General features: G+C 32.8%; 18 protein-coding genes, 3 non-coding genes and 1 pseudogene across 37 annotated transcripts in view; 16 read left to right on the forward strand and 6 right to left on the reverse strand.

Annotated features, from left to right (window-relative positions):
• Window positions 1-906: 906 nt before the first annotated feature.
• Window positions 907-1,939, forward strand: LOC140965073 (protein DOG1-like 4). The gene has a single exon (XM_073425124.1). The coding sequence runs from the start codon at window positions 1,178-1,180 to the stop codon at window positions 1,907-1,909; it is 732 nt and encodes a 243-aa protein (XP_073281225.1). The 5' UTR covers window positions 907-1,177; the 3' UTR covers window positions 1,910-1,939.
• Window positions 1,940-4,179: 2,240 nt separating this feature from the next.
• On the reverse strand, window positions 4,180-9,864 carry LOC140965285 (protein MALE DISCOVERER 2-like). Of its 4 annotated transcripts, none has more exons than XM_073425451.1 (14): window positions 9,237-9,864; window positions 8,531-8,991; window positions 8,302-8,434; window positions 8,090-8,161; window positions 7,683-7,826; window positions 7,449-7,589; window positions 7,150-7,245; window positions 7,016-7,074; window positions 6,466-6,933; window positions 5,877-6,070; window positions 5,647-5,779; window positions 5,417-5,571; window positions 5,103-5,294; window positions 4,180-4,660 (listed from the first exon to the last, which is right to left on the reverse strand). In XM_073425451.1, the coding sequence occupies exons 2-14, from the start codon at window positions 8,628-8,630 to the stop codon at window positions 4,400-4,402; spliced, it is 2,148 nt and encodes a 715-aa protein (XP_073281552.1). In that variant the 5' UTR covers window positions 8,631-8,991; window positions 9,237-9,864; the 3' UTR covers window positions 4,180-4,399. The 4 variants fall into 4 exon arrangements, with proteins under 4 accessions (XP_073281552.1, XP_073281550.1, XP_073281551.1 ...); XM_073425449.1 differs by having other exon boundaries at window positions 8,531-9,097; XM_073425450.1 differs by having other exon boundaries at window positions 9,165-9,864.
• Window positions 9,865-17,651: 7,787 nt separating this feature from the next.
• LOC140964121 (uncharacterized) lies at window positions 17,652-21,435 on the forward strand. Of its 3 annotated transcripts, none has more exons than XM_073423656.1 (7): window positions 17,652-17,682; window positions 17,975-19,392; window positions 19,810-19,886; window positions 20,007-20,043; window positions 20,193-20,409; window positions 20,503-20,899; window positions 21,241-21,435. In XM_073423656.1, the coding sequence occupies exons 2-7, from the start codon at window positions 19,083-19,085 to the stop codon at window positions 21,406-21,408; spliced, it is 1,206 nt and encodes a 401-aa protein (XP_073279757.1). In that variant the 5' UTR covers window positions 17,652-17,682; window positions 17,975-19,082; the 3' UTR covers window positions 21,409-21,435. The 3 variants fall into 3 exon arrangements, with proteins under 3 accessions (XP_073279757.1, XP_073279760.1, XP_073279758.1); XM_073423657.1 differs by lacking the exon at window positions 17,652-17,682 and adding an exon at window positions 17,695-17,974 and having other exon boundaries at window positions 18,095-19,392; XM_073423659.1 differs by lacking the exon at window positions 17,652-17,682 and having other exon boundaries at window positions 17,694-19,392; window positions 20,509-20,899.
• Window positions 21,436-24,687: 3,252 nt separating this feature from the next.
• LOC140965186 (uncharacterized) lies at window positions 24,688-28,413 on the reverse strand. Of its 5 annotated transcripts, none has more exons than XM_073425299.1 (4): window positions 28,096-28,413; window positions 26,106-27,114; window positions 25,538-26,026; window positions 24,688-25,028 (listed from the first exon to the last, which is right to left on the reverse strand). In XM_073425299.1, exons 1-4 carry the CDS (start codon window positions 28,248-28,250, stop codon window positions 24,987-24,989), a joined length of 1,695 nt encoding a protein of 564 aa, XP_073281400.1. In that variant the 5' UTR covers window positions 28,251-28,413; the 3' UTR covers window positions 24,688-24,986. The 5 variants fall into 5 exon arrangements, with proteins under 5 accessions (XP_073281400.1, XP_073281397.1, XP_073281396.1 ...); XM_073425296.1 differs by having other exon boundaries at window positions 25,134-26,026; window positions 28,096-28,412; XM_073425295.1 differs by having other exon boundaries at window positions 25,119-26,026; window positions 28,096-28,411.
• An 8,247-nt stretch (window positions 28,414-36,660) lies between these two features.
• Window positions 36,661-45,326, forward strand: LOC140964328 (protein SCAR3-like). 2 transcript variants are annotated; one of them, XM_073424000.1, is made up of 9 exons: window positions 36,661-37,121; window positions 39,379-39,542; window positions 39,771-39,894; window positions 39,967-40,093; window positions 41,721-41,788; window positions 41,931-44,265; window positions 44,369-44,467; window positions 44,862-44,969; window positions 45,073-45,326. In XM_073424000.1, exons 1-9 carry the CDS (start codon window positions 36,967-36,969, stop codon window positions 45,112-45,114), a joined length of 3,222 nt encoding a protein of 1,073 aa, XP_073280101.1. In that variant the 5' UTR covers window positions 36,661-36,966; the 3' UTR covers window positions 45,115-45,326. The 2 variants fall into 2 exon arrangements, with proteins under 2 accessions (XP_073280101.1, XP_073280100.1); XM_073423999.1 differs by having other exon boundaries at window positions 36,662-37,121; window positions 41,931-44,280.
• A 5,395-nt stretch (window positions 45,327-50,721) lies between these two features.
• Window positions 50,722-51,564, forward strand: LOC140964907 (cyclic dof factor 4-like). Its single transcript, XM_073424893.1, has one exon. It carries the CDS (start codon window positions 50,931-50,933, stop codon window positions 51,411-51,413), a length of 483 nt encoding a protein of 160 aa, XP_073280994.1. The 5' UTR covers window positions 50,722-50,930; the 3' UTR covers window positions 51,414-51,564.
• Window positions 51,565-57,079: 5,515 nt separating this feature from the next.
• Window positions 57,080-63,957, forward strand: LOC140964619 (uncharacterized; the record flags this gene model as incomplete). Its single annotated transcript, XM_073424477.1, has 11 exons — window positions 57,080-57,263; window positions 58,715-58,844; window positions 59,482-59,549; window positions 59,654-59,724; window positions 59,957-60,220; window positions 60,709-60,872; window positions 60,958-61,013; window positions 61,117-61,169; window positions 61,955-62,123; window positions 62,216-62,313; window positions 63,185-63,957. Coding segments are annotated over 11 exons (1,374 nt in total), but the record flags the coding sequence as incomplete, so codon positions are not given.
• A 146-nt stretch (window positions 63,958-64,103) lies between these two features.
• On the reverse strand, window positions 64,104-65,422 carry LOC140964439 (senescence-specific cysteine protease SAG39-like). Its single transcript, XM_073424240.1, has 2 exons — window positions 64,918-65,422; window positions 64,104-64,778 (listed from the first exon to the last, which is right to left on the reverse strand). The coding sequence occupies exons 1-2, from the start codon at window positions 65,351-65,353 to the stop codon at window positions 64,189-64,191; spliced, it is 1,026 nt and encodes a 341-aa protein (XP_073280341.1). The 5' UTR covers window positions 65,354-65,422; the 3' UTR covers window positions 64,104-64,188.
• A 1,552-nt stretch (window positions 65,423-66,974) lies between these two features.
• On the forward strand, window positions 66,975-67,045 carry TRNAG-GCC (transfer RNA glycine (anticodon GCC)). The gene has a single exon. It is a non-coding gene; the product is annotated as a tRNA-Gly (tRNA).
• A 1,405-nt stretch (window positions 67,046-68,450) lies between these two features.
• Window positions 68,451-69,742, forward strand: LOC140964441 (senescence-specific cysteine protease SAG39-like; annotated as a pseudogene).
• Window positions 69,743-70,341: 599 nt separating this feature from the next.
• On the forward strand, window positions 70,342-71,675 carry LOC140964440 (senescence-specific cysteine protease SAG39-like). The gene is made up of 2 exons (XM_073424241.1): window positions 70,342-70,803; window positions 70,899-71,675. The coding sequence occupies exons 1-2, from the start codon at window positions 70,371-70,373 to the stop codon at window positions 71,489-71,491; spliced, it is 1,026 nt and encodes a 341-aa protein (XP_073280342.1). The 5' UTR covers window positions 70,342-70,370; the 3' UTR covers window positions 71,492-71,675.
• A 3,463-nt stretch (window positions 71,676-75,138) lies between these two features.
• Window positions 75,139-80,360, forward strand: LOC140964189 (protein trichome birefringence-like 38). The gene is made up of 5 exons (XM_073423760.1): window positions 75,139-75,700; window positions 75,974-76,145; window positions 79,224-79,399; window positions 79,628-79,786; window positions 79,893-80,360. The coding sequence occupies exons 1-5, from the start codon at window positions 75,387-75,389 to the stop codon at window positions 80,152-80,154; spliced, it is 1,083 nt and encodes a 360-aa protein (XP_073279861.1). The 5' UTR covers window positions 75,139-75,386; the 3' UTR covers window positions 80,155-80,360.
• A 318-nt stretch (window positions 80,361-80,678) lies between these two features.
• LOC140964188 (protein INCREASED PETAL GROWTH ANISOTROPY 1-like) lies at window positions 80,679-86,186 on the reverse strand. 3 transcript variants are annotated; one of them, XM_073423758.1, is made up of 6 exons: window positions 84,719-86,186; window positions 83,971-84,102; window positions 83,707-83,888; window positions 83,480-83,591; window positions 81,502-81,642; window positions 80,679-81,422 (listed from the first exon to the last, which is right to left on the reverse strand). In XM_073423758.1, the coding sequence occupies exons 1-6, from the start codon at window positions 85,973-85,975 to the stop codon at window positions 81,288-81,290; spliced, it is 1,959 nt and encodes a 652-aa protein (XP_073279859.1). In that variant the 5' UTR covers window positions 85,976-86,186; the 3' UTR covers window positions 80,679-81,287. The 3 variants fall into 3 exon arrangements, 1 of the variants encoding a protein (XP_073279859.1); XR_012172837.1 differs by having other exon boundaries at window positions 81,325-81,422; window positions 81,502-83,379; XR_012172836.1 differs by having other exon boundaries at window positions 81,345-81,422; window positions 81,502-81,827.
• A 6,358-nt stretch (window positions 86,187-92,544) lies between these two features.
• Window positions 92,545-94,448, forward strand: LOC140964890 (adenylate-forming reductase 03009). Its single transcript, XM_073424863.1, has one exon. The coding sequence runs from the start codon at window positions 92,610-92,612 to the stop codon at window positions 94,287-94,289; it is 1,680 nt and encodes a 559-aa protein (XP_073280964.1). The 5' UTR covers window positions 92,545-92,609; the 3' UTR covers window positions 94,290-94,448.
• Window positions 94,449-108,881: 14,433 nt separating this feature from the next.
• TRNAI-UAU (transfer RNA isoleucine (anticodon UAU)) lies at window positions 108,882-108,955 on the forward strand. Its single transcript has one exon. It is a non-coding gene; the product is annotated as a tRNA-Ile (tRNA).
• Window positions 108,956-110,694: 1,739 nt separating this feature from the next.
• TRNAE-CUC (transfer RNA glutamic acid (anticodon CUC)) lies at window positions 110,695-110,767 on the reverse strand. The gene has a single exon. It is a non-coding gene; the product is annotated as a tRNA-Glu (tRNA).
• A 236-nt stretch (window positions 110,768-111,003) lies between these two features.
• LOC140964806 (GDSL esterase/lipase At5g45960-like) lies at window positions 111,004-112,760 on the reverse strand. 3 transcript variants are annotated; one of them, XM_073424749.1, is made up of 5 exons: window positions 112,425-112,760; window positions 112,160-112,290; window positions 111,734-111,967; window positions 111,346-111,598; window positions 111,004-111,267 (listed from the first exon to the last, which is right to left on the reverse strand). In XM_073424749.1, exons 1-5 carry the CDS (start codon window positions 112,702-112,704, stop codon window positions 111,077-111,079), a joined length of 1,089 nt encoding a protein of 362 aa, XP_073280850.1. In that variant the 5' UTR covers window positions 112,705-112,760; the 3' UTR covers window positions 111,004-111,076. The 3 variants fall into 3 exon arrangements, with proteins under 3 accessions (XP_073280850.1, XP_073280849.1, XP_073280852.1); XM_073424748.1 differs by having other exon boundaries at window positions 111,006-111,267; window positions 111,337-111,598; XM_073424751.1 differs by having other exon boundaries at window positions 111,125-111,267; window positions 111,342-111,598.
• A 1,029-nt stretch (window positions 112,761-113,789) lies between these two features.
• LOC140964621 (ethylene-responsive transcription factor ERF091-like) lies at window positions 113,790-114,601 on the forward strand. Its single transcript, XM_073424481.1, has one exon. The coding sequence runs from the start codon at window positions 113,912-113,914 to the stop codon at window positions 114,599-114,601; it is 690 nt and encodes a 229-aa protein (XP_073280582.1). The 5' UTR covers window positions 113,790-113,911.
• Window positions 114,602-115,877: 1,276 nt separating this feature from the next.
• On the forward strand, window positions 115,878-117,759 carry LOC140964817 (rac-like GTP-binding protein RAC13). The gene is made up of 7 exons (XM_073424764.1): window positions 115,878-116,103; window positions 116,233-116,320; window positions 116,487-116,596; window positions 116,702-116,765; window positions 116,998-117,062; window positions 117,182-117,247; window positions 117,468-117,759. Exons 1-7 carry the CDS (start codon window positions 116,005-116,007, stop codon window positions 117,564-117,566), a joined length of 591 nt encoding a protein of 196 aa, XP_073280865.1. The 5' UTR covers window positions 115,878-116,004; the 3' UTR covers window positions 117,567-117,759.
• Window positions 117,760-122,859: 5,100 nt separating this feature from the next.
• Window positions 122,860-125,873, forward strand: LOC140964815 (WUSCHEL-related homeobox 9). Its single transcript, XM_073424761.1, has 5 exons — window positions 122,860-123,197; window positions 123,446-123,729; window positions 123,893-124,663; window positions 125,271-125,503; window positions 125,591-125,873. The coding sequence occupies exons 2-5, from the start codon at window positions 123,609-123,611 to the stop codon at window positions 125,594-125,596; spliced, it is 1,131 nt and encodes a 376-aa protein (XP_073280862.1). The 5' UTR covers window positions 122,860-123,197; window positions 123,446-123,608; the 3' UTR covers window positions 125,597-125,873.
• Window positions 125,874-129,416: 3,543 nt separating this feature from the next.
• LOC140964816 (ras-related protein RABA1f-like) lies at window positions 129,417-131,192 on the forward strand. The gene is made up of 2 exons (XM_073424763.1): window positions 129,417-129,797; window positions 130,552-131,192. Exons 1-2 carry the CDS (start codon window positions 129,577-129,579, stop codon window positions 130,982-130,984), a joined length of 654 nt encoding a protein of 217 aa, XP_073280864.1. The 5' UTR covers window positions 129,417-129,576; the 3' UTR covers window positions 130,985-131,192.
• Window positions 131,193-139,042: 7,850 nt separating this feature from the next.
• The window catches only part of LOC140963868 (auxin response factor 3-like), a 3,923-nt gene continuing 1,251 nt past the window's right edge, over window positions 139,043-141,714 (forward strand). The window contains exons 1-8 of one of the 3 annotated variants that reach the window (XM_073423338.1): window positions 139,043-139,659; window positions 139,728-139,784; window positions 140,328-140,507; window positions 140,627-140,711; window positions 140,787-140,877; window positions 140,953-141,114; window positions 141,368-141,487; window positions 141,556-141,634. In XM_073423338.1, coding sequence (XP_073279439.1) covers window positions 139,360-139,659; window positions 139,728-139,784; window positions 140,328-140,507; window positions 140,627-140,711; window positions 140,787-140,877; window positions 140,953-141,114; window positions 141,368-141,487; window positions 141,556-141,634 — 1,074 coding nt within the window. In that variant the 5' untranslated portion in view covers window positions 139,043-139,359. The remainder of the gene's footprint in view (window positions 139,660-139,727; window positions 139,785-140,327; window positions 140,508-140,626; window positions 140,712-140,786; window positions 140,878-140,952; window positions 141,115-141,367; window positions 141,488-141,555; window positions 141,635-141,714) is intronic. The other 2 variants (XM_073423336.1, XM_073423337.1) reach the window with 2 other exon arrangements.

Genomic DNA, 141,714 nt, shown 5'->3' on the forward strand with positions numbered 1-141,714 from the left:
ATGATTATAAGATTATTTAATTAAATGGAATTGAACTGTTTTTTTAATGACGTGCATGAGATATTGTAATAGTATATTTTGATGTACAATAGGTAAACTCTCGGACTAACTAATATCCTACAAACTATGTTGTTAGGTATATTACATTGTGTAAGTCCTGTGTGTCAAGCTAGCACGAGAATTTGTTGATAGGGATAATCCAATTCCTGATAATTTGGCAAATGTTCGTCTAATCCACCAATTCGAACAACATTTACAGACGAATATAACCTTTTCAAAATATTAACTGACCATATAACAAATTATTATATTTATTACTATTATTAAGAATTTCTATGATAGAGAAAAAAATTGGATGTCATGTTAGATTTTTTTTTATTATATCATTTTAAATTGCAATGTATATCCTTATTATTGTTGATTTTTTTAATTATATCATTTTAAATTGCAATGTAACTTCTCATTATTTTTTATTTATAGTAAAACTCTTATTTAAATGAGTAAGTCTCTTGTGAGACGGATTCACGAATCTTTATTTGTGAGACGGGTCAACCTACCGATATTCACAATAAAAAGTAATACTTTTTCATGGATGACCCAAATAAGATATCAGTCTCACAAAATAAGACCCGTGAGACCGTCTCACACAAGTTTTTGCCTATTTAAATATACTAATTTTAATTTGCGTTATGAATATAATTCAAATTAATTTTTTTTAAAAAAATTATATAATCATACAACACATATTATTTATTATTTTAATTGAAATATAATATCTCATTAATTTTTTAAATTTTGTAACCCCTATTTAAATCTACTAATTTTAAATTGCATTATGATTCTTCAATAAGTTTTTTTTGTATAATCATTATATAAATTTTATTTGAATATTATNTGCAAATCATGTTAACCCTTCATATTTGTGAAAGTAAGTTTAAATAATTGCTAAGCTTAAGCCATGAGCAGGCCACGCGACATGAAAGCTACGCATTTGCGTCGTGGCTTCATCCTCCACGCTACATCTGGTCACTCTCGTCCCCGAACAACTCACCTAAATACTCTCGGTACCTTTGTGTACGTATAGATATACATTTATTCCAACGTTATACGTTCCATATCTTCCATTCTAGCTGCATCGTATTGCGTCTACGTCGTGCGTTGTGATCTTTATCAGAAGATGAATAGCCAAGTTGCAGAAAGGTTCACAAATTATTACGAGAAATGGATGAGCCAACTTGAAGATCTTCTTAAAATTCTTCTTCTGGTCTCGAGGGACTGTCATCAGGAAGCAGGATATGAAGCTATAGTGAATAAATTTACGTCACACCACAAGGAACTTTACATGATAAAGTGGGCGCTGGCTGACGAAGATGTATTGGCTTTTTTCCACTCAGTTTGGTTGAGCCCACTCGAGAATGGGTATCTATGGATCACCGGGTGGAAGCCCTCCATGGCTTTTCGTTTAGTTGACACACTAAGTAAGGCGGAGCAGCAGTCTGGAGGGAGTTTACGTGGGATGACGGAGGAGCAGGTGAAGAAAATCGAGGCTTTGAGGGTTAAGATCGGGTTGGAGGAAGAGAGGGTGGAGAGTGAGATGGAGAGGCAGCAGGTGTCCGTGGCGGACAGGAAGATGGTGGAGCTGGTGAAGCTGGAGATTCAGGCCAAGAAGAACGGTAGTCCGGAGGCAGTGACAAAGGTGAACGAGTTGGTGGAGGTGGCGCTGAAAGGGATGCTGGCGGGGCTGGAGAAGGTGATGAAAATGGCGGATTCCGCGAGGCTGAAGACATTGAAAGGGGTTTTGGAAGTATTGACTCCGAGGCAGTGTGTAGATTTCTTGTCTGCTATGTCCATGCTCCAGATCCAGACCAGAAAATGGGGATTGAAGAAGAAGAGTTTACTGAAGCAATGATAGGCTAAATCGACACGTCGTACTCTAAAAAAATAAAATAAATAAATGGACATGACTTCAAATATATATTATAAATTTTGTTTTCTTTATAATTAAGTGTCAGTAGATGCATTTTCACGTAATATATATATTAAGAATCGAGAAAATGTTGAGGAGAACGTATAATTGTTCCTCGACCGGTCGGTCTAGACCAACTTGTGAACTATCAAAATCTTCCTCAACTTACAGTAAGTAAAAAAAATATATTTTTTGAAACAATATAAAATAAAAATCTTAAGAACCTATTTCAATAAATTTATGATTACAATTATAATTGTATCTTATCCACCTCTTTAGAATTTTTAAATTTAATAAATTTCTCTTTATTTCTATTTACATTTTTTCAAATAAAAACTAATATCATATTTTTTTAAAAATTTCTTATAAAAGTTTTGTTGGATTGTATTGGTTAGAACAATCAAAACGTAGTGTTTAAATTATTGTAATATTTAATTTATTTGAGTTATATCATTATTTAAATTTATAATTTTTTATAAAACAACCCTACAAGTTCAAAAGTCTATATTAATTTTGAAATATGAATGAAATCTTATTTATATGTGATAAGTCATAACTTTACTAACATAAATTTTTATGAAATCATTACCCAAAAAAAATTTGTGAGGTTGTTTTAAAGATTATTTTTATGAGACGGATCTAATCAGAATCAATTCACGAAAAAATATTGTCTTTTATATCAAAAATATTATTTTTCATAGTAATAATGGATCAAATCGATTAGTCTCACGGATATAAATTCGTGAGACTTCTTATAAGATATCTACTCATAATTATTAAATAAAAAAAAGAAATTTTGTAATTTGAGATAAATATTTTTTTTTTACCACACGTGATACATATATTATTAATTTTTTTATTTTTGTTTTTGTTTTTGTTTTTGGAAAGGTGATTTTTGAAACTTATATTCAGTTTTTCAACTAGATTCGTGAGATAAGAAATTTTTTTTTTAAAATCATTGTTAGTCATCTTTTTGTTAATATTTGCGTTAGTTTAGTTGAAATAAGATGACCATATAAATTTAGTGGTGTGATCTTGACATACCAAAATTCCATTATTCTCCATGAGTCAAGTTTAATTAATACTTTAGGGTATAGTTTGGTATAATGGATAAGATAGGGATTGATAAATAATCTTTCTTATCCCACTTTTGGTATCTTTTTAGAAAATCCATGATAATACCATGGGCTTGTGATAAATAATTTTATACAAAGATAAAATATTCTTTTTATGAGATGTGATACTTTTAATTTAATGATAAAAAACCACAAATGACTTAATTGCTGTCAATATATAAAAATCCTAAACCTTATCGTTCTCTCATTTCACCGCCTCATCAAATAAATATTTTTATTTATTCGCCTCATCAAATAAATATTTTTATTTATTTATATTTATATATATATATATATTATATAATATGATATTTATATAAATGACTCGAGATAATTATATAAATGAATTTTATAAATCTCAATAAAAAATATCACTCGATTAACCTTAAAAATTGATATTTGACTTGACTCACAAAAGCAAGAGCTCAATTATCATATTATATAATATATAAAATTAGGTAAAAATAAATAAATCATGCAAGCACTGTCGGCGCATGAACAGATAAAAAATATGAACTCAAACAACAACTTTGAAATTATAAAATTTATTATGATAAGGTTAATTTTGTCATTACAATCTAATATATAAATTTAATTACTCTTATTAAAATTATACCAAACATTAAATATAATATCATATATCTTATTTATCCTTAATTTATCTTTATATTATATATCACATGTTTATCCTATCATATGTATCAAATTATATCTAGAAGAACAAATAATAATATAAATAATATATTCAAACCTGTTATTCGATCGGAAATTTGTACGTCAGTTCATTCGAATTAGACTTCGGATTTTCCAAAAATAAGCATTTACATTCTGACAAGTCTACTTTCATTATAATATTTTTCTCGAGCTTATTGCACAATTCTCCATCCTATATATTCATGACTACGATAAATGTACAAATTTAAGTAATTTAAATCACAATTTTAATTGATTCTTTAAATAACAAAAATATCCACAAAAAATTCTCGTCAAATAATCTCTCGTAAAATATTACAAAATATTTTTGAGTTGATAACACAATTTGAATGCACAATATTACAGTGCCTGGATAAAAACTATGAAGATGCCAAAGAAACAGTATAAACGAACAATTATAGCCATTTCTGTCGAAGAAAAAATAATACGAATCACAAAGAATGTTGTAAGGAATGAGACATTATAGTTACAGCTCTTTACCAAACCCCTTATCTGAAGCAACCGAGAGAGGAGAGGAGACGCTATAAATTGTACACACACACACACACACACACACACACACAAATGAATGTTGTAAATTAAAATAATCCATATATGCATAAAATCAAGCAGCTTCTGCAGATAAAATCTCAAGTTCAGCCCACCAAAGAGGAGAAAGCCTTGGAGTTGCTGCTTCAGGTGATACATCGATGGCTTGCCGCAGTTTCTGAATTAGTTCTTTCATACAAGGTCGTTTCCTCGAATCTTGTTGGATGCAGCTTTGTATCACTTCACATACGACATCGAGCTCCTCATCTTTGAATGCCTTCAGTGTTGGATCGATCAAGTAGCTGATTGTTTTCTTGTCGTTCAAGTATTGAGCGGCCTGAAAACATTTTTATGCAAAATCTTGAAGTTATAGAATTATAAAAACATAAGTGATCAGATTTAAAATCATAAGAATTATGATTTATATTTAATATCATTTAATCAAGATTTAATTTTAGGAAATATATTCCTACTATTTTAGTCTCTGGATATTTTCATCTATATAAAAGGGTTGAGATTGTTTGTAATCTGAACCTAGAAAGATTAACATAGTTTTAGCCCTGTAGGAAGACACTGCATTGTAGATGTGGACCTTCAATTCATTGCTGAACTACGTTAACAATATGTTTACAATGATATTCAAAATCAACAAAACAGTACATGGGAAGAGATATATGCAGGAACGCGGTTCGAAATTAGTGGAGGGGATGATTCTGGGGAGTCTCTAGATCTGCATGGAGTTGGAGAAGAGACACTAACAGAATTATATAGATACTAACCCAGTTTTCAAGATGTCTTTGCTCCTCAGAGTGAGGAAGCTTCCCAGAGATTATTTCCAGTAATAAGATTCCAAAACTGTGGATGTTTGTTCCCACATCGGCAGGTGGTGGCAGCTGGGAATGCTCCATTTCATTTTCTGCATGGTTCATCGACTTGGCTACAAGTTCTGCCCAGAAACTGGTATCGCCAATCTGCAACAATTAGATTTTCTTTTTTGGTTAAGAAAAGAATCGGTTTCACATATCCTTGATGTGCTGCTTGTTTGTGCTATCTCGAGAATAATTCATGATGATTTGAAGAGAATGAAACATACTTTAGCTGCATAATCATCTGTCAAAAGTATTTCACTCGAATTCAAGTTGCAATGCGCTATTGGTGGTTTGAGGTCGTGCATGTACTGAAGGCAATATGCAGTCCCCATGATTACTCGCATCCTCGTATTCCAGTCGAGGTGTTCTACTTCTTCAACTGATTAAGGAAGGTACAAATTCAGAACTTAGTAATAATGCAAATACATATGTAGAAAGACTATACTTGTATTACCATGCAGATGCTCGAAAAGCGTGCCATTTGGAGCGTATTCAAACACCATCATTCTAGTAAAGGGTTCATCCTCCTCACAATATCCGATTAGATTAACGAAATTCTTGTGGTTCACTCGTGACAAGCTATCGATCTTGTAGTCACGGCAAAAAAAAAAATCCTATTAATTTAGGACAATAATGAATTGAAGATGATAGTCACAATTAATAAGCAATAAAATGTCGATTAACCTTCTTTCTGAATGCCAATTCTGAAAGCTTCGACCAGTCTTTTAAAGATTGTATAACAGTTGAAACAACAGCAATTTCCACCCCGCTGGAGAGTGTTCCCTTATACACAATCGCGCTGCCTTCATAAGTACTTATAATGTTGCTGAAATCTTCACATGCAGTTTCAAGCTCAGCTCTGTTCAGCTTAGGGACCCCTAAAAACGAAGAAAAGTCACTTCAATACACATTAAAGTTAATACAAATAATGTATTTTTAACAATGGTTGTTACTTCCAACATCCAACTGGTTAATTTGCAATTCTTGTTCCATGGATTGTTAAGTCCAGCATCAAGCGCCATCGAGCTATTTTTTGAATAGTGCTGCTTTTCTACCACTCAGTTCCAACAGTATGACATGTTTTTCTTCCAATTAATGTCAAAATATTTTCTAGCATACAAGTGTATGAAAGCAGATTTATGACTTCTTGGAAAATTGAAATTATTTACGAAAATTGCTGCTCATAGAATCGAATAATTCAACAAGCAGTTACAAAGCATACATAGAATAGTAGAGAATCTTAAAGTCAACGGATCTAACAGGATAAGCATACCTGTAATGAATGCTTTCTGCAATTGCCCACTCAATCCAGTCTTCCAAGGACCAATATTTCTCGCTGCTCTGCTTTTGCAGATGAAAAATAAGGCCACAACCACTACGAGTAAAAAAACAGCGCACAAAATTCCAAGCAGAAGCTTAAATGAAGTCTCGGATTTTCCATCAGTCGAAGACTTTTTGTTGGTTGGTTGACTAACAGCACTAGAATTAGTCGGGTCAGTCGGTTCATGTTCTTGATGTGCTGTGGGTGAGGATATGGGAGGAGGAGAAAGTTTCTTCCTATTTGGAATAGCTGGAAACGAGCCACTACTTCTGCTCGGAAGAGTAATGTTTGGATTCGACAAGGCTGGCATTCCAACATTGGGTGGAATGGCAGCAAGATTACTTGGCTGTTCGGCCAGTTTTCGACGTACAGTATTTACCTGGTTCTTGATATTATGGACAATACCTGACTTATATGAACCTAGAAAACAAAAAAACAAATACAAACAAGTTTCACTGGGGAATTGCCAATGCCGAGTAAGAAAAATGACTATGTTGCTCACTTGTTAGATAATCACAATTGTCATCAGCATGATAGAGTCGCTCACTTCCGAACTTGAACCTTGATAAATGGCAATAGTTCTCCGTTAATAAGATGCAGAAAAAAGGAAAAATTAGCATAATGAACGCTGCTTACAATGGGAACTGATTGGGGTAACGTATAATGGTCCCTTTAATTTGTAGCTGGAAGGAATCTGATTCATGCAAGTGTTTTGAAACACTCTGCCACATGCTGATCAATATTAATGTTATCAAGAAAACATTCAAAAGAATGAGATCCATAAATAGAACTGCAATCAAATACGAGTTAAAAGTACAATGATAATTACCACTCTATTTATACAACAGAAATACAGTTCAAAAACAGGGGACAATATATCACATGATTAATGCTAAAGATATATTAGCATGACAATGTTGACGTAAATATCTCACCAAAGCCCGATTTTTCTGTTAAGACATCCAATTCCAGAAGCAGCGAATGTAAGATTTTCGTCAAATTGTACATCAGTGAGCAAACTAAGCTTCCCAATCTCCACAGGAATGCATCCTTCAAGTTTATTATCACATAGCAACCTAGAACAATGAATTAAAGTTTGTTGAAAACTTGAGAGAAGTTATTATATTGAGGAAGTCGAACATGAAATGAAATCAAAAGATTATACTTACAAGCTTCTTAGTGAATGCAACCCTCCTAATTCTGCAGGAATGGTTCCAGTCAAGTTATTATGCCTCAAGTCTAAAATTTCGAGATTCATAATCCTTCCAAACTGATGCGGGATCGTGCCAGAGAAACGGTTCTTGGATAGGCCACTTGTGACACAGTTGGAAGAGAATAAGCAAGGATACTCATTCACAGAGTTCGAAAGCAAAAAAATATAGAAATGTGATGAACATCATATTGATCTACTAAAATCATAGTAACATGGTAATTTCAAGATTAAAAACTGCCAAGTTAACACGTAACTTGGTGCGTAAGAAGCAATAGAGTTTAAATGAAGTCTCCATAGTACGCACATATGCAGATATGAACTCAAAGATTCAAATAACAGTATAGAAACGAAGTCAAAACTCACAGAAATCTTAAATGAGTAAGACTTCCAAGCTCTGGTGCTAATATGCCCTCCAAGTCATGCCCATTGAGATCTCTATGAAACAACTAATCTTAATGAATTAAAGAACACACAAGAACTTCAATCAAAATTAAAAAAATTCATCATAATGTGACTACATTCCCTTAGACATGCACTAAATTATCATGAAAGTTTAGAGTACATTAATGACTCACAGAGCAAACACTTTCCCATCGAGACAATGAACACCTGACCACATGCACGGGTCACAGTCATCAGGATTCCAATTTGTTAAAACACCAAAAGGGTCAAACTCTACCTTTGCTCGGAATTGCAACAATGCTAATCCTGAATTCACGTTTACCGAGTTAACAAAGTCAAATAAAGCAACGAACCCAAAACCAGCTATTACTTTTGACTTCAATATGAATAATCCCTTACTACCTTCAGAATTGAGGGACCAACATCCAGGAATTTCCAAAAGAAGAACAAGCAACGCTAACGATGTCAAATGACTCCCATAAACAGTCCAACTAACACCCATAGCCGGTTGACGGATTCGTCACAGTGGCGGAAGCGGTTTGGATTTACACCAGCTGCCAGGACTCTAGACAAGATGCGACACAAAATCGCCAGCTTTGTTGTGCAAATAACTCTCCGAGCAACATACGATTAATTGGACAAACTACCAACAACACAGCACAGAAAATCGTATGTACACAGATTCCCTAGCAGACATAAAAAATATAACAAATAAAAGAATCTATATCAGCCCTCTTGAACCAATCAACCGAATTGGGGTCTCTCATCTTCAACTATCTTGTAATTTACGCTAAAGCACTTCCGCTTTCATGAAGAATTGCAGAACCTGCCCGAACGAAGTATCCCCAAGATTCAAATTTCAGCTGAAGAATTCCAATGATTAAAAAATTAAAAAACTGTCACAAATTACGAAATGTTGGTTCTTGAACGGGGTGAAATGGCACAACAACAAGAGCATTCCACAACCCTCTGCAGAATAACAAAAGGCAACGAAGGCTTAAAGTGAAAAAGTAAATAAGAGCCAGAAAAGAATAACCTTTGGAATAAGCAATCTCTTGATAAAGCAAAAAGGCATGCAAACGTAAAGCAATGCAAGGTAAACACTCACCGATATTATAAGAAGGGACAAAAGGGCAGTAAATTATGATACAGTTAGACGGATTGTTTCCAAAAAAATGCAGAAGGCAGAAAAAAGGGAGACAAATGGCGGTGATAATATTGAAAAATATATGAAAAATTTGTTCTTTGGGATTCAAAATGGTAGCTTGGAAACGGTTAACAGATAAATGAACAATTAATAAATCGATTAAATGCAGAAGAATTCGTATGAGAATATTTTGAATGCCCTTTCAGGATGATCTCAGAGGTTGAAACTCTCATCGACCATCTTTCTCTGAAAGAAGGGAAAGAGGGGGGAAAAAACTCTCGGAGGCCTCTCTCTCTCTCTCCCCTCCCTCTCTTTCCTGTTTTTTATTTATTTATTTTTTCAATTATTTTTTTACGGCGCATAAACAAAGATCGCTAGTTTTGTTTTGACAAAAATAAGGAAAAATATTTCTAAGACATACTAAATTAATATCTTAATAACGACCCAAGTCGGGGAAACGAGGATTTGGCAACGGTACGCCGCCGGCGAGATGTGCTGCGGCAGTTCTTGAAATGGGGTGGCGCGAGGCCTCCGATCCGTAGTAAGCGGGCGCTCCTTAACATTCATTGACTGGGTCCCACTCTTTCTCTGCTTCGTGCATGCCTGTTATCCTCCATCATTAATTTGGCCTTTTCCTTAAATTAAATCATTATGACTTTAAGATATAATATTTATTTATTTATTTATAATATTAATAAACTTATTATTTTATATTGTTATTGTATTTAGAAATATATAAAATATTAACCAACAAATCGGTCATTTCATTTTCCGACCTTTTCATTTATATACATGTTTTTTTAACTTGAACTCGATCTCAATTCAATCTTTGTTCATGCGTTCAAATATCTTGATATTACTGCAAATCAAACTCAATCCTTGAGATTGTGCGAGGAATAAATAATTTAGATTTGAAGAAATATTTGAAAAAAGAATTGAAATTTCTTCGTGTCGGGATAAATTTGAAACTCATTACCATGATTAAAAAAAATAATGACTATTTAGGACTCGAAAACAATTGTCAATTCCATAAGCTCAAATAAACTAATTAGTTTAAATCTCTTCTATTTCAAAAATGCAACAATCCAAATGAAACAATTCCTATCGTCGATTCGAGAGTGTACTCAACAAAATCAACAAGTTGTTGATTTACATTTTGATGGTTTAATTAATTATACTGGATCGCTTTAACTTCAGATAAATGAAATATGTTGGGCTTGGGTAAAGCTATTTGGGCTAAACAGGTTTTTATTTGGGCCGTAATCTGTTACATATTTGTCATTTCATAGATGGACAGTTATTTTTTGTTACACACATCTCGTTTTTAAGTTTTATACTAAAAAATTGACAATGATATCTTTTTTTTTTTTTTTTGATAAATTCGTTAGTAGTTTCAAGTTAAAAATAAGTTATCTAAAACGTTAATTACTCAAAAATATTGATATATCTGTTAACACCATGAAATTTAAGTATCATAACTTGCAATTTTTTATTTTTATTTTGTTATGTTAACGACGAATTTGTATTTTTGTTCATAGCATTTTTTTCATTTTTTGTCCGATGGATTTAATAAACCTCACGAATTGGCTTAGGTTATAGGGTGGGTTTTGGCATTATTGACCGCATGCATATTTTGGCGTAACTAGTTATTCCTTACCTTGAGACCAAATTTGTTATATTTTATCAAAGTACGTCGTGTTTTTTTCCAAATGGTATTCTAAAAAATCACGAAACAAGCAAGTTTCATTCCAAAAATATATGTAAGCTTCTATGTCTTCGACATAAATTTTTTTTTGCAGACACGACGAACTTCGGTAAAAAAAAAAAAAAAAAAAAAAAAAAAAGACAAAATAACATGCAAGTTATATGACTAAAAATGCAAATTCACCGTTAATATGACCAAATTTTTTTAAAAAAATATGCAAATTACATGACTGTTAACAATACCAAAATGAAAAAAATGCAAGTTACATGACTAAAAATATAAATTTATTGTTAGTATGACCAAAAACGAAAAATGAGAGAATCACATACCCACAACTATAATTTTCTCTCAGGAATATATAGTAGTATTCAAAATTTTTATGATCAAACTGCAGCACTGACGTGTGTAGTAACATGAGCACTCTAGATGAAAAATGATTAAAATCGTCAAAAACCGAAAGATCCATGACTAAAACTGAAATATAATAACATGTATTACCAAAACTGCAAATTGACAAAATTACATGATCAAAATTCAAAAATACAATTTTCCCAAAAAAGAAATAACACGGTTGAGATCAAATGTGATTTTTTTAAAATATTTATAATAGATGAAAGGGGAAGAACAGTTAATTTGTAAAATAACATGAATTCGAATTATTCCTTATATCGGAAATAACAATTTTCAAGGTATACATACAATTGATTAAAGCTAAATGAACCCTTTTTTAAGAATTTCATTAATACCCGATAATTTCCGCCACTTTTACTCTCCTTAATTTTCTCTCTTCAAACCTTTTTTATTTCTAATTTTTTAATCAACTAACAAAAAATAAACATTATTTAATATTTAATATAGCTATAGTATTTTATATTTATATTATTTTCCTTTTATTCGAATTAAATTATATATTATATATATAAATATTATATTCACACAACGCGAACGTGTTAGCAGTCAGTGTTTATTATATCATAGAAGATGGTGTTATTATTATTTTTATTTATTTTTTTATCCAAGAGAGGATATGAAATTTAAAAAGCAAAGATATTTTTTTTGAGTTTTCTTTACTAATGTATTAGTTACGTATATTTTTCATATAACTTTAATTTACAGGTGTTTTATAATTTTTTGAAACATATTTTTTATAATTAAATATTTACATGTGTATAATATATGATATAATATAAAATAATTATTTAAAAAAAATAAAAATAAACTATTTTTCTATTGCTTCAACAAATGTGTACATAGAAGCATAGCTTGGTAATTACATATATAGACTTGTGACGAGTCAATTACAAGGCCTAGACTAACTATTTAATAGAGATTTCCTTATCTCTACCCTATAAAAATAGAGATAATTAAGTATATTTTATCAATTGTTTGACTGGGATGCCTGTTCCCACGGTCAACAAAAATAATTTACTAATAATTTCATTCAAAGACAATGATTGTCTGACTATTGAAATTTTAAATTCTAACAAGCAATCTGTAAATTCACGTACTACAGATGATTAAGATAAACATTTTATTTGAGTAGTTTATAAAAATTTTTTATATAAAAAATATTAATTTTTATTATAAATATAAATATGATTTTGGTATGACAAACCAACTTTTAAAGATTACATTAATATCTGGATTTTTGAGTTGATTTTCAGCAAAGAAAATATGATCCTTTGTAGATTTAATCCACGAATAAAGATATGTGAAATAAATATTTTATTTAGGTTGTCTATAAAAATATATTATTTTTCATTTAAAAAATGTTAATTTTTATTGTAAATATGAATATGATTGATTCATCTAACGAATAAAAATATGTTAAACTGTTTTACTATATACATACTCTTAGATATTTGTGAAAATGAGACGCTTTCTTCACATTTAATCCAAAATAATTGAATGTATAATTATAAAAAAGCAAATACACACTAATTAAAAGAAATGCTTGTATATACTATGTATCAACCTTTTATTTTAACATTCTCCCTTCTTGTATTCAAATAACTAATGGACTTTAAAAAACATTAAAGGGAGACTAATCGTAATCCCTTATCTTTTAAATTTGTTCCAAATCAAATTTAAGTGTCTCTCAAAAAAAAAAAAAATTGAAGTGATCTTTTGTTTTTATTTGGACATACTATTTAAGTATATATAGTATAAAATGTTGGGGATGATAATCGTCTCTACCAGAAAAATGATTGACACATGACACTTGGATTGTCATATGATTTAAAATATTAGAATTACATAATTATCACTAGTTATAAATTTTGGTAAAACTTCGGTAAACACTAGATCATCTAATTGGTATAAGAGATAAATGTCATGTACATGTTCGGTTCTCATGGATTACAAAAAAATGTATTTATTAGGATATATGAAGATTGTTGAAGTATAATAATTATTAATGTTAGGAGAGCTGTCAATACGTGATGCTAGAGTTGTACGAGTTAAAATATTGAAGTTTATATTGTTATCACTAATTATAACTTTTTGTAAATCAGATAATGTTTGATCTTATAATATCCTATAATAACATCAATTTGTACATAATCGAAAGATATACATAAGAATGAAATTTGAAAAAAAAAAAATACAAATACAATAATTTTAACGATAAAGGTACCTAAAATTCTACTATAATATAATTAGCACGTATCGTTTCTATATTCGCATAAAATATATTTTTATTTTAATTAAAATTATATATTGATGGTAAATATTCTTAATCTCGGGAAATAGTATACATCATCTAGGCCGGTTATAAGCCAGAGTTGGCTGGTTAGAAATTATAATTCATAAGTGAACTAGTCCGAATAGGAGGGGACCAAAATTAAAGCGGTACTTCATTCAAAATTAATTTTAATATTAATAATAATAAATAAATATATAGATACAGAGGTACGTATACGTCTCTTTGCAAAATAAATGGCCTCGAATATATAGATAAAAAAAAGGGTACATCTAGACCGGAATTTTTAAAAAATACAACAAGAACGTAATTGAAAAACAATTTCTAGAATTATAAGTTAAAAGATTTTATTTAGTATTTTCTGTATACAATAATGCAAACACATCTTATGTATTTTATTTACAAGGATAGATCGTGAACTTCTTTTCTCGGATAAGAAGCAAAGAAATAATTAAGCATTGGCTAACCTCTTAGGAATCCTCTCCGGTGGTGGACTCCCATACCCTGGATACCGAAGGTGCTTTTGGAGTGATCTCATAGTTCTTACGAGGTGGAGTTATTGTAATGTAGCAGGGGAATCCGTGATCATTTCGTCATGACGTCTTCAACTATGAATGTTTTTAGCCCTATCTTTTCTATTCGGTCTCAACTTTCACTAATATTTTCAACAGGACTAATATTTTTTGTTATTGGGTAAAAGATGCATATTCTTTACTTTATTACGATTATTTCTCAACGAACATTGTAATCGGAAGTCGAATCCAGCGTCACAAACTTGGATCACCTCCTTTTCAAGGAGAACTCATCGTAATCTCTAATAAAAATATAATTCCACGAGCAAAAGCTCCTGTCATGATGAATGTTGTGAGGGGCGGATAAATTATTTCGGTAAAGAAACGATACCGATTTAACTTCGAAAACTCAAAAAATACTAAAATAGATATAGAAAATTAGCAAAGTCGTCTTGTAAGTTGACATGTATGTTTTTTGTATTTTAATTAGTCAAAATTTTGTTTTAGTCTAATAAGTTGATTTATTTTTTTACTTTTATTCTTGTTCTTTTTTATCTAGTGCTAACATGACGTTGAACATTGTTAATAATTAATATGTTACTAGACATTGCTAATGTGAGAGTGTATATTGTTGATATGTTAAACGTCATGTAATCACTTCAGTGAAAAATGTTTGGAAATAAAAAAAAAAACTAAGTTATTGGCCTAAGAACATATTTTAACTTCTCAAAGCACCAAAACGAAAATAGGTCAATTCACATCATGTTTTTTTATAATTTTTAGTCAAAGTTTCAATAGCAGTGACTATATAATTTTAAATTCTTTTTATTAGAATAAATAATAATTATTTTAAAAACATTCAACTAAAGTAAATATTTTTTTGACAAACAAAAACAATTATTACACCCTAACAATCTCTTTCTCCAATTATTAGACTCATTGCAATCAACGAGAATCGAACTCGTAAAATTGTCTCTAATACCAATAATTTTAAGACAGAGCGTTTACCGCTTTACCAAAATTTATAGCTGGTGGTAATGATGAACTCAAATATTTTTAACTGTATAGGATCTCAAGCGTCACGTTTCGATTGCTTTAATTAACAAACAAATACAATTATTACCAGTCAACGTATATTAGTTTAAATTTATATATCTCTTGTTGAAGATGGTAACTGACTCATTCTAGTTACCTTAAATAAATAAATAAATTGCATGAGAACTTTGGTGTTATTTTATACGGTATATATGTGCTATCTAGGTGGCACTTAAACATCTGGGCAGAGAAAAAAATAATAATATGCTGTTAGAAAAAATAATTCCTTGAACGAATGCGATGACCTCAAAATCCAGGGACTGACAACTATCCATGCAAAACAGAAGACAAGAAATAATTTTGTTTATATATAATATATTCTTGTAGGGTTAACATTTTGTTGCCAAAAATTTAATTTTAATTTTAATTTTAATTTTAATATAATAAGTGGCTCCAGTCCAATAGTCAATAAAATTCTCTGCGGTGCCAATTACAGTATATTAAATCCATGGCTATGTGAATATGAACATATTTATAACAATTTATATATCAATGCAGAGCCAGTCGCGGGTGTCCTTTTACTCATGCCACCTACTTCTTTGGAAATATATACACGGCTCTTCTTGCCAAAGAACAAGAAAATATTAATAGAAATTAATTTCCTAATGGACAAATTTTTTTAACAGTACATAGAAAAATATTCCTTCTTTCATTCAATAAAAATTATTATAAGAAACCATCTTAATAAATTCTAAAAACAACATTTGTTAAACATAATTAATTAACACATTATAAGAGCAACCATTTAGTACTGAAAGAATGCTTATAAATTAATGGAAATTTTTAAACATATACTAAATCATTTAATTTTCCAACAACTAAATTCTGGAGTCTCCCGTTAATTTATTATGAACTAAGAAAGTCTTTGTTTAGGTGGTATAAGTTGTTCGAGAGGAGCCTTTTTCAATATTATTATTTCAGGGAATATAATGGCCAAAGGACAATTTTTTAACAACGCATAAATTAAGAATTGGAAGAGTCTGTCACAGAGGTCACACTATATAATTAATTAATTAAGATAATAAACAATATGAGAAAGGGTGAAACTAATATTATATATTAAGAGGCTACAGAAATTCTGAGAAACATGCAGGCCAACAACATTTGGCTAAAAAAGTTACCTACAGAAAAGAATTAAAGATCCAATTTTTGGTTTAAAAAGTTTAATCCTGCCTTACACTCTACCATGAGTAAGGAATAATTTGTGGCTTCAAAGATTGACTTTTTGGCCTTTAAACTCTCTTCCGCAACTTCGCCTTTTAAGTGACATGGGGGTGAGGTAAGGAGTAGTAGTTGAGTGGCTCCGTCATTTATAAACCTCTCCTTATTCGTTCAATATTCAGCAAAATGGCTGAAAGCTTTTTTTTTAAACAAAAAATTTGATATGAAAAGAAATACTTATTAATATTAATTTATTCACTTACAAAATTAAATATTGAAAACGAATAATAAATAAATGCGAAATCTTTTCAATTAATAATACTACTTTTTCAAACTTTTTAAAAGAATGTCTCTTGATTTTTGATATATTAATTGTCCGTAAATTGCTATTATTATTAATATTAATTAGAACTTCAATAAAAAAAAATATTTTTTTAAGTTGTTCTAACAAAATAATTAAAATTTTAATCAAAATTTATCCATATAATAAATGACAGAAATTTGATTTTTAAAACAATATTTATTTATTGTTTAAAATTTTGATAGACAAAATAATATACAATTTTTCATATATATTTTTTCTATTTTAGCGGCAGAAGATTGTTATTGTTATTTAAGCGTTATTTCAAATGATATAAACATTTTTTATATAAATTTATATAATAATATTTAAAATTTAAATATATTCATTATATTATATTAATAATTTTAATGATTATTCAAACGTTAATATTTACTAATTTTAATTATTAATTACGTACATGGATTAAATATATATACTTAATCAACAGTTTAGTAGCACAAAACTTTCCGGAACAACAGTCGAAGGAAAGGGTTTTTTTTAAGGGGGGAAAGGAGAGAGCAAAGTTTAAGAAGTCACATGATATTCAACAGCCAATAGGGCCACGCTCATCTGTATCTATAATTCAAAGAATTATTGCATTATTACGAAAAAGAATAAGTCGATTGCCCGACAGCCTTGAATTTCTATATTTTCTCATTAAGAAAGCGCAACCAACTGTATGAAAGTCTTGGTAAAAATCTGATCCTGGCGAATAATCGCCTTGGAATTTAATTCCTCTGTTGAATGAACGAAAAAATACCTCTTAAAATCAATCGAGGCGCGGAAATTAGGACAAAGCTTTCTTTTCTTACTCCTCTTGTTATTCCTCGTCATCTTAATTCCCTTAGCTCCTTTATATANGGTGTTTACTCGATCGGGAAGGATGCAAGGTGAGAAACGATGACCGGAGAAAGATATATTTATACGGTTTACATTAATCAGCGTCGTCTGGTACTCTGTATATGATCACTCCGAGGGCTTTGAAATGCTATTTTCTCCCAGTTTTTATATTTGATCAAAGCCAGATCAAAACTATTTATTTTCTTCATTTTTTCTAGTTTTAATTTCACACCCATGGCCCTTGACTTTTGTTTTTCCTATTTACCTAAATTTTTAAACGAACCCTAGCATCTCGAAAGTTGAAACATGTTTTCTTGCCGTTTTGTTTGAGATGGTCTTCAGGTTGTTTGATGTTCTAAACCAGCAAATATTGAATCGGACCGAACTTCAAAATAACGAGAGGGACTTGAGATCTTATCGAGGATTCGGAAAATTATCAAGGATCGGATCTTTTAGGTTCAGTATTTTATGATCTTTGCATGTCTACTTTCCAGGTACGCATTTTTTCAGTTTTTTAGGGTTTATGTGTGGCTATCTACACTCGGACATGCCACTTTATATATCTTATTTTCTTTTTGCAACAAAACTGCAAAAATGAGGATATATAAAGATTCAAGATTCTACATATGCAGTCTAAGTTGGATGTGTTTAATTTAATATAGTTTTGGTTAATTATATTTCTGCGGGCAAAATTTTCTTTTCTGTTTCCTTTCCCAAAAAATACATAGTATGAAACATTTAATTTTTTATCACTGAATTTTCATATGTTTTTTCTTTATTTATATTTAATTCAATTTTAAACATTAAAGTTATTTTAATTATTTCAATGATAACAATTAGTTGAACTTCATATACATGACCTTAATATTTTCCAATTTTCAGTTCCTTAAAATTGAAACTACGTACCTCGAATATACATTTAAAATATCAGTCGATAAAGTTAATATAAATATAAAGAATTACAAATATATGAGCACCAAATTTTGTGCTTTGAGCAGTTAATTTCTACAGTTAGGATGCGTCAACACTAAAATCCTACAGCCCAGCAGTTGAAATAAATAATGTGTATCTGTATTAGTTATTATATATTAACGATAGCATGTGTATGTTACATATACATACACCCACCCACATGTATCCCGCACGCATATACGTGTGTGTGTGTATATATATATAGTTACATTCTTGCTAATTGTGACGACCCCAGAAGGAAAGTGGAACATTAATAATGCCCCATAAAGCATTATTTTTCTTTAAAATCTTGAACAATTTTAATTGAGAAGTCGATTATTTTGCAATATGGTGTAGACCCTTTTCTTTTCTGATGATTTCAATTTTGATGTTTCATCTTCTATGATCAAATTCTTTTAGCAAAGAACGATAAACTTTCTACATTCACCTTTTAGGAGAAAGCAATATTAAGCAAAAGGCATTAACGGCTGATGAAAAGATGAACACCGGATCAAGAGATGATGATATGGAAATGGAACAAAACACATTATCATCCGATTCATCAGAAAATATTTCGTCCATCGATTTAAATGAAGAAGCTGGAAGCAACGCCGTTGATGATAAAGGTATGGAGTTTTCCAGCAACGGTGAAGAGATAAAACATGAAGATAGCTTGAAATCAGCAGAAGGGGGTGAGAAGAAGAGTTCGGTTAGGCAGTATATTCGATCCAAAATGCCTAGACTACGGTGGACTCCTGATCTTCATCTCTCATTCATTCATGCTATAGAGAGGCTTGGAGGGCAGGAAAGTAAGTTTATGTGCTTAGTTGCCCAAACACGAGTTTTTTGGTGATTACTTAAATTCTAGTAATAAGTTTAGAAGTTGATCACTTTTGCGAAACCAGTTGATTAAACTATTCGTGGATCACGTTGTCATCACCAAGTGGTACTCGAGCTAGGGTGAAACATACAGTGGGAAATGTTTAATATCTGGTCAAATAGTGGTCTTCATCTTGTTTCAATGTCCCAACATCTGTTAGATGTATAATGAAGGTTAGAATCCGTTTATTCAGACTAATTTGGATAAATATAATTTGATTAAAACGAAGACAAAAATGCCAACATTCTCTTAATCGAGATGTGATTAAAGATTCAAATTATTTTTTGTGTTATTTTTATACGATCGATTTTCTTGTGAGCATGAATTCTCAAGCCTTGTCTTTCAGGGGCCACTCCTAAATCAGTGCTTCAATTGATGAAAGTGAGAGGACTCAGCATCTCTCATGTCAAAAGTCACTTACAGGTATAAATTTATTACAACACTTGAACTAAATAAGTAAAAAAAATATTAGCAGTAGTTGTGTATCTTATAAAGAGGGTTTTATTTACGTTCTTCCCGATTGTTTTACTTGGATAATTTCAGATGTATCGGGGAAAGAGACTGGATGAATCCGGAAAAGGTAATAATCTTTCAAAAAATAACTTCATATATTCACTTAAGTTTCTACTTTTCCTGGCTAGCTAGGGCTTTGCTAGTAATTAATATATCAGTCCGATTATTATTATTATTATTATTCAATATATACTAATTTACATGTGACATGTGTAGTGATTGGTCAACCAAATAGATTTTACAGTATTCCAGGAAGAAGATACCACCTTTCTGGAATAACATCCCGAAAATTCAGCCCTCTTCATCACTTGAAATTAGAGAATGGTGGCATTGTTCTTTCCCAGGATACGCCCGATCAGGGAGTTGGCCTGAGGAATTTTTCCCACAGTTCACAATCCTACTATCCATTTGAAATCAAATCACTCACTTCCAGGTAATTGGAGTATAAATGCCATATCAACAAAATTAAAGAAAGACCGGTAATACTCAGCCTGATGAAATTCTTAATTCGTCTAATTGACTGTAGCTGCAGATTTCAGCGCTGGTCTTCTGATAATCAAGAACCCAAAGTCAGGACTGATTGTCGAGTGATTTTGGAGGTAAATAAGCAGGATGAGCCAATTCCAAGCTGTATTCAATCGACGGAACAAAGGTACGGAACTGGTCCACTGATCAGGCCAAACAAATTTATTGAAGATAGAAGGTGGCCTTCGGGAGAAGAGATCCTCAAAACCCATTTTAAAGAGCAAAAGATTCCTATATCTAGCATTTGGGCTAGCGCTGTTTCACAAAGTTTTAAACCGCAACCTCGCTGGAATGGCATTGACAGCAGCACTAGGATTTGTCAGCAGAAACCAAGCTTCATATCTGAAAACTCAAGGCTACCGCTTCGTAATCTTGATAATTCCTTCCCGATAAATGAGGTAATTCAGTCATGCTATGTCAAAAGATTCGTATCCCCGTGTCGTCTTGTAGTGTAAGGGAGATATATGAGAAGGCTCGTTATGCTAGATAATGGGTTCTTTTATCAACTTTTGTAATATAAAAAAGTTGGTAGTAAAACCATTGTTTTACCTCTCGTTTGCATGCGCAAATAAGCCTAGTTCGTTAGCCAAAAATGGAGTGTAAGTTGATTTTAAATAACATGAGATAATAACGAGTCGACATATATAATCTGTTGCAAAAAGATAACACAAGTGCACAATTTTGTGACGAACTATGGTATGGTTATGATAAATAAGCTCCTATAATTTTGTTTTTACAGACGAACGAGGAGAAGAGAATTATGGGGACAGAAAGGTTGCCTGCAGGATCAGATTTACAACTAAGTTTAAGCCTGAGTACAAATAATAGCAAGGATCACAAGGCTTGCATGAAGGGAGGAGATTCAGATATTAACACAATCCTTTCTCTTGCTTTGACTCCTCATTGATCTTCCATAGAAATATAGGGAAAAAGACCTTAATTCAATCATTTTTCACAGATTAATATGGTATTGTTGGATGGTGTTGTTGGATGTCGATATTAATACACACTCAACATATTAGAATATTGAGAGGAGAGGCCAAGTACTTAAAAGAGCTGACTATATATGCGTTAGAGCATAGGAGTGAGATCTTCCAAGTACTTTGTCATTATACACACACATTTAGGAGTTGATCGTGTTCTAATTCACATATATGTAGATGTACTTTTAGCTTAATGGAAGAGATTGTTGTTTGATTAAACTAAAACTTATTCGAATCATGCGATTGATTTTATGGTTTATACGACTCGTTTCCAGGACAAAGAAGAACGTACAGTCCTATATCTTTGCTATGCTACAATTGAAGGCTTATATCATGCATGTTTCTTGTTTATGTACCGTGAGGGAAGAAAAAATTAAGAAATAGATTGTCACACATTCAAATTCAGTATTCGTTAAGCAACCAATGCAAAATAGGAGATATTACATTTCAGTGAAGTAAGTTGTATTTTTTCATTTTTGATCATATTATCGATTTGTCAATTTACAGTTTTAATCAATTAACTAACATTTTTTTTTTAATTTTAGTTATTTTTTACCAAGTTCCTGACGTGACATTAGACACGTCAGTATCACATGAAAAAAATAGTAACATCGAAAAAATCGTGAATTAGTAAATTAAGACCGTAAATTGACTGAAAACAAAACTAAAATATAAACATGCATGCATGTTACATAACAAAAAATGTGATTTTCCTTTTAAGATATTAGTACTTTCACACATTCTTGAAACCCTCTTTTCCATTTTCAAAATATACATTCGGACAACTTGCGCACTCAAGAATTTTAATCAGGGTTGGCTCAAATGATCATGATATTCAAAAATTAAAGTTTCCAACATGCACAAAAAAAAAAATTAAACAACAAATTAAAGGAGACGAAACTTAATTAGTTTTGTAATAGTTGTGTATATCTTGATGATCTTTTTACTACGAGACTTGAGAGAGCTAGCTTCATTATTCCACCGCTTAACATAGCCTGTCCCCCACCACGTACATTAATCTATTAATGTAGGCCATGAAAACTAACAGTTAATACTAATGAAAATGATCATGTGAGATGCTTACTCTGCGTTCATTGATCCTATATTTTCATACATATAGTATACAACTAGTAAGTGATCATGAGTTCGATTCTCCCTGCCAACACATTTTCGAGAGAAGCTATCACACGTGGTTTGATATTGTATTAGCGTCGGAGTTTACCGAGTAAACATCAAAGGATATAATGACAACGGGTTTCTACTCATAAAAAAAATGTATATTAATAGTGTGACAGGATGTTATTGGTCAATTTTTACAAATTTAATGGTCATTAATAAGCTGACCTCTAAAATTAAATAAGATGAGTTGTTCTTTGATTGTGATTTGAAATTATTATAATTTACTACTAATAAATCACCTAAATTCCATCAAGAAATCTCCAAATATAATCGTTTTTTTTTTTTTTTTTTTGTGTTTTGGCGTACGAGAGAGACGGGCCCCCTTCGGCCTTTACGATCACCAAAATATAATAGTAAAGATTAATTATTACTCATAACTGTGCCATTAATGCCTAACAGTTAGCTCTTATGTGTTACAAAATATTGACAATTTCATGGGACTCAACTTCCCTCTACTCTACATTCTTGTACATTTAAGACAAATTTTGCCTTGCGGGGATCCTTAACGGGGCGGGTTACCCGGCCCGATAAACTTACTGCATAACAAACCAGAGATTAGTTCGGGGCTAAGTCCATTATATTTTGGAAATAAAAATACTTGATGTGCTTACGGTCATTAAGGTTACTGGATGTGTGAGAGAAACTAAGGAGATCAGACGACACAAAAATAAAATCCAATTTGATAATGTCAAATTATATACATATATATAATTGTTTTTTTTTTTTTCTGAATTAGGAGATATGTTTATTACAATTGGATTTCGAATCCGTCACCCCAATTTGGGGACTTTGATGTCTGTTTGATGTGCTATAATTAACCATCAACGACCCATTGAAAATATTTAATCTACAGCATTTATCATTTTAATATTTTATTTCTTATAATGGTGATTGGATTTATTCAGTAAATTAATGTTATGATTTGGAACTAAAATAGACGGTAAAAGGGTTTTTCATATACATGGATATTTGATATAATATTTCCTCTGATTTAGCAGATGAGAGTCTTAAAAAGAACTATCAGTATGGCCTATTCTAATAATATTTTCTTTCTGAAACAGAAAAATTATATGGTTAAATATTTCCCTCATTATTATTTTTTGAAAAAGCTAGATTTTATATTGCGAAACTTTAATTTAATTAGTATCGAATTCTTGATTAAAAATTTTTTACGAAAATATTTCATTAAGAAGATTATGACTATGTTTGGTTAAGTAATTTAAAATTGTGTTTAGTGTCTTATAATGAAAAACTTTAAAATGTGTGTTTGGACAAGATTTTTGTAAAATTTTAAAATAGTTTTCAAAAAATTGTTCTATAAGTATAGTTTTTAATGAATAGCTAAGAGTTATTTTTTTTTTTTGTTTCTAAAATTTTCAAAAAAACGTGGGTCAAACATGTAACAAATCCAAGAAAAAATGAGCAAAAAAATAAAATTAAAAGATTTTTATAGAATAGTTATCCAACACATTCTTAATTATTTTTAACTATAAAAATATTTTTACATAATATGTTGGGTTGATCAAAAATGTTTTATAAGCACTTGTCCAAAATTAGATATTTTTCTAACATAGGTTATCTATGAAAAGTCATTAGATCTTTTACTTAAAAGCGTTTTTCGTAATGAAATTTAGGTAGAGTGGTTTTCTAAAAATATTTTTTAATGAGCATTTTGGATATAAAACTCTTTAATTTGGTTTTAAAATAATAATCCGTGATACATTAACCAACTAAATCCCAGATACTCTACTCTAAAAATCTTTGTTAACAATTGGCTTCAATTTTTGTCTACGAATTTTAGCAAGTAAAATGTTTTCTTAATAATATTCCACGGCGGAAATTTTTTTGTGTTATAAATTAACAATGTAACATCTCTTGTTTCACGATTTAAATTTGTGACACGTGTATTATACAATTTTCAAAAAAGATTATTATCAAATCCTTGTATGGGACACGTGTAACAGATCTAAATTGTATGACAACGGGAAGATTTATGTTCATACAGAACATGATACAGGCTAAAATTCTAGCTAAAACACAAGTACATAAATAGAGTAATTTGTTAGTTACAACGTTGAAATGTTTCATATTTCTTATCTCTTTCTGTGTACATCTCATATATCAAAAGCTGGCTTCAGAAAGCTTACAAAAAAGGATTTTACAGCCATCAGATCGTTTGCCATTCCTAGAAATCGAGTTTCTCTATCTGTGAAAAGCTATATAATATGGCAAAAAAAATTATCTGTAAAATTCGCGGTGCTGGGAAAATCTTGAACTTGTATATGTGGCTGAGGATGAGGATCCCTGGCGGGCTTGCTTCTTTCTATGATTTGTTTCTACTGTTGGAAGCATTTTTCATAATTTCCTGTCATGATTCAAGAACAACATAGAAACCATTAGGCAAAATTCAATAAATGCTTCAGAGGAAAAAATTCAGAAGATAGCAACAGGTTACATCTGAATATCGAACATGATTTTGTCGTAGGTAAGAATTTTTCATGATAGTTTCCCATTTGGAATCGGGGTATTAGAACTTTTCAGATTCTGTTTCTTGGAGTGAAATTGGATTGTACGATGTGGACTGGAAAATGGATTGCCTAAAGAAACGGAAGGCAGTGTACGCCATAGCCACGATTCAGCAGGCGATTTTGGTAAAGGTGGAGGTAAAGGAGATTTCAGACATGCAGGATCAAACTCTATTTGACTATCTGATTCTCGATTATTTTCATCTTTCGCGTAAAAATTTGCTTCAGATAGCACTTCTGTGCGTTCCCGGGACATGACATCTTTATCAGAACCAGCTACATTTCCAAGCTTTGACATGTGAGGGTATAGAATTTCAGGAACTGAAGATTTAAACGCATCACTTTTTACCATATGTTTTCTGCCAGCCAAAAACTTCGACCACTCACGGGAGATGACCACTGGCACCTCTGCTTTTGCACAAAATAAATCTGAAACTGGGAGTTCCGCTTTATTTACAAAATCCATGCACATAGTCTTCTCAGATGCGTTGCCTGATGGATCTGGTCCTCGCTCGTTTATTTGTTTCTTTGACACATCTTGCAAAGCCTCGAACAATTTACGGGACGATGCTATTTTCTTGGCATTTGAATTCTCATAGTTATTGGGGATACCAATAAATCCAACTCCTTCACGAAATGGAGACTTCGGAGATTCATTCCGATAGGGAGATATGTTACCACTTCTGTTTGGTCTTAACGGAGACAATTCTGATTTATACAAGTCGAAGGAATTCAAGAACTGATTTGATCCACTAGATAACTTCTTCTCAGATTTTAGCAATTCCCCTGGCAGCAAACCAGAATGAGTTCTTTTCGTACGAGGAACATGACCCGAATTCTGCAAGGATTCAATAGTTCAATGACTAATTATTTTTTACTGCTCTAGTAAAATTTTACAACTGATAATTGAAGACTACCTTGTACAGGGGTCCACTGAATGCTTTCCCAGTCTGTTTCCTAATATCACTGGCAGAAGATGACGTGGTACAACTTTTCAAATTCATTCCAGCTAATGGATTAAACAAGCACAAAGAATTTTTTACACGAAACCGAGGAAGAATCCCCCACAATTTCCCCGATTTTTTAACCTTAATTGAACACTCATCTTCATCTTCACTTCGCACAGCATCAGCACACTCCCTGTAATATGGAATGGAACCATATTGCTCAAGTAAGAGATTTCTTTCCCCCAAAACCACCTTCTTTCCTGGTTCCCTCTGTTGCTTGTTAACCACCAATGCCTTCTTCACAACATACTGTGGCGTCTCTACTAGGACAACAGCCTTAGCTGCAGGCAAGAATCTATCCATCATTAAATCTCTTGTTTTTTCGTCGACAGAAAAAGTTTCAGAAGGTGCAAAGGATGATGATATCCTTGACAATGTGTCAAGTGCATCAGTGTACCCATCGTCCTCACTATCTGTGTCAGATTCATCTCTATGATTTAAACTCTCATTCAGATTCTCCAGAAAACTAGAATGGTCACTAAAGGAAAATGATTCAATCTGTGGCATGTAAATATCCTGATCAACAAATCTTTCACCAGAGTTATACTGGGAGTGAAGAACCGATACCCTACCTGGGGGCAGCCTTGGGATTTCACCTGAATTACTTCTGATGGTGTTTGAAGGTTCCTCTACAGTGTGAACCAGGCCTTCAACTTCACGTTTCGGTTTTCCAGGGACCTGTTCCCAGTGAAAAGGAACAGCACCTGGTTTTGTCACCTCCTCGGTTTCCCAATCCGATTTGTTCAAAGGAAGAGATAACTGTCGGGTGGGTATCACTTTTGCTGTCGCCTTACCTTTTACGAACTCTTCTGAAGAGTTCAAAGGTGATGAATATCTCCTTACAGACAGCAGCGGTGCATTAAAATTGATTTGCCTTTCCTCCATTAGCTCCCTGAAGTACGGAGCTCTGTTCTCGACACTATTAACAAGCACATTAAAGCCAGATCTTTTCGAATTACTAGAGGTATTAATACACAGAAACGCAACAAAGATTGAAGAACAAGGAAATGGAAAAAAAAATAGATTAATGAGCCATGACTACAAATGTTCTTGAAATGTCTCTTCAGGAAAATAAGCATCGCCAAACAGATAATGGTTTTATAATGTTCGAAGAAAGAATATCTCACAATTAACAGACGGATAAAAAAGATTGCAAGTACTTGATCAAATAGATTCAATAGTCAGCCAAGAATTTAGGCGATTCAATGGATTTGCAAGTAAAACTTGTATTTTTTAACAACGTTAAACACGAACTCTTAAAAATTCCGCCGCCCCTAATGGGTCTTGTCCTGATTATCAATAATAGCAGAATTTTCCCAATATAAGAATCATCCATCATAAGATAAATAAAAGACTGCAACTCAGAGACCAGATACAGGGAAAAATATTTCTTCTCTGACCTTTTTTCCTCAACCAAACGCAAAGTTGGGGAATTTCTCTAGATTTCTACACCAGAACTCGTCATTACTGAGCCATTGCTTGAGGGGGCACTCTTTCAATTTGTTACTTGTCTCTTTTAAATGGATGCGCTCGCCTACATTTATTCTCTAAGAACTGAGAAAATCTGTCTGAAAAGGGACAAAATCTCTTGCTAATATATTGAATCCCAACAAATCTTGACCAAAAAAGTAGTCAAGACACTAAATTTCCCACAAAAGAAAAAAATTCACACGCGAAACGACTAACAGTTAATGCCATGATCTGATTCCTCATTAAAGGATACTCACAAGCCTTTCACCCAAATAAATCGAGAGGAAATTCAAGAAAGAATGACAAGTATCAAATATTCCGAAGGTAGATTACAATAATACACTACAAAATATCCCAAAGGGATCATCAAAATTCGGAAAAAAAAAATCCAAGAAACCGAAAATAAAAAAAACAGATTATCTTTACTTACCCGCGGCCGAGAGTGAAATATAAGACGGCTGCCTTCCTTGATTGATGGCAACAAAAGAGGAGTAAAGGCGTGAAAAACACGAAAGAGAGGGACATGTGCATGCAGAAATTCAAAAGTTCACCAGAAGTCCTTGCTCGTGCTTTTAAAGTGAGCATTTAGTAGGGAGGTGGAGCAGTCGTGATTATTGAGTGATACATGCATGTGGATTTGAGACTGCGGTGGTGGATCTTCACTAAACTTGTATATGCATGAACAAAAATTCATATATGATTTCAAATATTTTTACTCTACAATATAAATATTCTTCGGTCATCCTTTTTCAAAATTCGATTGTTCATAAACATGATTTCTAATGTATTTTTTTTTAATTGGGAAAACTTTATCTCAAGACATAATCTAAAAAACGTAGAATCTTAAAGACACATGAACTATTGAGTCATGAGCAACGTTATCAGGTTTGTTTTTTCACATAGATTAAAAAATTGGGAGAATAAAATTTATAGACAGATTTCCTATTTAACTTTATTTAATTCACTCAATAAAATTTGAGACGACCATAGAATATTATACTGGATCATGTGGTAAAAAATTCAAGCGTAGACCCAATGATCTTGGGATGATTAAGTTGATAAAGTAGATGAAATTAAGTTGATGATTAAGATTTTGATTTTCTCTATCAACGTTTTTTCGAATGAATTTTTTCACACAAATTTTGTTTAATATAATTTAGCCGACTAATATTAGGGATGTAATCGAGTCGAGGCGAGCCGAACTCTTGAATGTTTGAGCTTGGTTCGTTTATAATCGAGCCGAGCTCGAGCTTTATTTAACGAATATATGCATGGCTCACGAGCTTATTCAAGCCTTTCTCGAGCCTAAACAAGCTTAATAAATATGAATTATACATTTAAATTTTCATTAAATTAATTAAAAAGTAAATTATATATTTAAAGAAAAATATATTGTTCTTATTAAAATTTGTAAATTTATTATAATAAATAAATTTAATAGATTTTTCTATATATTTCATAAATAATATGCAAAATCAATAAATCAAATATCAAAACTATTATTTTTTCATCTAAAAGATTACTCATGAACTTACCAACGAATATGTTCACGAGCTAACGAGCCGAGTACTGTAAAACTTGAGTTTGGTTTGTTTATCTTAACGAGCCTCATTAAACGAGCTCAAACGAGCTTTTATCGAATCGAGCTTCGAATAGCTTACAAACTGTTTGGTTCGTTTACATCCCTAACTAATATCATTTCTAAACTATTGTTCGAAAATTTACTCAACCTAACTAAAAGACAAACACAGTCGCGACAGGTATATTGTTGGACAGAAAGTTTTAAATCGACTGCCTTTATTTTATTTTATGGGAACAATTTAACACATGATGATTTTAATGGGCGAACAATGGAGGGGGGACGCTCAATTAATTTCATACAAGTAGACGAGAAGTGATCGATAAATCTCCAAACATTGCTTTTATTTGTTGTCTTTTTCTGTATAAAAAATATATATATACGTGTGTCCTGGATGAAAATCGATACAAAACATTAAAAATATAGTACTAATATATGATATTTGAGAACCCAAACATATGTTACAAATATTGATATTAATGATCTGTGTATTTTCTCATATAAAAAAACAGTACAAAACGCTGAAAATGTGATACTACATATCATATATGAGTATCAAATGTGTTTTTATCTATAATAATATATGATATTTGAGTACTCAAACAAATGTAGTAATTGTTGATATTTATATAATTGTTCCAATTTTATACTCAAAATATTATTTTTTGTATTATGTTTACATCAGTTGGTACTCAAATATCATATGTTATTATCATATTTTCAATGTTTTGTATCAATTTTCATTATACGGGTTCAGATAAAACAAAAAACTTTTTGTGTGAATCAGAAAGTGCGTAGAAAAATGGAAGGTATGACTTTTTTCTGTAAATAATACATTTAATCAAATAAGATCATATATACCATAACCACATTTCAAAATTTAACTAATTTCTTATATGTGCTAAGTAATATTTTAAAAAAAATGAAATAATATTTAATCTTAGTGGCATAAAGATGCACGTTGAAGTAATAATGGGTGAGGAAAAAAGTCAAAATCTTATAAAGATGTGTAAAGTAAATGCATCCATATTATTTGAGGACATATCTGGTTTTGTTATCAATATTTTTAAAATAATAATAATAAATTATTCTTATGAAACATACAATCATAAAGAAAAAATTTATAATTTTAATTATTCCTATATATTTCTTCGTTTTGCTCTTCGATATTATCAAATTTCAGTTTTAGTCTTGTACTTTTTATTTTTTTGCATTTTAATCAATTTTTTTTTTTGAAACTTAATCATTTTTAATTAAAAACCTGTTATAACATTGCATACATAGACGTAACTTTATTAATTTAATTAATCACTAATTAACCGAACAATAACTGAGACTCTCTACGGTCCAGCTAAATAAATCCCATAAGCAATGAAAAATTGTTCTTGACATGATTTATATATGAGAAAAGCATTATGTATTTCGGAACCCCGCCTCTATTGACAAAATTACGTCAAATACCTATTAACATTTTTTCATGCATTTCTTTCTTTTTCGTGTTCAATATAAGATTGATTGGTGCCACTAAATCAAAAAAATTGTTAGAAACTTGGATTTATAGTAGAAAAGATAATTTTTTAAAATCAATTGACTAAAATATTGAACAATTTAAAATTCTTGTTTAGCTAATATCATTATAAATGAGAGTATTAGTTCAACATCTTAGTAAATTAATTGCTAAAAAATGCTCATCTTCTACTACAAATCAAAGTTTCTCACAGTTATTTAGATTTAATTGAACCAATTAATCATATATTGAAAGCCAAAAAAAAAAAGAATTTGGATATTTGGATCTAGCTAGCATTAAGCTACTATATTTATGCTAATATAAATTACCATATCTACTGGTATTTGTCATGGCAGGCATTTAATTCCTGCAAATAATGTTGCCAATTTATCTTCCAATGGGTTATGTGACAATTAATGAAAATAGTACTGGTATTGACACGTTTCTTTCTGGAAAAAGTAGTTAAGTTTTAAAACGCATTGATCCCAATTTAATGTTTTGTGATCAACTGCAAAATTATTTTCGATACATTGTATATTTTTTATGGGAATTTTTTTGTTACATTAATTAATTCAATTTTGAGTTTTGGTTCATTAAGTTTTCAAAGTTTTATTTTGGTATACTAACTTTTTATTTTCGACTATTTGATCAAATTTTTGATTCGACATCTTACTAATCAGGGAAAAATCGTAATTTTAGTCATGTTACTTGGCATTTTTGAGTTTTAGTCATGTAATTTGTAAAAATTGATTTTCATAATTTTTTTTGGTTTTTTTCCGCGAAACCACAAAATCAATGGTTTATTTGACATTGTTGCTCTCCTCGAGACGTGTGACGAGAATAAACCATATATTAAACATATTAAAATTCATCTGAAAAATGGAAAATAAAGCAAAACAAGCTTCCATACTTTAAAATAAGAGGAAAAAAATATGTTGCTTCCTTTTATTTTGTGTAGGTAAATTTCAATGTGTGTAATATATAATTTATTCTTTTGACATGAGTCATGTAAGAGTGAATTACTGTTAAATAAACAATATTCGATGGATTTAGTAGTTTCAGGCAAATAAAAGACCAAAGCCAAAATAAAATCTAAGTTATTGTACTAAAATAAAACTTGAATGTACCAAAACCTAAAATTGATTAATTTAGTGGATTAAAACCCATTATGTTTTCAAATTTTGGTTTTGGTACACTGATTTTTAATTTTCGATTATTTTGATCCAATTGCTGACGTGACACTTAAAAACACTGATAAAACATCGAAAAATACTGACGTCGAAAATTGTTATTGTGATAATTTAATAGATTATTTACTTTCACTAGTTAGTAAAATTTTAAAATATAATTTTATGAATTAATAAATTACAATAGTATTTGATGGGTTGCGACCCAATTTTATTTAAGCCCACTAAATTGGTATCAATTAGGTTCACAAGGGCACCCGCCAACCTTTTTCCAACCGTCCCAGAGCAGCCCGAGTTACATATCATCCAATTCATATTGAAGGCCCTAATGACGGAGATTATCACTGTGCAAAAGCCGAGGCACTGGCCAGTTCTTGGCGTCCTAGTTAACAGCGTAATAGTGTTGGCAAAACAATCCCTAACGCTGTATAATCTGAAATAAGTTGGCAGCTAAAGCAAATGACACGCCATCTGTCAATCCTAAGAGGAGGGCAACACAACAGTAGGATGCTTCTAATAGTCGTGTGCTTGAGCCTACTGCCGAAGAGAAGAGCCTACGCACCCTACTTCCGGGCATGGATCTCATACATTAAATGAGGAGGAGATCAGTTCTCTGGCCATCTTGTTAGCCCGCTGCAACCCCTTCACTACCATCATCTTAGCCAAAGCATTTTCCGTAGAAATAGGGGTGAGTACAGGTCGAAACCGAACTTTCTTTAAACCAACATAACCCAAAAAAAACCTTAAAATCCCAACCAGCCGAAGTTTACTACTAAAACCAGATAAATCGAACCGATAAAAAATCCGTTATTTCGGTCTACATCCAAATTAGTCGAAATTTTAGAAATATTTTAAAAAAATCAAGTTTCAATTAAAAAACGTGATATGAAATTGAATTAAATAAACTATAATTTATTTATTAAAAAGAAATTTTTTTTAAGTGTGCTTCTATTGGCTAATCAAATTTATTAGAATATTGTAATATTAATGTCTTAATAAACTTTATTAGAAAATTTAATAATATTAATTTTATTTTATTTTTATAAAATTTCGTTTTGTCCAGTTTTGTTAATTTCATGTTTTTTATTGACTTGTTTTTAAAGTAGGTTAGTTCATACATAGTTGCCTAATTTTCTTTTGTGGATATTTTGATGATTATCTTCTAAGAATAAGATTAGATTTTATTGTGTTTAATCTTGTTAAGATATACATATATCTATTTGAAGTGAATATCCTACATATCTATTTTGTCATGTCTTGATATTTGATGATGATCATTCTAATTGCGGGAATAAAATTTACAATCTATTATTTTATTATAAATATACTCAATTTTTACTTTTTGTTGCATAAGTTGACAATATTAACAATTTTTTTGTTTCTAGGTAATTTATTAATGACTCTCAAATACTAAATTAGATAGTCAAAAACTACTAAAAAAGATAATTAAATTTGTTAATATCTATAAATACAAAATAAAACACAAACAAAAATTAAAGTTATTATAAATTAAATTGATTGCTACTTTTATTTCATCTTAATATATGCATTATTTCATTTTTTTTTTCAAATCAAATGATGTTTCATTCTTGTTTTAATATCTATTATATATTTTCTTAATTTTTTTATAAGATAAAAAAATTATTTTCTTATTAATCATACTGTCCAATAAAAAATATGGAGATAAAAAATCTTAATATCTTAACATAAAATGTTATTGAATAAATGTATCGTTTATACATTTTTTTTTAAAATGATTCATTTAAAAAGGAGCTTACATTAATTAATTTTTAATATTTTGTGTATATCCACAAAAAATAGAGTGAAAATAATAACCATAAGTTATAAAAAAAAATATTAATCAATTTTTATTTAATTTCATATTTTTCCCAACTTGTTCAATTAAAAGTTTTGATATCCCGGAATTATTAAATATTTTGAATTTTAAAAATTAACAAAATTTTTATACCCCTATATTTTTATGTGTAGTTTATTTATTTTTATAAAAAAAGTGATAATTAATTTTTTAAATATGAATTATTTATTTTAACATACAAATAAATTATATTTAAGTTTTTTTGGGTAAATCAAAATTTATAATAAAGGAAAGTAATAGATGTATTGATCGAGAAAAGGAAAAAAAATAATGAATGAGATAATCTTGTCAAAATTAAAATAAAAAAGTCAAGTGAAGTGAAGTGCATTAAAAAAATCATGGAGTGTAAAAATCATTTTCCTTTTTATTGACATATCTCATATTTTAGGAAAAAAATATATATGTTTGTTTAGATATGATTGATAAATAAGTATTGAAAATGTGTGTAGATTCCTGGTGCCAATATTATTCTTGTATAATGATGGAATATATAGTGATTTTTCTAATTATATTATATGATTCTGATTTAGCCTGTCCATCCTCGGACCGAACGTTTATTCTTACCTCATTTCCCTTGAAGCTTTAATAATAATAAGAAGAAATTACTAAAGATAAAGAAGAGCAACAAATCCTGGAAACAAAAGACAATGAAAATGAGGTTTCTACCATAGGTGTCAAAATGAGTTGGGTCCGTCACGTTAATCCACTCCGTCATATAAAATAGGTGAGTTGAGTTGGTAATTTCCCAACCTACCAAATGACAGGCCGCCCGTCTAATTGTAGCTTGTGGCAGATTGCGGACTAACCTGTCTCAACCCGTCATATTACACACAAACATCTCCGGTTGGGCCGCCCTGCTACCTAAAATACTCGCCTCGTGCCGCTGGTTCTTTTTGATACCTCTGGTTTCTTCAATTTTATTTTACCTTGCATGGATATTACTCAAACATTTAATCCAATATTTCTAAACAAGTCATATTTTGTTCGTGTCACCCCGTACACTGCATCACATGAAAAATGACCCGGCTTATCTTGTTGTCATATTATCACATGTTAGGACAGTGCCCATGTGTTAAGATCGATCTAACTGGTTTCTACATGTAATGAATGAGATAACAAAAAAGGCAGGGTGAGTATTTGGTCGGAGGCTCGAAGCCGAGTTGATCAAAATTTTATGAAAAAGTATGACAAATATTCTACAACAGTAAAAGATTTGAAATAATCAAAAGAAATAACCAAAATTATCAAAATAGCAGAACTAACATATACTTTAAACCTTGGGATCCCAACAACCATCCATGAGCCTTCCAGCTATATATGAACAGCCAAAAGGACAAGCAGTCCTTTGAGGCATTTGGTCGAATAGCTGAACTAGAGTTAGGAACGAATGAAAAGAAAACTGATCCCAATCCGAGAGAACTAGGAATTCGAATTGGCTCTGCATCCTCTGGAACTAAAAAGTTGCAAGGTCTCGATTTCATACCGTGTCTGCATATGAAATAAGAATCGGGGCTACCTTAGGATCGTGATTATATATGTTAAACATGAAATTTATATATATGATCGAATTTATCATTTATGAAAAATATAATCTAACTTGAACTAAACTAACAATAATAGTCGATAATTTTTAAAAAATTCTAAGCTACTTTTTATGAAACAATTTAACAAAATATCAAAATTAATCCAATTCGGGCTTGTTCAGCTTATCCCAAGACTTGCACACCATTAAGAAAGAGTTGTCTATTTAACTCAAGTTACTTGACAGAGTGTTTTAAAAAAATAAATATAATTTAAATATTTTAAATCGTACTTAAACGTACTACATAAAATAAACAATGTCCTGCTTCTATTAAGGCAGAAACTATATCATTTGACCCGTAATAAATTTATTATTATTATCATTTTTTTTAAAACAAATCAGTCCTTGAAAATAAATAAAATAATAAATGAATAGAAGATCTCAGTGAGATCTAATAAATGACAATGGTCACTATTTCCGATTCATAAATTTTTTGTTTTCTGTTTTTAATAAGAGTAGTGGGTGAGATTATTAAATGCAAAGATATATCTAAATTAAGTAAAAACCCTTAATCCTACCAAAAGGTCAAAGTCAACAACGTTGACTGACATTTGATGCTGCCTAAAACTTTTAATTAAGGGGAAAAAATACAACTAGATCTGGTGATCTTGGATTGTTTGTTTGGACAAGGGCAAGAAAACAAGATCTGATCTTTTTTTTATTTAAAATTGATACTTGAAATATTTAAAGAAAATTAAATATAAAGTTTAAGACACACTTGTCTTTGGGGATATAATATTTTTTTATTCCTCCATCTCCACGTATAGAATGGAGAAACTTCTTAAATTTATTGAATGATATTTTTTTTAAAAAAATAAAAATGTATTGTTTCAATTAGAATGACATGGGAACCTATGTAATCAAGTGTTTGTGATTAAATTATAATAAATAAGAGAGATTTAAAAAAATAGAACAGTGTAACTTCAACAACAAAAAAGTAGAACACTCACATGCTTTGTATAATAATTTATCCAATTGATATAAGATCCTAATTGAAATAATAATTAAAAAGAACATTGACATGCTTTGAACACAATGATAGGCGTACTCTTATGATTTGTCAGAAAAGACGATGACATGACAAAAACTATATCTGTCTGCGTTTAGAAACACATATATTATTTTGAAAAGATTACCCGCATATTAAAATATAAATAGAATTATTTTAGGAGGTAAGTCATACATATCTAGAAACATCGATTTTAAAAAGCAAAGAGTCCAATAATCTGAATTTACCCCGAACTTCTGCTTGGGTCCTGACGGTTCAAATTTGAGGCGGAATGGGGCTTGCGGAGTTGGCAACGTCTTCTGATTTAACGCACGCATAGTAGTTATATTTTATGCCGTGATTCACACACACAGCAATGGATCCGTTACGTCACTCTCTCTGCAGTTAAAGTGCTGCTATTCCCTACCTAATACACACTTCTCTCTCTCACGCACACGCATCATTCCTTCATTTATTTTGGTGCATTCATTTCGCATTTGTATCCGTTCTGTCGTGGCGTATACGAGAGTGAAGTATTGAGTCTCTCGGAATTCCTCGTTTGCTGTGATCGTTGGTGAAACGATGCCGTTGGTGAGATTGGAGGTGAGGAGTGAGTACGCACTCGGAGCGCCGGAGCTGTACAGACAGGCTAACAAGGAAGATCCCAAGGAGATTTTGGAAGGAATCGCCGTTTCTGGCCTCGTCGGCGTCTTACGTCAGCTCGGCGATCTAGCTGAGTGAGTTTTTCACTGATTTTCTTTAGCTGTTTCGTTGTTCATCTGTCTGTTGGTTGAGGTTCTTCTATTATTATTATTATTATTATTATTGGTGTTTTTAAGTTTTATTTGCTTAACATTGTTAGTTTGGTTCTTTAATTGGTTTTATTTGGAAATTGGTGTTCTTACGTTCTGGATGCTGGCTTGCGCATTTTTCCTATTGTAGTGAGAGTGTTCAATTTAGAGTTTGAATTTTGGTCGTTTTTAAGTTATGTTGTTTCTGGGAAGTCGATTTAATATGTGATCGAACCCAAAATTTTTGGTGTTGTGATGGGTTATGTTATGCGTAATATTTTGCTAGAAAGCTTTCATTTAAATGATCGAAAATTCCTAGTGAGAGAAATTTAAGTACGAATCTAATTAATTGAGCTATGAGGTCAAAGATTGTCAAGACATTTAGGCCCGTGCATAATCAACCTATCCAGGGAGGTTGGCAGCGAGTTAGAGGTGTGATTTTGCAGAACAGTCATTTTAAATTCATCTCGGACATGAACAAGGATTGCTTAATTTGTAGAAGGTAAATCGGACATTTATTTTCCGCAAAATAAATATTCCTTTAATTCCAATCGGAGGGGCATTTAAGGAGTGATTTGTATGTCGATGATTTTCGGGTGATTGGAGAAGTGAAGTTGACTAAAAAGACATAAGTATACGGCTCATGTTTTGTTTGAGCTTTTAGTATCAGGAGACAGGAGAAAATCCAAACTCACTGATGCATCATGTTTCTGGAATGTTTGGTTGTTTGTATACTTACCTCGTGATTTATAGATTTGCTTCGATTTCCTTCCCCCCTTTCCACACACACCACTTCTCTTGATGCCCCGAGCCCATGCGGCAGGGCCGTGCAAATTAGATATTACGAAATATGTCCTGAAAGCAACTGCTTTGTCTTCCCCTTGAGGGTGTGCCAAAAAAAAATCCTTAATTCCGAAATCCAAACAATCATATGTATCCAATTTGAAAAACTCCTTTGATCCGATATCTATCTAATAATTTATTAAATTTTTTTGGGTATTCCGTATTTACCAAAATAGGAGAAGATATCAGATTTTAATATATGTTATGATGTGATACTGTTCATTTTAGATTTTTATAACAAATATTTTATATTTGGATAAATATTTTCGGAAATTGATATTACACTTTCACTTACTGTTAATTTATTTTTAACTATTAGGAATTTTGAAACTAATTACATGAAACTCATGAAGACCTTTGTCCTATCTGACTAAATCAGATTAGATAACAAAATATCGTGAACGAATTTGATATCTGAGCAATGTTCACCCCTATGTGGGCTACAAAAATGACCTACAAAGTTGCTAGAAGTGTCTATTGTATACCTTTAATAATCCATTAGTATTGTACCAACTAGGTCAGCATGTGAACCGAATTGAGCCAAATATTAGACATTTTTTCATTATCGAGCTCGAGCTCAAATTTTTTTAGTTGGTTCGAGCTCGAAATACAAATTGTTCGGTGTTGAAGTTCAGCTTGACTTAGAATTCAAATCTGAGCTCGATTTACTTGGTCTGAACTTAGTCATTGAGCCGAGCCTATCAAGTAAATCTAAAATTCATGCTCCAGCTAGTGAGCTCATGTAACTTTTAGTTAGTCTATATAATATTAAAACACCTATTAAACCAAATAATTATGGCTCCAATTTTCTGAATAGTATGTTCCAGTATTTTCAAGATCGACTAAAATTTGGTGAATATATGATCTGTATAATATTTGAGTGGGTGGAAAAACTTGCAATTGGCTTGATTTGTTTGGACTTCTAGTCCCAATATTTCAATGTGGGACATGATATTACAATCACCAGGACATCATTATTGCACTTGACATTCTAGATCTCTCTTGTTATACGTTTAGTCAGACTCTGTGTGTAATAATATCCCAGAAGTCCTCTTTGAAGTCATTCCGTCATGTCCTAGACACAAGGGTAAGGTTCCTCAAAAGCTAGAGTGTGCAACTACTTTACATAGGTTCTCGTTGTGTAAAATGATAAATTGTAATTGTTAGAACAATCATCTTACACTCTGAAATTCCCATTCACATTTTGCTAATATTTTGATGTTGAACAGGGTGTTACATTCTCTACCCTTTTTCTGACTGAAAAATAATGTTTGGTATTATACTGATTGCTAAAATCATCATCCTCAAGAACTCAAAACTCCCACAATTTAAGCTGAAATAACATTTCTGCATGTGGTAGGTTTGCAGCAGAGCTTTTTCATGGATTGCAGGATGATGTGATGAGAACATCTTCTAGAAGCCACAAGTTGATGGCTCGTGTTCGACACATTGAATCTGCACTAGCTCCACTTGAGAAGGCTGTTCTGGCTCAAAGGAGCCACTTGCACTTTGCTTACACAGCTGGTATTGTTAATATCCTAAGTTTGTACTTGTCTGTGCTGATATACCACTGTCCTAGTTTTCAGGAAGTGATTGTTGCTGCTACACTCTTTTATCTCCCGCATTGCATCGTACTCTCAGAAAAACTTCCTTTTTACCCTATTTCATTATGTGAACATCATGAATCTTTACTCCTTCTGCAGCACTGCCACACCATCTCTTATGGTTCTTCTCATCAAATTCTTATTGCAGGTTGTAATTGGCATGCTCCTCTCCAATGTGAAGAAAATCATTTTTCATGCAGTGATGTGCCTCAGTTTATCATGGACTCTTATGAAGGCTGCCGTGGCTGTCCTCATTTGCACCTGCTTGATAGGTATGATCGACTCTTAAAATTTGGTTCCTGATCTCTTCTGCCATGCGAATAAGTCTGTTGCTGTTCTTCTAGGTTTGACCCATGTGGCCCTGGATCATGCTTGAAAAGGTATTCAGATCCAACTTTGTTTAAGAGAGCATCAGTGGCATCTGGTGAAGCAAGCACTGAGAACATTTCAAAAAACAAACGAAGCCGAAAGGTAAAGGTATTAGATCAGAAAACATTACATGAACCTGACCTTATTCCAAACTATTGCTATGTTGTCTAGCTTGAACTTCTCTAGATAATTGCTCAATCTATGGCTTTTTTTAATGTTGACATATCGACATACCAGCTATTGCCTATAACTGAATCCACTGTGATCAGTTCGAATGTCTTGGGCTAAAAAATGAATGACGGAAAGAGATTTATGGGCTCACTTATTAGTTCTTTAGCGTGTGGAAGGTGGTCAGGTTGGGGCGATTAGTCATGTCTCACCTAAATTAACCTAACTCAAATAAAACTAGTAAATATGTAATAGCTTGAGTAGTGATATGGGTTTTTTAAATTTTATTATTAATATGAAAAATAAAAATTGAATTCTAATAAGTAACTAATTATTATGCAAAATAAAAATATTCAAATGAATAATCAATGAAAACTAACATTGGTTTCGGTCGACTTCACCATTGGAATTTATTGTATCAATCTTCGATGCAATAATATCAATTTATATTCAAATATTCATAATTTTGTCTTACTATTAGTTTGGGTGAAATTATGGATTTCAAATGCATTTGGTTGCTTGGATGGATTTTTGTTGGATGAATTTCAAATCCACCTACCTTCGACTTATGGAAATGTAATGATGATTATGATGGATTTGAAATCCACTTAAGATGGATATCATTTCAGATCCGCCATTCAAATCCCTTCCCAAACCAAATCCCTCCCTTCAAATTGAATTCTTATATCCAAGCGCAACCGTAGTTGAATAAAAACATGCACACTAATTAACCCTTATCAATTGAATAATCTCATACAAGCGACAACAATTTATTTAATGATAACACTAAAATCTGACCAGTTTTTTTTTTCCTTTTGGGCTCTTCCCAAGTCACGTTAGAAAAATAGGCAGAATTCTAGTCGAATTATTTCTGAAAATATGGTGATTTTATGGAGATTTGCTTGCCTATGCTCCTTTATTTCCTTCTTGTCATAGTCATCCTTCACATTCTTTAAAAATTCGCAATATGCAATGGTCCTTCAGCACCACATATGAACTGTATTTCATGCTTGTTCTTTCTCTGAATTTTTATGCATTACACTGCACATATCCAAGCCAAAGGAAAGCAAGGAGCTGTGCTTTATTCTTCTTGAATTCTCCACTAAACACCATGTCGTGGTTCTCTCACTGTACTTATTCTTGTTCTTTTCCATATTTTCCATTCCAATCCGAGAATGACTTGGCTCATTGCTTCTCATTTATTTAATCCCTTTTTTCCTTGCAGCGTGACACATATATGCCCAACACATCTGAATTCATCTCCTTTTCCGCTGTTTTGACTCGATTTAATAGCTTTTACCTATATGTAATAAAAAATCATGATTATAAACTATATTATAAATTTAAACAACTGAAATCCTCCTTATCTCAGCAAATTAATTCCAATAAATATTTGAAAATATAAACGAGGGAGGTCGACAGAGGAATACGGAAGACAATAAAAGCCTGTATTATTCGTCCTAATGAAAGTGTGATGAATGCTATACATTGTTTTTTTGTCCCATTCTGGTAATGTTGTTCATTTGTCAAAATATGCTGAGACGTACATAAACTTAAGCAGAAAAGGAGGTCAAATCCCAGGATCAGAGAAGTATCAAGAGGTGCATCATTTTTCTACCACGGTGGAAGGTAATTGCTATTTATGCTCTTCTGTGGATATGGAAATGGAAAAAGAGAAGTAAACTGGGGGAAATGGTGACTTTGGATTTTTTTAAAATGAAAACTACTTTGTTGTGGATTAGGAATAAATTTGCAATTTTTACATTTGCAGAACCCAGTTCACCCAACTGAATGCTGGTGGGAATTCTACTTCTCAATTGACATGTCCAAGCGAGGATATACTAAGATCAGATATGGGTGAACAATCAAATTTAGACTTGAGAAATGGGTGTGGTGACATCGAAAGTGAATTCTGTTCGAGTTACTCAATCCAACATGAAGACCTAGAGTCTCGAGAATCCATGTCTTCTCCAGCAAAGCGGCATAATAGTGATATGCTACATCACAATTCTCTTGAGCAAAAAGTTACAGATATATATGATGGTATTCAAATCAGTCCATCACGAAATCAACCTAACTATAGTAATTCATCTAATGTTACTTGGGATGAAAAAACAGATACAGTCGAATCTACAGCAAGGGAGTATGATTCCAGTGGCACGACACAAGAGTTTGATCATGATAGAAATATGGTGTCTCGTTCCTCAAAATTGAACTTCGAAAATTGGGGTGTTGATGAAGTTAGCATGGAAATTATTGGCAAAAATGATGACATGCCTTGTGATGAAGCTCTGCCAACATTGGAGTCTGATGACATCCTTGTTGAAGACATTGACAGTGAAGCTGATCAATTTATGGATGCACTTAATACCATCGAGTCAGAGTGTGAAACTGATACAAATTGCACAAAAAAGATAGAAGGTTGTTACTCTGAAGATGACAAAGGAGCAGATGATAGAGTGGGTGATCTCATAAGTAGTAATTTGGAATACCAATCTTTGAAGTCCGAATCTAATGTTTTGGCCGACAGTCCTACGATCACTGTAAGTTGGGAACAAGATCCCATTTTGGGATCTCCAAAATCCCCTTCTACAGCTTTCAGTTCTATTGATGGAGGAATTGTGAAAACTGAATTGACGGATGACAAGGAAACAGGGGAGTCATTGAATCGAGGAGGTCTGCAGAAAGTCGATCCTCACGAGAAAGTTGACATTGATTATGGTGCAGTTGAGGGACGTGTTTCAAATACCGTATTGTCTGGCTGTAGAGATGATATATCTAGGTTGCCGATTATCGATAGAGCAAGGAGCAGTCCCGAGTCTCAGACGCCTGCACCAGAAACTTCTAATGTTACTTCTGTCATGTTCTGGACGAATGGTAGCTTACTAGGCCTCAAGCCATCAAAACCACTGGATTACAGTTTGGAGAATACTCTTCCACAAGATCCCTTGTCCAAGAACGATGAAAAAAATGGGAAGACATCTTGTGAAATTTCACCCGCTGATTCATCAACCAGACATGGAAATACCGGGAATTCAATTTATCAAACTCTCAACAGTTCCACTGAAACCAGTACAGCAGCCTCTAGAAGTCCTCTACCTGGAAATTTAGAATACCAAGCTTCCAAAAGTCAGCAAGATAATAGCACAAGTTCTTCCCGTATTTTTGAACGTAGCAATAGATTGTTTACATTGGGAGCTAACGGGAAACTATTGCACGATCGGAATGAAAGCCCTGCCAGCTATCAAACTACCAGAGCCTTTGAGCAGAAAAATAATCAGAAAGTTGCACATCAAACATTTTCAGGACCATCTAAAGATCTGATTGGAAGCAAACCTCCAGTACTTTCTCCTTCAGCGTCTCCTCCACTCGAGCACATGAAAATATCATTCCAGCCAATTGATGGATTTGAGACTTCCAAGCTGAAACTAAAATTCCCTGATAGAAACTGTAATAACGAAAGCAGCAGATGTATCTTTCCTTCATTTCAGTTGGTCCCTGAGGTGTCTGGCACTCTGCAAAATGATGTTTCAGACTCAGATGACGACACATTCTATAGATCATCACCATCTTTAGAAGCTGATTGTATTAGTCATCAGTCTGAATCAAATTCTGATAGGTGGGAGTCTGGCGGATCTCCCTGTAGCAAGGACCATGATTTTTATGATTCTTTTCATCAAATCACTTTGACAGAGTCTGTTTCAATAGTTACTGCATCCGGGAGGAAAAACCATGGAGATAACCTTGAAAATTGCAAACTACAGTCTCTTTTCGTTGAAAATGGTGTGCAAAATTCTAAATCTCAGCATTCATTTGATCTTCATAGCTCAGACACCCAAATTTGCTCATTCATGGAGGAACTTACAAAAAAAGCCAATTCAGAGCAACCTTTAGGGCCACCATTTATGGTAACTCCTGCTACTCCACCTCTACCTCCTGAGCAATGGCGGGGTATGAAGCCCAATCAGAAAGCTATGGATAACAATTCTGAGGCATTGCCAAAAGCCTCTGAATATGCATTTGACCTTAAGCTTTCAGGATCTACTGTTTCTCAGCAACCTAAGCCAGCCCCTTTGAATCAAAATCATAATTTTGAGAACTCAGACGTACAGAATAGCAAGGTCAACTATTTTGATTCTCCAATTTTCTTGCCATTTCATTTAATATTTTATGTTGAAAAGAATCTTATGATTGTGACATATGTAACAGCAATCAGGAATGCATGAGCCTGATGCAAAACAAAAAGACAATCGGCAGACAGGCGGTGTAGATAAAAAGGAGGACTTCCTGCACCAAATAAGAACAAGAGTGAGTTCCCAGCTTTTGACTTGCACCTGGGTTTTAGAACCTGGTATATACACATGAGTTTTCCTTATTGACTGGCCTCACTAGTTCACCAGAAAGTACTCAAAATTTCGATCAAATGGGAAGTAGTCGTCCCCAAACGTTACATATTCGTTATTTTTCTGCTTCTGGGAATATTCTTAAAAACAGGACGCCATCATCGTTCTCCAGTATTTATTTTTTCGTATAATGTTTGTTATTGTTGGTGAAATGAACTTCTATGCACCCACCAGTCATAGTCTAGTGCTTGTTGTAGAGGTCGATTCTATGTACAATTCAGACAGGAATTACTCGAAGTTCAAAATCATGGTATTTTGCTTGCTCCTTAGGACACTAACCCTTTCTTTAATGACTTCAGGCATTCAGTCTGAGACCAACTATGACAACAAAACCATTTGCGCAATCGGTTGGGCACGCAAACGTCGAAGTCACTGCTATTCTGAAAAAGGCCAATGCAGTTCGCCAGGTAACTCCCACACACTAATCAAAGAAAGACTATTCAGAAATGTGAAATAAACACAACTTAGATTTTATCTATATTTACTTTACAAATTTTTTTGCCCGCTCAGGCCGTTGGTAGTGATGACGATGGTACTTGGAGTGACCCTTGAGTATTCTCATCCCAAGATGATGGTATAGGTACCCTGGATACTGAATGACCTTAAAGTTTTGATTTCCAGATTAGGCCTCAGCACCCGTTAACATTATGTAATTAATTTAATGGTTTCTTTAATGTTTTTTTAGTTTCAAAAAATGTAGTTAGACAAGAAGGTGGAAACTGAAGTCCTACTGTGATTATTGAAACTTGGGGCTAATTAATTTACACGTGATGCTTGGCTGTGAATGTTTTTTACCATGGGGTCAACTAGCACCAGTTGTAAGTTGTAACTTCCCAGTTGCCTGCGTAGTAAATTTAAAATATTTTACCACGCTTAAACACTACATATTCCGCAATTAAATATAGTATAAGATTTGACTAAGTCATTACTATGCTAACTAACATTACTAATTTTCAACTTCAAAATATTTCATAATCAATTCGTTTAAATTTGTGCGAATTCTCCATTAATTCCACTTTCGGTCAAACCAATCGTCCCGGAAAAGGAGTGATTTTAATACGGGAAAAAGCTCCAAAGGGTTTGGAATCTGAAATCATGGGTTGATAGAGATAAGAGAGAGCACGACTATTAGAAGAAGGCGCAAACAAGCCAGGATCGATCAATCGACTATGATTTTGTCGACTTCTCAAAAAAGATCATTTACATGCAATAAGCCGAAAGTCAGAATGATTCTCCCTTTGTCATGTCTTTTTGTGCCTGAATTAATGGTTCAAAAAAAGAAGGAAAAAAAGGAGTAAATTTTATTTGTAAACAAGCTAAGGATCCCACTGTCTTTATTTTGGCCACCTTCATTTTCTAGCCTGAATTCTTCGAAGCACTCAGAAAAGTATAAACGGGTTTTGTCATGTGTGTAGCATCCAAAATCATCTTTGTCCATCGAGAAAAATCAACACGCATCTACAAAATGACTCTTGGCTTTATAACAATTTATTTTTAGCCTTTATTTTTACATTTCAGTTGCTTTGAAGTGCTGAGAATGTAGAGAAAAAAGCTCTTATACACGTAATTATGAATTGTGATTAGCATTATTAAATAACTATTATTATTGTTATTATATTATATACTAAAATAAGAAAGAAAGAAAGAAAGCTGACTCTGTTTAATTTAAGCAACCCGTCAATGTGCTTGTAAAAGATATCATATCATTATTTTATAAGTAAAGTTTTATGTTATCTTACATACACGAAACACGCTTTATATATTATTTATTATTAAAATACTAAATATATTCATCATGAGTTTATAAAAATTTAATATGATTTATGCATACTTTTTAGTATGAAATTTTAATTAATAAAATTGTCTGAGCATTTTGTAATGCAAGATATTTTTGGCACTTGTGTTGGTGATTGGGCAAAAAGATTCTTTTTCCAGGATTAATCCAAATTTTAAAACAAAGCCCCTTTTGATGAGGACATGACGTTCTTCAACAGCTGGTAATCTAAAATTTTCACTTAGGTGTCCAAATTAAACTAAAAGCACAACAACAACAACAAAGTTACGGAATTAAAATTATATTTTGCATATTTATAATGCATGGAAAATATATAAATATACAAAATAATTAACAAAAAGAGGAATGTATCGGTTAAACCAAATTAATTCAAAATTCAGTTTGGTTGGATTCGGTTTGAATTTTAGAAAATATCAGTTAAATTAGTTTGGTTTCGGATTTCATAAAAAAATCGATTAACTGAATTTTTTTTATTAGGCTTTACATATAATTTAAAATATTTGCTTAATGCTTTTATATTTAATATTGTCTGTAAGTTTGTTATTTTTAATTTTTTTTAAGCATTGTGTGTTTTATTATGATAAAATATCATATTTTAATTATTAATTTTGTATTTTTTATTTTCTATAAAAAAATCGATTAACTCGATTACCAACTAAAATAGTTGATTTTAATTCGTTTTGATTAATTTGGGTTTAACAAACAATTTGGTTTCTTAAGCTCAAAACAATTTGGTTAAATCGGGTTCGAACCGATTGTTCACCTCTAACTCCAGCTCTGCCCCAAGTCTTGAATAAAGTTCATGGAAAAATTATATTTTTGATCACTAACTTGCATGGTTCTTATTTCATATCATGTCGGTAAATTTACCGTCTTAGTCCATGAATTTGACATCTTGTTTCAATTCACTTTTTTCATCAACATATATGACAATGAAAATGACTGCCTGTCATCGAAAATTGCTGACGTGAGTTGGGAAATTGTTGATGTGTGAATTGTCACATAAAAACTCCAGTGAAAAATAAATTGAAATAAAATGCAAGTTTGTGGACAAATCATCAACGTCCCTAAATTGATAAATAATTAGACCAAAATGAAAAACGTATGCCAGAAAAATTAATTATTAAATTTATGGTAAGATTAGAGCCTCAACTTCAGAACATGAAAAAGATATATAAAGGTAATATTGTAATGTGAAAATAATCGCAGAGAACACAAATGCAATTAATGAAAACCATTGATGTTTTTTTCTTTTATAAATAAAACTTTTACATGTTTTAAAAATGAGTAGGTCTCTTGTGAGACGATCTCACGAATTTTTATTTGTGAGACAGGTCAACCCTACCGATATTCACAATAAAAAATAATACACTTAGCATAAAAAAAAATATTTTTTCATAAATGACTCAAATAAGATATTTGTCTCACAAAATACGACCCATAAGACCGTTTCACACAAGTTTTTGCTCTTAAAAAATCCCCAAAACCTAAAGAAAAGTATTCGTCTTTCCAACTAAAGAGCGAAGATGATTCCTTGTCGAGATTGTAAGATGGCACAAAAAAGTATATGAAATGAGACTACTTTTTTTTATTAAACAAAGATAAAGACAACTTTAAATCATTAAAGTGATCCCATAATCAAACCACTCTTCCAATTCATTAAATTATTTAATTAAGATTGAGAGCTACCCGATGTCACTTGCTAATCCTTGTAATAAAAAGGGATTAATAATAATAAAAAAATTAAAGTGATAATGGATCANCAATTTTGATATGTTTCAATATGTATCATCTCAGAGATGAGTAGACATCGTAGATGGACAACGTATCATTTTCATATATATATATATACCTGAAAAAAAATTAATTATAAAAGAAAAGAATGCAGCCAAAATGAAAAGCATTACCAAAACAAGCATCCGGCTCTAGCCTCTAAGGATCTGTTCATCTCTTTTTGGATTTCTCTTCTTTTTTCTTTTTTTTTTTTCTTTTTTGTTTCATACGATTGATTTTTATTTATTAATTTTTTTTATTTTTGCTACAGGATCTACTTTAAAAAATTTAAAAATCCCAAATACTTTAACGTAGTAACTTATTTATTTCCTATGTATATAATTTCAATTTTATTCCAAAGACAAGTCAAGCTTGTTCTATCCAGAAACCAAACCTAAATCCAAAAACTCAGTTCCAGGTTATTATTTTTTTAATAAATAAATAAATCATATAGTTTGCTAACAAGAATTTATTTTTATTACATGTAAATGTTTAATTAGGCCATACCATGCAATCCAAGACAAAAAAGGACATAATATTCCTGGACATAGTAAAAAAAAATTAAGAAAAATACTCTACGAGTTGTTTGCTTGATTAACCGCCTAATTAGAATATTTGGAATTAATCTGTAAATATGCAGAAATATGCAAATTAGCTATCGTTGCATTTTTAATGACATGTTATCTTTTAACAAATAAATGAATAATACTAAAGGTACATCATATATCGCTATATCAATATTTATATTCATTAGATCAAGTGATTTTTTTTTAGTGGGAATTTTCCAATTTTTTTCAAAAAAACTTAAAATACGAAATTGAAAATGGATAATTTGACGTACCGTGCCATATTACCAAGTCCCTTTCTTTCATATTCCCCAACTTCAGCGTTACAAAATACGAATTAAAACTACGTACTTCATCGATGCTTTATGATCGATATCGTTGTGTCAACATTATATATTCGAATCTCAAACCAATATTAATTAATAAGGGGGAAGATTATATGCTAAATTTTCATATCTTCGATAATATTACACCGTAGAATCGAACATTTATTGTTTTGTTAAACGTTATATCGGATGGTAATGATGCAACCAAAAATTTGTAAACCATACAAACAGCTGAAACATCACATTTCAATTATTTTACTCACCATTAAAAATTATTACACCTAACAACAACTTTACTTGAATTAGTTTGATTTCGATCTAAATTCCTAAAAAACTCAAAAATTAAGTAACTGTTCATCAAATTTAAATAAGATTTTAATTCATTGAATTTGTGAGTTTATATATAAATGATTATAAGCAATAAGCTCATCAAATTGGGCATGAATCATAAATTATATTGATTAGAATAGACAAAAGTAAATGGATTTTCATGTTAATCAAATCAAAAGTTCAACTTTTAGCTTTATCCTCCCTTTAATCTTTATTATCTTTATGCTTCCCACTTCAAATGCTTTGTACTCAAGATGGGACCCACTTCAAATGAATTTGAAACCCAACAAAACGATGACGTGGAATATGATGTGGACAAAAAGTTCAGCAATCAGCATCAACATTTATTTATATTTATTTTAGGCTCCACCGATTACCTTTCCAATTTGCTGCTGGCGGCTCCATTTAATAAATCATATTATNATGCACTTTTTGAGACTTTGCCCTTTTTCTTATTTTATTATATAAAGGATGCACTACCAACTCTTTTATTTATCTATATGAAGTTAACATATAATTAATGGAAAGATTGTGAGCCTCTTAAAAAATATAATAAATTTCTTAAGATTTGAATATTTCAATACCTCATATTATCTCAATTTACACACATATATAACAAGGGATCAAAATATTATAAAATTTACAACCTAATTATAATAAAATAAATCATGTAGGATCGAAAAATTGTCTCTTTTATCTCATAATAAAACACAACTCAAATCTTTTAGATTATACAAGTACTGATCAAACATCGTGCCTCAACCGTTTCTAAATAGGAGAGTTTAATTTCCTAGAAAAATCTATATTATAAATATTACTGCACCACCTTGGAGTCAATAGGGATTGACCATATGCATTAAATTGTTATTTATACAAATTTTAGGAATTTTACAAGTTGTTAAAATAGTATAATTCAAATATTTTCAAAGATTTATTCATTAGTCCAAATATAATGTCACTTCACATCAATATCAGGGGTATTAGTTGCTCTTCTATCCATAGGATCAACATATTGCCATGAGATAAGTGAAAGTCGTCGAGACTTACAAATCACATTTACAAATAATATATCTCCTGTCTTTGCTCCCTTTTTAATTTAAGTGAAAAAGACTTACAAATCACATTTACAAATAATATATAAAAAAAACATAAAATTTGTAAAATCTTTAAATTGAGAATAACAAAATTTATCACCAATCAGACGCTTGCACATGTAAAGCATTATATATATTTTTTAAATGAAGTTTCAATTTATAATTAGAGCTGGCAGACTATTTTGGTTGTTTTCTTGTACTTTTCATTCCATAGATAACTGATGTCTGAAATTTGTAACCTAATATGTAGCAGAATATTTAGTATAGTACTGTAAAGTTCAAATATGAGTATATATATATATTACTATATACACAAAAAAACCAAACCCTTCCAACAACAATCTTCGTCAAGACCAAAAATGAACTTTTGCTCTGTGTTTTAACTTATATTTCCCAAGATCTGTTCTTCATCAACCATGAACACACTCTGCAGCATCAGCAAACCCTAATCAAGTATCATATTATTTTATCCAGAATCAGAAACATGGCTGAGGTTCAAGATCAAGACAACAAACCATCATCAAGAATCAAGTTATTCGGGGCTACGATTTCTCTGAAAGAGAGATCAGACGATCACGAAGACGCCAAGAAAACTGATCCAACGTCTGAAAAGAGACCGGACAAGATCATCCCATGCCCAAGATGCAAGAGTATGGAAACGAAGTTCTGTTACTTCAACAACTACAATGTTAATCAGCCCAGACACTTCTGTAAGGGCTGTCAAAGATACTGGACCGCCGGTGGAGCCCTCCGAAACGTTCCCGTCGGCGCTGGACGCCGGAAGACCAAGCCACCGTGTGCGGGGCTGGCGGCGTTGTCGGATGGATGCTTGTTCGATGCTTCAGGGATGCAACAGCTGGATTTCGATGAGGTTGTGGAGGAGTGGCAGGTGGCGCAGAACGGCGGTCTACGGCAACTTTTCCCGACGAAGAGGAGGAGATGCGCATCGAATAGTCAAAGCTATTAATGATCGTCCAGTTTGTCATGTAGTTTCCAAGAAAGAAATAATTATTATAAAAGATTAAAAAAAGATATTGCTTGTCGCTTAAGTAGCTTCTTTGTTGTACATACAACCTGGCTTAGTTTATAATTAATAATATTTATGCGTTATCGATGAACCCTTTGTCCTAATTATTTTTTTGCTGATGGCCACAGCCTCTTTGTAATACATAATGGGATGTTAAATACAGGGTTTTGATATGCTGCACACCTACCGTGCACACTTATGTGAGCACCGATGAGGTGTCACTCACCTATTGAATGCGTAATTTTTCTATATTTCATAACATCCAATAGGTGAGTGACACATCATCGGTGCTCACATAAGTGTGCACGGTAGATGTGCAACATATCAAAACTAGTTAAATACATATTTTTAAGAAAATATTTTTTAAAATATCAATTTTAATAATTTTCATGTAATTACACATAACTAATTGACTAAATAAGTCATTGTATGCAGGTTGCAGACTTCTGCATTAGCTCGAGAATTTACTCAATATATATCAAAATGATAACGTCGAAGAGTTCTATCGTCATTAAAAAAAAACATCATGTCGATAAGAGAATCAAAAGCGTAGATTAGGGAGAAACTTTTGGTAATAATGAAACTAAGTCATCTGCCGTCCAGTGTTGATGAATTGGTGTAATGGCATCGGTCCCATGCGATAAACTATTACCTACTAACATTAATTAATTTTATAATTTAAATTAATGGTTGCAGGCATTGGATTAAATTTCCAAATCAAATTTGAGCTGATGACGATTAATAAAATCGATGGAATTTGACGAAAGAATATAATATATTGTAATAAATAAATAATTGAAATAGAACAAAGTGGTTGGATATATATTCTTCATATAATATTGAATCAGAGAGTACGATAAATGAATAATTAGGACTAAGCTCAATCATGAGTGGAGTCTTCTTCTTACAAGGAGGCATTATTATTTTTATAAATGTGAAATTTTCGTTTGGAAAATTCGTATTTTGGTAATTTATTTTTTGTTTGTATACAATTGTAGTTTTTTATGTGGTCAAAATTGAGTTTTATTCATATATTTTCATATTTTAACAATTTAATCTTTTTTCATTACAAAATTTGATGTGGACATGTGTCTATTACTTTGACATCAACTCAATGTCTCGTCAAAATCACATCAATGTCATTTCGAAAAAAATATAAAAGTCACTAACATAATATATCAAGACTATAATTTGGCATCACAAAAAACCTAAATTGCAAATAGATGTATATACCAGATTAAAATTACAATTTTATCTTTTTTTTTTTGAAATTGTAATTAAATATAATAATGGATAATGTTTTCATTATAAACATGAGACTTGTTATCGCATAGATTTTATCTAAAAAAAAAAAGATGAGGATATTGGCATGTATGTGACTTGGAAAAATGTAAATTTTCAAGCTTAGACTTTAAAAAATATTTAAATTGATTGATCACCTGCAATAAGGAAGCTTTGAATAAAAATTATAAGGTGTGGCGTAATTATTACAATTATAATATATAATTATTAAACAACATAATGGGATCTGATACCAAAGCATAAAGAGATGTATAACAAGAATCACATACGAAAAGAGTTAACACTTTATAAAATAGCATTGAAATACTCACTGTTAGAATATTATATTATATTATATTTTGTTATACAAAGTTTAAAAGAAGGAGTTTGATATTATATTATATTTTGTTATACAAAGTTTAAAAGAAGGAGTTTGTGATGTCTGCATGAATCTATAACCAACCTTTAAATGTAAACAAATTATTTAATTTACATATTAAATTTATGTTTACTTTAAATTATATAAATTTAATAATATAATCAAATCAAATCAAAAATCATGAACCAGCGTTAAAAGGGGGATTTTCTAACTCGTCGATTATTGAAATTTAAATTTGGTATCGAATTTGGTGCGTGTAAATAGTTTGAAGTATTATTTTTTTGAAAATTTTTTGCTTTGAATTATTTAATCAAAAATAATTTTTAATATTTTATTTGACGTATAAATTATGAAAGTAAAATATATTTTTATCCCTATTTTAAAACATATATATTTTAGTCTATTTTCAAGAAAAAATATTTGGTAGTCCTTGTACATTTTTACTAAAAACTTTTGGCCTCTAAACATTTCAAATTAAGAATTTCGGGCCTTAAAATTTTAAAATATTATATAATTAGTCATTCTTGTTAATTTTATGGTTGAATATAACGTTAATAAATAATGTATGATATTTATTGAAGTTCAGGAACCATTTAGGAATTAAGATCATGCTTGGTATGGTGGAACGAAATATGTTAAGAATGAACTGATTTTTGAATAGAACGAGAATGAAATAATATGTCTATTCAATTCCTATAATTGATTTCAGAAATTATGACAAATGAATAAAATGTAATTATTTTTAATAAAAATTCATATATAATTTAAATATGTAAATAATAAATATTCTATTATTTTCTNCCACATTGTTATCATAATGTTTATATTCCCTAAATATTTTGACGTAATACTAACTCAATTTGATCACTAGGCTTCTTTTTTTCTTTAAAAAAAAAAAATTAAACCAAGCTGTGCAAGCAAGCATGCAGTACTCCTTTTCCAATTAAAGATCAAGTCAATGCATGCATGGATACAAAAAGTAAAATATGATTGATTAAACAAGAGAGACATTATTGTCTAACATAGTGACAAATTATTGCCAGACAGAGATCAGAAAGACCCTTAAAATAATAAATAACTCATCGATCGTAACCCAGTTGCTCCAAGAAAATCGAGGACGAGGAAAATTTCGAACACTAGTTCGATCAGTACATTCATCAAACCATGCAATCATCCCTCTCAAACCATACCCCGGCCTTTACTGGTGTCACCTCCCATATCTCTTCTTGATCATGTGATCCCTCCACGGCATTCGATAGACTCTGTTGTCGGTGCCGCCTTGTGCGCCGTTATTTCACCCGTGGCCCAGATTTTTCCAGATAGTGTCTTCTAGTTAAGATTTATAATTTTATGTGTCATATATATCTTCTGTAAGTGGAGACTGACGAAGATAGTAATTTCATGAAGGCAGTTCTGCTCGATCGGACGAGCCTCGGAAGGCTTCTGAATAGTTTTGATTCATCATCTACGACACTACACTACTTGTTGATAAGTTCAAAATAAATTTAGGCTCAAAGATGATATCTGGAAATAATTTTTTGGGTTTAATATTCTCGTGGTTTTCGGCTGGATAGTCTAATTGTATACATCGATAGTAAATTTGTTTATCAATGGATTGGAAATTTTGCAGATTTTCTTGCTGGTATCAGGGGTTGGTAATTTCCATCATTTAATACCCCAAATTACGTGTTGGAGAGATTGTCTGGGCTTGTCAAACAAACGTGCTGTTACTTTCAAAGTTAAATTGAGGATGTAAAGTTTTTCATTGTTGTCAAAAAAATGGCTAAGAAAATTACCAACTATTTAGTTTTTATTACAAAAATTATTATGAAGCACTGAGAATAAGTGAAGACTCGATATATTAAATGATGTCCTCCAAATAATATTGGCTAATTCTGAATTGGTACAGAGAGTAAGACAACGGTGTGCCCAGCTGGTTTTAGCTGGAAGAAACCTCGTCCTCTTAAAAAAAAAACATCACACAAACAATTCGACGAGACGAGGTCTTCACTTCACCCTCTTTAGGAGGGATGTAGCATTCAGAATGTAACAGTCCACGGACATCGAATATATATATAGAAGCAATGCCTTCAACTTGATTGTCGAAATTGAATGCGACTGATATGAATTACTGCAAAGAACAAAAATTTAAGTTCATTACACAAAACAAAATAGTAGAGATTTTCGAATGATATGGAACAAAAGGTGCTGACTATGTGGCTAAAGTACAACCCACCTCTGCATCATCGCCGCCAGCTTTTGCAAGCCCATCTACCTTTTGGCCCTCTTCTGATGAGAAAGGAAATGAGTAAAGCTAATTTGTAAGAGCATAAAACAAATTTGGAAGCCTCTTTTATGATGCACGAGAACTTAAAGTCTCAAGCAAAACCAGAACATTTGAATCAATAATTTATGCATATTTGAGGCAGTATGCGCTGGCCATATTCAAAATTTCTTTCAAAATAAACCAAATCAAAACCCAATTTGAATTCCTTGTTTTTTAAAAAATTCCCAATTTGAATCCACGTGAATTAGTTTCTACAGGTCATGATATCCTTTAATTAGAGCACACAAGAGCCGTAAAATGTCAACATAACCTAAGATAGGTCAACTAAATATTACCTCCATCCTCTGTAATGTCAGAAGTCCACAAGGTAAGGTTGTCCCTAAGGAGCTGCATAATTATTAATAATGTACTATCTTTGTATGATTCTTCACTCAAACGTATCCAACTCCGAGATAGCTTCATCAAATGCCTGTTTAGCAAGGTGGCAGGCCCTGTGGTAAAAGTTTACACGTTAAATTACAAGTGACAGATTTCCTATGGCATGCGAAGATTAATTCATGCATAATTTGAGAAACACCTTTCTGGGGAGTTCAAAATTTCATAGTAGAAGACAGAGAAGTTCAAAGCCAAACCCAGTCGAATGGGATGTGTAGGAGACAGATCTGATTCCACTGCATTAGTGGCTGCCTGCAAGCAGATGATCATGTCACTTACAGTGTGAAAGTCACTGAGATTAGTTGTGTCTTAGACATCAAACTATAAATTATTTCAAAACAAATAAAAAGTAACAGATATTTTTCAATCACAAACAGAAATACATTCATGAAAAATAAAATCCGTCAGTTGTGACTACTAGATAAAACAATATTCATGCAGTTAAGTCATCCCATTTCATTGTTCTGCAACCACTTTTGGAACAAAGGTTAAAAGGTAAAAATTAAAAGGCATATCAAAAAGACTTCAAAGGCCGAAACACAAATATCATCATTCTGGAAAATACAACACAATAAACATTGCAGCAGAAACAAGCTCAAAAACCCCTACAACAAATTAAAGAAAAAAAATACTCAAACCGGGACAAGGGCATGAAATTAGCAGATGTGATATTGTACAAAGAAAACCATGGTGAGCCAAAATTAGATGGTCTTTTTTACTTTCATTTAAACAAGTGATGTAGCACATGCAATATCACCTTGATTTAATGGATCCAAAATACTAATCCTAAAATTTAAAATAAAATAAAAAAGAGTTACTATACCAAAATAGCCCCGTGACTTTGGGAGAAAGAATATCTCCTCACAAAAAGGGGTCGCACTGATCAGGTCTGGACGACTGTTTACTAAAAACACAGGTCTCCGCAAATTCGTAAGATCTTGCTCTGCAAGTTTGGTGATGTAGACAAAGTCTTCACGAACCTTCGAGGCAGCCATTATTCGACTCGCCCCTTTTGGTGAAGGTCCTCGCTTTTCGATCTGGTTTCCCTATTTAAGTGGACTTTATTTTCAGCTAAATCCCTATCCTTCATACAACAGACGATTGTGCATTTCGCTGTAATAGTAGTACCGTGATGTGGAATTAAAGAACAAAATGAAAACTCACTTTGAGACAATACAATATCTTTTGTCCCCCAATAACATATAAATCCTAAATATAAATTTTATTGTCAAATGTAATGGCGAGACACAGAGGATAAATTTTCTTGGAAAACAGCGAAACAATAGCCAGCTGTCGTCTTCTTATTCTTCCAATCACTGCTCCGCCTGCTGTCCTTCCCCTAATTCTTCTTATCCTAATTATTCGTATCGTTGCCCAGGCCATGTCTGCAATTCCACCATATTCTCAAGTGAGAATTCAATTTTCGATTTCGTTTCATTCTGTGAGAATTGATTTACTGTTATTTGGGAATTTTTTTAACTATTGAATTGTTTAAGGATGGATACCGCTTCTTTTTCTTTTTCTTTTTTTTTTTTGTGAAGGACCTGTGATCCGTGTTACTCTGTTCCTAATTAGACTGTGGAAAATGTCGATTTGCTGAGTTTTACTCCATTGGGCTTGTTAGTGTTTATCAATGAAATTTCATCCTGTTATATCCGTGGTTTTGTATGTCCGTTGATTATAGTGGTGGACTGGTGGTTCGCTCAATTCTCAAAGATGGAAACTTTGGAAATTTTTATGTTTGTAACTTTAGAATGCTAGTGCTGTTATGATGATGAGCAACATGTCTTTTTTTTGGTTAATATAGTAGTTTAGCTGGTAGATGGGTTGCCATTCATTGATTCTAATTTTTTATAGTGTTTATATTCAGTAGAATGGTCCTCCTCTCCTTCCATTCTTCTTCTTGCATCAAGATTGCATTTGAATAGAAGTTTTTTTTTTTTTTTTTTTTTTTTTTTTTTTTTTTTTTTTNGAAGCTAATATAAGAGGTGCTTAAGAAGGCGCTTTTATTTTTTTGATATATTTTTAAAAAAAAGCACTTTTACTGAAGCCAGGAAAAGTGGCTTCTGCTAGTTAAAGAAATGAATTCATGAGGGAAAATTGATTCATTCATCGAATGAATTACAAGAACATAATCTGTTCTCTATATGTACAGCAAATAAATCTAATAAAATGAAAAAGAAAATCTATTATTTCTGATGTGTTGTTACAACAAGAAAATGGCAGAACAAATATTCCCTCTAACCGACTGGAAGGGATCCGCTGTGTTTCTTGAACTCGTGCACTCGGACCTTTTCTAATATGTGATGGGCTAGACCTGCAATCATATGAATTGGGCTTGTGTTGTTTGATAGATTTGAACTTGAATGGACTGAAGTAATATTTGCATGGACTACTTCTAATGAGTCTTTTATCTCTGCCTAAGTGTATTCTTTATAAATAAAAGAAAAAATTCATTATGCAGTCAAACTTTAAAACTACTGCTGCTTTTTAAAATAGGCAAGCATATTGAAGTTTTTCTTTAAGCTGTGACTTCTGTACCCTGACTGACCCGATACATTTATTATCATACTTGATTATTTTGAATGAAGTCCAATCAAACCCAGCTCTGTGTACCGTGAGAAAAGCATCTTATTACATGAAATTCTAGTTTATCTTTGTTTAAGTTCAATCTTTCACCCTAATCTAGTATCCACTTCGACTAATTTATAAATTATGCTTGCTACTAGTTATATTGTTTTGATAATCAACTAGGTTGTAGTTTATTGAGTTTCATTATTATTCAGTATATTTCTTATTTGAGAGCTTATTTATCTTCTTTTTTTTTTTTACCTTCGAACGTTACCCTCAACGTTGCAGGCCTCAAAAATAGCCTGAGGGCTCACGCCATTAGTACAACTCAGGGAAATCTTGCATCCCCTAGGTGCATTGTAAAAATGGAAGATCAGCCTGATCATCTTCTTGTTCTTGTTCATGGTATCTTGGGAAGGTATCACTATTTTTGTACACTAAAAAAGGTTGTAGGTTCTAAAGTACATGTAATATCAACCCATCAGTTGCTATTGTTGGCAAACTTGGTGTAGAGCATTTGAAGATTCTATTGCTTGGTCTAATTCATCCTTAAATTTCAGTGAGGATTCTCTCATATTACCATGCAATCCCTCGTTGTTATATAAAGCACAATTGGTTTCATTCTCATGGGCGGTGCTGGTTCATTTTTAAAGTGGTGCTGGTTCATTTTTAAATTTGAGTCAAGGGCATAACAGTAACTATGACAGATTCTGACTTCATTTTCACCTTCCACGTCCCGCTTTTGTGGCTTATTGTTTATGCTAACATAAAAAACTAACTTTTGAGCTCAGTTATATAAGTTTCTCTTGATTTTTCTATGTTGGCATTCAAATACTTCTACTCATACCACTAGCTTCTGTTCCTTTTATAATGGAGAAAGAGGATGAAAAAACTTTGTTGATTCTGATTATTTCCTTGATTCTTATACTCCAGAGAATTCGTTTATTATTTCCAGAAGCAAAAAAAAAAAAAACTTGATAAATTAGTTTAGTGTATGATTTATATTAATGTGCATGCTGATTATTGACCTCGACTAAGGTTTTGGAAAATTGCAGCCCGAGTGATTGGACTTATTTTGAAGCAGAGTTGAAGATGAGGTTAGGAAAGAAATTTTTGATATATGGTATAGTGTTCGCTCTAATAAAATATTCTTTCATAGACTGGCATGAATACCAATGTATTCTTAAGTATTCATTTTATTTAATTGAATTGCCTTATCATGTGCAGCAAGTTCGTGTAATATGTACACCAAGACATTCGCTGGCATTGATGGAGCTGCAAAAAGACTGGCAGATGAAGTAAGCTTTTGAATGAGTCCTTCTTAGGTCTTATTGTAGGCCAGCTTAGCATAAGCTTTGAACAGCTGACGTTTGTTCTAGTATCCATTTTCACAACCCTCTGGCTGCTACCCTTGTCGTTAGGTGTTTGGTCCTGGTGGTGTTCATAATATATCTCTAACTTCAATAATGTATGAAGGTTGTTTTAGTGCAATTTGTTTTTTTTTTCTTTTCACGTTATCCAAATGCACAGGTCACACAAATTGTGAAGAAGACAGAAAACCTTAAAAAGATATCCTTTTTGGCCCATTCTCTTGGTGGACTATTCGCAAGATATGCAATTGGTGTTTTATACTCGCCTAGTGCCGCCTCTGATCAATCTTATGATACTGGTGGCTCTACTGCTAAAGAATTCAAAACTTTGCATGGTTCAAATAAAGGTTTAATTGCTGGGTTGGAAGCAATAAATTTTATTACCCTGGCAACACCTCATCTGGGAGTCAGAGGGAATAAACAGGTATTTGGTGCTGATGACGATAGTAAATTATATTTCATGTACACGTGTATGTATCGCGTGATCTGTAAAAATGGCATGTTGCGGCGCTCCTTATGTTTTAATTATAGACACTTCAAGTTCAAGGTTTTTAATTGGAAAGAAAACAATGGAGAACAGAACTTTTGTACAAGTAGACATGTAACCATGTCTTAAGACTATTTGGAAGGATCACATTTCCTCTGTAATCATGTGTATCTATTACCTTATATTTGTGTCTTTTTTCCTGTATTTCTTCGTTTTGAAGTTCACTACATCATTGTATCCTCATAGTGAATCCAGTCTGTTGTTTTAAGTAGAATCTCACAGTAGATTTATCTGGTCCGTCTCCGTGTTTTACTTTTGGAAATAATCGAAGTGTGTTCAAGCGAACATTAATGTGTTATAATGATTGTCATTGGTTGTAGTTTGGAACCTGACCTCCAGATTGTTAATTATCTTCAATGATTCAGCTTCCATTCCTTCTGGGTGTGCCTTTCTTGGAGAAACTAGCTGTTCCAATAGCCCCCGTTTTCGCTGGCAGAACTGGTAGCCAACTCTTTCTTACAGATGGGAAGCCCAAAAAACCTCCTCTCTTGTTACAAATGGCATCGGACTGTGAAGATGGAAAATTCATGTGAGTCCTGCAGCCATATATAACATTCTTTGAGAAACTTCAATGTTTGCTCTGTTCAAACTTATCATGGTGGATGGCCTTGCAGATCAGCACTTGGTGCTTTCAGATGTCGAGTTCTTTATGCTAATGTCTCTTATGACTGTATCCAGTAATTTAATGCTGTTCAATTGGCACTAAAACACTTTTCCGTTAGTTGGTTGGATTCTCTGTTTTATAGATATTGAATTTTTTTAACTCAAAACAGATATGGTTGGTTGGCGGACATCATCCATACGAAGGGAGATAGAACTTGTCAAGGTAATTCCATAGTTTTATTGAAACATTTTTCCATAAGTTTTGTTATATTGAGCTTTGAATACTGATAGACCTTTAGGTTGCATATGGATTAAAGAATTTGACTCGATTTGATTTCAAATCTACAAGTCAATTCCACTATATTCATTTGTTACATGTTAGAATGAAGGATTTGAATTCTCTTGTGTTGTCGAGCACATTATCTTGTTTAAAAAATTCACTCTCTAACGGTCATTTCAAAACCATGTGATGAGGGAGTTGAAATCTCTTGTGCTGCACAAGTATATTTTTTTGTTTCAATTTCAATCCACTCTCTAACCTAGTCATTCAAAATTTATGCATTCCAAATCGTTTGAAATCCTCCCACAAATCCAAATACTTTCATCCAAACATAACCTTAGCAACTCAAATTCTATTCACACCGAGAAATCATGTATCTTTTACTTTTTTTAAATTTTTTTTTTTTTTTTAATTTTCGACATAATACTCTAGCTTTCTCAAGTGTCCCTTCACCTTTAAAATATTTAGTTAATTGGGGCTTGTTAATTCAACATCTTGCACCAATGCGTTGGAACGTTTTATCAATCTGAGTCTGTTTGCTGAGACCATCCTACAACTTTTGTTAGGCTTTCAACAACACACGGAGACCTCCGTGAAGGATACTGTAGTTGCATTTCTATGGGTTTCTGATTTTCTTTTAAGTTGTGAAACGATTCCATGATCTGAAAGCTTAGGTAAGTTAATATCTCGATGAAACTTTTTATTATTTTCATCTCTATCTTTGACAGCCTCCTACTCGGTCATTGGATGGCTATAAACATGTTGTAGCCGTGGAGTACTGTCCACCAGTTTTGTCCGATGTACCAAAGTTCCCTCTGGAAGCAGCTAAAGCAAAGGAAGCCGCTCAAAATGAACCAAGCACACAAAATACAGTTGAATATCATGAATTCATGGAAGGTAACTAATTAGTCTGCAGTAACTGAAGCTGACAGCTTTGTCAAATCATGTAATTTTCTTAAGTTAATGGAAATGAAATTTTCTTGTGACAGAGGAGATTATACATGGTTTACAACGAATAGGATGGTGGAAAGTCGATGTCAGTTTTCATTCAGCATTTTGGCCCTTCTTTGCGCACAATAATATTCATGTAAGCATGATCCATCATTTTTTTATGTTCTTTTGCATTATTATTGGGTTCTTGTATGATTATTTGTTAGCCAAAATGCCAACAATTATAGAGCAGTAAACGAAAGTAAGATCGTATAGATACAGACAGTGTACTAAACAAGAGCAATATGCAATTGGAAATATAAATATCGAGTATGTAAATTAATAGGAAACCAGTAAATCAAATTGAGGTTTGTACGAAGTACAGTTTCTTAAAACAAATTTGTCCCTTCCAATGGTGCTTCGAGGATCAGGGCGAACAACTCTTTCTCATGATACAACGAAAAAACAATACATCAACTTAGCACGAAGTAATTACACTGACGAAATGAAAACGTGTACTTTATCACCAAAACTTAACGGAGGCCAAATGAAAAGCTAACAATATGAAATGCATGAGAATGTTTGAGTGAGATTTGAGTGTGTTTATAAAATATATTTTTATAAATGAATTGAGTAAATGAACACACTATTAATAAACTCAAAATTGCACTTCAAAAGTCCTGCAAGATCAATCAAATCAATTAATTTTGCAATTAACTCAAGAATATGAAAAACCTAAAGTTACTAATAGAAAGTAGACCACGATGAATCGAAGAATTACAGATGAACTTACAACTCTTGTTATTTTGGGGACCATATTCACCACGTTGAGCTTCTATTGAATCGAGAAATAAAATAGGTTTGATTGGCCATCTTTTTTATATTTGCTATATATATATAAGGCATTGCATTCCAAAAATCTCCAGTTAACTCAAGCCAAAAAAACTCTTAACATTCATGAGCAATAATTTTCATTAAAATTTTAAATTTAATTCAAATTTTCAACATTATTACCTGGCGATAAACAGGTGAAAAATCATTGGTTTCATAATGCGGGGGCTGGAGTGGTCGCTCATGTAGCTGACACAATTAACCGACAAGAGAAGCAACAGGACGCTTCCACATGCATTGCTGCTAGCTTGTAGCTGGTAGATCACCCCTGTCAGATAAAACGGTCAACATTTTATTTAGAAATAACCACATCACCTCTGTGTATAGCGGTATCTTAGTTATTTACACTGTCAATAACATTTTTTCTAGAATGTCACTAGTCAATTTCTGGAGAGTAATGGAGAGTGGGGGGTTGCCAGTAGCAGCCATGATTCTGGTCATTGTAATCATGCTTGCAATATTTTGAATATTACAACTGTCAACTTCCTTCTGTAACTTGTAAAAAGCTTTTGTGATAATGATGATGGTTAAATGAAACATATTGCTCAACGTATACCATCTAATTTGGAAAGAGCTCTTTTGGTTTCGCTATCTCATACAGAGCATCCCATAAAAAGTTCCCTTATCTTCCTCAAAACAGCTCCGGTTCGACCATAGCAGAGAAGAAAGTTCCGATCATAAAAAATACTGAATGACGCTTTTTTGAGGGTACAGTCATCATCAGGTTTTCTCCATGGGATGAAGTGATTAAGATTTCTGTGAAGCATGAGATACATGGGATTTGAAAAATGATTGTCACACTTGCGAGTTATGACTCAGATGACGGTAGACTGTTAAGAAAAGAAGCAATCAAGAAGCTCCAAGAAAGTGAATGCTAAGAAGTTGATGCTGTGAATCACCAACACTTCCCTGGTTGATTCGTTCACTCACTATCATTCAGCTAATCAGTAATTATAGTTCTTTATTTGTCTTAGATATTGTACGTTGTTTCGAGCCTCTGCTATACAGTGTGATTGACGTCGTGAGAAACGGGTATACATTTCTTGAGGCATACAATTATTTATTTTAAGGATATCTTCATATATATATTATAATGACAGGGTAAAAACCTTGTACAGCTTTATTGTAAGTTTCAAAACCTTTAAGCTGTTGGATAACAAGCTTCCATGGCAATCCCACATAGCCCTTCTTTAGCATGGGTATCCCTTTGCATCTTAATGTATCCTTTCTCACCCCATTCTGTTCCCCACGAATTCTTGACCAACCAATACTTGGTTCCATTAGCAGATACACCATAACCAACCGCAGCAACACCGTGATTTAGTGAAGTTCCACAAAATCCAGTAAAAACTCCACTAGAGTAGAATTGGAAATCTCCGCTAGCTTCTATGCCAACAGATACTGGTTGGTTAGCCACAGCTTTCAGCAATGAGGACTCGCTGTTTTTTGGGACCTTTTCGTAACCTTTAATCTTGACAACATGGGAGGCTGCCTTTTTTGAATTGCAGGTTCCATCAACTCCTTGGTACGGATAGTTTGCTTCGGTTGTGAGTCCTTTGTTTTCGAGGATGAACTCAAATGCCGTCTCCATGAAACCGCCTTTACAACCTTGGTCTTCATCTGCTCTGTCACAATCCATTAGTTCTTGCTCGGATAAGGAAACCAGTTTCCCTGCTTTGAGTTGGTGGATACCTTCCATGGCTGCAACTGCTGAGAAAGCCCAGCAACTTCCTATTGTTTTATTTATGGAAAATAAATTCTGAGGACCGTTGATTACAATTGGGACAAGAAGAATTGATAAATAATTATTATACACACACACACACAACACAACACACCCCACCCCCGTATGCACTTTTATTTTTCTTACCACAGCCGCCTTGGTCCTTAACACCTGTGACAGCTCCCTTATTTCTCCAGTCCATGCTCGTTGGTACTGATGTTACGTTCTCGTATCTGAATGATGTAGCCTTAATTGTCTTTGGATGAGAGCCCTTTTTGTATCCAGTGTAGGATGCTAAAAACTCCTGTTTTGTTAAATCAGCAAACTGGTTTACGGCTAGCTTGTAAGGCTGAGTCCCTGCTTCATTGAAAGATTCAATATATTCCAGATTCTCCTTGAATATTTTGAATCTCTTCGCCTTCTCAGCATCATCTTTATACACACGTCCATATTGTTTAATCCATTGATCATGTCTTTCAGCCAGAAGTCCATCAGGAATCGAGCGAGCTATGGCTTGAAAAGCCCACAGCTCCAATACGATAAATGCAGCAAAAAACACCTTCAAGAAGGGTGTCAAGGCCATTCTTGATAGTTGAATATAGAAAAGCAATGTGTTTGATTCTTGATGCAAAAGGAGAAATGCTGTGAATCCATTAATTCGGGTGGGAGGTATTTATATATTTCATCGAGCTCAATATTCTTCAGCATAGCCACTAGAATTTGCAGTAGGTTACCTATGTCCCCAAATCCAGATCTTGTAGGTTTAACTGGAAAAAATCAGAATTCAGTTCCGTGGATGCTGCTCCAATTTATCAAAATGCCAATGAACTGCTGTTTTCATATAACTATGGGTTTACAGCATAGTTTCACAAGGTAATTTAGTAGGTCATCCACAACAAATTTGTACCATAACAGGCAAATATTACTTGAAATTTATCAGCTAAGTGGTGTCCTATATCGAGAGAAGTAAGAGTCCTAAAGTGCAGTTTAGCCATAAATTGAATTTGGCAAAAAGCCTGGAACTGTCAAATGTATTTGCAGGTAAAAACTTCATGGAAAAACATAGTGTGGAAAGCTGACATGGAAACCATTGAAGAGCGTAGCTCAGCTACTTCAATACTAACCTAAAATTCCCCATACACTCGATCAACCCAACAAGAAAGGAAAAAGAAGAAAGAAGACTGGAACCAGTCTAAGAAAGAAGTTTAAATCAAACAGTATAGCTTCCATATAGCAAGATGAGTAGAAAAAATGGTTTTCTATTGAATTTATTCACCACCAAGAAGAACCTCCATGTGCCCTATGGTTGCATATAGGTCATTGGCTCTCAAATTTGGTTAGTATTGAATTTTGAGATTGGATTCAGAGTGAAGTTGGAATTATAGAGCTTATTGAACTCAAACTTACTGACTCTTAAATTACTCGAGTCGACCTTAAAATCAAATAACTACTAAAATGATCAAAATCTGTATCAAAATAAAGATTGAAATATATAATTTATGAAATAATTAAGGATAAACTAGTAATTTAAATATATTGGGAAAACTAATAAATGAACACGACTCAGGCTAAAATTATTCGGGTTTACTGTAGCTGAGTTTTGATTCAAGTTCAGCTTTTAACCGTGGCACTCATTTGTAGCTCGAGTCACTTGCATGTGAGGGAATGGATTCGCCAACATCTCTGATAGGTAGAACAAATTTTATATTTTTATCCATGTTATAGACGAACAAAATAAGATTTGTTGAAACCCCCCAATAAATCACCATAATGAAATTACGAAATGTTGGGAAAACCTGTTACGTGAAAATACCGGAAAAAATTATATAACAAAGTATGAACTCTGTATGTATAAAGTAAATTATATTATATTATATAGATTCTCAAACTATATCAATGATGATCATCATCGTTTTAGAGAAAATGAAAGAATTTTTTTTCGTTTGGGGGAATTGTTACCATCGGGAGAATGTGTTAAGATTGAAACATGGACTTAACTCAACCCAGAATATAACTTAGGAGGAAGGGTTGTCCAAACCCATATATACAACTCTCAGAATTTTATCGGGCCGATATTGATAAATCTGTTTTGCTTCATTTTTTGCTAAACAAAACAAAAACGAAACAGGTAAAAAGCAAGTAAAGACACGTCTTTGAATAATTAACATACAAAATAAATTTTGAAAGAAGCCAACTTTCAACAAGCACCAGTGGTCTAGTGGTAGAATAGTACCCTGCCACGGTACAGACCCGGGTTCGATTCCCGGCTGGTGCATTTTATTTTATCACTATTATATTAAATCGAAGCTCAAATGACTAAATGAGAATGGTATTTCGATTGCAAATAATGTTTCGTTCATTCGTATCCACCACTTCTTTCGACGACTTGTGTGTGCTTGAGTCCACCCATCCCTCTTTTTAACCCAAATAAAAGAAATGATTGAATCGGAATGGTTAGATTTTATTTTTGGTTGGTTTGATTTTTGAGATTATTTTGAAATATATTTTTTGATTGATATGATGCAAGATTTGAAAAGATAATTGTCTATATTGGATATGATGAGATGTTCCATGTAAAAGAGTGTTTATTCATTATAAAGATTGGCCGATTATGATCATGTGCGTCAAGGTAGACGAACATGCGTTCGTTGTCAAATCTTTATGAGGAGTTTGTTGCACAAGAATTTTGTGGGAAGAAAAATGAAAATGTCCATTTTGTGTTACGACAAGTAGTCATGCAAGATTCTGTCAGTATCATTGTATTCATTCTGATTTCGAGGGTTTCAATTGATAGTTGTGTACATGCATTCAAGCATTGCGATTCATTCCTCAGGAGAGGAAGGTGACGTTTTCGAAAGAAAACAATCTGCAATTTCAAAATGATTTTGAAAAGGATGGGTGTTATATTGATACTATACCGAAATTTTTTTGGTAAGAACGATGTGTAATTTATATCATATCGAAATTTCGGTACAATGTCGATATTCATTTTTCGATACGATATACGATATTCTTTGAAAAGCCCGATATATCATACCGACTTAGATCTATGTACATCTAGTATCACTCTTCTAAAACAAGGGAGCCATTTAATTAAGCTTACTAGTCAATCTATACATAATTTTTTTGTGGAGTCGATTTATTCGTAACTATAAGTGTATGGGTCAGATTGTGGTTCATTACCTACAATACGTTCATATTTGATTAACTATCTTTGGGATCTGATCCTACACCGCTGCTCAAGACTTTAGTGGATCGGCAGTGAGCAGGTTCTTACAAGAAAACCAATGATCAAGGCCAGCCCTTCGTTAATCGAACTATTTTATCTAAATTTTATAATTTTCATTATTGATTGAAAAATATTCTTATCCGAAGATCTATTAATGCCGGAGTAAGACCAACCTTAAAAAATGTCTGAGAAGACCATTCGTAACAATACAAATACTAATATGCAAGAGGGGAAAAAATGTTATTTAGACAAATATGAATCAGCGTCCACGGCACTGTAAGTTTCCCTATCATTCGCAACTTGCCGGCCATTCCAGGGACTTTGATCAGCCGTTTATCGAATTCAAATTATCGACAATCTTTCAAGTAAGATGTGCTCAACTAATACTATAAGTACCTCGCATCCCTTGAATAGATTCACAGCACTTCGTAAAACTAACACATTAGCAAAGGTTTGCGCATATATAGTTGCTCGTGTCTCGCAAGAATTCATGGCTTTGACAAGCTCTTTGAAAATTTTCTTTGCTGTAATTGTAGTGTTGGGGACGTGGGTTTCTCAATCCACATCACGCACACTTCCTGATGTGTCGATGGTTGCGAGACACGAGAAGTGGATGACACGATATGGACGTGTGTATAAAGACGATGCTGAGAAGGTGCAACGATTTAATATATTCAAGGAGAATGTGGCATACATCGAGTCTTTTAATGAAGCAGGGGTTCAGCCTTACAAGCTTGCTGTAAACCAGTTTGCTGATTTGACAAACCAGGAGTTTCGATCATCCCGGAATGGATACAAATTGGGGTTGCGACAGAACTCAGATAAAGTTTCTTCTCTTAGATATTCAAACGTGAGTGCAGTTCCACAGAGCATGGACTGGAGGAAAAAGGGAGCTGTTACAGGTGTCAAGGATCAGGGACAATGCGGTAACGATCGAACGAACTATCCAAATATTTTGAATCTTAAATTCTGTTTTGATATAGAAGTATATATGTATTTACTGAAAAAAAAAATGCAGGATGTTGCTGGGGCATTTTCTGCCGTTGCAGCAACAGAAGGAATAGGCCAGATCAAAACCAAGAAACTGGTTTCCTTATCAGAACAAGAACTAGTAGATTGTGACACGAGCGAAGATCAAGGCTGCAATGGTGGTCTAATGGACTACGCATTCGAGTACATAATCCAAAATCACGGCCTCACAACCGAGTCCAACTACCCATATGATGGAGTAGACGGAACCTGCAACTCTAAGAAAGAATCCTCTCATGCTGTCAAGATTACGGGTTACGAAGATGTCCCACAGAACAGCGAGTCCTCACTACTAAAAGCTGTAGCTAACCAGCCGGTATCTGTGGCCATCGATGCTGGTGGATCCGATTTCCAGTTCTATTCGAGCGGAGTTTTTACAGGTGAATGTGGAACTGAGCTAGACCATGGTGTGACTGCCGTTGGTTATGGTAAAACCAGCGATGGAACCAAGTATTGGTTGGTTAAGAATTCTTGGGGAAGTAGCTGGGGTGAGAATGGATATATTAGAATGGAAAGGGACATTGGTGCTGCAGAAGGGCTGTGCGGCATTGCCATGCAAGCTTCGTATCCGACTCTGTGAATAATTGTTGAAGCTCAGATGAATTCGCCTACGAGGTTTCTTGAGTGGGAGAATTTACATTACTTATGTGTTATTTATGTAATTGTGTGTGGTTGGGATATATGTTTATGTAAATCTTGTTGAGAAAAAACCTTTGTTCCAAGAATTTCTGTGTCTCAGTTGTCCTTAAAATCTTGAAATGTAATTATGATATGTTATTCGTCACAAGGGATCGTAAAAAAAAATCACTTACGATCAATATATTAGAAATAACAATAAAGATAATAATGTCTCAAATTATTTTTAAAAAATAGGAAAAGAAAAAGAACTCATCCTATTTTTTCTCCTGGATACGAGTTTCTCATTTGATCCAGCACGAGGCGACCTTTCCAAGTTTCTTGGGTACAAGTTTTTAGCGTTTATTTTGGTTTCAATTTACTTTTCTCTTTAAAAAAATTGTTTTCTTCTTTAAAAAAAAATATCGTTTCCGACTTTATTATTGCCACGTGTTACCTTCTTCCTCCTACGTAGTCATAGCTCCGGGTCTGATGTTGGATCTGCGTGATCTTTAGGACATAATCCAACAACATATGCAATGGATAATTCTCTGTCGAAAACCCGAATTCTTTGGCCATATCTTAACAAACTTGTCGAGCTCTATCTCCTTGCGACTAGTTCTTAACAACTAGCGCATTTAACCTTTATAAATATCCTTCTCTTGATTCCTATATCTATTCATTCTCATTCTACAAAACCATACATTTTTCAAAGTGTCAGTATCAAATGGCTTCGAAATTTGACACAAGAATCTGTCTTACACTATTGTTAATTCTTGGGATGTGTTCATCTCTAGCAACATGTCGAAGCGGTCTAGACCGAACCAATATGGCTGCGAGACACCAGCGGTGGATGCGTACGTATGGACGTGTTTACAAAGATAGAGACGAGAAGGCCAAAAGATTCAACATATTCAAGAAGAATGTGGAGTTTATTGAACATTCAAACAGTGAAGGAACTAGGACATATAAGCTTGGTATAAATGAATTTGCTGACTTGGAAAACGAGGAATTCCGTGCCGCTCGTAATGGACACAAGAAGTTCACTCACAAGAAATCATCGACACCCTTTAGATACGAAGGTGTAACTGATGTTCCCGAAAGTATGGATTGGAGAGAAAAGGGAGCTGTGACTGGAGTCAAGGATCAAGGCCAATGTGGTAATTAAATTAAAACTTCATTAAATTAACAGCAAAAATTTGAAATCACTATATGTCACATTTGTAAAATAGTTTAAAATTTTGTTTGTACACAGGTTCATGCTGGGCATTTTCAACAGTTGCAGCAATGGAAGGAATCAACCAAATTTCGACAAGCAAACTGATCTCATTGTCCGAACAAGAACTGATGGACTGCGATAGAACAAACGACAACCAGGGCTGTCACGGAGGTTTCATGGAAGCCGCATTCAAATTCATAGTTAAGAACAAAGGCCTCACCACGGAATCTGACTATCCATACCAAGGAATCTCTAACACATGCAACAGCCAAAAGGAAGCCTCGAGTGCAGCAACAATCACCGGCTACGAAGACGTGCCAGTCAATGATGAATCTGCCTTACTTAAAGCTGTTGCAAACCAACCCGTATCAGTGTCAATTGATGCAAGTGGGGCATCTTTTCAGTTTTACTCCAGTGGCGTGATTACGAGCGACTGTGGGACAAATTTAGATCATGGAGTTACGGCAGTTGGATATGGGAAGACTGAAAATGGGACGAAATATTGGCTGGTTAAGAATTCTTGGGGTTCAGATTGGGGTGAGGCGGGATATGTCAAAGTTGAGAGAGATGTTGAGGCTAAGGAAGGGATGTGTGGGATTGCCATGCAAGCTTGCTATCCGACTGCTTGAGATCTGTTTCTTGTCTTCTGACTTTGTCTTAACAAGCCGAGACGATGTCTAGCTAGTTTATTGTCGCGGATAGTCTAACTCGCTCGATTTCTCAAGTGTGTATGATATACGACACACACATATATGAGCAAATTCATCTATTATTAGGCAATAAAAATACACATATATATCTGCGTTCAAAGTATTATGAACTTATGAATCACATGACTGATACTATATTGAAACTCATTTTCTCAAAATAAACTCTTGTAAAGTACAATTTTTTATTTTTTTTTTAACTTTCAAAATTTTCCAAAACAACTAAATTTACTTTGATTAACTGTATCATACTATATTTTATAACATGCACATCAAATTAATTTATCGAGGACCAAATTAGAGATGGACCAACATTCCTTGGTCCAATGAAAATAATAATTTTGGAAGGTATTTTGAGATGCTAAAGACTGCAACCATCGTCTGGACTTAGAAATTCCTAATAAAAATGTATGGCTAGCGTCATGCTCTATATGCTGTCCTATATATTTGTTAATTTTGCGAAGAAAAATCTAAAAAAAAAACAAATCATCTAATGTTTCTTTCCTACATATTACCCTTATTTAAGAGGAAAAACGTCTATTACAAAACCATAATGGTGTAATCAATTATATATTAAATAATAATAAATCAAATCATAGATACTCAATGACAGTAGTATAATTATACAATAAATATATATGTGATTATAAATTATGGTGCCCATTCCATGTCACATCATTGATCGAATTCAAACAAACCACGCCATTCAAGATGCCATATGTTTTTTCGGATAATTTAATGTGCTATCCTTAGGTATTGTGTGGTATATATGATAAAAGTGTGATTATGTAATAATCTCTCAATTATCTAATTTTCGGATGGTTTTTTACATAACCTGTTGGCCCGTTAAATTAGAAAGAGCTGACTTTAGTCTATTATTTACGGGAAAGAGAAATTTTCTTCATATACCAACGTCATCATATCATGGTCCTCACATTTTAACAAAAGTTAGATCCAAGAAATGAAAATTTTCCACATTGCATTACGGAGAGAAACAAACAGTTGACTATAGGATAGAAAAATCCGAAAGAATTGGTGGGGGAGATGGCGGTGATGGCGACATAACAAATGGTGAAGAAAACCCAATATTAGAAAATTATAAATGAAATATATATTTGTGTGTGTGTCTGTTTCTAAGTTGAAGTCTGTATATGGTTTCCGGAGGAGATGTGCGCAGAAGATGAAAGTTTGGCTGTAATCTAACTTTTTTTTTTAAAAAAAAATTAGTTAATTATTTATCTTAGCTTCTTTTTATTCAATCTCTCATGAACCAATTCAAATCCCCACAAAACATAGAGAGCGACATGAAGTTGTTATCCCTATCATAGAACTCACTATTAGTAGGGCATTTTAATAAATATTAATAAGATATTAGTGAGATTTTTTTATTTTCACGAATCTCATAGAAATTATATTAGGTCCATTGTTTTTTTTATGATGTATGAACCCGCGGTCGTTATTTTTTGGTATGCTTCGGGCTAACGCAAGAGCCTGCAAATCATGTTAGTCAGGTAAACCGCATTGGAGAAGTCATGTACGACAAGTTCCTCTGAAAAGGTGTCGTTATGAAAAATCGAATTTCTGACCACTGACCAAATGCTCACATATTCCACCAATTCAGACATCATCTTGAAAATAAGTCCATTGTTACTTTCTTGGGCATGAGGAAGTTCTAACAGAAAGAAACATAAAAAAAAATATATGAACAAACGAAACACGGCTCCCTCTCAATATATATCATACAGAAGGAAAGCCAACCATAACCCAGAACTCCCAAATCGTTTACAAATCATAGAGAAATTTTTTTATTTATTGGAAAATCCTATATATTTTTGCCTCTTATCCCCTTCAAAGTTTTGCTTTTAAACTCGTTTGGAATTAATCGATTTAGTTTTTTTTTTTTGAAAAACTCCATGAATATTTGAAATGAAAATGAGAACGTAGACGAGGATTATCCGATTAGATTGAAATTGGATAATAGGTTGAGAATGGGTGCGTGGATGTAATTTTGGGACGGGCATGGAAATAGCAAACCCCCTCCCTTTGACATCTATTTCACGTATGCAACTAAAGATGAATATTTATCAATATATGGGTAACATATTAAGATTACCATGAAATTTTCAGTTTTTTCCCAATCATTATTAGCCAATATCGTGGAAATATTACATGCGATTAAAAAAATTAGTTATAATTAGTCCACATGAAAGATATCAACATCTAGACCTGATTTATTTACAGAATTTTAAACAAAGAACAATAAATCATATTTTTTCTCAATCACGTGGACATTTAGTGGTCGTTGCACTATTTACAACCCGCAAATCTCTGGTTGTTTCCAGAAAATGAGTAGAGAGAAATTTGAGGAAAGGATATCTTGTAAGGAGATAATATTATTGCTGAAATATTAAATATAATACCTCATATATTTATTTTGTGTGTGTTTTCAAGTAACTTAGTTATTGAAAAAGTAAAAATTATAAGAAAAAAAATAATTTCATCCGTATTTAATAAAAGTTTTAATATGATAAAAAATTTGTTAGAAATAATTAATGTATTTAATGATGTAGGTAAATTGATAAAAATAAATAAATAAAATAAGTAAAATAATACTAAATATGAAAGCTAAATTGTATATTTAGAATAAATAAAAAAATGTATATTTGAGACTAAAGACACATTTGAATTGCACTAAAATCAAGAATCCATTCCCATTCTATTATTATGATATTATAAGTTGTAAGGGATAAATTGGATCCAACTACCCTAAAACGAGGAGATATGTCTTATATATGTAAATTATTAATCAAAAAGCTAGCTACAAATGGCAACACGCATCTACTTACGAGAGCGGTCTTAGTTGCTTCATTATTGAGATTATTAATTTCTTTATTGGTAAATAAAATTGGCCATTAATATATATACACCAAATTTTCCAAATTATTAATATCATCACAGCTGTGTTTCTTGACCAAAATGCTCATTTTTAAAGAAAATATTTGATTCAAACAAATTGTTTCCTTTTGATTTTTGATTTCCCAATGAAACAAAAGATCATTAAAAACAGAGCCCCCGAGGCCCCGTTTCAGACCACGTTAAAACATGGATGATTCCAATCCTTTCCAAACCATTCGAGCCCAGAAAAATAAACAAATTATTTTCACAAACTCATACAAACAACGTTCTTGGTGGAAATTTTTAATTTGAAGATCAAAGTCATTTTTGTATTGTATATTATAGGAAGAGCAATTATTGCTTGTATAAAATCCAATTACATTGTAGTTTGGAGTTTAAGCGAGCTCGTTTAAGACTTTTTATACTCAAGCTCAAGTTTTATTTTTTGCCTAATCAAAGTGAAACCTAAGTTTCGGGGATTGCTTTGACTCGATTTCGATCGACACTTGAAAATTTAAAACTTAATGTGTTCGAGTTCGAGTTAAAAAAAAAAAAAAAAGAAAGTCGAGCATATACTGATAACAAATTAGGCAGATACAAACTTAGAACATGAATTTTTCCTCCCTCCATAGAGTCTCATTCTAGCACACCCTAAGTAAATATTACAGCGAAAGACATCCGTATAAAGTTGCTCTTAGAGTACCCCACCCTCTCCAAGAAAGTAATATTGTAACGTACCGCCGTGGATGAGCAACTTATCCATTCATTATTATTAATAATACTTAAAAGAAAGTTGAATAATTTATTTATCGGAGGAAATGTGATAGTAAATCTCTCGGTGAACGTCGTTCACGACTCTCTTTCTGCATTACTCACTTGTTATCCTCCTGTTTTTGTGTACCATAGCACACCACACCCTGTAATGGTGGGTTTTTGGCACCAAAACTTGCTTATCCACACCCTGTTTCACGTAGTCTTGGTGCTGCCCCTGCCAAAATACGCGAACTCGGAGCTGCTACACAATAATTTCAGCAGCACTCCCATAAGTATAAAGCCAGCCGCTGCATCAGGTTGCAATCTGTTCCAGGGAAAATGGGTTTCCAACCCTTCATATCCTCTCTTTGAGCCCTCCAGCTGCCCATTCATTGACCCGGAATTCGATTGCATCAAATATGGCCGCCCCGATAAACTGTACCTCAAGTATTCTTGGTCACCAGACTCCTGCACGATGCCCAGGTACTAGCTAGCATTCAAAAACTCAATTAATGGGGAAGGCCAGCCGAATCATATATGTTGGAGAATAGTTGGATCAGAACTATCTGTTTTTTTTTGGAAAAAATTATATATGATCCAACTTTTAATAAAATATATATACAACAAAAATGAAAATAATTTACTTCAATCGCTCTCATACTCGGTCACCGCTGTATCCATGCCTGATTACACAAAACCACCACAGAAAGCACTGATTTGATGATACGTTTTGTAATATTTTCTTGGATATTTTAGATTCAATGGGGTGGATTTATTGAAGAGATGGAGTGGGAAGAAGATAATGTTTGTGGGGGATTCACTGAGTTTGAATCAGTGGATTTCTCTTGCTTGTATGATTCATGCATCGGTTCCCAATTCTCAGTTCAAAATCGTCAGACAGGAGTCGCTCTCTTCTGTGACCTTTCAGGTCAGTAAATTTTTTTTTGTATTTTACACTATTTTTCAGGCATATATAAAAATAAATTTCCGTAAGTTAAATAAATACTCGGGTATTATCCGTTTAAATAAATCTTTAATGAAAATAATGGCCACAACGGCAATTTTTCAAAAGGGCTAAAAAAAAAAGAAAAAGTTTAATGATGATGGGAAAATTGATGATTGCATCGCCCGTCGAATGGGCCACGACGGCTCCTTACAAATGATCAAAAGTTTGAGAATCATGCTTTTTAGTGGGCCGATTACACGCCATTCGTTTTTTCACTCTTTTTTTATTAAGAATAATTGAATAACGAAGAAGAGATGCATCCATACTTCAATCATATATATATCAAATGAAGAAGAGATGCATACATACGTCTAGAGATACCATACCGAAATTTCTTATATCGTATATCATTCCGAAAATATTGATATGAGAAAAATGATATCATTACCATACCGACTTTTCGGTACGCTGACGTTTCGGTACGGTATCAATAAAATACCATTATACCAAAAGTATACATAAAAAATTAATTATCTTGTGATTCAAAGGTTAGTGATCACCAATACTAAACAAATCACTAAGACAGTCAAAGAGACCAGAAAAGATATATACGAAACAAATCCATCAAGACAACAGACACCAAACACATGTATCTAGAGATCCAAGACATCAATGAACACAATAAACTTCAACCGCAACATGTGCGACTTCGTATCCGCTATCTTTGCAACAATGTCTGAGGTCTTGTGATTTCTGAAGTCTGTCAACTTTTTAACAAGTCGAGGCCCAACAGCTAGTCTTTTAGCTAGCTGTAAGGTTATGTAACAAAGATAAGACTTCTTAACAATTTAAATTCTCAACTATGAGTCGAGTTGCTTCACTGAACCTTGATTTAGACTGTTCCAACATAATGAGTCCAAACAGAAATTAAATTCTTTATTTTGACACGGTATCGATATATATCATCTTATACCAAAAAAATATATTATATTTTTAAATATTTAACATTATTATTTAAAAATATTATATATTTTTAAATTTATATATATTATTTCGGTATATACCGAAAATTTCAAATTTCATACCGTTACGGTACTGAAAATTTCGGTATACCAAAAATTTCGATAAATTCGGTATTTTTCGGTACGGTAATCTCGGTATGTCGAAAATTCGGTATTTTTTCCCACTTCTACATACGTCAACCATGTATACATCAAGTGACGTGTTTATTTTCTCGAGCGAACCTATTACATGAGGTTTTCACATTGTAGTTTAATTTGTTAGCATAGTTTGTACTAATGTTATAAAAACGGTAAACATCCGTTTATGCGGTTTTTTTTAACATAAATATCTAATTCTTCTCATTTATTTCAATATTTCTCAAATAATTTTTCTATATCGGATTCAAACTCAAAATCAATAACATGTTCTTTCTTTTTATCCAAGACAAATTGATTGAAAAATATGTTGATCAATATTTTTTCAAAAAAAAATACAAAAAAATTAATACACACACACGCATTAGGCGACTCTTTATGTGGCGACTAAGCGATCTAGAGGTCGATTTTTTTAACAGAACAAATAAACATAGTCTTTCTAAAAATCGAGATAGTGGACGAATGCTCATCACCTAGGCGACATTTTAGAACACTGGTTTGTAGGTTACTAGAGTTTTTCAAAAATCATGTTTATACAAAACTATGAAAATAATAAACAATATGCGGAAGCAGATCGAGCGTAACCTTTGGCCATCGAATGACTTGTAATTTTTCTGATTTTCTCCAATTGAAGCCTTCTAAGCAATCAACAGTCTCTGTAGATGGTGTATTTTATTCTTATGATGTGTGTGCTTAGGCCTCAATCACCTGTATTTATAGGCATCTCATATAATCAATGAATGATTGCGGGATCCTTATTGTCAGAAAAAGAGACGCATGCACGTCTCAATTTTCTAAAGTTGAGGCGACGTACGCATGTTTTGTCAAAAGATGGAAGCAATGGTCGTCGTCATTTCTACACGTTTATTCTTCTTCTGATATATGTCATTTTTTCTTACATATTCCCGTTGTGCACAATAAAAAGTGATTTGTTGATTTGATCATCTTATAACAAAAAAGTGGTGTCTATTTTTGTCTATTTGCCAAAAAGGTTCATGACTTTTCAATTCATATAAATACACTTAGATTTTTCACTTTATTTTATTTTTTCAAAAATAAAATGAATTTCAAGTGTTAAATAAACCAAACCAGCTATAAACAATTTGTTTATGATAGACTTACCGAAACCAAGGTTCTAAAAAGCGTGAAGCGTCCCGAAGCGCGGATGTCAAGCTCCAAGCTTTTCAAGCTTAAGCGAGATTAGCACGGGTTTAAGCGTGAAAAAGCGTTTTTTATGTTTAGTGTAGTTGTAACTATCTCAAAACAATAAATAGATAAAATAATACATAAATATGATAAATTTAAGTCTGATGCATTAATTCTCATATTTATAAAATCATAAAAATATCAAAATTACAATCTTTATTTGTTTTGCAACTAGAAGACATTAAAAATGTTAAATATTTGTCAAATCATTATCAGACACGCTTAATCATAATTAAAATTAAAAAACAAACATCTAAATTATAAACCTAATTTATTATTTTAAAATAAAAAGACATACCTTCAAAATAAAAAATTTTAAAAATAAATAGATGAGATTAATTGTGCTTAAGCACGCTTAATTAAACACCTTAATTATGTTTAATTCGGTCAAACTACAGTTTGACCGCTTTTTTCCGTTTTCTCCGAAGCGGGGCGTTTTTGCCGAGCTTCAAGCTTAAGCGCGCTTAAGCGAGGCTTAAGCGGACTTTTTAGAACACTGACTGAAACCCGTGAGCACTATTCATCTCGAGGATAAAGAATTCAGATATTGTCTCGACTAATCAATAAATTATGCTTTTACTCTACTAAAACTTTTCTTTAACCAATTATTTCGCTCCCAAATATATATACCCTTTTTAGCCAACTTTTTATTTATGATCAATAAATAGTTAATAGACATAAAAACATTCAATTGCAGGATTATGGGGTAACAATATTTCTTTATCGGTCTACATACTTGGTAGATATAAAAAGAGAGAGTATTGGGAGAGTATTGAAGTTGGATTCCATTGAACAAGGTGATGCATGGAAAGGCATGGATGTGCTCATATTCAATTCATGGCATTGGTGGACTCATAAAGGGAGAGAGCAACCGTATGTTTTTACTCCTCTTCTTCTTAAATTTTATTTGGTCTTAGGGTATTTTCCCAAGGTCAGTTGGGTAATACCATAACATTAGGGGCCGAATAGACGATATCTTCTTGAATTATTCACAATTTTGATTGCTATTGACATTCGTCATAAGTTTCTAATCAATATGGTAAAAGTGTAGACATCAGTAGTTTATAATGTAAAAACTTACTTTATGTTACGCTTTTGCAGATGGGATTATGTACAAGATGGTGGCACCATATCCAAAGACATGGACCGCCTGATTGCATTTAACAAAGGGTTAACAACATGGGCTCGATGGATTGACCAAAATATCGATCCTGGCAAGACCAAAGTTTTCTTCCAAGGCGTTTCTCCTACCCATTTTCAGTAAGTAAATTTCACAGATTGCATCCAATTCATTAACTTTACTCAACATATGTGCATCAGCATCACACAGAGGATTTACCAAAACCTTGATCCATTCAATTTGCAGGTGTAATCGAGTTCAACAACCTTTGGCAGGTTCGACGTATCCAGGTGGGATGCCACCCGAGGCTGAAGTTGTTTACAGAGTACTAAGCAGGATTATGAAACCAGTGTTCTTGTTGGATATCACTACTCTGTCTCAGTTGAGGAAAGATGCTCACCCATCGGCATACAGTGGTGTTCGTTCCGGGATAGATTGCAGCCACTGGTGCGTCCCTGGATTACCAGATACATGGAACCAGTTATTATATGCAGCCCTGGTAACGTGATGGTAAGTGAATATGGGACGGACTTCTTGAATACTTTTTCTTTGGGTTTAAAGTTCATATAGATTTGTGGTGATATCTTGAAACAAGTTCTGTTTTAGCTTGTGACTGGAGAAGATAAAGTATATCATGATTCATTTGTAAAATTCATACTTCATTGAACACAACAAACTCGAGTATGTTTATATATATACATTCACTCAACTATATGAATTGGCCTTGATTTCAAACTTCACTAGAAGTGAACTCAGAATTCAAGACGGTCATTTTTCAAGTTTCAGTCTATCCACAAAGTTCAAATTGGATCAAATGTAGAAAGAAATATGAACGATATTTGATTTAATTGGCCTGTGCTTTAATTAAAGTACGACTATGGAGGATTTTATGTCAAACTGCTTGGACCAGACCGAAAGTGGGAAGCTCGATAAGTAAGAGGGCTAGGTTGCTCCAGAACCAAAGCCGATTCAGAGCCAGCCGATTCAGCAAAGTACCTTTGGGTTGGGTCGAACCGGTAAGAATAAATTATAAAAGTTTCATCCGTCCTTCCACTTGTCATTGGTGGTTTAGTGTTACAACGGGTTGCCAGGCCAGCGCCATGCAGCGCCTGGTCCAGTACTGGGATCCATCGGTCTTTGAGCTCGAGGGTCATGTTCTGAACAGGAATAGGTCACAGCCTGCCGAGCAGGCTCGAACCACTCGACAGTCAAGGACTAGTGCAAGGTGGTGGCAACAAAAAAGATGATCAATTAACAAATGGACATCACTTTCTCCAAAACTAAAAATAAAAGAATCACGACCGAATTAAAAAAATCTTTAATTCATAAGAATGTTTGTATCACAAATACAAGAGATGTCTGTATATGGAACATATTCTTAGGCCACAATATGGCACCGACGTCCCCAACTTAACACAAAGTTCGATGTATATTTTCCATATTTCTAAGCTACCGAACAATACCAACATAGAGAAATGTACAAACCTAATAGATATATGTTTTTTCGAGCATGTAAAAAAATGATCTAAATCCGTTATTCAATCATATTTAAGTTAATACTTTGATTTTAGACAAATATTTCGATTTCTTTCCACAAAAAGCAGGTAGGCACATAGCATATCTGAAGGAGATTGGTCGAGATTACAAAGCAGCAGAGGAAGACCTGCAAACAAGTTTCGGCTGTTGTTGATTATGGCACTGGATGTTGCACCACCGAGCTTTATCCCTCAATTCTTGAAAAGTTTTCATAGTTTCCACATCAAACCCACCCGCAAACTAGGTTAGAAGAGAAAATTCAGAACTCAGCTTTAACAAAAACACGACGCAGGTCCAAAAGATTGTGAAATCTTATCACCTGGTGTACTCGAAATGCAAATTTGACGCCTTGAACGATAAGCTCTTCTTCTTCAGGACTGCCACCACCACCTATTAATTCAAGCTCAGCCAGTACTCTCTTCATGTACTTAATGGCCAATTTAACCGATGCCAGTTTGATCTACAATGTATAAAGGTGATGGGTCACAGCACTATAAAACAAGTCCTTTGATTATATACCCACAGTTCCTAAAAAGCTTTGCACCAAGCTTTCTAAAATAAGCTCAGGACATGGCGAACTTAAAGTGCGTGGCCGAATTTCCCCAATTTGCCCATGTCAGTTTCTTGCTTTGTTTTGCAGACAAACTGTTACTCAAAACGCATGAAACCAGTGATCAGTTTTAATAGACAAACACAATGCACAAAAAATTTACGTGGAAAACTTCCACCCGGATCAGCGAGAACACAAAAAGAGGAGATGTTCATTACAACGTAGAGACTGTACTTCAAAGGTGGGTTTTATCACAGATATTAACTTAACTTTCTTCGCTATATTTGTCAAGTCACAAACTTTTCAAATTGGTTCAAAAGAAGACCAAGAACACTATATCCTAACACATGAGAATCACAAATTAAGCTAAAATAATATTACACATCTTTCTGTGGGGCACCTTTTTATCAGTATATTGATTTTCAAAGCTAACTGGGAAACAAATAAAATATATAAGAGCTAGAATCTATAAATCTTACAATAAATGCTTCTAATCACACGTCACCAATAAAAATTACAATGATACAATGATGTCTATCTTAGCATCTAAGAAAATGTAGTCAAACTGACTTAAAAAAAATCATAGATGGGAGGAAAAAGTCAATTCCAAGAATAAAAATATTCTTGATGGGTTTTCTAGAACATTAGAAAAATGTAAATCTAACACAGACTGATACACTTTTAGAAATCAGAAACTTCACATGTGCAAACCCAAGAATTGGACATTACAAAATGAGGCAGATTCTTCTCTTACTTTTGTCTTGTACTTAATAACCACTAGTGATATTATACTATGACACTTGGCTGATGGTGCAATGTAATTTTTTTTTTCGCCTCGGGGATCATAATTAAACTATATAATCAATAATTGTTCACTATTTTCAGTCGCTCAAGATCTTTGGTCTCTACCCAGACCCAACGAAAATATTGGAATTTACATTGTAAATAAGTTAAAGTGTGGCGGCATCCCTTTCCAAGATTCCCCTCTATTGAGGGCAGACAAAGTAGCATACGATTGGATGATAAGAAAATTAGAGAAATGTCAGCATCGTCATAACTAACAAAAGCCAGCTTTCCATGCTAAAGAGGGTGATTTAATGATACTAAATGCTAGCGATGTACTTAGAAGAATTGTGGATACACCACAATTTTTTTTTGCCAGTTCGAATTAGTCACTCAAACTTTGTACAGCTATTTTTGGATAAGTGTAGAAACAAAATTTAATTAATTTTTGGTGGTCAGCAAACAAAGGTATATAACACAATATGAACCAATGAAGGTTTCTTCAGCAAGTCGCGCTAAGATTATTCATGGTAATTTGATTCAGATAGGAGAAAGGCAATGCGTTTTGCACAATGGCTGGTCAAACGGGTGCCTCTTTTATTTGCTCGCAGACATCTAGACCATTGCATAAGTGGAAGACTCGCCTCACATGTTGACCATAAGGATCAAACAAGGTACATGTGCCACAATAAGCATAACCAGAAACATCCAAATGACACTAAAAAAGAAGAAAACAATGGTATGTGTATCCATCTAGTACACAAATTTTAGAAAATAAAAAATGATCAAATTCTCAATTCTGTCGAAGCTAGGGATTCGGAATCACATGAAGGCCCATGTCTTCTATAAGTGTTCGGGTATCACCTACGTGAAACTTGGGCTCTCAACGTGTGCCTAGGATTTTTGATAGGAAAGTTGGGGAATTTGCGAAAAGAGAAAATGTAATTGGTGAAAACAAGTATACCTGAACTACGAAACCGGTATCCAGCATCCAATTTACTGGAATTTGAAACACTTTGTATCGCTTGGTGGCAGATTCCCTCACTCTTGAAAGATTATAAACACCATGCTCCAATCTTTCCAAAACAAGTATTGTAATTAAGGGGAAAACGATTTTAGAAGATCGATAATCATAAGTTTTCATTTGAAAATGAAATTAAAAAAATTCCAATCTTAGTAAAAACTTCATACTTATCAAACAAGGACTGCATTTTCTTGAGAGCATGGAAACAAGGCTGTCCAGGAGCACCATGAAAAGCCGAGGCTTCAGATTCCATCTTCTTTAAATCACAATAACCAAAAGCCGCTTCTCTTAGAGCATCAGCCTTCTGTTCAGGCCAACCAAAGTGCTTCAAAACTGCCCTTTCATCAACCTATATAACTCTCGAATTCATTTTACTATCATGTACCGAAAACTAGAATACGTTGAACGAAAATAAAACTTCTTCGGGTTACCAGGTAAGAGAGTTCATCATCAAGCCATTTAACAAACGGCACAACATCTTCGATGTCAGCAAATGCTGCACATTCAACTTCTTTAATTAAGAACCTAATGAAATCTCCTTGTGTTTCTACATCCGTCTTAATCTGTAATTAAGATAATCCAGAACCAGGAAATCGTTAACAAATGGAATTCCTATTCCAGTATAGCATAAACATAGACTATGTGGTCTAAACATTGCAAAGGCAGCAAAGAGCTCGGTCAAATTTTGACTCGAGATTCGAGTAACTCGGTATACTAAATAGTCTTACAACAGTGATGGTTAATATTTTAGTGAATTCTCAGTTAAAATTGGCACTGGCTGATGCATGAACAAACGGAGCTCTGACATCGAACCTGGCAACATTACTATGTTTACTCGAACTTTATGAACAGTTTATGTGGCTAACCAAAAGGTACACACGGAATTAAATTAGCCAGACAAAGTAGCACAAGCGACGGGCAACATTAAATGACATAAATGGCCACATGGTTTCATTAAATTTACAACTTTCTGCATTTCCAATTTGGATGGATTACGAATCGAGAGCCTGTTTTATCTTGTAAGAAACATAAAAATATTCCAAGAAAAAGGGTATCAAGGGTACCAGAAAAAGACACAAGAACAATACAATTTATGCGACAGGATGCAATGAGTCAGTGGCAATATCAGTAAATAAACCGTCAAACCATGACCAAAAATGGAAAAAGCAAGAAACTTACAGCAAGCAAATGGGCAGACCGGTTCTCAATCTCTCCTATCATATCCTTCGTCGTCGCCCCCGCCGCCAACCCATCAGCGGGTCCGCCGCCAGCATCCCGACGTGTGTTCGATTCCCTCCGCATCAGAGAGTGGTAAAACTCCACAACCTCTGGGATTCGCCTCACCTTCTCGGGTGCCTTCTTCAGACCCCTGGCAGGCGGAGGTGGAGGAGGTGGTGGCACAGTTTTGTGACGAAGAGGGAGAGGGGGAGGTGGTGGTGGAGGAGGAATGCAGGAAATCTCCGGCAATGCTCGGTCCGCTGAATCAGATAAAGAACCGCAAGAAGGGGAAGACACAGACGATGATATCGCAGAGGTGGACGTTGAAGATAGCGAAGACAAAAACGCAGCGGATGGCCTCGGAGGCGGCTTAGGAACGCGCGGAGCACGAGATCTTGAACCTATTAATCCATCCGAAGTCTCAGGGATTTCCTCGGAGTTGCACCAAGAATGTCTTGACCTTTCGGTGCTCTCCTCTCCCACACCTACGAATTCATCTTTCTTTACAATTTCAGTCTCAATGTTCGCATGCACACTCATTCCAGTTTCGAAAAAATTGCCCAAGACATGATTTTGTGTCTTGCATTTTCTCAATGACTTCACGGTTACACACGACTTGTAATTATTTGTTACATCAATGAGTTTCGTAGTGGTCAAAGAAGACGACGCCTCCTCTCGCTCTCGTTGGCTCTCGGCAACAGCTATCTTTATATCAGCTAACTCAGCCTGCATGCATTTGATTTTTTCCGTGTACTTGTGATTATGTTTCGCAAGCTCCATGTGTAAAAACTCATTCTCGGCTCTTAGCTTCTCGTTTTCCGATTCCAAGCATTCGATCATCGCTTTGGACCGTCTGATTTCCAAATCCTTACACGAAATCTCGTTCTCAAGAACTGGAACAATGGCGACGGACTCCTTGAGCAGTTTCTGCTCCAATATCTCTGTTCTCAAACGGGACTCTTTCTCTCGCAGCTCTTCGATGGCGCGGAGGAGCTCGTCTTCGTCGTGTAGACGGGGTTGAACCTGGGCGGAGGCGCGTGGGAAATAAACACCGAAAGAGCGTGAGAACCCTGCGCCGGCCAGTACCGACCTTTTCTGCAATTGCTGCTTGTTAGCTGAACTTGGTGGCGATAACAATGGCGGTCTTTGCGACAAATCTGGTTTTGGCTTAGAATTTGGTGGCAAACCCATCGCCGCTTTCACTTTCCCAGCAACCATTGTAGAGATTTCAAGAAAACTCAGAGCTCTGACTGTTTATCGTTCACCAAACGTTTGAATGTTTATCGTTCCCAAAACTGGATAGAAAGACAGTATAGAAAGAAAGAAAGGATCTGAGTTTGAGTAAAGTATAAAGTATATAAGCCGTGTGTGTTTTTCGTGAGCTCCCATATCGAAGAACCGCCTTCCTTCGCGCATCCACTCTCAGTCTCATACATACGGAGGTGTGGAATCAGTCTATTCGGTTACCGATCGAACCAAATAGACATATAACCGATTTAACTGATTTAATTTTCGAATAACTGAACCGATCAAAATATTCATAGAAATCGAATTAACTGAACCGATTTTCAAATCGGTTATTTCGGTTACCGACCGAAATAACCGATATTTTTTAAAATATGCGAATTTTAACACATAAAAAAAAAAGAAAACAATGAAGAGCTTATAAATAACTAAAAGGCGAAAACTTGTGTGAGAATGTCTCACGGGTCGTATTTGTGAGACGGATCTCTTATTTGGTCATCCATGAAAAAGTATTAGTTTTTATGTTAAGAGTATTACTTTTTATTGTGAATATGGGTAGGGTTGACCCGTTTCACAGATTAAGATCCGTGAGACGATCTCACATGAGACCCACTCTAACTAGAAACATTAAACAAAAAATATCAATAACAAATAAAAATACTGAAGATAAAATCATTGGATGAATGAGCCTCTTTCTTATACATGAAAAGTTGAGTTTCTTTCTAATGTATTTTTAATGTTCATATACAATTTAAATTAATATATATACTAATTCGGTTAATTGGGTTTAATCGAATTTTTCAAATTAAAATCGAAACCGAACCGAATTAACCGAATTAATCGATTTTTTAAAATTTCAAAACCGAACTTCCGAATTAACCGAACCGATTTTTCTAAATAATTCGGTTCGGTCGGTTAATTCGGTTTAACCGAAATTTTGCACACCCCTACACACATAGAGGACAAATATGATTTAATCTTACTATTTTTTTCTTCTCAGATTCATGTTTTTTCCCTAGCTATACCCTATATTTATTTATTTTGTTATTATTATTATTATTATTATTTGGGGTAGTTCAGTTGTTTTAAGGGTAATAATTTTTTAAAATTTTTATGTATTTTTACATTCGAAATCCAATCAAAATATTTAAAATTAACATTATGTGAACTGGTTTTTAAACTTTTATCAGCATATCGTTTGCATAAACTATTTTGAAATCCAATTTATTGACAAAATCTATTAAATTTAAAAGTTAAAGTGTCTTTCTAACGGTCCCTTAATACTCAAGGCAAAGATCTTTGATTATTCTACACAAAACCTTTTCGGGAAATTTCTTGAATTTAAGGAGGGCGAATTGTTTGAAATGAATTTGGATGACTTCGTATCCAACCCATATCTTTTTATGCGAAAGATGTTATTTACCTATTATATAAGATGCTTGAGAAGTGAGTAAAAATTCACCAACCTTTTTATGTAAAAAAAAAAAAAATCACCTGAATTTTTTTTGTTCTAAATTTTTTTATGGTTAGCATCAATCGGGTTCAATTTTTAGGTGTGGGGGATGGAGTTCTATTAAATATCATGGCTGAGATATCACTTTCGAGTATAAGCACCTAAGCAAAACGAATGTGACCAGTAACTAATCCTTCCCATTTAACTGTTCAAACTTCGGATAAAATCGAAAAAATCGGAAATCCAAATTGAAAAAATCGAACACTGAATCGAACAAAAAACCGAATTTTATAATTCGGATATATATGTTAAAACCAAACAGACTGAAAAAACTGAAATTTCATTAAATTAATAAATTTATTTTTATTATATATTTTTTGAGATTATATCAGTTAATGATGAATTATTTTGCAAAATATTTAGTTAATTGTTGTTTATGTAATTCTTTTAGACTTTATATTTAAATGTTTAATAAAAAATCATGTAAAAAGATAATATATTATATTTTACAATAGATTTATGTTATTAATTTAAATAATTATATCAAAACCGAAATAACCCAACCATTTCGATAGAAAACCAAACAGAACCAAAGAAAAATAATTCAGATATCGGATTATATATATAACCGAAAATCGAAAAAATCGAAATAAAAAACAGAAAATCTAACCGAACCGATCGATGAACATCCATGCTTCTCATCATATAATATTTAGTCGTTTCTGGATTATAAAAAAGGAAGAAATAAATAAAAATATAAATGGAAAAAAAAATTAAAATTGATATGCTTTAGAATATAAGTACAGAGTTCAGAAATAAACGGAACCAATATATTTTTATTTCATTCCGTTCTTTAAATTCAGTATTATTTGTGAATTATTTATATTTAAAATCAATATTATTTTAATACATTTACTTTAAACTAATTATTATATTAATTATTTAAATTGGATTATGATAAACAAAAAATAATAAATTTTATAGGGTAACGATGTGTAGGATAAAATGTTTTAAGATTAGATCTCTTGTGAGACGATCTCACGAATATTTATCTGTGAGACGGGTCAACCCTACCGATATTCACAATAAAAAGTAATACTCTTAGCATAAAAAGTAATATTTTTTTCATGGATGACCCAAATAAGAGATCCATCTCACAAAATACTATCCGTGAGACCGTCTCACACAAGTTTTTGTCATGTTTTAAATATGTGTCCATTCATTAAAGATTCGAATGAAGAAACATTTCTTCATTAAAAAATGTCTATTATAAGTTACATCATTTTCGGAAAAGTGTTTCAATATTATAAATATAATTTTATTTTCGAATTGGAACATACGAAATAAGATTTCATTTTACGCTAATTTGACTTGAAAAAAATTCTTTATTTTGATTGGGGTCTCAATTTCTTAGCGTCATTAAAATGAAATCCGACAATATCTTACCAAATAGATTTAAACGGGGCATGAGAAAGAAGCAATGATAATTTCAAATATGCACCAATTAGTCATGACAATAAATATACGTACTGATTCAATAATATTAACCTTGAATATCTTAAAAAACCCACAAATCTATTTTATATATTTTCGTGTGGAAAAAAGTGTACAAGAAAAACAAAATAAGGAGATAATGTGATGGGATGTGTCTGGAATGGCATGAAAGTAATGTGACATATGGGGGATCGAAGAAGCTAATTATGTGAATAAAATGAAAAAGAGTTTACCGCACAGGATGACCTTCGCTTTTAATTTCTGCCACAAATTTATCATTTATTCTTACACACCAAACTTGTGTCCTTCTGCAACACCCCATTCCAGCCGCTGCTGACCCGTGAACTGCACCGTAGAATTATATTTACCTGCTCCCTAGGGCTACATACGTATAAGTAAACTCCATTATTTTTAAAAAATAATAGTTTTTTTTAAAAAAAAAATTTACAATTTTGGTTATTTATGTTTGTGTTTTTGTAATTTTGATTTTTTTATGTTATTAAAATCGAGTCGTAGTTATGTATCTTTCGTTTTTACGGTTCTATTCATTTTCATCAAGTGTGCTTAAGATGTCAGGTAAGCACCATATATGTGTCATCTCAACATCACATGAAAAAATGAGCGAACATGCAAAAAATACAATGATTTCGGAAATACTGAAATTTGATATTTGATAATATGAATGACTAAAACTACGAAAATAAAAAGAAGAGGATAAAATTTCAATTTACCCTAAAACAAAATGGAATTAATTGAGGGGGTTAAACGGTCCACTCAGTCCAATAGTGCTACGCTATTAATCTTATTCAATTGAAAAAAAAAATTGAAATTTGTTGCTCGGTTATTTTTGAAACGAGAATTTATAGAGGAATGTGAAATTGAGTGAAAAAGTTGCTTTTTTTTTTTTAAAAAAAGTATATAATAATAATAATAGATTTATTTTCGGAAAACATGTTTTGCAATATTAACGAGTGTTAGGGATATTCGGTGACTCACAAGTTGCAAGAAGATGGAATATATCAAGGGCTGGTTATTAATGGTTATGGGCCACAGTAATTAGTCAATTGGTTGCGGGCTTGGGCCATACAGGACAGCTTGAAGTGTCGTGAAGACTGGAAACCCAAGGCCAAACTATATATATAGTTGGACTCAAGGTTCAGCTTTGACTCTTGGTTATGTACTTGTTAATATCTTTGTTATATTAATACAAGAAAGCTGCTCCGTGCTTCCATGGATGTAGGCTATTCAAAGTCGAAGCACGTAACTCGATCGTTTTTCTCTTTGTGTTTTCGTAGCCTTTGTTTGTTGTGAGTGCATGTGAAGTGCACTGTGATTCTTGATCGGTTATTTCTAACAAGTATTGCCTGAGCTTCGATTCGAGCTTAATTAAACAACAGAAAAATTACAATTTTATGGGATAAAATTAAAACTTGTTTTTTTTTTTAAAGAAAAAAAATTAATTAAAATTGTATGGGATAAAATTACGCTCGTCCATGTGGAGCGTCCGCGCTTTGTAAGCGCGGATTAAAGTAGTTTTGCCAAAAAAAAAAATTTAATTATTTTCGAATTTTTTTTTATTTTTACATTAATTATAAAAAAAAACCCCTCCATATTTATATGTCAACGACGTTTGGTATTGTTATACACGTTTTCCTAACATTGTTATTTTGAACAAAATAAGTTTTCTAAAATATATTGGGTATAAGTTTAGGTTAATTTGTTGTCGGGAGGAAGGAGAATAATTTACTGTAATAATCAGATTGTACTTTTCATGATCTAAAACAAATACTAATTTATATTAATGTAGAATTCAATTCGCTCTATTAATATGCACAAAAACATGAAGGTTTTTTTTTTTAAAAAAAAAAGATAATGTAAAGGTCTTTTACAACCTTGTGAAATATCATAAAAGCATAAAACTCCATCTGTTAAATTAAATGTATTTTTAAAAATAAGGGTCATTTGCCCCATTTTCAGGGTTTTTACCCTGATTAATTTTCAAAAAATACAAGATTTTCAAATATTATTAATTTCACATAAGGGGTTCTGTGTCTGTGTGTGTTTGTGGTTTTTTTTTTTTTTTTTTTTTTTTTTTTTTTTNTACGGGTGAAGCACGATTTTCTACACAGGATTGACTGCATAAATGTGTATAATTCCATTATTCAACTCTTTCAAGCTGCTCAAGATAACTACTTGACAAGGTATTTGGAATCCGAATGTATTTAGACCACAAGTGACGGACAAGTTGGGATAAGCACTGTTTAATTCTATTCCAAAAGAAAACTCTAACCTCATTGAATATATAGATAGTTCAGTTTGATCTTATGACTTGGATATTGTACCATCTGAAATCAATCTTAATTTTCATGCATGTCGTGTAGGACGAAATGCTTTAATTTATTCACGAACTTAAACCCTGAATCATTCATATATAGATAATTTTTCGTATAAATTAAATTAATATTTTAAATTATGTAAATTAGAATTTGTGATATTATTTAGGGAAATTTTCAATTTTGGTCCAGAGTCTATTTGTCTCTTTACGATTTTGATTATTTATGTTATAAAATTTTGGTCTTAGTCCGATATTTTTGTTTTCTTTTTCACAATTTTGGTCATTTTTCCGACATGTTGTTAACATTGTGCTCACATATGCAGTGCGACATCCGTACTCATCATGAAAAATGAATAAAATAGTAAAAAATTGAAAGATACAAGACTAACTCAATTTCGTCAATATATATGACCAAAATTGTAAACATGGATTAGTAGTGGACCTATGAATATGGATTGTATCGACGAAACTACTAAAAGAAAATTGCAGGTAAATAATACTAAACCCAGACATATGTAAATTTTTATTTATAGTTTACAAGTGCGAACATCTATAAAAATATAAAATTAATATTTAAATTAACAATAATAAGTTTTAGCTTTAAAATAAAAAATTTCGGTACAAGAAATAGAGAACAAAAGTTCCAAAATTTTAGTAACGTAGAACAACACATAATCTATAAAAATATATATAAAACTATTGTTTATATCAAATATTGACGTTTTAGCACATGATATTACCGACTTGTCATATGTCATTTAATACATAATTAGATCAAAATGAATGAAAATTAAAAGATAATGTATCAAAACTAAAATTGGAAATATTAGATATTCAAAACAAAAAATTGAATAAGTTAACGGGAAATAAAACTTATTTTTCCCTAAATTTGTTAAGTTATAATTTCGGGAATTCAAATTGTGAATTTCAATTATTTAAAAATTTACTCATGAATACTATAAAGTATTCAAATGGAATTGTCTGACACTAGTGAACATTCATCCAGTCAGTCACTCTCTCGCAACTATCATAGAAATGTCAAATGAACCCCACAAAATTACGTTCTCTTCAGGTTAGAATTTTTCTTTTCTTTTTGTTTTTTTTAAAGAATACTTAGAGCCGCGACTCGCATTAATTACGATTAAGTCAAATTATGTATTGATTGATATTATTAAATTAAAAAGAAAACCCTAGTGATGGATGCCACCAGCTTATAAATCAGAGAACTCCTCCACAGCCAAGAACACAGCAAAACAAAACCCATCCTTTCCTTTCTTCTCTTTTAGAATATTCTGACAAAATCTTTGCTGGTGAATTATCTTGAAATGGAAAAAGTTGAAACATATGGTCGTTTCTCGAGCTGCAGAGGCGTGGCTTTCGAAATTAAACCCCATGCAGATTTATTCGCCATTCCTGCTCCGCCCACAAACCTACCACACAACAGCAGTAGTCGCAGATCTCGGCTTCCATGGGGGAATTTTTCTGTAGTTTTTCCATCCGCACATATCATAGAGAGGTCCATAAGCCGAACAAGCAGCCATTTTTGTGATCTCGAAGATGAGGACGATGAAGATGTTGACACTCTTGTTGATATTGAGGAAGGCCACGAAGAAGAGAAAGCAGTGCAGGAGCTGCTTCCTCTTCCACCAACCTTCAGCAAACGGGAGAAACAGCCGCCGAAATCCGAAGCTGCTGCCAAGAAACAGGCGCCGAATACGAGGCTCTCTGTTATACTTCTTGATCAAGGGCTTTTCACTGTATACAAACAGCTTTTTGTCACTTGCTTGGTTCTGAATATTTCAGGCCTTGTTCTTGCAGCCACTGGTAAATTCCCATATGCAAGAAGCAGGGCTGCTTTATTCTCGGTTGCCAATATATTTGCTTTGATTCTATGCCGGAGCGAAGCGTTTTTGAGGATTGTATTTTGGCTGGCAGTTAACGTTCTAGGGTGGTCTTTTGTTCCTTTGCGAATCAAGACTATTACCACTTCTTTACTACAATCTGTTGGAGGAATACACAGTAGCTGTGGAGTTTCCTCAATTGCATGGCTGATTTATGCTTTAGTTCTCACTCTCAAAGACAGGGAAAACACGACCCCAGAAATCATTTGCGTCTCATTCGCCATTCTTGCACTTCTATGTATGTCTGTTCTGGCAGCGTTCCCCCTCGTCCGCCACCTCCATCACAACGTGTTTGAGCGAACTCACCGATTTGCCGGTTGGACTTCTCTAGTCCTCCTGTGGCTATTTGTCATCCTCACAATTTCTTACGACCCGGGAACCAAATCCTACCGTGATGATCTCGGGTCCAGATTGATGAAAAGCCAGGAATTTTGGTTCACTGTTGCTATCACTTGTTTAACCATCGTCCCATGGATAACTGTAAGACGTGTACCAGTTTGGGTTTCTTCCCCATCTGGCCACGCCTCGATAATCAAATTCGACGGTGGCGTTAAAGCTGGGTTATTAGGCAGGATCAGCCCATCTCCCCTCTCGGAATGGCACGCATTTGGGATAATCTCAGATAATAAAAAAGAACACATGATGCTTGCCGGAGCAGTCGGCGACTACACAAAATCTCTAGTCTCAAATCCGCCGACTCACCTGTGGGTTCGACAGGTGCATTTCGTGGGGTTACCCTATTTAACAAACATGTACAGTAGGGTTCTTTTAGTTGCCACGGGTTCCGGAATCTGCGTGTTTCTTTCATTTCTTATTCAGCCATGCAAGGCTGACGTTTGCGTACTGTGGGTGACGAAAAACGTGGAACAAAATTTCGGGAAGGAGATTAAAGAATGGATGAGTGGACACCCAAAAGAGAAGGTTATTGTACACGACACGGCAGTGCTTGGCCGCCCTAACATGTCTCAATTGAGTGTTGATACGGCGAAGATTTGGGGGGCGGAGGTGGTCCTGGTGACCAGTAATCCAGAGGGAAGCCGGGACATAGTTGATGCATGCAAGGCTAATGGGATTGCTGCATTTGGCCCTATTTGGGATTCTTGAATCTTGATCAGTTGCTATTTAATTAGAGAAAATTGATAAATCGGTAAGTTCGCAACTTTTGATTTTTGGTCCGATATCTTTGACATTTCTGGTTTACTTTTATATCTTTTCATTATTTAGACATTTGGTAATTTTTACCTAATTTTCACCACAGTCTTACAGACATGCACATCACACATATTATAGAATTTAACATATATTTCAGCTTTTATTGGAGGGAAAGTGAGTACATCTTCCCTCATATATCCATCGACATTTACGAGGGAAAACAAGTCTCTGTTTTGCTCTTAAAAAATCTCCAATTTTCTGAGCTAAGAGAAATTATTTTACAAGAAATATGGATTTTATCTGCGTCTGACCTTTATCTAAGAAATTATCCAATAACTCAGATAGAAAAAAAATGAAAATCAGTCATGATCCAACAAGCAAGAAATTCCAAATTTTCTTCTGATATTTTTTTGTTTCTTTCTTGTAAACTTTGAGCACAACCAATTTCCATTTCAAGTCAAAAAAATTATAGTATGACACATTGCAGGTGAATCTTCCCATGAAAAAAAATCACACATATCAAAAAGTAACATGTTTCACCAAACAAATTAGTACAAGACTATAAAAGAATTGAAAAACAAGACACTCACTCTCCAATTTCGCAACCATGCCCAAGAAACCCTCATTTGTGCTCTTTTTCCACATTTACATAACAATATCCATATTTCAGAAACAGATGACGTCGTAATCTAGTGTAAAATAAATTTTCTTCTTCTTAGAAATTTAGAGATTTTTTGAAAGAATATTATGGATTTGCTTCCTCTAAGTAAAATTTGATGCATGCCGATGGATATGTGGGAGAGAAGGTGTGATGATTATGTTAAATCTCACATTATGTATGTGATGTGACAAAACCCATAATTCAAAGTGTCGCAAAAGAAAAATATCAATTCAGCAACTATGGTAGAAATTTGATAAAAAAGGACCAAATATCTAAACAATAGAAAGATAACAGACCTAAATAAGAGATAGCAAAGACAACGAATCAAAAACCAAAAGTGGCAAACTTATAGGACTAATTTATCAATTTTCCCTTTTTATTATGGTTATTAACTTTAATTTTCTTCTGTTTTACGTCTAATTATATATGTTGTTGCAAGCAAGTGTGATACTTTGTTGTCCAAGAGACGAGTTCATGCAGCAGTACTAATCTGGAAGCTGTTTAATACTTCACATCTGTTGCATAAATTTAGGACATTGTACCCATAATAAATATCTGTGTTCAAGTTGCATGTAATCTTCGATAGTAAATGTTTTGTATCCATGGAAAATACATGAATGTTTTGTAATCTGGCTACGATATTTTTTCAGTTGGCAATTAGAGTATCCATGAACTCCTTATTATATTTTATCGATCTATGATATATTTTTATTTAATCAAATTATTTTATATATTTTTAATCAATATATTTTTAAAAAATAATAAAAAGAATAATCAAACCAAGCTCCCAGAAAACATTTTCAAACTTTTATGATAACTACGTCAGTAAAAGGCCTTCTCATAAATGATAAAAATAAGAGATGGTCCAGTATAATCTTGTGTATAGATAATAATAATTGATAAAAATAAGAGATGGTCCAGTATAATCTTGTGTATAGATAATAATAAATGATAAAAATAAGAGATGGTCAAGTATAATCTTGTGCATAGATGATAATAATAATATAATAATAAAAAAAATGAGATGGACAATCTTGTAATCCAAGAGATAAGATACTTTAATTAGTAGGTCACGATTTCACATATCTACATCTATGAGATATGTTGATCCGATCAATATCTGTAATAAAAAATAATACATTAAAAAAATATTTTGTCATGGGTCGAACCTAGTAGGAGAAACGTATCACAAAATTACCTCACGATACGGTCTCATACGAGTTTTTTTACATTTCAGAGATTTAATGAATTTTTTAAAATAATAGATTTATGTGGAGTTGATATATTTTATTGTCTTCTATAAAATTCCACAGAGTTCTAAAAGATTTTCACATACTCTTACGTATTTTCATTGAAAGATTTTTATAGACATTTATATATTTTCACATATTTCAATGGAAATTGTTTATGAATAATAAACTAATTATACCTGAAAATAAAAAATAAGTACATTAAAATATATTTGATTGATATCTCTTTATAAAGTTTTTATTTGTTTATCCCATATAATTATCCTTATATGTATATATACGTTTGCGTGTGTTGAAGTGTGTATCTTATTAACTTTTTAAAAATACATTAACGTTGTAATTAAATTAATACACAACATACATACATATATACTATTGATTAATTAAATCATGTTACATAAATGAATCAAAAATTAAATATAATTATTAAATAATTTATTATAACATTCGATTCTTTTGACAATAAAATTATAGAATGATAATTTTATTAAACAATTTCATAATTATAATTTTAGACCTAATAGAATTTCAATATTAGAAGTTATAAAATAAAGATAATAAAATTTCATTTATTTTTTAAAAAAAATCTTTTTATCAATTTATAACATGAAATAATTTTATTTTTAAAAAAATATGTAGCAATATTTGTTTGTTTATTGTTTTACTAATTTTGTGGCGAGGATGTTCAACTATTTAAGAATTAAACTATTTTTTAGCTTCTTGGGCTCTTATGGCTTTTTTAAAAATTCCTTTTGGTTTAATATTGTGAAAGTTAGTTTATTCAACACTTTAGAAAATATTAATTACTACATAAATCGGCTAAAAAGAAAAAAAAATAATAAGAGGAAAAGCGATATCTTAAAAAATTCCTTTTGACATTTTATTATTGTAAGTACTTTGTGCTTTTATGTTTGTATTTTAATGATTTTTATAGAATCACTAAAAGTCTATTGAAAATTTGAATAGTTATAGAATTTTATAAAATCTTAAAAGTTAAGGTTGAATATCATATGATGTTTTGAAATTTAGATTTATTTCTATTATTGTTTTAAATAAGAATTGTCGTTATTAATGTTGCAAATCGAGTCAAAGTCAACTTATTAACTTAATATTTAATTGATTGGGGGAATAAAAGCTTTATTTCATAATGCAAGTGAGTCAGTGAGATACTAAAATAATTGACGATAACCTTTCAAAAAAAAAAATTAATAATAATAATTGACGATAATAAAATTTGAAACTTAACGAATAAATTGATTATTGTTGTCTGTTGACCTATTCTCATAATATTTTGTTCAGGGGTTGAGGAAACATGCTATAATTATAATTGGATGAAACCTTAATTATTAACGCTTGCAATCACTCGTTTTGGCATCAAAATTAAAGGAAAAATTTATTGAGCCTGAAATCACGAATAAGACCGTTAGAAGGGGATCAGGAGGGTGTCCTGGCGTAGCTCCTCCGACGCTCAAGTCAGAGACTGTGGATATATGGGGAGTAGCTAAAGGTGCTGCTGAAAATAATATAATGAATATCCCTGAGTTAGACACACAAACCTGATATTTATAGGAGAATATTTGGGCCTGTCATGGGCCTGCCTTCTATTTGGGCTAGGGATGGGCCAAGGGTAGTGGGCCCATTTATGAGATATCATACTCACAGGAAATTTAGGGTCTGACTCCAGTAAGTGTCACTAGTCTAGACGCAGGTTTCGAAATTACCCTGAGTTTGAGCCTGTCATGGATCTGCCTTCTATTACGATATGTTTAATAAATTTGTAAACTAAATTTAATGATTTATTAATATTTTATTTTTTATTGAATAAAATATTAAAAAATAATAATTTTGACGGATCTAACTCAAATTGGATCTTTCGAGTTCCCAGGCCGATGCAGGACAAATCTAAAGTGAGGCAAAGGGTCCATATTTATTCAGATTTTATTCTCGTTAAATGAATCATGTAAAAAAGATTGTGAAGTAAGCAATATTTTATAGATTTAATACAAAATATAACACAGTTGAGAGAGAACATGATTTGCGTCCAAACCATAGATACGCAAGCAAATGTGCAAAAATCAGGCTTTCGTGCAAAAGAGTTGACTTAGGTGACAACACTTTGTCTCGTAAAATATTTCAGAATACATATAACAATCTCAGGATCGGAATTCAAAATCGATTGGTTGGCTCATCGAGAAATTGTGCGCCATCATACTTGAATTCTCAGTGATGTTGAGGATCTGGTCCTTCAGGTGCCTCTCTACGTATACCTGCCGTCACCCGCCGTCCGTTCATTTGCTTCGACGACTTTCCAAATTTTAACCTCATTTCCTGCAATATTTTCCTGCTATCGATTCCTTTTCGCATGTTTCCATTGTTACTCGCCGCCATTAGAACACCAGAATTTGACAAGAATATGAAAACAAACAATATCAATATAGAGATTGATCTCGTGGGAAATGAAGCAGCCATTTAATGGATGATCTACTTAGAATCTATGGTTAAGTGTAAGATCCAGTACCACATAGGCTATGATTTATATAGTGATGTGTGTGTATATATGTGTGTGTGTGTATGCGTGTGACAGCAAAACTACAAGAATTTAAATCTTTATAGAATGACAAATACAAGGAAAACTGTTGGCGTCGGCAGTTCATTGAGTTCCAATAATTTCTTGTCTGTTTATTACAAATGGAATTGCTTTATTTGCCTCAACACACTCTTTGGTTTCCTACATGATTTTATCTTTCAATACGAATAAAATTTGGATTACGAGTTGTTGTCTAGTCATCTTTTTGTTTATTTAAATGGGATGTACGAACTAGGACAAATCTTAAATCGACATGGATAAAGCTAGAACTTAGTCGGACAAATCAAATGATTTGGTGGTAATGGGGCCAACGGTTTTTAATGGGATAAGATTTAGTATATTTTGGAGTATAAAATCTAGATCTTAACAAATTTAAACGCAAAAAATGTGGCTTTTTGTCGCCTTATATATATCCAGTTGTTGTTTATGCTCATGAACAATTTTTTGTTTCAGAAAGGAAAAAAGAAAGAGTATGCTATTTTTTGCCCGAATTTGTAATCTTAATTTACTCCCTGTTATTTGATTTATCGATTTGGTATGTATGAATCCTTTAGTCGATGGATGTATTTGTGATAATTAACCTAGTTTCAAACCAGAGACCTCGTCCAAAACTTGGAATCTTAGTGTTAGACGAGCTATAGTGATACATAAGAATTTTAAATCCACATATTTTATCGAAATATTTAGTTTGATCTTTAATTCTCTAATTTTTAATCATATAGAAAAAATTTAGAGAGAAAGGGGATAGGAAAATTAAAGAAAAAAGAGGATAATTTAGTTGTTTGAGATATAACTTAAAAAGAAGATGTAAGTTAAATTTTGGGGTAAAATAATAACAAAATATTTTATTTTGTGATTTCAATATAGTAATATTAAGGTGTGCAACATACATACAATGATGTATCTAGTACTATTATTAAGAATCTCTTATAATAGAGATAAAAATAGTGTTTTTGGTCTGTTTTTTGCTCTTCTAATTTTGCCCTTATGTTATATCAATATTATATTTTTTTATTTTTTATTTTATTTCAACAAACACTTTTGTTTTTATTTTTTTTAATTATAGCAATTCAAATAGCACTTTATAATAGAGATAAAAATAGTATTTTTGGTCTGTTTTTTGCTCTTCTAATTTTGCCCTTATGTTATACCAATATTATATTTTTTTATTTTTTTTATTTCAACAAACACTTTTGTTTTTATTTTTTTTAATTATAGCAATTCAAATAGCACTTTAGTCCTTCGATAATTTGTCAAATTTCACTTTAGTCCTTCGATAATTATAAAAAATTATGCACACGTATCACATATGAAAAGCAGCTAATAATTATATTACACTGCACACCAATTGCAGTCAACCAATGTGTACGATGCTGATGTGGCGCTAACCTTGTCATTTTTTTAAAAAAAAAAAATTGACTATCAAACATGCGTATTGGGTAGCATAAAAAATAATCTAAAAACATATCGATTACATTTCTTTCCTTCAACAAGTAAAATCACTGCACAAAAACATTATCATATCCAACCAAAAAACACAAATAAAAAGGAAATAAAGGGCTAACATCACAAATCATATAGAATTAAACATTTGACAGCTAAATGCTCTAAAAAAAATACCACAACAGAAAGTTCGTTCGATTAAACTATTAGAAGAACGCATACAAATTGCTACAAAGATAATGCCACCACAAAACATCATCGGAGTTTATCATCAAATGAACCAAAATTAGAGGAAATTAAAAATTACCTGCGAATTAGGAAAATTTCAACGAAACAGAGATATAAAAAAAAAAAAAAGATTAATTTTGTGGGGTTTTTCAAAATTTCAAAAAATTGCTTCAAAGATTTAACATGTTTTATGGTAGAACGACGGAGAAAGCGAGCAGAATTTGTGTGAGGGCATTTGTTCTAGTGCGATTTGTGGTAGAACAACGGTATAACTCAAATGTTTTAAATTGTACAATAGCTTATGCACTACGTTTCGATTGCTCTACTCAACAGATACAATTATTTAACCCGACAATTTCTCCTAATAATTGTGTTCCTTGCAATCAATGAGAATCAAACTCGTGAACATAGCTCTGATATCAATTATAAGACCTAGAGTTTTAGCTGATGGTAATAGCAGCTCAAACACTATGTTTAAATTAGTCCCCTCAAACAAAAATAACACCCCAACATATATATAATATAATCATTGTATCCACATTGTATCATTATTATTGTCATAAAATAAAGTAGGTGATTTCATTATTCACTAAGTTCGTCGTCCTAGCTAATCAATTAGGACAAAACAAAACAAAACACAGGGACACTTTAATTTCTGCACAGTTATAATATTGGTATTGGTATTATTATTGGTATATAATAATTGAGTTATTATATACGAGGCCGGCGTTAGCATTAGACTCGAATCGCCACGTCTAATTTGACCGCCAAACAATTTTAAAGAAAATGGCCTTTTGTATTCTTGTTCGGGCAGTTTTATAGCACCCCAGACAGATATGCCCTTATCCTTCGGTTTTTGTGTTTAGCCACATACCGATCCCACAGCAAGGGTCTACACACACACACTCTATATATATATATATATATATATATATAATTCATAATTATCTCCTTCCCAAATATCTTCATATAAAATTTCTAAATTTTGTTACTTAACCAAAGAATTAAACTATGTCGAATATTTTCATAATATTGAAAGTGTTGCGGGGATAAAAGGGGCTAAAAAGCAATTCATCTGTTAGTGGGGATGGAGGCCTAAAAGCACAATATTTTTCTCTAATAAAAACAAAACAAAACAAAATAAAATGGAGATGACTTTCATATTTAGTGTTCAACGTTGTACCAACCACGGGCGGAGCCACAGTCCTTGGCACCCGGGTAAATCCTAAATTTTTTTAAAAAATTTATATGTAAATTTTTGTATAATTTTGGATAAATTTGATATTAGTTTGGGTAGATCAATTTAAAATATTAAAAGATTTTTGAGTTTAAAATTATAGTCTGGGTAGAATCGGGTTCCTGGCTCCGCCACTGGTACTAACTGAACTTAATTTACAAAGGTCTGAGTATACCAATTGCCTTAATTAAGGCTTTATGATCTATGCGTCATTTGCTAGAAATCATAAAGTTTAAGAAGAAAATACGAGATGATGAACCAATCTAATCGTAAATTAAAGCGATTATTAATTTATTTGGATTTATCGAATTTCGATTCTAACTGCTATGACCTATGGGAATAGTGTGCTTGAATTGTAATACGAATGATCGATTGATTTGAATAATAATGTGAGGATTGCATGAAAATAAACAAATTGTTTGATTATCCAATATGGGCGTGACAATTTTATTAATATTGTGAAAGCCGCTTCTAACATGCAGAATCCCACTTTCCAACAAGCCACTAGTATATTAATATGGTTTCTTATAATTTATTTAATTAAAGTTGTACTCCTTTTGTAATGACATATAATTAATTTGTGTGGCTGTCCACCCGTGACCATCGCAATACTTGAATTGAAATTTAATTCTATGTCAACGGGGGAAAATGGAGAGATGACATGCAACTCATGATTAAATCATTTTGGTGGAATTCCAATCCATATTTTATCGACTTACAATATTTCTTGTTGGTTGTACTGCGTGATCTGATGTAATTGTGTATCTATCTATACGTAATTGTAATCGAGTTAAAATTATATGATGTTTTAACGTATTTATCGGGAGAATCATATTTTTGATGTTGTATATTGCATGTTTTTATATTTTTTTGTCTTATTATTGGTGAATTCATGATGTTAGTCCACTAAATTTAACTTCTTCTTGAGTAATTTATTCATCTTTTACTAGAGTCACTTACTACGTACACACAAGAAATATATGTCGTAATATCAACAATTTTTCATATCATATCATCACTACGATGAACGGAACTAAAATCGAAAAAACTACAAAGATAATTGAAGTACAACAATATAAGCACATATTTCCGTGAAAGAATAAATAATATGATAATAATTAATAAGAAAATTAAGTTCAACATGGTATAAATTTTACATGCAACGCAAAAACATATAAAACATAATTAGAAGCAAAAAACTTGCCGTCAAAAAACTATTAAGTTACACATTCGAATAATATATATCTTTTTAGTGCCTACGAAGAGCTTCTCAAATTCAAAATGGCAATTATAAACACCCAAACATTTTGCATTCTTGGGATCGAAATCTTGTCGTTTGATACAATAATTGTTTTGTTGCAAGTATCTCATACCTACTTTAAAACATAAACACCTGAATTTTCTTACTTCCAAATTATCTGACATGAAATGTAAGATGAACGAGTCACTGGATATGAAACTGTATTTTACGAATGGAAAGAACGTAACTCAGAGCTTCGGTTGCATGTCAAGGAGTAGTACGAAAAGCTTGATATGATGCTTCGATATTATATGTCAATCGCGTATAAAATGATGGTGTGGATCAGGTCCTCCAGGGCTCACTCTTTTAGGCCATTCATTCATGTAACGATGAGGATTAATCTCCTTTTCCCCTCCAAATTGAACCTCCAGTGATCGTCTCGCAAGAGTTATATGCTTAACGGGACGAGCCCCTACGACTGCAGATGAAATCAAGAACAAAATCACGAGGCAAGTCGAAAAGCTCAGGCCAGACATTGTAATTTTTCTCTCGTATATTAAGTTAGGTGATATGATGAAGACTGCATTCACTTTTATTTATACAGTTTCTTGATATATCTAATCTAAGTAGTGATCAAATAAAGCACACGGATTCAAAACCAAACAATTGTTTTTCTTTTATCAAAGCGATTCTTCATTTGTAGAGCGACCTTATTTGCGGTTGAAAAAGAGCAAATTAATTACTCATTAATCAGCCAGTGAATTTCGAGGGTGAGGTGTCCGTCCATTAAACCAAAAAAAAATGCAGTGTAAAGATACCATCTGGCGAAAGACCACAAGATCCCAATTAACTTTTCTCGCTAGCGGATGACAAAAACAAATGATCAAAATTACAGCAAGATGAGATCAAGTTTCGAATAGATGCTGATGCAGAAAAGAAACTCATTGGATAGACGACGGCTGTTTATCGACTTAGTTTACGTGTGATTTCGATGCATGATCAGCAAAACAAACCGGCTTTCTCCAAAGTATTTCGAAAAGATGTACAAAACACCTCAGCAGCTTTATATCATTTTAACATCAACGATAAAGTTTTGGATATGGACGAAGATACTTTATGATCGTCTATCTTCATAAGGGGATCATGAGTCATGACCTAATGCAATATATGCAGATGGCCGCTACTTTTTCTATGAGAATTAAAATAAAGTTTTATTATCAATTGTGTTGGAAAATAATGAGTTACGCGCACCCTTTCGAAAATAATTTTTTCTGTCCGATTGATTACCTATCAAACATCAAGGTCTCAAGTTTGATATATGGTCTCGAGTTGTGTGACCCATCAATTTACCCTTGAAATACTTAGAAAGGAATATATGTCATTCATATTGATAATTATGGTGCTTATTTCCTTAAAATTAAAATTTAATAGGAAAAATATATTTTTTTTGTCCACTAACTTGTCCAATTTTGAGTTTTGATCGATTAAGTTTTCAAAATTTTTTTTGGACAGACTAACTTCTAATTTTTGGCTATTTTGCTCCAATTGTTTGTCGTGGCGTTTGAAAATTCATCAATTTTCGAAATCGCTTCAGGACTTTTTGGTGTCACGTCAAAAATAGTCAAAAATTGAAAAAATATTTAATGTATCAAAACCAAAATTTGAAAGTCGAAAATTGGATAAGTTAGTTGACATTTTTTTTCCTAATTTAATATATGGTAAAGTCATGCATGCCAAAAAAATTTAAAAAATTGTCCAAATTAAACCAAGTCAAAACATAAAGATTGGCGCTCTTGGTGGTAACAGTGGCTTAAATTAGATGTATATGACCTATATTATATGTTATAGATAGTTTGATCTTCAATTGAAATTTGTATTGTTACTCTTTTGAAATTTATGATCGTGTTATTAAAAATAATTTCATTATATATTTTTTCTTTTGGTATCAATAATTATAATTAAATATAAGTATTATTCAATTTCTCTTTCTATTCTATTATAAGATTGATTTCATTCATGTCTTACACTACAAAAAAACGGATGGAATAGCGACGGTTTTTGATAAACCATCGCATTCAAAGATTAGCGACGGTTTTTGCAAAACCGTCGCTACTTTAGCGACGGGTTTCGACCAACCGTCGCTCATATAGCGACGGTTTTTATACACCGACGCTATAATAGCGACGGTTATTTATAAACCCGTCGTCTACTAAAGTAAGCGACGGTTTATCAACAACCGTCGCTATTATAGCGACAGTTTTACAACAATAGTCGCTATCTTAGCGACAGTTTAATGAGACCGTGGCTATTTTGTGCGACGGGTAATATACCCGTCGCCATGTGCGACGGTATAATCAAAAACCGTCGCATTATTTTGCGACGGTTTATTTAATCCGTCGCCATAGGTCACAGGTTTTATTGCCCGTCGCCATTAGCGACAGTTTATGATAAACCGTCGCCGAATCGGCGACAGTTTATCGTAAACTGTCGCTAATGGCGACGAGTTTTTCGACTCACGTCGCTATAATTCTTTATATACCGAAGTTCGCGAACATTTCGCCTATTCGGATTTTTTTACTTTTTAGCGGAATTCTATCAATTTTTTCGCATTTTCTGTTTCTTTACTTATACTAACTTTTTTTTTTTATTAATTTCGTAGATTTGCTCGTCGGTGTAATTTTTCAGCGTTACGTGGATCTGCATATTTTCGCGCAAGTGAGATTTTTAAAGTTTTTTTTATCAAAATTTAATATTTGTGGTGTTTTGTATTTTTGAAATTTTGCGTAATATTTTGATGACTTTTAATTTTTTTTTACAGAAAACCGTAGTTTAATTATGCTACGGTCCTTTGAAAAACCGTTACTTTATATAGCGACGGTATTTCGAAAATCCGTCGCTTCATATAGCGACGGATATTCTAATACCGTCGCTTAATATAGCGACGGATATTTAAACACCGTCGCTTAGTATAGTGACGGGTTTTTAGAAACCGTCGCTTTTATGCAAGCGACGGTTTGTAAAACCGTCGCTTAATATTAGCGACAATTTGTATTTAACCCGTCGCGACAGGCGACGGTTTTTGGGAAATCGTCGCTGGAAAATAGCGACGCGGCTTCCTGTTACGGTTTTTTAAACCGTCGCTTAACCGTTTCGCTAACCACTTTTTTTTGTAATGTTATTTCGTTCATTCATACCAACCATATCCTTAAATTCAAGATATTTTTTTAAAAAAAAAATTTATTTTTAACTTGTACAATTATAACAATAATCAAATAAAAAATATTCAAACAAAGTATACATAAATCATACTTTGAACTAAACATTCAAAGTAATTAACAATTCTACCAATAATTTCATATAAATATCACAATGTAGTAATTGAATATTAACAATATATGCATAATGCAATCCACAAATCTCGTAGAAAACACACTCTTCAAGAGAAGAGGAAAATGTAACATCTTGGGCCCGTGCTCGTGTGACTGCATAATGAGCTCATATAGCAAATATTTCGTAATCGTCTTCGTTTTACAAAAATGATTAACCTAAGTTGTTATAGAAGTCCACTGTAACCCATTATAAACTCATTTTAATCATTATTTTTTATCATGTGGAATAAGAGGTATCACAATCACCCCTACTTTAGAACGCGACGTCCTCAACACGGCCTGACCCCTCGATCCACCAGCGCTGAGAATTTTGAGGTGGCTCCTACAGGTTCAAGAAGTGGGTCTCGTTATGTAGCATTTTGTCCCGCAGGTTCAAGAGGTGGCTCACATGTACGTAGCACTGTCACGTATAGCACTTATTTCCCAGTTTTCTTTGCTGGTGACAGGTTCTGATACCATTATGTCACGTCTCGAGCCCGGACTCGCGCCCACGTGGCTGCACAATGGACTCATATAACAACTACTTCATATTCGTCATCTCTTTAAGAAAATGATCAACACAAGTTGTTATAGAAGTTCATTGTCACAAATTATAAACTAATTTTAAATCTTTAATTTTTATCATGTAAGACAAAATGTATAACAGACAATGAATAAAAATAAGTGGATTCAAAAAAGCCTAAACAAGTTGGATATGGATAGAATATTATTAAAACCCGATATCCGGTACATACCCATTTAATATCATCCAAACACAATCCAAACCCGTCAGGTGCCAGTTCTGCCCCTACACACATCCCCTTCCTTGGTGACACCCCCTCACCCCGATGGTGACCCCAAGAAACAGTAATAGAAATGAGACATCAACTATGGCCAGCTGACCGCAACAACTAGAGATGTTAACGGAGCGGGTCTTGGGTTTAGCCATACCCGATCCATGAAGAAAACTTTGACTCATTACCCGTCCCACCCCCGTTAATTATTCTTCGGACCAACTCCCTCCCTACCTAAAGTGTTTTCTAAGAGCAACGACGCTCGAATTCTTCGACATCGAAACATGCGGATCAAACCCAGCTCCCCTAAATCGATTTTTGACTTGTAAAATCAAACACTTGCGGAGGAAAAGAGAAGAAGATGCGTCAGATGATAATGGGCTTGCTGTTAAAGAAGGTAAGCATTCTGGGTGGAGTTGATTGGTGATATCCTGCAGCGGTATCCTCAATTTCATCTTCTTGTGGAAAGAAATTTCCGAATACTTAGCTCCTAATTGAGAAGAAGAACTCGGTGTGTTCTCCTTGCCGGGAAGAGACAAGACTGCCATTACTTTTGGTGTATTGTGAAGGAGATGCTTGAGAAGGGAGGTGTTGTGGAAGTATTTGTAGTGAAGATTGAAGGTGGGAAGAGCGCTAGGCATTTGGAGGCAATTGAAATTCAATAATGATTCAGAAATGGAGTTTGGGGGTTGAGTTATGGAGGGAGGAGGTTTGGGAAATGTACAAGAAACTCGCGCTAATTTTTAGGCAAATGAAATCGAGAGCCCATGGGCGTTCAAAAATTTGGAGGGCTAATAAATACGAGTTTCTTTTGGTTTGAATAAATACGATATTTAATTACAATTACAATTTTGTTTTTAACAAATAATAGTAAATGTAATTAGTCAATTTTCATGTCACTCGTTAAAGTAACAATGACAATTTGTTTTTATTCTTATCTTATGACTTATTTTTACTATCCGAAGTAATTTTAACCAAAGAAAATTATCCCTTTTCGAAATCCATCAATAGTTTTGTTGATAAATAATAATTGTCTCTACAAGAGAGGCAATCGAAATATGAGAGATGAACACTCGTTCCATTGTTTTACTGTACTTACAAAAGCTCGAATTCCATGAACTTTAGGGTGATAAATATGAATAAACGGTGTAATTAGTCATGGGTGTTGGTGGTTGCTACAAAGTTGATTGCTTTTTGTTGATTTGCTGCAGGTTTGAGTTCGGGGATGAAATTTTTTGACGGGATTAGGATTTCCCTCAAAAAAGGGCGTTGTCAATTCTCTGTCGCAATCTCTGATGTTGCCGATGAGATTAGTCCTGGTCAAGATTTTGGAAATTTGAAGCTTATGCCTTACAAGTATGTTTTCCTTTCTCTCTTTCTTTTTTATGTTTCTAGTTAAAAAAAAAAAGTGACATGCAAATATTTTCTTGAAATTTGAAGGGATCCTCTTTTTGAAAGAAAGAACCTGAACTTATTTTTATTGCAAGCTTTCCCGCACCATTACGAATTTATCAGAGATGGTTCGAACTTCGAAATACGAATGACTAATGCGAATTTTTGTGTGGGAGATGATATAGCTATCAGTTCGATCGACTAACGGATAGTTGCGAACAAATTTTTTTTTTTAAAAAAAGAATTTGATTTAATTTCGAAAAAGATGGTCCAGTATGTTCTGCGAACAAAAATTCTAAGTTATATTGAAATTATAAAAACTTAAAAATTGTCGGAAAGAAAGAGGTCCCGTAGCTCAGTTGGTTAGAGCGTTGGTCTTATGAGCCGAAGGTCGCGGGTTCGAGCCCCGCCGGGACCACCTTAATTTAATGTTTTGCTGTTTGGCTTTTTTTTTTTCCCACATTTCCCGCGACGAACGGAATTATGCGGATGATTAATTACATAAATAATTTAAAATGTAATTATATTTATTCATAATATTCGTGATTAAATAAACTCGCATATTTTTTCTAATAATTACGGAAATTCATTTTTATGGAAGATAAATAAATTGCTCACATGGTTGTCGACTCTTACAAGGTTTTTATGAGTTATTTTCAGTATTTTAACTTGTAAATTATGCGGATCATAGGGTGAAGTTTCATTTCCCGGAGGGAAGGGGTTGGATCCTTCATTAGTAAATGTTGTAACTTGCCTAACTAGATCGGTATTAGTAAATGTTGTAACTCTTACAAGGTTTTTTATGAGTTATTTTCAGTATTTTTATCTGTCAGAAAGTTTTGATTCTTTAAGGATGTTCCTTTGAGTGAGTACATTAACCGAAGTTATTATTTAGACGTATTATTAGTTCCTGAACCCCTGCTTCCTTGGTGGGGATAATTTTTGCTCAAAGAGATCTACTCACGATGGTTGTCAAATGAAGCTCTACTAATTCGAGTTAAACTGCGGAGAGCTGAATCCAAAGGAAAATGTATAAAATTAAACTGTTACTCCACACCCCAAAACCACTAGCTCCAACATAGCTCTACACAATGGGCTCGACTAGCATCTCTTTTGTATTCACCCTTGTTACCATAATTATTAAAAGTATGCGCCTAGGTGACAAGAACAGCGAGGCGCACACATTGCGCCTAGGATATTACCCAAGCACATCATTTGAAACTGCCTTTGCCTAGGTGTGAGTCATCCGAGAGGTGCAAAAGTGAGCGTTTTAAAAAAATGAGATGATATTTTGTAGGTAAATAAAAATTAATTCAATTCCAACCAATTTTAAAGCTTAATTAACAAAATACATTGCTATTTAATGATTAAAAAAACACTATTGTCACTCATTTATGCATTTTTTTATCAGAAAGTTCAGAAGTCCTCTGTGGAAACTTTTATTGTAATATTCCTCCTATTGTCACTTATTTTATTGAATATGATTATCAACAATGTTTCGACTTCTTACAATATCACCCTTATAAATCAATTAGTGTTTTTTTAGTTAAATAAAAAAAGAACAGAAAAACAAAAAGACATATTTTAGAATAATAATTATTATTTTTTGATGGGATGATCAGGATGAAAATCGAGGAGGAGAGAAGTGGGAGTGGATGGGTTATAAATATTTGTTGCATTTCTTAGATCACAAATGGGAGAACGTACGAATCTTACGTAATATTGGCTCTGACTGCTGTAATCTTAATCAAGACAGCATAAACTGTCTAACAGAAACCACCTGCTTTCGAAGAACGGTGCTAATTCCCATGTTCTTTCTAGTCTCGTTTGGTTCTGGAATGGGAGAATCTATGATGATGAAGACGGTGTTGTTCTTGCATGACAAGTACAGCATTCTTACTACTGCTGGAAGCCTGGACTTACTACCTTGGAGAGAGTGGGAATTTGGGCCAATGCTCTTTGGTTCTAAGATTAATTTGTATTACGGATATATAAATTCCAAACTACTGTTTCCCCTAAACTTGTATAAAATTTAATTTAATTGTAAGAGTATAAGACAAAGTTTGAATTAATGACAGGGAATTGGACGCAATGAGAGTTAAATTGCATTTGTTAACCACGCAGGAAAAAAAATTCAAGAAGTATATAAAAAAAACTTTCCGTTGCCGGGACTTGAACCCGGGTCTCTCGGGTGAGAGCCGAGTATCCTAACCAACTAGACTACAACGGATCTTGTAATTGTTTTTAAAAACTATATTAATAACTATAACTAGTCGGCACCTTAAAGATTATATGCATTAAATTATTTCCACTTGTACAGTTACTAGAAATTAATGAATGTTATCGAATATTGCTTGCTGTATGGAGTTGGTTGGCCAATTCATTGATGCGCATCTTGAACGCAATTCAAAATGTCATGTATGGTGTTTGTTTAGGGTATGGCCCATCCTCAATCATACTGTATGTTATAAAGGAATTAAGATGATATTGTAATAAAAATGATAATTATGTGAGGGATGGATGGACAAAAATAAATATCCTAACGTAAAAAATAATCAATTACAGGGCGGATGGACAGGAAAATAGCGTAGTATGCTGCTTCAGTGGGGTGTATGGCATCCCAAAACACATACTTTGAGTCATCCGAACAAACCACCGACTCTGGGTTGCAAGCGAATGATGCCTCTAGCAGTCCACTTCCACAGCATCCCACGTTTACTTTCTCAAACCCTGCAAATATTATATTATATTTAAAAAAAATTTACAAAATAAAATTTTGAAAAGTGCTTAATTAATTACCGAACCGACGAGGGTTCTTGACGATGGCATCCAAGGGTTTGTATATGTCGATATAGGCCACTCGGGCCCCATCACTCATCTGCATATCTCTGAGTGTGGTCTGGAGCATGCGGTTGTAATCCCGTGCGACGGTGCATAGCGATTCGATACACCCACGGTGCGTTAAAGCGTTGTCGGAATTCAGTGTTATGACAGCTGGCACGCATCCTATCGGGGGCAGCCCTACTATCACAATCTTCCTCGCCCCCAACTCCACTAAACCCTACATACCATAATATAGAATACTTCATTATATATCTTAATAGTAAAAAATAATAATTAATGTAACCGCGTGAGTTGCATTATTTTTTGCTTGACAACAATTACTCTATGATAAATCATAAGACGGTAGTGCTACCTGTATGAATAGTTGTACGTTACGTAAAATGAACTTCTGGTAGTCGGAGATGGTGTAGGTTAGTCTCCGGACCGGCAGACCATAGTAGTTGACGATGAAATCATTTGTGCCCGCACTACAAAGAAAAAGAGCTTTATTTATGAGATTTTTGGCTCCCTCTTTCCCAATGGAGGACTCCATTCGCTTTTTATACTCTTTAAAATTGTCCAGTTGCATTTGCAATGGAAGCACACCCTGTCAAAATCATTTTTTTCAAAAAAAAGAAAAAATTATCAGCCGGTCAAATCATGATTAATTTGATGCCGTTTATAAACTTGTTTATATCATGAATAATCTTGTCGGTGATCATATATGTGTAAAAAAAATTCATTCAAATTAAGTTCAACTTTATAGGAGATTAAAGATAAGGAGAGGGAAAGATTTTACATCTATTTGAGCTGTAAGCGGGTCGATGCCGGAGCCAGCAGAAGCAAAGCAAACTCCGGTCTTGAGTTCGTCGAGGCTAAGTGTTGAGTCCAGATACGGTGGTACATAGTCTTTGATCCCCAGGTAGTGAGCTGTTATATATAGTAAATTATATTAAATTAGTAATTCTATAATTGTAAAGATGATGTCTACAAGAATGAATTCGTTTTTATTTTTATTTCCATTTGGTATATAACGTAATATTGAAAAAATACAATGTACGTACCCACAAAATCCGTGGCAAGAAGGCCATTGGTGAACCTTCCGGTGGCAATATGGTTGGGAAATCTCCGACCGTATGGCGGGAAGTTGCTTTTGAAAGTGGTTTCCAAGAAATTATTGTTTCCAGAATCAACGGTGGAATCTCCAAACACAAAAATGGCAGACATTGAAACATTCTTCAGTGCAGAGATTCGCTCTTTCAAGCTTCTAGTCTCACCGGTATATAATGAAACGAGAAGGAAAAGTATGGCAACACGGTGAGATGAACAAGAGAGAGACAGCATAATCGGAAATGACCCACTCTACACACACACAAACAGTGAAGTACATTATTATTATTATTATTATTATTATTATTATTATTATTATTTTGAAAACATATGTATATGCATTATTGGTATTAAGATTTAAAAATATCGAGAGCTCATGATTGTCGAAGCATTGACCGAAACAAAGCATTTAAAAGAATGAGCAAATGGATCAAACAGTCTTTTAGTTAAAGAACCAAAGGGTCCGCATCCAAGTAGCACCACACAAAGTGGGACTAGAAGATCATACTGGAAAACCACCCACAGCGGCTTGAATGTTTTAAGATATTTTATCATTGGGTTCGGCTAGTAATTAATATAGTTTTACTTTCCTTTCAAAAATCAAATAAATAAAAAAATATAATCAAACATCTCAAACTTCTTTTTTTTCCTTTTAAGCATCGAGTCCTCAACATATATAACATGATTAACATCTAGAATTTAGTGGAATTGATTTAATTAAAAATTAATTAATCTTTAAAAATTTATACGTAAAATTCAAAATATTTGATAGGATGTATTGTTGTGAATGCTATATAATTTAGGGTGACAGATTGTCCTGTCGGTATTCCCCATGGCCAAGCAAAGATTACAGCCCGCCTCAAGATAAGAAAAACTTAAATTTAGCAGTGAAGGCAAGATTATAAGCCGCAAGTTATGTATGGATTTGGGTGTCATTTGAATCAATTTGAATTTTGTTCATCCAAATAAAATAAGTAATTTAAAATGGGCATGATCATTTTGGCTATCATCCCAACAATCGACAATCAAATTACTCGCATTTGTTGACCATACCCTACTTTTTCTAATTATACAAGCTAAAATGGTCTTGAGAAATCAGCAATCTATTAAGAAGGAATTTTCTCCATTTACTTGCTTAGATCCCACATAAACTTCGTAAAATATAAATTTAAGGATGGCTTCTTCATGAAACAATTATATACATATGTATATGCATGGAATGTCAAACATAGTACAATAAAAAATCGATGCCTTTCTATTTATTCTAATGTCTGTAATAGCTCATTGTTTGCAATGCAAGTTTCTTGTCGGGTTCCAACTCATATTAGCTAGCTGTTATGTATATCCACATATTTTTATCAAATAAATATAGTCACTACTCTATTTAATTGTCATCAATCTCAAGCTTCAACGTTTTGGTGAATTGTATCAGGCATCATAAATGGATTGTAATCCCTCACCAGATGCAATTCTGGAACAGGTGTGGGCAAATTTCATTGCAAAACATGAAACAGTCGAGTCCTCGGATTCTTGGGATCACGTATCTACCCTTCAACAAGATGAATCGATAATGGAAGTTTTAGACAGATTGCCAAGTTTAGGTGAATGGACATCCGTGGGAGAAAAGGCATGGAGACAAATTCTAGCAGAAACGATCCCCGCATCGAGCATTAATGATACAGAGAAGTCACAAAGCCTAAGCTCAGGAAAAGGTGCAAATGATTCAAAAGCCGATAAAAAGGTCAGTACACGTTATAGAGGGGTGAGAAGACGTCCATGGGGTAAATACGCAGCGGAAATAAGAGATTCGTCCAAGAAAGGAGTGAGGATTTGGTTGGGGACTTTTGACACAGAGGAAGAAGCTGCGGTCGCGTATGATGAGGCTGCTTTAAGAATAAGAGGACGAAAGGCGTGTCTCAATTTTCCACTTGAAACTGATCAGGCCAAAGGAAAAGGAATTTCGTGTAACACAAAGTGCCTAGATTATTCTTCAACAATTGATTCTACTGTTTCCCAACTGGGAGTTTCTTGTATTATTTCTCGTCATGATCAGAGAGAGGATTCGTTTCTTGGTGAACAGCCACCATTGTCTTGGACCTCACACACCTATTATAACCATTTTTCTATGTAATGGATATGTATATGATCATGTTTATATCTGGTCTAGCTGCAACGAGTCAGAGTTTCGCTCCCCTACACAACTCTCTTAAATTTGACAGTATATATTAATTCATCTTAAAAATGCATGTCAAATATAAGAAATTAAATTGTGCCAAATATGGATCTATTATTATTACATTTCTTCACTCCTGTAATATTCTACACATTTTATGGATCAAATATGATTTATGAACTCTTTTTTCAAATTAAAACTATTGTATTAACGAAGAATTAAAAAATTATAACACACAAAAATATATCAAACTGCAGAATATAATTTAATTACAATGGACAAAAATCAGATGTATGAATAATTAATTAATATTCTCTGACTTATTTAGGTTTAATCACAATATTCTTCGTCGTGTTAAAATGTTGAAATGGATTTATTGTCTTGTACATGTTGGTCTTTATGATTTATTATTTTACTTAGCGAAAAGTATCCACTCATATAGTTTTTGTTATTTTATCTAGCTATTAATTTTTTGTTACTTTATAACATTCTACTATATTAGTTTTTATTTAATAGATTTGTGTGTGTGTGTGTTCGTTTTTAATATGTTACAAAAAAACTCTTGTGAGACGGTTTCACGGATCAATTTCGTGGGTCTGATATCTTATTTGGTCATCTATTAAAAAGTATTACTTTTTATGCTGAGAGTATTACTTTTTATTGTGAATATCGGTAGGGTTGACCCGTCTCACAGATAAAAATTCGTGAGACCGTCTCACAAAAGACTTACTTAATTAGTTATTATACTTCACTGGATCATGAAATATATTTGCATTATAATATATAAAATTATTTTTATTGTGACAATGCTATTAGTTATTTTTTTAGATTAAATTGCGTCATGGGCTGAGAAGGGAAGTGAGACAATCCTCTTGGGCTTGGGCTTGGGCATGGGCTTGGGCTCATTTAATAAATGATGTTTAAATTAATTAGACGTAATTTTCAAAACCAACCTACAAAATAATAATCATAGTATAAGTAGAAGCAATCTTCTTCTTTTAATAATAATTTTTGTCCCTTGTTGTATACTTAACTAACAAACAGCCACCACCACTACCACCTAATTTGTTGCACATGAACACCATTTTTTCTTGCAATTGGCTTTGTTCTTCAACTTCAAACAAAAGTAAAGTCTTGAACCAATCATTATAGAGGTTGTTAAATAATGCCAACTTCTCCCAATTAATATATTTATCTTTATGTCACATTTTAATCTTACATTATAATGGGCATTTGAAGAAGACTGATTATATTTATAAATATCCACACTGAGTTGGAGATTCTAAGACATTAAAGATTTAGGGTTTTCGCAGAATTTTTATTAATCTTGTTGTGTTGCATAGCTTTCTTCCTGCCAAGAAATGGCTACAACGAGGTTTATAAAATGTGTCACTGTTGGCGATGGCGCGGTGGGGAAGACGTGCATGCTCATTTCTTACACCAGTAATACTTTTCCGACGGTATACTTAATTTATTTACATGACATATATATATAGATCATTGCCCTTGGTTTCTTGCTTCATGAAATCCTTTTTAGTTGATGTCTTTTTTTCTTTTACTGTTTTGAATACTTGATAATATGTATATAGGATTATGTTCCGACTGTGTTCGACAACTTCAGTGCTAATGTGGTGGTGGATGGCAACACGGTGAACATTGGCCTCTGGGACACAGCAGGTTAATTAACATTTTCCTTAGTATTTTCTTCGACGTGACACGAATTCGAGAATAAGAGTATTTCATTACATAATTCTGTTCAACGTTACTGAATATGGTGTTACCAAATTATAAATGTAGATGGCATGAATTTAAGTATAATTTCCAAAAAACTGATGAAATTCAGGGCAAGAAGATTACAACAGATTAAGGCCCCTAAGTTATAGAGGAGCTGATGTATTTATATTGGCCTTTTCACTAATCAGCAAAGCGAGCTACGAGAACATATACAAGAAGGTCAGTTTCTTTTTCCCAAACCTTTTTTTAATGTAATTAATTAAAATTTTATATAGATACAATATTTACGAATTAATAATCTAGTTTTATTCCTTTTAATCTCAGTGGATCACAGAATTGCGCCATTATTCTCCGAACGTACCTATTGTACTCGTGGGAACCAAACTCGGTAAAATTAATCGGTTTAATAACTTTTTTTTACCATTGGGTAATTATCGTAATTGCAATTTCCCCCTATTATATGTGCAATTTTAGCATCATGTTTCTACTGGCCTTGCTTTTTTTTTTTTTAATAAAAAAAAAAGGAAATGTAGCCAAATAATTACCTTCGGTGAAATAATAAATCGGTGGATTATTCTTTTATTCATAAATATGTTGCGGATAAATTTATAAAAATGCAGACTTGAGAGAAGACGAGCAATTTTTAAGTGGTCATTCTGGTGCGGTTCCAATATCAACTTCCCAGGTATAATAATTAATTTCATTTTCTCGAAATTATTTAATTTTTTCAATTCAAAAAAAAAATAGTACCATAATAATCAATTTTAAAACAATTAACTTTGTTATAAAAAAAATTTAAACCAGGGTGAAGAACTGAAGAAGCTGATCGGGGCAGTGGCTTATATTGAGTGTAGTGCTAAAACTCAACAGGTAAATCACAAATATTTTGCCTAAATTTATGTTTCTGAAAAAAAATTAAGATTTCCCATAATTTTCTATTTTTATTTAGCTTAATAAGTTATTTTTATATATGTATACATAAAGAGTAATTAATTTGGTTCGATTTGGTATATTTAACATTCTTGTAAGATTTGGTATATTTAACATTCTTGTAAAATTTTATTAAATTTTTTCCTTTGTTCAATTTCAGAATATAAAAGCCGTGTTTGATACTGCGATAAAGGTTGTTTTGCGACCACCGAAAATGAAGAGAAAGCCTATCAAGCTCAGAAAATGCACATTTCTTTAAAATTCACACATGCGCACGCACACACTCACGTGTGTCTCTTCGTGTGTTCTATATATTACAATATCAAATTTATTATAAAATGGAACACTGGATGCCAGATTTCTGATTGTGTTTATTATTATATCACGGAATTTTATTTTGTAACTCTATGTTTTATTTCGTAAGCCTAAATATATGCGACGAATGAATTCGATTTGCGTTAATTTTATCAGTTGTTTTTAATTGTGACTTTCATTATTTATACGTACATTTCTCTTAAATTCATTCTTGTTGTGATACGGATTTTATTTATACGTACATTTTTCTGTCAATGTATAAAATTCGTCCCAAAAAATATCCATCGATCGTATTGCATGTGCGGCCTGGTCTTATTTTATTTTGATTAATTTATTACATATGAATGAATACACATAACATAAATGAGCTGTTTGCATGCAGCAGGGCATGAAAAATAATTCTTTAATTATATATTATATAATGAAAAGTCATCAATTCCCCAAGCAAAACACCATCAGGGTCTAATAAAGGATGTACCCTTGTTTTGTGGATCATGACATATTTTAATTTCTTCTTATTCTTATTATTTTGATATTAATTAATTGATTTATTAAAATGGATTTATACTATCGAGAAGATAAAGAGAAAACACAAACATCCAATATTGAAGAACCCTAACTATCCTTGACTTTATATTTTTAGGCCTGGTTATTATTATTATTATTATTATTATTATTATTATTATTATTATTATTATATTGTTACCCTTTATTTTCACAGATTCTGAGTTTCTAAACTCATGCAGAATTCGATGGAATTGGTTTTGTTTGATCAAATGTGGACTAATAATTCAAATTAAATAGCTTAATTTCAATACAATTAGAAACCAATTGATTAAACAAAATCTCCAAACTCTAACAAAAATGAGTAAATTTAAATCAGTGCATTAAAGTGTGTCCACTTCGCATTTACTGAGAGCACGCGTCTGCGTAAGGGAAGGGTGTAAGCGCACTTCACGCAAGACACACATACCTATTCCAGTAAAATGCGATTTTAAATTGCGGCATTCATTAATTGTGACATGTGCTACCTTAAACATATAGAACTATTCCGTCGTGTCCACTACTTACTGGATTATTTCGTTCATATTATTATAGTGTCGTGAATATATATGGGAGTATGTATATATGCTATTTTATACGAACAAAAATAAACGTAACTTTTCATTTTTTGAGTTATAATATGATCCACTATTTAAATTTACTCACTTTTCTAACGAATCTCATATATTAATTTTAATTTGTTACTAAATTATCTTATTTTTTTATATATGTTTTCTCTTATTTCAGAAACATCTATGATCCTGAAAATAATCGTTTGATACCTCACGGTTAAACATTACCATATTTTGGCACATCTTATTTATCTCATCTGAAAAATAAGTTATACAGAAGAAAAGCAAAAGTGAATAATTATATATGTTAGATGTGTCATGATCAGTTAGATTAAATTCTTGATAGTAGTTTATATAAACTTGGATAATCTTCTTCTTGAGCTAGCTTTTGGGTGGAGTTATAATCGAGTCCATGATTTTAGCATGATATCAGAGCTCATATGTTGATTGTGCATGCCTTATTGGCCACCCGCTAATGTCTTGTGAACATCACGTTCCGCTTGTTCATTTTCTGGGCGTGAGGAGGTGTGTCAAATGTTTTACATCAAGTGAATTAAGTTCTTAGAAGTTGTATATATGAATTTATACAATCTTCTCCCTAGAGCTAGCTTTTGGTGTGCCATATGTTTCACATTGATTGAATTAAGTTATTGGGAGTTTTATGTATGAATTTGAACAATTCTCCTCCTAGAAATAGGTTTTGGAGAGTTAAGCTCAAGTACATGATCTTAAAAAATATAAAAATAAATCTAGCACAAAGTTTATGTCATTTTTTGTGATACTCTTGTCCTACATTGGTTGACAATGAAAGTTGAAAATGTTTTTTAAGAGCTTACAATAAACTTCTATAGCAACTTGAGATAACTATTTTCGTAAAGCGATAACGGATACGAAGTAGTTTGTATAAGATTACATTGTTGCAATCGCACATGCTTGGGCTCGGAGCGTGAAATTTTTTATTGACTCTATGAATTTTATACTGAATTGAGCGTCTGAGTTATTTCTTCTTCGGGTGGGTCAACATTTTCAGTAATTACAATCTATAAATTATTTAAATTCGACCTCATGTTAGTGTCTAACGTACTTAATTATATTATTAATTATTATGCTTTGAATTTCATAATAAAAATATAAATATTGAGATTAATGCATTGAATCATACTACACGTGACCTTTACCAAATTTATAGCGTCACAAGATCAGTCTAATCAATTTTATGAGACAAATTTTCGATCCGAGTCTCAAGTATTATTTTTCACTGCAAATAAAATAATAATTTAATTATGTCAAGAGTATTAATTTTCATTGCAGATATGGTCATAAGGACGGTCGACTGGTCTAAAAAATATAGATGCAAGATGTCTAATAAAAGAATTACTCAGTTAACAGAGTTAGTAATTATAAAAATGGTACTTGATCATATCACCACTCACCACTAAAATTGTCATAAAATCAATGTTAAATCTATTTTATACATAGTTATGTTATATATATGATTTATTAAGTAATAGCAGACATTAGAATATAATATATTTTAAAAATTGAGATTATATATTCATTAAGTTTGATGAAAGAAAGAGTAAAAGCAAATTATTGGATCGAGCTGGTCTCTATATTCCTTGCACGATACAAATGTTTAAATAGGTCTACATGTAGCTTGCCAAATGTTTACACACTAGTCTACGGTAATCAAAATTTATCCAAACCAGCAAATAGGGGGAAAATAGTGGAAGGGAATGGCGAGAAATGAGATGGATTAAAACCAAAAAAACCCACCATTTTGGTTGCAGACAAAATGGAAGGAAAGGAAGAAGCAAACGCCATGAAAAAGGCAAACGTGACATAATATTGGAAATTATTCAATAAATATCACCAACACCCTCTTTTTTCCCTTTCTTTCTTGAAAATCCCGCCACGATTGAACTCCAGTTTCACTGAGTACTGTTGATGGGATTATTAAATCTTACCTAATTAAATTCACTGTTAAAATTAAAATGATGAAATAGGAGTAGGAGTTTAACTACTACCATATCCAGCATTCGATCATGGGTCTTCTCTGAACTGAGAGACGTTTGATGGGATTGTGCGTTATGTACCTTTTCCATGATACTTCATTGTCCATCACCATTGCATAATATAAACTTTTTTGACTCCAAAATCTATTCAATAATTACATTACATTCCATAAAAATATTAAATGATCATGTTGTTAGTACTTATAAATGAAAACATTCGACGATCGAGATTATTTTGTTGGAATAAATGAGTAATTCTGGTGAGAAATTGATGAACTTAAAATTTATGCAACACATGCATGCTCCATTGTTAGAGTTTGGAGCTTTTGTTAATGTCGGGATAAGAGCAATTACTCTCCTTGATCAATTGAATTAAAATGTATAGGGAGTCGCGATTAGCAAATTAATTACAAGTTAGTGTCCAATGCGGTGACCTCTTTCTTGCGGAGGAATATTTACGACATTCAAACTTCGCTTGACGCCAAACAATGCTCTTTCCATGGAGTCAAACGGTGCCATTAATATATTCGTCATCTAGAAAAGAAAACCAACAATAAATTAATTTTGAAGGAAATAAACATTAAAAGATAATTAACTGCGAGATCTTGTTCATACTGTGTTTCATCAAAGATAAAACATATATATGGAGGTGGTTGGATATATATATATCCAAAAGATGCATGAATCCCACCTAATATTTTTTTTTTTGAGATTTGAGATTATTGATTATTAACTTAAATTAAATTAATTAAAATATTTTAATCCTAAAAAATTAAAATGTGTGTGCTGTTTAGTGTTTACTGTGTGATATATCTATGTATAAAAACTCAACATAAATTATATATCATCGTATATTAAATTATTTCTATATATCTTTTAAAGAAACAAAATAAATTTTGTGAGGCTGTATCACAAGTCAATTTTGTGAGATAAATATCAGACACGGTCAATTAATGAAAAATATTATTTTTTTATGTCAAAAATATTAATTTTTATGATAAATATAGATGAGATTGATCAGATATGATAGACACACACAAAATATCATGTCAAAAGATATCTGTGATGATTTGAGGTATGATGGACTTGTACTAAAAAGTAAAAACAAACATTTTCTCCGGTGTATCTTTTGTTTTCGGTGAAAAAATTTTTTTAAAAAAATTTGGTTGCTTTTTCATCATTTAATATTTTCATTTGACAAACAACCTCGGATGTTACATTGGTTGTCCATAAAATCAAAATGTACACTATATTAATACATAAGGTTAACTGATTTAAAAACTAATTTAAATGTTAACTCATATTACGTACAATCCAAATTAGCTAGCTATTACTATTATAGTTTTTTTTTACTAAAATCAGCTTTCACAATTCATTTANTTATCATTCAACCATATAAAGAAATACTTAGAAAAAAAAAAGTCAGATTATGTTGTATCTATCCACTATATGGATGCAACGTATCAAATTATTACATCATTGACCGCCCGATCACCAACAGATGTAGGTTTTTCCTACAGACTGGACTACTTTAGAACATATTTTATACTAACATTTGGTTTGAAAGTAATTAAAAAATTTGAGTTCTGTAAGTTAAAATTGTTTTATTGAGGTCTCCTCCCTTTGTTTGAATAGTAACAAATTTGATTTTCTTAAATTAAAATATGGATTTTAGCCTTAGAAAAGGAAATGAATACTCGAAAAGCTTTCATCGAATACAAATTTATTTGATTTGATTTGAATTCAATCAATTTTTAAGATGAATTTTAAATCAATTTTGATACGTATTTGTTATAAATTTATATAATACTGAAAAAAAACATGCATTATATTGTAGATGTATCGTTGCGTGGATGAAATATATGTCATTCATTCAATAATTTAATTCAATTCAAATAAAATAAAAGAAAGAAAACCTCAAAGTGTTGACGACAGCAAATCCATACAGCACTTGCTTCCCAAACCCCTATGTCCCCTTTCTTGACTTTCAAACACTCTTTTCTTTAATTCCTGCAACCACCTCTTCGAATTACAGTAATCTATATAAATATAAAATAAAATATTTTATATATATACGTAATCCCCTGTCCACCATCCATTTCTTCTTCTCCTCTACCATTAATACTATTCTTCTGTTGAACAAAAACCCTCCGATCCTCACAAGCCCACATAATAAACAATAATCATTTTTGACGAAAAATGATCTTTTTCTTTCTCTTTGACTAGTGTGTGCGTGCGTCTGTGCAGATCAGACGTTCTGCGGCACCATCCCACCCTCGTGCATTAAGGACTTCATCTGTCCACTCTGATGAAGATTCTAATATAAGCCCCGGCATATGTTTCTTTCAATGTTCTCTTTGCTTCACGTCCGTGGGAATTTGGTTGTACTATGTTTAACAAACGCGTGTTCTACTTTTTAATGCATATATATATTTGTGAGCAAGGGTATGGGCCTGTACTATCTTCCTCACTTTATATTTAATTTCTTTTCTGTTTTGGTTTGCGATTTTGCAGGCGATTCTTGTCCTGGGTTTTTGCTTTTTTTTTTATTCCATCTTAATTAATTATCATTAGTTTTCTCATTATAATAAACCTTAATTCACCATAAACTTAGTACTGTTACGGTTTTAGTTATTTCATTTCACCCCTTTTATATATAACTTAACTATTTATTGCTGGTGGACTCATAACAGGAGTAGGTGATGTGAAAAAGGCTATAAAGAGAAGATTCAGTCAGTGAAAGACCAGCAAGAACTAAGAGATTTGTGATTTGTTTCTCTCTTCGGGTTGGCTGCTTTTCAAAATTTGTTTCAGCTTTATTTACAGCTTTAAGCTGATAGCATCAAAACCCCGATAATGGCATCATCGAACAGACATTGGCCTAGCATGTTTAGGTCAAAACCCTGCAACACAACTCATCTCCAATGGCAGCAGCATGACTTGACTGCTGGTTACCACAGAACGCCATATACACCAGGTACATATATATTTTCATGTTACGCGTATTTTATAATTTTATTTAATGGTTTTCCCCATGATATCTTTTATCATGGCTTTATTGTTTCATTTCCTTGAGAAAAGCGAAAGGAAAAGAAGTTCAAAATTTTGAAAATAATGATAATGGGCTTTTTATCAAATAGTTCCTGGATGTGAAGAAAGAACTCAAGAGCCAAAACCAAGATGGAACCCTAGACCAGAGCAAATTCGCATACTTGAAGCGATATTCAATTCAGGGATGGTGAATCCTCCAAGGGATGAGATAAGGAAGATTAGGGCGCAATTGCAAGAATATGGCCAAGTTGGAGATGCCAATGTTTTTTATTGGTTCCAGAACAGGAAATCAAGAAGCAAACACAAGCAACGCCAACTCAGTAACATCACCAAATCCCAGCCTCAAACCACCGCCCCTCCGCCTCCCATCTCCAACGTTGTCACCACCACTGTCACGGTTCCAACATTTTCATCATCTTCTTCTGATAAAACTTCTCCGAATAGCTCAGAAGAAAAAGTTCTCTCTGTTGGCTCTACTCCTGTGATCGATTTGCTTAATTCTCCAACTGCTTCGGTGAACCAACCTTTTTTACAAGCTCCTAGAGAGCTCTTGAGCGAACACTTCTTCTTTCCTGTACAACAAAACAATGGAGGATCAACTGCTGCTCCTGGTTTAACTCAAGGGTTTTGCTTTCCAGATTTATCCACTGTTATAGATCAGGGTATTGGAAATTGCCAAAGTTTCGCTCTTAGTGAACTCATGCTGATGAATAATTCTGTTTTAAAGAAGGCTGAGGATGACAAGATTAGACTGCAACAGGAGATTAATCACACCATAGCTACCGCAGCACATAATACTATTCCCGCTATTTTCACTTCATCTCTCGGTATTACATCCCCCACCGATTGTGTTCTTCAAGGTATCTGAATATCATTTCAGTTTTTTTCCTCATGGAATTTTATTTTATATTAGTAAACCGTAGGGTTTGTTACATGATAGCCCGTACTGTCGAATACCTTCCAAATTTTCCTCTACATGTAAAAAAAATCCAATAAACGTGAACATCGCACATAAGAATTAAGATGGTTTAATTTCTTGAATGAGAGTCAACAAGCTGCCTGCCGATATTCTGGTCTATATTTCCGCATGTGTGAGTAAAGTCACCTAGTGTAATTAGTGACAACTGATGATATCGTTCACTGTGTTGTCTCTCTTTATGGCATTGGATACGTTTTTTTATTGATGTACACCTATGTCATATTTGGGAAGAGACAATTATACATTTGCCTTTGGCCCCTAATTCTTGCTCGCTGTCCCTTCATGTGTCTGTATGATTTGACTTTATCCAGTCCCTCGTTTTAATCTCTATATGACCCTCTTACAACGCTAAAGATCAGAGCATGCCACGAGTTAAATCTAATAATTTCCATAACTTTATATTTCCAAAATAAGTAAAAGTTTAAACGAGTCGGAGGGCAATATTTAACTCGATAGTGGCCGACTGCCTCATGTGATCTATGATGTAGGCGTAATGGCCCCGACAAAATCAACAGTGTTCATCAACGACGTGTGCTTGGAAGTGGGATCGGGGCCGTTTAACGTGAGAGAGGCATTTGGTAATGATGCAGTGCTTGTACAGTCATCGGGGCAGCCAGTGATCACTAATGAGTGGGGAGTTACTGTGCAGCCCCTCCACCATGGAGAATTTTACTATCTGCTTCGCGCATTCACGCCTGATGAGCACAAAACCATTCATTTGGTAATAATAACAACATCAATCCTTCTATTTCATTTCATTTTTAAAGGGACGTGTGTTATGATTTGTTTCTTGCCCATTATTATACAGATTTAATTTGGGGAAATTGCTGAAGCTGGAGAAGAGATCGCGTTAGCTGCATGGCTCTATATGTAACGCGGTTTAGTATTTTGTTTTGGTATTAATCAAGATTTTATATCAAAAATAGTATCAGTATAACGTTTGATTATCATGCAGTACTGTCTTGGTTTGTGCGTCTGTCACTTGGGATGATGATATATGTAGTGGACTTATGTATTTGTACTACATTTCGTTTCAAATTATATTTGTCGTGGACATGCTTGAGCCTCCTTTATAATTAAGTAGCAGCTGGGTTCTGGTTTTATAATATCATCAATTGTGTTTAAAATAGATATTTGAAGAAAATTAAATTATTGTTTTTCAAAAATGCATGCATATCTGGCTCAATTAATTTATTCAGAATTTATAAATATTGATAAAATAATAAAATAATAAATACGGGGGAAATTAATAAGCAAAAAATTATTAGACAAGGCTAAGGTTATATTTTTTTTAATAAAATTCCTTACCATGTCGATCGGATAACTTGCTGATTAGCATAAGGTCAAAATAATAAAACCGTTAGTATAAATACACTGTTGATGCTGTATTTTATTTCTTTTAAGTTTAGAACATAATATTTAAAACTATGTATATAATTAAATTTGAGGAAAAAAGAGTTTTTTTTGCACCAAACCCCTTGTGACATATCAATTGATAGTAAATTTTAATTTTGATCTTGTATTTTGTTTCTTTTATAAGTTTAGAACATAATATTCAAAACCAAGGTTCTAAAAAGCGTGAAGTGTCCCGAAGCGCAGATGTCGAGCTCCAAGCTTAAAGCTTAAGCGAGATTAGCACGAACTTAAGCGTGAAAAAATGTTTTTTATCTTTAGTTTAATTGTAATTATCTCAAACAAATAAATAGATAAAATAATACATAAATATGATAAATTTAAGTATGATGCATTAATTCTCATATTTATAAAAATATAAAAATCTCAAAATTACCATCTTTATTTGTTTTTGCAACTAGATCACATTAAAAAATCCTAGATATTTGTCAAATCATTGTCAGACATGCTTAATCATAATTAAAATTTAAATATAAACATCTAAATTATAAATCTAATTTATTATTTTAAAATAAAAAGACATACCTTCAAAATAAAAAAATTTAAAAATAAACAGATGCGATTAATTGTGTTTAAGCAAACTTAATTAAACACCTTAATTACATTTAATTCGATCAAACTATAGTTTGACCGCTTTTTTCCGCTTTTCTCCGAAGCGAGTCGTTTTTGTCGAGCTCCAAGCTTAAGCGGGCTTTTTAGAACACTGGTCAAAACTATGTATATAATTAAATTTGAGAAGAATAAAGAGTTGTTTGTACCAATCCCTCACGTGAAATATCAAGTCGGTTAGACTAGTTTGAACGCTGTCTAAGCTAAATAAACGTTACGAGATCAAGTTGGATGGTACAAATACAACAAAATATGAATCGTTGAAAATTGAGTTTTTTTTAACCGTTTTTCCACTGGTCATTTTGATCATCGATCAGAGCCGTATCTGTGTTGAATGAGGCCTGAAACGAAAAATGAAAAATGGGCCCTCTTGTTGCAATAATAAATATTTAAATCAAATCTGTGTAATCCAATTGTCAGACTATTTCTTAGATAACTATGTATAATAATAAATACATAAATATTTAAATCAAATATATGTATAATAATAAATACATAAATATATCAAAACCAATATATTGCATCAATAACAACTCAATAAATATTTAAAATAACTACATAAATACTACTCGTTTAGTTATTTAGAGACGAAAATATTTATCAAATCTGTGTAATCCAATTGTCAGACCATTTCTTTCTCAATCGACAACATAGTTAGCCCATTTAGTCTATCTTATGACATTGTTGATCGAAGATAATTATCGTAGAAACTACACTTTTAGTCTCTATAATTGTAGAAACTACAAAAGTCGCACATAAAATTTATATAAAACTCATAATTCAATTATAACTGATTAAAAAATTTAAATCATACGATGTGTGCTTTAGTTATGTATTTAAGACAAAAACTTGTGTGAGACGGTCTCACGGGTCGTATTTCGTTAGACGGATCTCTTATTTGGGTCATCCATGAAAAAGTATTAATTTTTATGCTAAGATTATTATTTTTTATTGTGAATATCGGTAGGGTTGACCCGTCTCACATATAAAGATCCGTGAGACCGTCTCACAAGAGACCTACTCTATATTTAATTAACATGATCTCTAAGCACATTATAGTCCCCATATCACAAGTAAATTTTATTTTCACTAAAGATGTTTTTTTAGGACGGACCCTGAGACAACCGCTTGATTGACCTCATAAAAAGTACGGCTCTGTCATTGATCTATGAAATATCATCAAAATATTTTAGTTCGTCAAATTTCCAGTAAGAGTGTTCGTATAATTTTTTTAAGAAGTTAAGGTATAATATCTCTATTCGATTTTTTTTTACTGAATTTTCGGTATTTGAAAAGAAGTTTGGTGGAATAAATATGATTATACTTTTGAACAGCTATTTTAAAAGAAAAATGTGCGTTTAAGTTGACAGGTCAACATCTTGGCAGGATTTAGTGGTGCAGAGATTACGTGCAAATTGGTCATTGGAATAGTTGTCCAGCTGCCAACATCCATTTTTTGTTCATATGTACCCATTTTATTTAATTTTTATAATTGTATATAAATTTTTTTTGACAGATAAAACAATATAAATTTAATCCCATCAAGCAACCGTTGTGCATATTAAAGTTATAATTTCATCGAAATACATATTTTCTAATAATAAATAAGAAGGAGAAAGGTGGCAAACTTTTTGAATTATCTNTACAAGAATATTGTGCATGAAACATCACATTGATAGCAATCAAATATCCCAAATGACAACTTTGTAAGAAGCAGATACTGATATATATATATATATATATTTCTAACTGCTACGAAGTGAAAGTACGATCACTGTGATATTGGGTTTGGATGAATGTCGTTCGAATATTTTCAAGGTGAGACAAATTAGTGCATTGGTTTTCCCGATGAACGGATGAGACAACTTTCTAAAGCTATATTCTCTATAGATTTGGGTACATGACTTGTGTTTTCGGATATATTATATATGTGTGTGTGTGTGTGTGTGTGTGTGTCTGGAGATTGAAGTAGAAAAGGAAAGAACTCACAGGTGTGGGTTACGTCATCGTCAAATAATTAGGTTGGAAGATATATTTAATTTGTCAGCATTTGAAATTATTATTACTTTTTTATTTTAAAAGATTTCGAGTAGGGTAACCAAAATCCCCAATACTAAAAGATTACGAAGGTGCGTGACTTGTTAGATAATCAAGTAATTTGCACGGCAAAACTTTTTGTTCTTTTTTATTTATCATAGAAAAACACCATAACATTTGTTCTTTTGGGCAGAGGGTATTTTGTTTTTTAACTTTAATCGACTATTTATTTTAAAAAAATGGTATCGTCGGGTGTATTTATTTTACAAATTTCCCCCTTGGATGAGTTAAAGCTACTCTAAAGTTATTATATGATGTTTTGTGTTTTGTCATATTAACACACATTGATATTACACATATGTTGAGAATAGGTCAGATTGGCTTATTCTAATCTATTAATTATTTTATTTTATTTTTTTACCATGGGCCTTCCGAATGCCCCCACAAACTATATATTTATACGAACCCCGTACAAATTGGACTTGGCCAACTTAGATAGGCCCAACCCAATTCTACATAACCCAATAATCAGAATCTGATGGCCGGATTTAATTCACCATTCACAGTCCCTGAAAATGCTGAGGTAACGGAGATCAAACAGCCATGAATTCGCATTCGTTCTTCCGAGAACAATAACCTCGACACGGAGTTCTCTGAGAAATAACCAGAAAATATTTCGACGTCAGGGAAAAGGAAATAAAGATCGTATAATAGGGAAGGGATAGGAATCGAGAAATGGGACCATACAGAGCGGATGACGATTACGATTACCTGTTCAAGGTGGTGTTGATAGGAGACTCCGGCGTCGGGAAAACGAATCTGTTGTCTCGGTTCTCCCGGAATGAATTCAGCCAGAGCTCCAAATCTACCATCGGCGTCGAGTTCGCCACGCGATCCATTCAAGTTGACGACAAGGTCGTCAAGGCCCAAATTTGGGACACCGCCGGCCAAGAAAGGTTTGTTACATATCCTTCTTCCCCAAAAATTTTATTTTTTCTTCAAAAATAATCGCCTCTCGATTTATATGCTGCATGCAACAAAACAAGTGCGATATTTTATATATATACGTTTTCTTTTACTGGAGAAGAATGATTAATGCGATCCATCTTGGTGTATTTGGCTTTGGTGAATGCAAATTTCACTGAATATAGAGGAAATTCATCAAATCTTTACATATAAATGCATGAGCGGATTAATCCATAAATGAACAGTGCTCCTAAATTTGTTGATGGGTTCAATAATTATGTATTTATGTTTATTGTGTTAGGCTTCATATTCATGAGGTCGAGGAAGAAAATGATTCATCACTATAGATTGGACTGAATTCATTGATCATAAGTTTTAAGATTAAAATCTTCCATTCTTGGATCTTGTTTCCATGAGATTAGCTAGCACCCTGTATATATACAGCTCTGACCGAGAGGAGGGCAGTTGAATTATTTGTGCAAAATTCTGCGTACCTATTCATTTTTGTTGCCAAAAGAAATGAAATCACCATGTCTAGATTGAAACAAATCTTATTTTTTTTCATGTTATAGCAACCCAACTCGACAATTAATTACCGTTTACAAAGACTGGTAATGTTTAGGCCAATATGAAAATCATGAAATTTCCCGTCATAAAGCAGTTTTTTTACGCACTTCTTCTCGAAACAACTGGTGGTATAGAGCTATGTCTCTTGTTGATACGTTCCATGAAACTCTACCTTAGGTACCGTGCAATAACTAGCGCCTACTACAGAGGAGCAGTCGGGGCTTTAATCGTGTACGATGTCACCCGACATGTTACATTCGAAAATGTGGAAAGATGGCTGAAAGAGCTTCGAGGCCACACGGATATGAACATAGTGATCATGCTGGTTGGAAACAAAGCAGACCTGCGTCACCTACGAGCCGTTGCACTAGAGGATTCTAAGTCATTCGCCGAAAGGGAGAGGATCTTTTTCATGGAAACTTCGGCCCTAGAAGCTTTGAATGTAGAAAATGCATTTACCGAAGTGTTGACACAGATATATCATGTTGTAAGCAGGAAGGATCTTGAAATTGGAGAAGATCCGGCAGCTCTGCCCAAGGGCCAGACAATAAATCTTGGAACCAAAGATGATGTATCGGCTGTGAAGAAGAGCGGGTGCTGCTCTGGTTGATGCAAGAATGTAACTCGAACTTCTAACCGTGTAACAATGCAAAAATGCATGTTATATATGGCAGTTTTAATGTATCGTTTCGAAATCTCTCTTATTTTTTCCGAATATTTCATGAATAGCTTGTGTTAAATTAAGGTAGATATCATTTTGTCATGATGATAAGATATTTTTATTTTATTGTTCTTCTAAAAATTGGTAGGGCGTCGGATTCAATCGACACAATTTTTTTTCAAAAATATGATAAATTTGGTTGTTAAAACAAATAATCATTGCATTTAGAATATTTTTTTTATTTTGTGTTATATTTATTTAAACATTTATTACTAATTTTTTTTAAAAAATATATCAATTTGATTGTCAAAACACACAATTATGCATTTGATTTTTGGGAGATGAATCAAAATTTTATAATAAAAGGAATGTGATGTATAAGAGTAAAAATTTATATTTAGATAAATATTTCAACTGTATAAACATGTCACGCGTGTGTCTTGTTAGATACTAGTGGTTGCACTATAAAAATTTGGTAAATTTTACCGGTAGATATTAGCAATGCAGCGTTCAAGTTAAGGGCACAAGCAAGAAATGGCATAGTCAGAATTAAGACAGAAATGTCCAACGAAAGTGATCTTCACCCCCGATGATTTTCAATCGCTCCAAAAGTCTTCGCACATTCTGAACAAAATCATCCATGTAAGAATTCTCAAGCCCTTAACAAGAAATGCCTCCACTTACCATGATTCAACTCCTTTTGTGAAATCAGAGTTAATAATCATTCAAATGTATTTTTGTAGTTCAGAAAAAAAATCATAAACTTCTAATTCGCATTTTTATGTAATGTTATTTATTATAGATTTCAAGTTCACCTAATCATATATGTATTTGAAATTATTTATACTTTATATTACATTTGTGTAAATAAGTAAGATGTGAATTTATGATTCATTTATTGTTTCATTCGAAATCTATAGATTTTAAATGCATCCATACAAATGCAACCTTAATTTTATGGGTTCTTAATTTCTCCATACTGAATTAATGGTGCATGATTTGTTTTAAAGACTGCGCTACATCAAAATTGCCCGTTTAAGCTACTAAATCCGTTGAGGTTGGTTATGTGACTCTTGTTAATTTTCACTATGGAAAATGTGAAGAGAATTTGTATTGAGTGCCTATTGTCGTCCTACTAAGCCCGCGGATGGCTTATTGTTAATTAGACACCAAAATCTTAAATTTGAAACGAATTCTCCTCGACTGAAAAATAAATAATCGTACTACATAGTGTGCTGCTTCATTCGCAATATCCATACTCGACCTCAACTGATGGTGATTGGGTACAGCAAAGATGAATATATGTGACAGCAGCGAATTGAAGGCCATAAAATTAAAGGGGAGCCCCGCGAAAAAGTTGAGGGCACTCTGCAAACCCTAATAAATTCTTTCTCAACCCGTCCTTTTCTTCCGCCATTCATTTAATTAATTAATTCTTCACTTCGAAAATCATGCATGCATCGGTTTATATCAAATCAGTAGCAATATTTCTTTTTTACTCGTGAATAACCAACGCCGGATTTTTAATATTCATTTGATTATTAGTTTCCAAACCCAGACAAAATATATATCATAATGCATTATTTTCTTGGCAGAATATCATTTATCGAAAATTTAAGAACAAATGGAAAAATATATGATATTTTTTAATTATATTAAATAATGTGTATGATTTCTTTCGTTTTTTTTTTTGGTAGTATATATTTCATTTGACGTGAGAATTTACTTGGGTTCTTTGTTTCCTAAATTTCAAAATCTTTGGATATAGACGTCTAGTGTATTAAAAGTACTACAATATAATACTATATTGCATTTTGAGAGTAAAATAAAAATAATTATTGCATCCAAATATGTAAAATGAATGAAAAGTACTCATCTTTTCTTGACGAATACACCCGACCCAAGAGTTTGTCCCTAAGCCACCGGTCTGGCCATTCTGCAACTTCTAGTCTCGACCACCTCCAACTAGCTGCAACTGCTCGAGATTTAGGGGCTCGTGATGATTATATTAACACAATTTAATAAATTAGTCCAGCTCAAGAAATCGAATTTACGTTTGGTTTTTTATTAATTATTTATGGGCTCCCTTGTTAAAGTCATTAGACTTACTATGGCCCGCGTGGGGAGCTCAAACACAAAAAATTCTCCAAAAATCTATAAATATTCAACTCCTCAGGTTCCAAGCTGGTAAGTTTCATTTTATGTTTCAATCACTTTTGTTTTATCGAGAGAATTTCATTGGATGATTGCTAATTAGAGCTTCAGATAGTTTTTGTCAGGGTAACAACTAACAATTGACACTTCTAATCAGTTTATAACTGGACCCAGGATCGAACCGATCTACTTCATAAAAACAGTTCAATCGATCGGACTATTCACTTGGACGGGTCGGACCAAAAAACTGTTATATTATTTAAAATAATAATACGATATAGTAAAAATATTTTTTTTAAATTCTAAATATATTAAATGTGTATATAATAAAAAAAAATATATTTATCAAAATTTAAAATATAAACAACATACATATAATCAAATATAATTTATATCTATATTTTTTAAAAAAAATAAATCAAAATAAGTCATAATACTACTAAAATAATTTTTTTTCTAAATTTAAAATCCAATTAATCATATATATAACTAAAAATAAAATTTAAAATATAATAAATAATTTTTTTAAAATATATATAAGAAAATAATCAAAATTTTTAAAAAATTTAAAAATGGTGAACCGATCGGACCGGTTTTTGATTGGTTTGACCATAAAACGGTTTTAGACTAGATTCAGGCTAAACTCGTGGCATGTTCGGTGCGGCCCGATTTTAGAAATAAGATCTCTAACATTTGTTTGTGACGTAGGTAACGACTAAAGCTGTCAATGTTGGTTGAGTCCGTCGGGTTGGCCCACCCCACCAAATAGGCGGTTGGGTTAGAAATTTCTTAACCGGCCTACCTATATGTCTGTTTTGACAATTATAGTGACGACCCACAAAATGTGCTTCTGGAAAATTTTCGAGTGATAGTTGACCATTGGGGTTGGTTGCTTACCCAGATTAACTTATCACTCAGATCTAAGGATGTCAATTTTCACTATGGGTTCGGGTCTCCCACAGATAAAACCTGAAACGAAGCGGATTCGGATATAAGTTTTCGGGTATGGATTCGAATTAAAAATTTTCAAATCCCTCAGCAAATAGAGGATGGGCATCCCCAAAGCTGCTCCGATGATAATGATGATTTTTCCTAATAATTAACAAATCATAAAATCTCGTTTACAATCTAAACCATCGCCCTCATGATAATGTGTTTTCATCTTTTTTGTCAATAAAAAATGAATTATAATGTTTGTATTATTTAAATGATATTATTATTTATTTATGCAATTTTATTCTTTTTATCGATATTGTTTGAGTAAATTTGAAGATTTTTTGCCAATTCAACCAGTATTTGAAGCAGTTGTGAGGATAGGGATTTAATACATTCTGGGTTGGTGATGCATGAATGAGGATAACAAACACACCTTGTCTCATCGTCATTCCTAAACTATTCGAAGCAGAGATGAGAACCGTGGTAAACATTTAATCTCCGCGAGGTCGGGGATGGAGACTCCCGAATTAGATAAGACCAGGAATAAATACTTACTTTCCATTGAGACGTGGATGAGGAATCTTTATAATTAGAAAATGCATGAATTGGAACGGGATATGGAAGGCATCCTGAGTAGGTCTCTTGTGAGACGATCTAACGAATTTTTATCTGTAAGACGGGTCAACCCTACCGATATTCACAATAAAAAGTAATACTCTTAGCATAAAAAGTAACACTTTTCATGGATGACCCAAATAAGATATCTGTCTCACAAAATACGACCCGTGAGATCGTATCACACAAGTTTTTGTCAGGCATTCTCATCATGTCTCATTGCCATCCGCTTCTCATTTTAGGTAATATTATTTTTTGGCTATATAATAATGCAAGTTTTAATACTTTATAATAGTGTATTAGCATGGTATAAATTTATTTAAATTTAAATGTATATATTGTTTGTTTTAAAAAAAGTTTATCTATTTATTAGAATATTAAATTAAAAAAAATAACAGTAAATCAATAAATGAAAATAAGCATCAATAAATTATGCTGCGGTATACGAAAAAGAAGTATAAACGGAAAGGCGAAGAAGGAAAAGGCGCGTGGGGAAAAACGTACACGGGTAGGGGGTCAAAGCACAGTCGGTCATGAAAATGGATCTTGAGAGGATAACCCGTTTTGTCAGGGTTAAATTTGTAATGTGGACCCGAGTCTGCGTAGCCCTTTGTTTGGTTACATGCAATAAATTGGCTCTGATTAAGACTTTCCCTTTTCATCTATTTTCTCGGAACAAGGATTCATGTTTACGTTGTGATATGTTAAAAATAAAAATTTTAATATATCACTGAATTATAAATACTTTTTTTATCGGCAATAAATATATTATACTTGACTAGCTCTTTTGTGAATGCGTTGTATGCATGTCTAACCATTTTTTTTTTACATGTAACTACTATTGTCAAAAAAATTAAAAATAAAATTTTAAAACTAAAAATAAAATTTAAAGTTTTCTGATTTTTAATAAGTGTGTTTGATGATACCAAAATTTTACTTCGGGTTAGGTCTGGAGAGCGGATCTTCAAATCTTAACAGCTGATTGAGTCGGTCGGAATTCTGGGTTCTGCATAGACATTAATAGGGTTAGACGGCGCCGGAGAGTTTTCCAACGTGACTCCTCCTATGCTTAAGTCAATCCGGAGAAAAAACTTAAGGAGGAGATAAATATACTAATGTGAAGTAGGTAAGAGAATGTGATAGTGTAAAACTATAGCACATACCTGATATTTATAGAGGTAAGAGATTAGTTACATTGTTAGAGTAGGACTCCTTCTGAGATAGAGTCCTACTTGAGATAGGATACTTCAACACTAGGACTCTACCTCAATGACGGCTAGGACTCTTGCCTTATCTTGATTAGATTTACCCGAATCCCGCATTTATCGGGATCCTTATCTATTAACAAGAATATCTTCATATCTTTCAGTCGTGTCAGAGCTTGGAATTCCCGACCTTTTAGTGGGCTTGAATTCCTGACAGTGCTCGGGATTGTGGGCTTGGACTTCGGATAGTGCTAGGGAGCATGGGCTTGGACTCTTGATAGTGTCAGGAAATGTGGGCTAGGGTCCCTGATAGCGTTAGGGAGCGTGGGCTTGTGTTCCTGATAGTGCTAGGGAATGTAGGCTAGGGTCCCCGATAGTGCTAGGGAGTGTGGGCTAGGATCCTTGATAGTGTTAGGGAGCATGAGCTTGGGCTCCTGATAGTGCTAGGGATTGTTGGCTACGGATTGTCTTGATATGGGCTCGGATCCACCCAAATGTACTAAATTTAAGGGGCATCAATGTTGAATCTTTTCACACAAATTTAATTTTCATAAAACAAAAAGAAATAATAGTCTAAAAAAAATGAAGATGAGTATTTCACATATTTTACAAATCATATGAAAACACTATTTAGTTTTTATTATGATTCAAATATCATATATAATATAGATGTTTCGTTACGAGAAAACAACTATTTCAAGTTCTACTTTCCAAATTTAGCCCCTTTGGGAACTCGCTTTTTTATATAAAAATCACATAAGTTCTTGTGTGATTTTTAGTTGAAGTGTGCCAAATTTGGCAACACAATAGATTCTTTACCTCAATAACAAAGCAATTTAAGGAAAGGTAAGTTTCTATAAAATTAGTAACTAGTACTATGTAATTTCTATGCTGACAGTTTGATATTAAATCTACCATCAATATATCGTACAATATTATATTATGAGATTTATATATTATATCGTAAAATTTTGTACTCAATATATAATGAGATTTGATAAATAAAATTTTTGTGTTGAATTTTTTATAATATAAAAACGGTTGTACAAATTTGTTTACATGTAATATTACTCAATTTTTAGATTGGAGTTGCTTGAAGTTCCGCTGAATACTAATTTATCACCGATCAATTAAGAAACAATTATCGTCATTGCATGGACTAAATTCACATTGACAATAAGCATACGCAAAAACTGAAGTAATTGTCCTCAAGTTGTTCGAGAATTCGAGTTTGTGGAATATTATATATATGTTTGATCAATATAATACTATGTAATGGATTTGATTCTCCATTAACATTTTTTCAGACAAGCTTGTCGCATAGGATTAGCCCCTTGTTGTTTTATCTGGCTTACATGTTTGTCGTATATTATGTTAGCCCAATACTCTATCCAATGTGTACCGAAAGATATCGACTGCGTGTTATATTGTTATAAAAAATAAGTAAGACATGAATTTGATATTCACTTATTATTTATTACTTATATTTAGAAAGTTAGAACCAAGTTTTAAAATTAGGCAAAAACTTACGTGAGACGGTCTCACGGGTCATATTTTGTGAGACAGATCTCTTATTTGGGTCATCCATGAAAAAAATATTACTTTTTATGCTAAGAATATTACTTTTTATTGTAAATATCGGTAGAGTTAACCCGTCTCACAGATAAAGATTCGTGAGACCGTCTCATAAAAAACCCTTTCTTAAAATTAAGGGTTAATTGCATCCACCTCATTTGAGGTTTTTCGCTATTACAAAAGGTTCAATTATTTTCTAAATTATGAGAACATCCCTTCAACTTTGTAAGGGTGTACAAATTAAAATATAAAAAAATTAGAATGTTTATTATATCTTCAAAAAAAAAAACCTTAAAAAAATTAATGAAAAATTTTAAATTATGATTATCCTATTATTTGATTTTCTCTATGTGTAATAAAAAAAAGTAAAACATGAAAATAGTCAAAATGATAAACTTGTGTTTTTAAAATTTAAGTAAGAAACCTTTCACGTTTGTTTTTGTATCTAACTTTTATTTTATAAAGTAAAACTAAAATAAATAAATATTTATTTTAAATCAAACCAATAAAAAAATAAAAAATCATAAATTATATTTTCAATTATTTATCATTATTCTTTATTTTGTTAAAAAAATCGGATCATTAAATAACGATATTTTTTAGAAAAAATAGTATTCGTCAATTTCACCATTTATATCCAATATATTTAAATTTTTGAATCTTGGTCTGTTTATTTATCCTAAAATCAAAATATATGTATAATATCATATTAAATTTCGAGCTTCTTAGATATTATACACATGATTTAATCATCTTACACAACTTTAGATATTCTTGATAATCTTAAATAATAAGATAAAAAATATTGGATAACTTAGTACAACTTTCAATTAAAAAATAATATCCGAGTTTAGAATTTGTGCGGGTTTGACATCGTCAATTTGTGATTATTCTTACTAAAGTTTATTTGTGATGTCTAAGAAATATATTTAGTCCAAATTAGATAAATGATATGAACATAATAATTACTTTTTTTTATTTTTCTGTAACATTATTTGTTACTTAAACTAGTAAGTATACACAACCAAAAGAGAGGTGTTTTTGCTTAAATTTGCATGAGATCATTTACTTTTCATATAGGGTTTTATGGTTTTTTTTTTTTTGTTATTTCATGACTAATAAATTATATTCTTCATATCATTTGTGATTTTGAGACTCATGTCATAACTTGAAATTTTATTATTTTTAAATTCTTTCTTGTGTGTATTATTTAATNACCCTTCCGTCAACTCCCAAAATCTCCCCCATAAACACATCTCATTGTGTGATACAGTAGAAATAAATACATACAGATGTATGTATCTACATACAATATATACATAATCTAATCCTCTGTTTGCACTCACACACTCTCTGTCGATTTATTTCATCCTACCCATGTGTATATTGCCCCCATGATAGGATGGATGACCAAGATTTGCCCATGCATATATAGGACCCATATTTTTTTTGAAAATTGTATATTTAACAAGATTTTATCTGTTGAAATGAAGTGAGGATAGTACTCACATAATAGACTCACACATCCTCCCACAAGAGCCTGTTTCCTCCACCCTGCAGTTGCAGCGCTGCTTTTTTCATCATCTACTTCTGCAACTTGCAGGTCGCCTTTATTCCGGGAGTAAACAATAATAATAATGATTTTTATGTTCGACTTTTTTTGACAGAGAAGGGACTCCCGTCTTTTTAGTGAGGGAAAACGATGCGTTACTCAGTGAAAAAGGTCCCATCTTTTCTCTCAGCTTCGCTCTGTGTGGCGTTTAACGTACACTCACATGATAATTTTCCCATTTCTTCCAATTTTTATGAGGTTTGTCGGTCAGAGTTAGTGTGATCAATATGACGTGCGGATCAATCGATTTGAACATTCTAAATACTGAAGATGGAACGGCGTCGCTGTATGGTTCTCCTTCCTTGTCGGGGGTCTCCGAAAAACCCGGAAAGGTGACGACGTTGGCGCCAGCGGTGTGCATGGACCTGTGGCACGCCTGCGCCGGGCCATTGAGTTCGTTGCCTAAGAAAGGAAGCGCCGTCGTTTACTTTCCCCAGGGACATTTGGAACACCACCACGAACTCCCGGCGGTGACTTATGATCTTCCTTCTCACGTTTTTTGTCGCGTCATTGACGTCGAACTCCAGGTAAAGATTTGGTCTTTTTTCCTTATCTTTGCCTCTCCATACTGAAAGTTCTGATTTTTAATTGTTAGGCGGACGCAAATAATGACGAGGTTTATGCTCTAGTTTCTTTAGTTCCTGACCAACAGGTACGAATAAATGCTCGTCTGAGTATCGCATTGTTCGTTTAACCGCATTGTGTAAACGTGAGTCTTTTGTTTATGTTGAAAATCTAAAAATCAGCACATTTTAAGGCATTCCCTCGTTGATCTGAATGTGTATATCTCTGTTTTCTTTTTCTTTCTGATTTATTTATGTAAAAAGGGTTGTGAGGTTGTCGTCTAGTGTATCTTGGGCATTTCAACTCCAAATTTTTAAATCTGAAGTCGGCCATCTTTTTCTTGATTTCGGATATGGAAATCATGCGGTTTTACTACATTTATACGAAGCTTGCAGAGAGTCTACGTAGTGTTGGTGTTACACGAGAATGCTTTTAAATGCAGTAACTTTATCTACTTTGAGAATTAAATTCATGGCGTTCTTTTCATGGTAAAATGGCCTTTTTTCACACAGAAATAGAAAATATTCCATTTTCCCTTTCAAAAACTACGAAGAGCTCGGATGTTGTCAATGCTGGGTCTTTCTTTAGTATTAATATGGTGATTTAAGCGCATTAAATTCATTTCCCATAGATTGAGCAAAAATGGAGAGATGGTATTATAGAAGCTGAGGTGGAAGATGAAGATGTCGAAGATGCTTTGAAGCCTCTGACACCTCACATGTTCTGTAAAAGTCTAACTGCTTCTGATACCAGCACTCATGGTGGCTTCTCTGTTCCTCGTCGAGCTGCTGAGGATTGTTTTCCTCCTCTGGTATTGAGATTGCCAATATCTCCTTTCATTTCGTAATTCTTAGCAATTTTGATTCTCATTAAATTCCGTACATGTCGTCGATTTGTTTGAAAGAGGAATCTTACTGTTTTTGTTTTTAGGACTATAAGCAGCAAAGACCTTCACAGGAGCTTGTGGCTAAGGATTTACACGGCGTGGAGTGGAAATTCCGGCATATCTACCGGGGTAGTTCTTAAATATTTGTTCTATTACTGGTTTTTATGCAAGATCCATCTTGACTCGATTTTTCCTCCGGATCAGGTCAGCCTCGAAGACATTTGCTGACATCAGGTTGGAGTGCATTCGTCAATAATAAGAAGCTTGTCTCCGGAGATGCGGTGCTTTTCTTGAGGTTTGAATCACTTCAAATTGATGGTTTATTTTTAAAAAAAAAAAATTCTTGTTAACTTGGAATCATATACTGCAGAGGCAATGATGGAGAGCTGAGGCTTGGAGTACGTAGATCTGCTCAAGTTAAAAGTGGTGGTATTCTTGCTCCTGGTATCCAACAGTTCAATTCCAGCAGCATTTCTGAAGTAGTGAATGCCATATCACTGCAGAGCAATTTTAGCATTTTTTACAATCCTAGGTACTTCAAATTACTGGTAGAAACTCTTAATCTGTTAATTCTAGAAGTATGAAGCCAAGGATCTGTTTAGTATCTGAATTGGCTTCGATGTATAACGCCTTTTGGTTTATCTTTGTCTTGTAACTGCAATGTTCCAATATTGCCTCCCCTGAAGCCACATTTACATGTGGGGTTGCATCAATGGAGTCTTTCCTTGACTTTGTATGATCTATTTTTCCGATTGAGAAATCTGAATTTTGAGGTTGTTTTGCAGGGCCCGCTCATCGGATATTATCGTGCCTTATCATAAGTTCTCCAAGAGTGTTGCGCAATCGATTTTGTCTGGAACTAGGTTCGAAATCCATCATGAAACGGAAGATTCTTCTAACAGAAGGTTCGTTATGCCAGATTTTTTCGCAGCTCCATAAAAATTGAGTATCCAGAGAATTGATTGTATTTTAGTCACGGCAGTGGGCTCGTTATTAGCGTCAGTGATGCGGATCCTGTGAGGTGGCCTGGTTCAAGATGGAAGTGCTTATTGGTATGTGGTTGTTTTCTTCCATTCTCACTTTTTCTTTTTCTTTTTTATTTTGTTGAACATTGAATTTAAATGTCCTTTGC

This window comes from Primulina huaijiensis, chromosome 18 (genome assembly GCF_012295235.1).
Source record: "Primulina huaijiensis isolate GDHJ02 chromosome 18, ASM1229523v2, whole genome shotgun sequence".
Lineage (NCBI taxonomy): Eukaryota > Viridiplantae > Streptophyta > Magnoliopsida > Lamiales > Gesneriaceae > Primulina > Primulina huaijiensis.

Coding starts and splice junctions, on each gene's coding strand:
- LOC140965285 (XM_073425451.1), bottom strand. CDS start 8,630: ATGGGTGTTAGTTGGACTGTTTATGGGAGTCATTTGACATCGTTAGCG. Junction 7,827..8,089: donor CTTACTCATTTAAGATTTCT/GTGAGTTTTGAC, acceptor CTGTGTCACAAG/TGGCCTATCCAAGAACCGTT. Junction 5,572..5,646: donor GCTTTTCGAGCATCTGCATG/GTAATACAAGTA, acceptor TTCCTTAATCAG/TTGAAGAAGTAGAACACCTC.
- LOC140964815 (XM_073424761.1), top strand. CDS start 123,609: ATGGCATCATCGAACAGACATTGGCCTAGCATGTTTAGGTCAAAACCC. Junction 123,730..123,892: donor CAGAACGCCATATACACCAG/GTACATATATAT, acceptor TTTATCAAATAG/TTCCTGGATGTGAAGAAAGA. Junction 124,664..125,270: donor CACCGATTGTGTTCTTCAAG/GTATCTGAATAT, acceptor TCTATGATGTAG/GCGTAATGGCCCCGACAAAA.
- LOC140964907 (XM_073424893.1), top strand. CDS start 50,931: ATGGCTGAGGTTCAAGATCAAGACAACAAACCATCATCAAGAATCAAG.
- LOC140964188 (XM_073423758.1), bottom strand. CDS start 85,975: ATGGTTGCTGGGAAAGTGAAAGCGGCGATGGGTTTGCCACCAAATTCT. Junction 84,103..84,718: donor GGTCTGCCCATTTGCTTGCT/GTAAGTTTCTTG, acceptor TCTTAATTACAG/ATTAAGACGGATGTAGAAAC. Junction 81,643..83,479: donor ATACCGGTTTCGTAGTTCAG/GTATACTTGTTT, acceptor TATACATTGTAG/ATCAAACTGGCATCGGTTAA.
- LOC140965186 (XM_073425296.1), bottom strand. CDS start 28,250: ATGCTCACTTTAAAAGCACGAGCAAGGACTTCTGGTGAACTTTTGAAT. Junction 27,115..28,095: donor TATTTCACTCTCGGCCGCGG/GTAAGTAAAGAT, acceptor GCTTGTTAATAG/TGTCGAGAACAGAGCTCCGT. Junction 26,027..26,105: donor TCAGTGGACCCCTGTACAAG/GTAGTCTTCAAT, acceptor GAATCCTTGCAG/AATTCGGGTCATGTTCCTCG.
- LOC140964816 (XM_073424763.1), top strand. CDS start 129,577: ATGGGACCATACAGAGCGGATGACGATTACGATTACCTGTTCAAGGTG. Junction 129,798..130,551: donor GACACCGCCGGCCAAGAAAG/GTTTGTTACATA, acceptor ACTCTACCTTAG/GTACCGTGCAATAACTAGCG.
- LOC140964806 (XM_073424748.1), bottom strand. CDS start 112,704: ATGCTGTCTCTCTCTTGTTCATCTCACCGTGTTGCCATACTTTTCCTT. Junction 112,291..112,424: donor TCTTGCCACGGATTTTGTGG/GTACGTACATTG, acceptor TATATATAACAG/CTCACTACCTGGGGATCAAA. Junction 111,268..111,336: donor CAAGAACCCTCGTCGGTTCG/GTAATTAATTAA, acceptor TAATATTTGCAG/GGTTTGAGAAAGTAAACGTG.
- LOC140964328 (XM_073423999.1), top strand. CDS start 36,967: ATGCCGTTGGTGAGATTGGAGGTGAGGAGTGAGTACGCACTCGGAGCG. Junction 39,543..39,770: donor GCACTTTGCTTACACAGCTG/GTATTGTTAATA, acceptor TTCTTATTGCAG/GTTGTAATTGGCATGCTCCT. Junction 39,895..39,966: donor CATTTGCACCTGCTTGATAG/GTATGATCGACT, acceptor CTGTTCTTCTAG/GTTTGACCCATGTGGCCCTG.
- LOC140964890 (XM_073424863.1), top strand. CDS start 92,610: ATGGAAAAAGTTGAAACATATGGTCGTTTCTCGAGCTGCAGAGGCGTG.
- LOC140964121 (XM_073423656.1), top strand. CDS start 19,083: ATGAACACCGGATCAAGAGATGATGATATGGAAATGGAACAAAACACA. Junction 19,393..19,809: donor GAGGCTTGGAGGGCAGGAAA/GTAAGTTTATGT, acceptor CTTGTCTTTCAG/GGGCCACTCCTAAATCAGTG. Junction 20,044..20,192: donor ACTGGATGAATCCGGAAAAG/GTAATAATCTTT, acceptor TGACATGTGTAG/TGATTGGTCAACCAAATAGA.
- LOC140964189 (XM_073423760.1), top strand. CDS start 75,387: ATGGTGGGTTTTTGGCACCAAAACTTGCTTATCCACACCCTGTTTCAC. Junction 75,701..75,973: donor GACTCCTGCACGATGCCCAG/GTACTAGCTAGC, acceptor TGGATATTTTAG/ATTCAATGGGGTGGATTTAT. Junction 76,146..79,223: donor TCTCTTCTGTGACCTTTCAG/GTCAGTAAATTT, acceptor ATTCAATTGCAG/GATTATGGGGTAACAATATT.
- LOC140965073 (XM_073425124.1), top strand. CDS start 1,178: ATGAATAGCCAAGTTGCAGAAAGGTTCACAAATTATTACGAGAAATGG.
- LOC140964817 (XM_073424764.1), top strand. CDS start 116,005: ATGGCTACAACGAGGTTTATAAAATGTGTCACTGTTGGCGATGGCGCG. Junction 116,597..116,701: donor ACGAGAACATATACAAGAAG/GTCAGTTTCTTT, acceptor TTTTAATCTCAG/TGGATCACAGAATTGCGCCA. Junction 116,766..116,997: donor ACTCGTGGGAACCAAACTCG/GTAAAATTAATC, acceptor ATAAAAATGCAG/ACTTGAGAGAAGACGAGCAA.
- LOC140964440 (XM_073424241.1), top strand. CDS start 70,371: ATGGCTTCGAAATTTGACACAAGAATCTGTCTTACACTATTGTTAATT. Junction 70,804..70,898: donor CAAGGATCAAGGCCAATGTG/GTAATTAAATTA, acceptor GTTTGTACACAG/GTTCATGCTGGGCATTTTCA.
- LOC140964621 (XM_073424481.1), top strand. CDS start 113,912: ATGGATTGTAATCCCTCACCAGATGCAATTCTGGAACAGGTGTGGGCA.
- LOC140964439 (XM_073424240.1), bottom strand. CDS start 65,353: ATGGCCTTGACACCCTTCTTGAAGGTGTTTTTTGCTGCATTTATCGTA. Junction 64,779..64,917: donor TAAGGACCAAGGCGGCTGTG/GTAAGAAAAATA, acceptor ATAAAACAATAG/GAAGTTGCTGGGCTTTCTCA.